The 144,179-nt window shown below is 38.8% G+C and overlaps 5 protein-coding genes, 1 long non-coding RNA gene and 1 pseudogene across 8 annotated transcripts; 2 read left to right on the top strand and 5 right to left on the bottom strand.

Moving 5' to 3' along the window:
- Positions 1 to 16,686: 16,686 nt before the first annotated feature.
- Positions 16,687 to 17,302, bottom strand: LOC133525848 (uncharacterized; annotated as a pseudogene).
- A 49,238-nt stretch (positions 17,303 to 66,540) lies between these two features.
- On the bottom strand, positions 66,541 to 68,065 carry LOC133525579 (uncharacterized). Its single transcript, XR_009800591.1, has 2 exons — positions 67,498 to 68,065; positions 66,541 to 66,798 (listed from the first exon to the last, which is right to left on the bottom strand). It is a non-coding gene; the product is annotated as an uncharacterized LOC133525579 (long non-coding RNA).
- Positions 68,066 to 79,598: 11,533 nt separating this feature from the next.
- Positions 79,599 to 81,069, top strand: LOC133525517 (large ribosomal subunit protein uL14m). Its single transcript, XM_061861782.1, has 2 exons — positions 79,599 to 79,860; positions 80,740 to 81,069. The coding sequence occupies exons 1-2, from the start codon at positions 79,677 to 79,679 to the stop codon at positions 81,006 to 81,008; spliced, it is 453 nt and encodes a 150-aa protein (XP_061717766.1). The 5' UTR covers positions 79,599 to 79,676; the 3' UTR covers positions 81,009 to 81,069.
- A 633-nt stretch (positions 81,070 to 81,702) lies between these two features.
- On the bottom strand, positions 81,703 to 98,036 carry LOC133525648 (calcineurin subunit B type 2). 2 transcript variants are annotated; one of them, XM_061861975.1, is made up of 6 exons: positions 97,599 to 98,036; positions 97,263 to 97,302; positions 96,966 to 97,001; positions 94,079 to 94,242; positions 91,031 to 91,165; positions 81,703 to 88,168 (listed from the first exon to the last, which is right to left on the bottom strand). In XM_061861975.1, the coding sequence occupies exons 1-6, from the start codon at positions 97,599 to 97,601 to the stop codon at positions 87,998 to 88,000; spliced, it is 549 nt and encodes a 182-aa protein (XP_061717959.1). In that variant the 5' UTR covers positions 97,602 to 98,036; the 3' UTR covers positions 81,703 to 87,997. The 2 variants fall into 2 exon arrangements, with proteins under 2 accessions (XP_061717959.1, XP_061717960.1); XM_061861976.1 differs by lacking the exon at positions 96,966 to 97,001 and having other exon boundaries at positions 97,599 to 97,863.
- A 109-nt stretch (positions 98,037 to 98,145) lies between these two features.
- LOC133525644 (elongation factor 1-gamma) lies at positions 98,146 to 111,615 on the top strand. Its single transcript, XM_061861970.1, has 9 exons — positions 98,146 to 98,254; positions 98,371 to 98,520; positions 98,614 to 98,680; positions 99,891 to 100,174; positions 101,383 to 101,553; positions 105,171 to 105,316; positions 109,446 to 109,615; positions 110,499 to 110,710; positions 111,446 to 111,615. The coding sequence occupies exons 1-9, from the start codon at positions 98,243 to 98,245 to the stop codon at positions 111,512 to 111,514; spliced, it is 1,281 nt and encodes a 426-aa protein (XP_061717954.1). The 5' UTR covers positions 98,146 to 98,242; the 3' UTR covers positions 111,515 to 111,615.
- A 7,787-nt stretch (positions 111,616 to 119,402) lies between these two features.
- On the bottom strand, positions 119,403 to 125,817 carry LOC133525641 (serine/arginine repetitive matrix protein 2). Of its 2 annotated transcripts, none has more exons than XM_061861965.1 (5): positions 124,984 to 125,817; positions 122,080 to 124,756; positions 121,615 to 121,852; positions 120,818 to 120,914; positions 119,403 to 120,320 (listed from the first exon to the last, which is right to left on the bottom strand). In XM_061861965.1, exons 1-5 carry the CDS (start codon positions 125,086 to 125,088, stop codon positions 120,285 to 120,287), a joined length of 3,153 nt encoding a protein of 1,050 aa, XP_061717949.1. In that variant the 5' UTR covers positions 125,089 to 125,817; the 3' UTR covers positions 119,403 to 120,284. The 2 variants fall into 2 exon arrangements, with proteins under 2 accessions (XP_061717949.1, XP_061717950.1); XM_061861966.1 differs by having other exon boundaries at positions 124,996 to 125,817.
- A 1,880-nt stretch (positions 125,818 to 127,697) lies between these two features.
- Positions 127,698 to 143,769, bottom strand: LOC133525625 (protein stoned-B-like). Its single transcript, XM_061861942.1, has 15 exons — positions 143,185 to 143,769; positions 140,237 to 142,513; positions 138,564 to 140,155; positions 137,379 to 137,547; positions 136,810 to 136,955; positions 136,292 to 136,460; positions 135,904 to 136,119; positions 135,192 to 135,336; positions 134,469 to 134,703; positions 133,656 to 133,824; positions 133,099 to 133,213; positions 132,581 to 132,744; positions 132,031 to 132,185; positions 131,167 to 131,377; positions 127,698 to 130,935 (listed from the first exon to the last, which is right to left on the bottom strand). Exons 2-15 carry the CDS (start codon positions 142,480 to 142,482, stop codon positions 130,800 to 130,802), a joined length of 5,868 nt encoding a protein of 1,955 aa, XP_061717926.1. The 5' UTR covers positions 142,483 to 142,513; positions 143,185 to 143,769; the 3' UTR covers positions 127,698 to 130,799.
- Between the last annotated feature and the right edge of the window lie 410 nt (positions 143,770 to 144,179).

The following is a 144,179-nucleotide window of genomic DNA, read 5'->3' as shown; positions in this document are numbered from 1 at the left end:
GGTGTGGTGAAAAAATATTTTATTAGCATCAGATTCGCAAAGTTATCGTTGATCCTTGGAAAAATTGCATGATCTTGTGAGAACGTAAATCACTTTTTCCAAAATCATCAATTGTATTTGCCTAAGTACCTAATTCAAATCTGTAATTAGACTTCTGTCACGGGAATGCGAACTTTCGTGGTATTTTTTTTTTGAAGAAAAGACTGCATATATTCATTGCGTTTTCATGACACAAATATTTACACGAAAATGATTCAGTGCAAGCGCTCTAATAATATGCAAAAACTGAGTGCGTCTAGCTTGCGCTAATTTATTTGCAGTATGATATTTGTAACAACCCTCCAGCGATTTTCCCTTGTGACAACCCTGTCATTGTATCCCCGAATTAGTTTTTACACAGTAACGAGCGAGTCAATCGCGGGTCGCGGGGCGCGCCGGGTAGCGGGAGGATCAACTTATAACGAGTTTGGACAAGTTGCTAATGAGTGGGACGCGACAGCGCCTCTCGCTTTCACACGACATAGGTAAAAAATGCAGTTAATTGTTTTTGAAGTGAAACTTCTTATGCGACTTACAACAAGGTTGCGTTAAACGTTTAACGCTTTAATCGGTAACATAAAGTAACAGTCTTTATTTATTCATAAAGTAAAATTTGGCAGATGATAAATTACAGTGCGTACAAATTAAATTATATACAAATTAAACTATAAAACTTAAAACCTAAATCTAAAAATAAATAATACTGAACTTAAAATAAAATACTAAAAAATGTCAATGTTAATGTTAATGTCAATGTCAATGTCAATGTCAATGTCAATGTCAATGTCAATGTCAATGTCAATGTCAATGTTAATGTTATTTGAAGTGAAGTTTCACTTCTTCCGCGCGGAGGGACTCCACGTACAATTTTTTTTAACTGTCACCATCTCCCATGTAAGTACTTACATACGCAACATCTGAGGAGCCACTTATGCGTTGCCGACGAACCCTGAATTGAATATCCGCTTCTTGAAGAACCCCATGTCGTAGCGAAAAGGAAATACCGCAGCAGGGCCTATTTCATATTATGCACGTTCTAGGAAAAAACCTTGCGAGATGCCCGCTAATTCTTGGTATGCCATGTGAGGCGGTGAGGTGATAAAAGCGAGACGATGGCACCAATTCAAAATTTCTTCCTTTCTAAGACCTTTCTTCATTATACAAGCTCAATGAAAGGGTCATATATTCTTAAGGCCTATGGACACCGGGTACGTGTGCGTAAACGTGCCCGTGCACGTTGTAATAAACAGATCCTTTAGTAACTATAAGATACGGCACACCGAACGCACACATACATGTCTATGAACACGCAAATGGTGTGCTCTGGCCTTTACACATTCTGTGAAAAAAAAAAACCGGCCAAGTGCGGGTCGGACTCGCGCACCGAGGGTTTCCTGCGAGGGTAACCTGTAGGTATATATTATTATATGATGTAACTAAAAAAATTCTGTTTTCGCAATTTTTCCTTTATCTGTGGCTATAAGACGTTGCTTCGTACCAAATTTCAAGATTCTGAGTTCACGGGAAGTACCCTAACAGCCTAGGTTTTGATTCCCTTGCGAGTGTCGAAAATTTGTGGAAATTTGCGGCATAAACGGCTGTATCTTTTGATTGCGTTGGCTTAGAAGTTTGATTTTTTTTCACAGCTCCAAGGAACAGTAGACCTGAGTCTTCTTCTTCCTCGCGTTGTCCCGGTATTTTGCCACCGCTCATGGGAGCCTGGGGTCTGCTTGGGAATTAATCCCAAGATTTGGCGTAGGCACTAGTAAAGAGGGTAAACTAATAGGCCTTGTTGGGACGGTAGACCTGAGTATTTGATATAAATTCCAGCTTGATACTTCCACGCGTTCTTGAGAAAAGGGGTCTTGACAGACAGACATACGGACGGACGGACAACAAAGTGATCATATAAGGGTTCCGTTTTTTCCTTTCGAGGTGTGGAACCTTAAAAATGGAAAATATAGCTTTTTCTTTAGGATATATATATCGTAGACGCAGTATACTGCGGGTTATAGTTATGTTGTGTCGCAGTAAATTGCGTTAGTCGGCGACACCGACGGGCAACACACTTATCGGAGTGTTAGATTGCCCGTCAACATGCGTTTGACTTAGACCTAATAAACTGCGTGTTATATATGTGTCGTGTCGCCGTAAGTTCCGTCAGTCGGCGACACCGACGGATAACACAATTAACGGATGGTGTTAGATTGCCCATTAACAAGGGTTTGTCGTAGATCGCGATACTGTGTGCTACAGTTGTGTCGTGCCGCCGTAAGTTGAGACACTCGGCGACACCGACGGGCAACACACTGGTGCATATTTGGTTTGAAAATAATACTCTCTATACTACTATACTCTATACTACTCTCTATTAGTAAGGACTCCCGATCTACTATTAAGAATAAACACTAATGTTACTATAATTGTTTATTCAGAAATAAGTAGGTACCGATAAGGTGCATTCACACCGCGGTTAGGGTAAGCTGGTCTAGGAGTACGCACTTAAAGTTCGAATTTTTTACAAAAATGAGCTTTGCTTTTATTCCGTGTATAATGTAACATAAACAGTAGCAGTAAGATAATTGTCTAAAAATTATTATAATCACTTATCAAAAATGGGAATGCGTACTCTTACAAGCCGTATTGGATAAGAGTACCTACTCGTTAATGCCGTTAAGAGGACGCGGGTCCGGCAATACATTGTTTTACTTGCATATATCACAAATTAATTTTCTTTGGCTGTCATAAATTTCAATATGTCCTTTTAAGAGGAACTTTGGAGACTATTTTTTGTACTTTCTTTGGCACTTTATTTGAGGTAAAAGCCTCCTCGAGAGCATGCTTGTATAGAGATCTACTCAAAATATCTGACTTTGCCCTCTTGCGCGAAGCCCATCAAAATAAATTCAGCACGTGGTAGAGGAGCAACATCTCCATGTGGTACAAAAAGTGATTCAACGATTTGAATTTGGAGAAAGGCGCTGTACGCGCTCTATCCGTCAACACCAGCAACTGACTAGATGGTAAGCGTAAGGTAACGTAAAAAAAGATATGACCGTTTATTCCCCAATAAAAACGTATATTTCAAAAAAATTATAGAGTAGTTCTACTTCCCATTGACCTAGAACCATGAAATTTCGCAAGTATTATCGTCTTACACAACAAGTAGGTACAGTGTAAAATGGAAAACTATAAATTTGTAAAAACTAAGATTAAATTGGTACGGAGCCCACGGTGGGCGAGTCCGACTCGCACTTGGGTCGGTTTTTTAATACTATGAGTACCTATTAGTTACTATAAAAGCCGGAAGACTATCTTCACATCAACGACAACAGACAACAGGTCACTTTGCACTGATGTTTCCAAATATGGAGACCCGGCTCTATGGCTCATGGGTCATGGGCAAACTCCCTTATTAATGTTACTTTTAAAATAAGGGTTAGCAAAATCATATATTTTTTATCAAATTTCTATAAATAAAAGTAGCTACTGTATGTAATTGCATGATTTCTATAGTAATTTAAATTGTATTTTTTTTCCTATTTAATGCATGTTAATTATAAGATGTAATGTTTTGAAAAGATGTGTCCCGCCGAGTTTCTTGCCGGTACTTATTGAGATACCCTCCTCATTCATATCATAATACATACAGTACTATGATATGAATACTGTGAAATTAGTTTTTGTTAAAAATAAATTTAAAAGACTAGTGGAATTAGTTAAAAAATGTATAACTTACTTTAAAATGTCTGCAACAAGTTGTTTTAATCCAACAACATGACATTATCTATGTAATATGTATGCATGGAATTGCATGGCCCTAAGTGCAATATTAAATACAGCGCAGTAAAATAGAGTCATTCCGGCGCCCTCAACACAAGATACCCGGATTTAGGAGCGCTCAAATATCCTGGAGGTAAAAGGCTAAATTATTTGTATAGGTGAGGTGAAAATTCTGTGTTTCATGCGAGAGAAATTTGATATTCCATCACGAGCCTAGAAGCTTCGCATTGCCCCAGATTCCACGGTTTGACCCTAACATGACACTTTTCATTTTCTAGGCTTCCAAAGTAAGCTCTCGAGGTAAAGAAAAACAAGTAACCATATTTAGGTAGGTAGGTTTATAAAATAACCACAAGATTGATGTAATATATTGTAAATAATTGTATATACCCGTATAACTGTATTTGCATGTACATGTACTTATCGCAAATAAAATAATCTGAATCTGAATAAATAAATAAAATAAATATTAGGAGACAACTCACACCGATCAACCTAGCCCTGAACTAAACAAAGCTTGTACTATGAGTACTAAGTGAAAATAATTATAACTGAAAGGCCGTGGGATGGACATAGGCTAATTATTTTTTGGGAAAGAACAGGGAGACAGAAAATTACCAGTGAAAATGACCAGTTCCCAAGCAAGGTGTAGCCGCGTACATAACTAAGTATAGTTCATTTTTTTGCATTAGGAAGAAGGTTAGCGATTTTGACGTGTATTTTTATTATAAAACACGTTTGATCATATGAAAATCATTTACTATAGTTTACATTATTTTACTTTCATAAGCTAGTTACTGATTCAAAACAACAATTTTGAATAAAAAGACGATTGTTTCCCTTTTTTAACGATAAAAAAACGAACTACGACGAACTATTTATAGCATAGTGCCTAAAGTATTTATTAGCCACATACAAACAGTATTATCCTTCACAATATTATCAGATAATACTTAACTACCAAGCTGGTGAAGAAAATAATTACATGAAGGGTGGAGGTGGCGAGGGCTAGGAATTCATTTGCGGCTCTCGGGACGCAATCTCATTTGTAGCGGCTGTTTGAAAAACCAGTAATTGTGCCTTAGCTACGCAGTTGGCGTATAGTTCGTGTAGGTATATAACTGGAAACAAACAATCATGGGTATATAAAGCTGGTTAAGGATGATTCACGCCTCACGCTAGACCGGGCAGAGGCCGAGCCGGAGCGTCCGATATCAAATATCAAACATTTATTCAGCAAATAGGCCACAGGGGCACTTTTATATGTCCATTTTTACAGAAAATAAAAATTACTAAATACAATTACAAATATGGAATCGATGGAATAATATATACTTTTCCAGACAACCCAAAATCACAAAGGAGCTGGGATAATATTAACTGTGATTTAACTTACAATACTCTTCTAAACAACTGTACAGGTCCAGATCACGCGAGACTTTTGGCGGTCGGAGCCCGGGAAGCCGGCTACTGGCTACATGCCCATCCTTCACCTAATACTGGTACTTTCTTGGATCCGACCTCCCTAAGACTGGCGACTGGTTTGCGACTCGGGGTTGCGGCATGTACGCCACATATATGCTCTTGTGGCACGGACGTGGACCGACTGGCACACCATGGATTATCTTGTCATATAAGTGCAGGTCGTTTTTCAAGACATGCGTCGTTTTTTTTTTAAATAGTCTATTTTGTGTCCCACTGCTGGGCAAAGGCCTCCCTTTTTTCCGCCACTCATCACGGTATGAAGTATGTTCCCGCCAGTCTCTGCAAAAAGCGTCGAGGTCATCCCGCCATCTCTTTTTTGGTCTGCCTCTTTTTATTAATTTATCTATTACTTATTAATTGTATAGTCATGTACATACATTATTAAGGTGTTGCAATACAATTCAGTAAGTCAGTCCATGACGCCCTGTGAGGACATACAACAACAATATACTAATACCTTGCAATTCTAAGCTAATCATTTGCATGTCACTTAAATTCCAAATATTATCAATATCAATATCAATTCTTTATTTCGAGATAACAGTGATCCCATTTTTTGTTAGTATTAGATAAGATAAGACTTAAAAACTAATGTTAATACGTAAAAGTTATATTAGACTTAATTAATTTAATAAGACTTATCATTATGGGACAACAAAAGTGATCAGCAATCATCTTCAGAATGCTGTTTGTGCTATCCCTGGTTCTACATACATGTATTATATACATACATACATACATGTATTATGTATTGTATGTATTTGTAGCACCGCTTTTGTAATTGTAGCACCGCTCACAATATCTCTGCTTAGCCTTAAGGTTGACTGGTGGAGAATGCCTCGTGGCATTAAGCCCGCCTTTTGTACTGTAAGTTTTTTTCTTTTGTGCAATAAAGATTAAATAAATAAATATATAGATTGTCATTGTGACAAGGTACGAAATGGTGCTGAAATTAAATTCTATGACTGTATATTGTATATACGTGGGACTCGAACCCACATCTTTGGATCGGTCTAAACCCACGTTGTTAGACTTGTTATTCACACCTTGGCCAGAGTTGATCATCGTTGATTTTTTTCATTATGATTGACATCTGCATATATCATTTATAAATTGTAGTGTGGTACCAATGAGTTTTTCGGAACTTATGTACGAAATATCATTTGATATTTACCAATCGCTTTTCGGTGAAGGAAAACATCGTGAGGAAACCGGACTAATCCCAACAAGGCCTAGTTTATCCTCTGGGTTGGAAGGTCTGATGGCAGTCGCTTTCGTAAAAACTAGTGGCTACGCCAAATCTTGGGATTAGTTGTCAAGCGGACCCCAGGCTCCCATGAGCCGTGGCAAAATGCCGGGAGAACGCGAGGAAGAAGAAGAAATTGTAGTGTGGTATATTTCATAAAAAAAGGAAAAATATTAACATCTTTGACTGTACTCCACTGAGGTAGTTAAATTGTATTGATGCACATTTGTGCCCGCTAATACCTACGTTACGTTTATGCGAGGCTAGAGATGGGTAATGAGTAAATACTCACGAGTAAATACTGAGTATTTACTCAATTTACCCAAATAGGGTATAAACTATTTAGAGTGCTGCAAGGGGCATATCAATTTGAAATATAGGTGTATTTTGTAAGCCGCTACTGGATTAAGTAGTCAAAATTGTAAGATTTTTTTTAAGGGGGGCACTACAGACATGTAACTAATTGTCACAAAAAAAAATCAAAAACCACCATCGTATTACACATCATTAAATGGGTTTTCAAAAATAACTTTAATGTTTCTAAAAACTTTTTTGGATAAATTTAATACTTTTGTAAAAAAACCCGTTTCTAAAGGCCGAAATAATGTTAATCCCTCTTCAACTTTCAGACCAAAGTTCAAAAAATTATGAAAAAATATCGGGACATTAGCCGTATAATATTTAGAGTACTAAAAAAAAATACTTGAACATGATCGGTTGAGCCATTTGTAAGTTTTCTTTTTAAAAAAACCTTAATAAAATGCTCGTAAGTGCAACGTAAACACGCACTTTTGCGCAACATGCAGTTATCTAGAACATCTATAGAACTTAAGTCACATATTTTTAAAGTAAATACCGTCTTGTTAAAAACAAAATTGTTAACTACGCATCACAAATTGCCTCTCATTGATGATTACTCTTTTGTTTCAAAATATAAGCGTCCTATATGCTTTTTATTATGTAAATATTGTTAATATGCGTTAACACTCTTCAATTAAAAACTATTTAGTTCTTAAATCTCACTTTTAAAATATTTTATTAGCAATCGTTTTTACTCACCTAAATGAGTAAATACGAGTGTTTATCTGGTGCTTTGAGTAAATAAATACTCAGTATTTACTCACCCCTATGCGAGACTAATGCACTAGTAGAGTTGTCTCCATTCTGTTGTGGCAACTTTCTCGCTCGAGAATATTTCCCATAGTAAACGGAGAACTTTCTCGAGAATGGCACAACTATATGCACTAGTGATTAGATTCACGTTGAATTGCATCCGTATTAGATCGTATAAATCAGAATACAGAGCCTGTAAGATAATAGTAGGAATTATAAAGCACAGCAGCACTTAGTTTCTAACACCCCTCTCAAGCACACACTTTTATGAAAAATTAAAAGGTACCTGTCATACACGGAAGGATCCTTAGTTAAATGCCCACTCCAGAGGAACGAGTGACGCCGCGGGCAAAAAGATACCCTTTTTAGAGTCCCTGGTACAAACACTCAGCCTGTCAACACCCTTTCCAAACCCCTTATTATCGACCTTATCAACTTGTAATAAGAGCTAGCTTGCCGCTGCTGACGGTACAAGATGGCCGCGTATTTACCCGTCCCCTCTATGTAAACATCCATAAAAAAGCGCTTTACTATTTGCATTCATATCTAAAGAAAACATACATGCTAAATATTGCGAATGTAATTCCAACAAAACACCTAACAACTTAAACCCCACCCTGTTTCTATCTCAATACGATTCAAATTTGAAGTTCGTTGTTACCTGTTTCGAATGCACATTGTGTTTGAATGCGTGTGTTGCGTCCCACTTATACCCTGGTGCAGCGATATGCTATCTCGCTCTAGCAGTGAGTAAAAGGTGGTGTGATTGAGACGTAACTGCCAACTGCCACTGGTCCCATTATACACCTCGAGAATAGTAAACACGCGTAGGGATGTCCGCAGTCGATGTTTCGCGATAATCCTATTCATGTTATGAATGTAAAAATTCGCATGTTTGAATTTGAATGTTGGGATTGGTGTGTTGCCTACAATGCCTACTCGATCTCTTTGATTTTCAATATGCATTTTTCTATGAAACCCTCGTATGTGTTTTCAATATTCTTCCAAATTAAATACTTTAGGTACTAGTAATATCTAAGCATCATATTTGAATCCATAACATACTTAGGACCTATTCATATCCGGAAAACTCTGGAATGTGTATTAAACGAATTGTATTGAATGATGGGCTACATTTACATACTTACAGTATAATAAGGAAATAATTATTAGTGTTATGTAATGACGTAGTAGGTACTAATTTACCTCACAAAAATTACAAATGTTCAACAAATATGTTAAGGTTTATAGTTCTAGCACTTTGACTAAAATAACTAAAGACGGATATGAATTCTGGAGTGACAAAGCATGACGATGACGGATGGAATTATGGAATGACAAAATATGAAGCATAGTCGCAATTATATTATCTCTATTTGTTTATCAACATGCTAAAATTAAACCCCATCACCAAGCTGATAAAATTGCCACACCACCATAATGGAGAATCCAAAAAGAAACAAATAAGAAGAAAAGTTTTAGTCGAATTGGATAAATAATATATAGGCGTCAAAACATAATATTAGAGCTACATCACGGAAAAAAACTATTTGCAAACAACTGATATCTACTACGACCTACATAAAGCTAGTATTTTAATGATAGATTTCTTCCAGTAACTATTAGTTCGCCAAGGATTAAAAATTTTGAACAATAACAGCGTGCACTTAGATACTCCAAGAAGCATCGCAAAAACTCGATATCGATACTTAACACGTCTCTAGCTCTCGCCGCTCACCCATCCGTAACTAATAGTTGGAGAGTCCCCGCACCGCGGCGACCAATCGCGCCAGTCCGCGCGCCACCTCGACCAATCACAGCTCAGCTTTCCAGAAAAGAATCTCAAAAATTATGCCAGCGACTTTCCAGCCCTGGGCTCTAGGTCGCGGTTTCCACGCAAACTTTTTCATGCATCCAATTGCACATAATACCAACCTTATTGTAACAGTCTTGCGTCGAAGTGTGTGTATTTTTAATGTGGTTTTATGTAACACGTAGGGTGATTGTAATTGCTTTTGCAAATGGCGTCGTAGGGCTGGTTAATCAAATATCAAAATGGATCGAAGTTGAGTTCGCGGGGGATTAGGATTATTATATCAAAAGATTAGTTGCAGAAATAAAGGAATACAAGTTATAATTTCATCTTCTGGGTAATTTTGAGGCGCAGATCAACTCAATTAGGATATTGGACATCGAACATATCACCGATATAAGTTCACCCGTAATAATTTAGTATGAATCAGCGACCGAGTACCTATTTTAGTTGCGTTTGCGGTCTATACTCGTGTAAATTAATATAGAAACAATTAATTTGTAAGTAGGTATCAAAGGCTCTTTCATAAGTCAATACAAAATTTACAGTGACATAAAAAATTCAAAGCAAGACAGCCAATACCTGGGTAAATATTACATTATAATAATCTTAAAATAAATGATTAATACAATATTACAAAGATGTAACACATTAAAAACGCATACATAATATCTGTTTTAAGGATAACATAAAATATGATACCTACTAAGTCTGATAACGTATTTCCGTCACTAGAAAAAATCGGCAAATTTAATAAATGTAGGCGCGACGGGTAATCATCGCATAGAAAATTTGAGTTTCGCGCCTTTTTCTACTGAAAAAGTTGTGTCACCGGCTATATCTGAATACTGCTAGTAGCGTAGCATACGAGTATTACAAGTAAACTTGCACATATGTTGTGAGAGTAATTTCACGTCCTTCGTAGAGGCTTCATACTCGTAATGGAGTCTGTGCTATTCATCAAAATCATCAACAACAACTTCTTCTTTAGATACATACATACATATAATAACGCCTATTTCCCGGAGGGGTAGGCAGAGACCACGGATTTCCACTTGCTACGACCCTGACATACCTCTTTCGCTTCCTTCACTTTCATAACATACCTCATACACGCTCGTCGGTTTAGGGTGCTCTTAATCTGGCCTTTCTTCAGGATTTCCCCAATTTGATCAGAGAAACTTACTTCTCCTCTTCATATCCTTTCTTTAGATAAATATAAAAATTCCGTGAAAAACAACTGAAACCTTGTATTAGGCACAATGTTTAGCCGTATAATTTACATGGCTGTAAATCTAGATGATGATTATCAGACCCGCCTGACTGTCTGTCCTTGCAAAAATCTGCGTCGTCAGCCTCTCTATTATGTCAACAGTAATCCTAGTGAATGAATCGACACGTCAGTGAACAATGGCCCGAGTGGTCAGCTGCAGGTGTCCATCGTAAGGAGATTAGGAATTCCGCAAGTCATTGCAACTTGCATTGGCGGTTACCATTTAATTTTTATTGATCTATTGTTAATTGACAATGATCGAATAGTCAAATAATATTTATAAAAAAATATTAGAGATATTAAACATATTGAAAAGAAGTAAGATGCATAAACACTAGTTAGTACAAAATAAATTAGTCTCAAGTTTAGTTCCTAAGAAAACTTAAAACAGCCAGCCCCTGCCTGTATATATAGTTACAGTCAAAAGATTTAATTAGTGACCCATTTTGTACCTTAAAGTATATAGTATGGAAGGTAGAGGCAAGGAACAGAATCTCCATATACCAAAAAGTGTCCGACAAAAAACCATAAATAGGTGGCGCTACAATACCTAGAATACTTGAGAAAAAAATCAAATCATAGACAGCACACTTCACTCCGTCAATAACGCCTAGGTTCTTAGCTACTCTAGCGCTGCTCTGGAGAGATTTGGAACTATTATTTATAGCTGACAGCTGGACACTTTTGCAACAGTTCTGCCTAAGGAGATTCTGTTCCTTGCCTCTACCTTCCATAGTATATAGGCAGAGACTTGTTATGTCACTGGTACACATGAAAGTCACTAGAGACCTTCAAACTATTGTCACTGTGACAAGGTACGAAATGGGTCACAAATTAAATCTTTTGACTGTACATGCTAATGAGATTTTATTAAAATTAATAACACTTAAAGGTAAATAGGTTCTTGCTTCTCAATGCCCTTGTAAATTTTATTGAATAAAGCAAACTAAAACCAAGCATTAACTTTTTTTCCAAAACGCTACACACTAAAGATTTAAAAATGTTGGTCTTATTTTAGTTACCTATTAAAGTTCTAGAAAACGTTAATTCCCTGAATTTGCTGTTATATAAACAGCAGCAATGTTACATAAGTATGTATTTATTTATTTACAATAACAATATACGTAATGGATATATACAGAGGATTACTATCTATAACTAGGTTAAACCCAAAATAGACCCTTGAGGCATTGTACCAAGGATGCTGGGGGCATTCCCTCGTTGTATCGCAATACGGATACGTTGTGCGAGGAAGCCGCCAGCTCTTTGGTCAATTTGTTCTTTATTTTTGTAACTTGTTAAAGGTATATTAAAGTCATGGCATATAAAAGCTTTGACGGTAATAAATTGAAGCACATTGCAGAAACAAAATGTACCTATAAGGCGAGGTAGTCAACACTATAAAATGTCGCATCGCTCCTTGCCGACCCATCCCTTTGACAGCAGCTCCACAATTCGTTATTATTGTTTGTGCAGGATTATTGATGTTATTTGAGAGCCTTGTTGTCACGAATCACAATAAATGTATTTTTTGCTGTTCTCAATACAAAACGTAATCCAATCTGAAGCTACGCTCAAAGGCCGTAGCATCATTGATGAAGGTTTACAGAACTACGATTAAGACGAAGTGTGCCTCAACTGTCGTTCTGTTAAATATTCATGGTCACGTCTTTTACTGAGTTTCTTTCCGGTCCTATAGTGGGATACCCTCCTACAATTTAGGAGGGATTTAAATCTTCTCGGGCAGAGGTGTAGGGTTAGAGCTGGCGTAGCTCTGACGTTCATAAGCGCATTGTAATATAATATGCTTACTTGAAAAATAAACTATATTTATCTTTAGTCACCATCACCATAACTAGCCTTGTGCTGGCCTAGCGGAATTTAACACAAAGATTTTCAATGTTTTTTTTTCGCCCTTGTATAAAGGTTTCCTCATGATGTTTTCCTTCACCGAGGAGTCAATGTAATAAGCCTGATATAGAAATATATGATCATTGTCAAGAGGGCGCTGTTATTATCATGTAAAGGGTGTCAGTTTAGTTTCGTATGAAAAATTTAGTTCCGCAATATGGCGCGTGATCATATATTAGGTCAGACTTTACCAAGATATTTCGTAGACAATTTATAAAAACTGTTTGGTATGAACGGGTTTTAATCTCGGTCTCTAATATAGTAGCCAAATTTTAGCAGACAAGTATATTTAAAGGTACATCTACTCGTATACGTGCAAATCCCGTCCTGTCAATACATCCATTCACTCATGCAACCCATTCATAGCACCCGTGAATTTACCTGTACCGATCAACTCTTTGTTTCACCAATTTCCTTCAACTATTATCCCATCAAAAGACTTCCGAACGAAAACAAACAACTTATTACCGGATCTTTTCGATTTGTTTTGATCGACAAATCGAAGACGCCATTCGATACTTCCTGCGTATTGATTGAACACGGCTATTGATTGCGTTGCGTTAGCGCAGGCAGATCGGGATCTCGGACAAACCAGTATAAGACGATCTCAATATTCATAGTCCTATACTACTCGTATATATGTTACTCATCACAATATACATGAAATATATTAAACTAGATGCAGCAATGCTCTTACTTTGCTTGTCAATGTTATAGGTGTTAGGTGCACCAGACATTGCTCAGTTATTCTCCCGTCCTTATATGCACTCTGTCCAATATTTTTTGACACACGGTCCGATTCGAAGAAAAATTGAGACACGTTTAAGATCTTGAAAAGATCGATATCTAAACGACATGTCAAAATTGACGTTTATTTCGATTCCGCTGTGATCCCAATAAGATCTATCTACGATATTTCTAACGACGACTTTGGTTGCCCGAGTTGAGCTGCTTCTATCAATTATACTACATACAAACGATATCTAAATGAGAACTTATCTAAACCAGAACTAATCATTATCGTATCTCATTGTTCGAATCGAGCCGACAATATGAATAAAATGGTAACATAGAGCCATAATTCTGTCCATATTTAAAAGTCTTCAAAAAGCAGTTATCATTATAAACTTGTTCTCGTGACAGTCAATGAAATGATCTGTGGAAATTTCTACTTGCCTACGGTTGGTATGTTCGGCGAGCGATAGGAATGTCATCTTGGTGACGTATCAAATGTTTGTTGGACAATGACGTCAACCCATTATTCAAGTGTTCATTCATAACAATCAATCAATGAAAGACTGAACAATTTACTCGTCAATACTTTTTCAGACTTTAGTTTGCAATTGCTTGTTTTATTAGTTATGAGCGATTTTTTTTAAAGATGTTTATAAATATTTATAACAAAACACCATTCACAAGGAATTTTGTAAAAAAGCGATGTCATTTGCGATCGATTCTGCGGTGTATTTTGATAAAATGACGTGAAAGAAATATATACGAGTATCACTTTTAACTAAATTTTCTAACAAACTTACACGCAGAAGTTGCATTGTTAAATTATAGAGTAGGTACTTAACGACCCAATTCGAACTTTAAAATACGTCAAATATTAGGTCTGGGTACGATATGGATCCGATATGTCAGTGTCAAAAGTGACATTTTGTCAGACAAAAATTTACGATGTGGAGCTTAATAAATGTATGTAAAATCATGTAATGTTGCGCTCTACGGCCCGATTAGAACTTTAAGATACGTCTAAATTTTCCGAAAGAAAGAAAGATACGTAATGGTTTGGATATGTCAATATCAAAAGTGACGTTTTTGTTTAAAGAAACGTCACTTTCGACACTGGCATATCTAATCCATATCGTATCTGTGGAAGGTGGAGGTAAGGAATGGAATCTCCATATACCTACCAAAAAGTGTCATCAAAAAACCCTTAAATAGGTGGCGCTACAATACCTATAGAACACTTGAAAAAAAATCAACCCATAGACAGCCCACTTCACTCCGTCAATAACGCTTAGGTTCTTAGCTACTCTAGCGCTACTCTGGAGAGATTTTGAACTATTATTTATAGCTGACAACTGGACACTTTTGCATGAGTTCTGCCTATGGAGATTGCATTCCTTACCTCTACCTTCCATAATCGCATCTTTAGCAAATGTATGACGTATCTCAAAGTTCTAAACCGGGCCGCTAGTCAGTACCATCGTAGACGTACGAGTATGCACCTGCCCGCCCTAAGACAAAGGCGACACGTAGAACCACAACGGCCGGTGGCTACGACGCGTAGCCAGCGCTACGGTCGTAGCTCCGTAGTTAAATTTACTAAAACAATAACATTTAATGTTGCACTAATTTAGTGGTTAAAATATGTATGACCTAATTAGTATGACCTACATGCATGAGCCATTTGATTCTAGGTATTTATTTTATTAACATTTCTAATAATATACAACGACTCGCCCATTTTTATTTTGTTTGTAGTTTATTTTTGGCAGAATTTAAAAAAAATTGGTGGATATACAGTTCCATTAATTTTACTGTATCCGCTTTTTTTAAAAAAAAGCTTGAAGACCTGATTCTCACAAATCCTAGTGTTTTTGGGTTCTTTCTACTAGAATCATTAGTATATTCAATCCCGATGCTAAAATGTTCCAAAAATTTGTATGGATATTGTAGTTTTCACTACGTCACGCACATACACGTGAAATTGTTTTTACACTAAAACGTGACGTAATGGATTAGACATTTTGATACATAATTTTTAATGGTAGGATGGAGAATTATTTCGATTCTAAGTAGAATTGTAAGAATAATGTTTACTTTAGACTATTTATTTTAGAAAACGCCCATATTTATTATACAAAAACGTATGATATTTTTGTAACTCAAAATTTTTATTCCGAATTGGGATTTCGTATTTATTCCGTCTAGAATGAGTAGCTAACTTAACATTTTTAATCAAAATCTGACGAAAGAATTATTCAGCTACAAAATAAATATCAGCTACACAAAGTCTAGTAACTCAGCATTCTCTCGTGTAATTTTTAATTGCAATAAGCATTAGTTACACACTACAAACTACAAAATTCTAAATAGTAGCACCGCACTATCGCCTGTACCATTATATTTGCAGCAGTACTTACTTCAATATAGCGATAAGTAACAATAGCATTTATTAATTATTTTACATAATAACCAATTCACCATTATAATTTTCACCCCTGCAGGTACCTTTATTCCTAATCACATTCATAATCTACCCCTCCCCCAGGCAACCCCCTGTGTAATAAAAAGGCTTCGCTTATTATGTAGATGAACGATAATGCCCCAACGAATGTTTATTTGTATATTCCTCCCTCTCAACCACAAATAGAGAGTTACAAACATCTGCTCTATCAAACAACGCGATTTAAACTTTAGGTTTACGTATTAAGGTCGCTTTTCGTTTGTGTTCTGGCCAAGATAACATCGATCAGATTGGCGCAGTGTCAAGCAATTATCGAATTTCACAACAAAAACTATTATTCGATCGTTAGTTTGACACGTTGACGACGCCTGTATTTTTTGTTTGTGTCAAACAATAGCGAATGTTGCTTAATTTTGTATTATTCAATTTGTTTTGGTGAGAATTGTTTACCTTTTAAGTACACATACAATTTTTAGGCACAACTAACAACTACTAATCGAGATGTAAGTCGTAATAATAAACATCGTAATAATTTCAATGAAAACTACTGAACGGATTTTTATGCGGTTTTCACCTATGAATAGAGTGATTCTTGAGGAAGGTTAAGGCGTATAATTTGTTACGATTTTGTGTAAATCTTCATCTCCGTGACGTGAAGCTGCTAGACATGTCTTCCGAGGACAGGCCTTGTACACGAGGCCCTTTATCTTCACCGGTATCCTGGGGTCGCAGAGGACACCGGTTACTTTTCGCCATTTTGCCCAAACAGCACTTATTCGGGCTTGGACGTCGATTTCATCACATTCGTGCAGCACTGTCCCGTGTATTTATTTATTTTCACGACAAATTCGTGTCTTCGCAACATTTAGTTTCAGACCGCCGTTCTCTAGCGCACCCTTCTACTGGTTAACTTTATGCTCCAGTTTCTGTTTGTCCTCATCTGTCAGCGCAATGTTATCAGCGTAAATCATAAGCCACGGAGATGGTTCGTGGAGTTTCACCGAAACAACGTCTAGCACTACACTGAACAGAAGAGGACTCAGGGCTGAGCCTTGGTGAACGCCAACTGTGATCGAGAATGGGTGAGTATCGCCAACGGCGGTACTTACTATGGATTCCGAGCTGTGTAACATGTCTCTGATAGTGTCAATTTAAGTTGGCACTTCTTCTCCTTCAAAGCCCACCAGATTAACTGGTGCGGTACGCAGTCGAAAGCCTTCTGCAGATCTAGAAAAGCCATATGCAGGGGCTTTTTCTTTTCTCTGTACGCGTCGACTAGCATTCTTAGGGCAAAGATGGGATCTATAGTGCCACAGCCAGGACGAAACCACAAAATAAAAAATAAACAGAAGGTCCGTTCTCGCCGTTCTTGAAAATACATACCTAAACTTGCCCGACTCACTAGGGTTACTTCTGTATTAATTTCGAATTTTAAAAAGGAGTAGGTAACATAAGTTTACGGGCATACATAAATCGATTCGTTTATACATACATCTTATCATGTTTGCATTCCTTAGAATCTGCATTTTGACGTCCATGACGGTACGTACGTAGCGGCGAGGACGTCAAGTGAGCAACGCGCGCACAGCCCGACTAAGCTCTGCCCGAGAGTGCCCGAGAACGCCTGTAAATGTAACGTCTGTGTGCGGCGAAAATGGCACTTTGTACTGAGCGAACTCTGCTCCGGCGCGTGCCGCCGATATAAAAATATATTATTTTGTGACGAAACCCATACTGCCATTTCGAGATCTTGCATTTTTTGCCTGCATTTTGTGCCGGAGCCTAAAGTCATAAACACGTTATAATGGTAATTTTGGTGTGTTGTAATTTATGATAAGCTTGATAAGCTGTAAGTCTGAGTAATATTGTAAGCGGGTCAAAAACTAAAGGTCCATGCATGGTTAGTGAACATTAAAATCAAATAGTTTTGATTATTCCAATTAAAAATATTGAATTGAATTGAGTATGAGTTAAGGTTATGCGTCTTTCCTGTAGAATTTGTAGCCTAATTTTCTTTATTCTTTAAGTTATGTTAATACATTCAAATTCTCTTGTATGATGAAAAACTTAGAAAATTGTAATATTCAGAGAAAAAACGTCGGTTTTCCCCAACGTTTCTGACCCAAGCCTATGCGCTAAAAATAATGTTTGCATAACAGTAAGAAAATTTATTGTTACTACGAGTACTTACACAAAAATTGGGCGTTGCGAACTAATACGGTGAACAGGTCGGTTTGTAAGAACAAAATCGGTTGGAGGATACCTACCTATTGCTCAAAATTAATTTCTTTATACACACGATCAATTATTTTTTGAATTACTTAATGAGTTCGGCTAATAATTTTTGATAAAAAAAAATTGTCTTTCTTTTTTACCAACAGACACAAGCTTTTGCCAAAAATACCTACAGAATATATGTGACGTAAAATTAACCCACAAACCCCTTTTATGTATAATAACAAGAGTGAAACCAAAGCACGTCTGTCATTCTGTCTGAATACATTTAGTGAAAACTGTCAACTTGACTAAAGAAACCCTTGCCTACTGTCATGACCCATCACAGCTTTACATACACTACGACACACCAAAAGTGCCATTATAACGTGGTTATGACTTCATTGTTTTCTTTGTCAACACAAATATCAACCCTATTTTGAACGTCATAAGGTTGCTTTAGTATCTAATGTACAAGTTGGGCGCAAATCATGCATGTCATTTACTCAATAGTTTCATGAAATTCAAACTCTTTGTCGTGAGATGCGGGTGTAACTAAGCTCAAGCAAAATTGCACCGTACGTTACTAGTAACAAAGTAAATTATCATGATGTAGATGTGAAAATATTTATATTATTTCAAATTGTAAAGGTACTGAATATTTCCGAATTATACGTGACTAATTGAAATGCATACAAATCGTTGAATGGGTAATTTTAGTAGGCATGTCATGTATGCTGCCAGTGTCGTGTATTGTCGTGTGAAGTGTGATGGTATAGATAAAGTACCATATGTCAACATGGTTAGGACTTTAGGTATGATATTTTGTTGAAGTAGATAAATTCACAGCTTTCGTGATGTTTTTCTCATTTATATATATACGGTCAAAGGAAGTTTTTACATAGAATTATCTTCCAGACAATCTACGTTTTACTTACAAGCAATCTAATTCGGACGTCAACAGTTCTCAATAAGTACGTGCGACAGTATAAAATCTTATAAATAAGACATCTCGAGTGAACTGTCACAATTGATGAAACCCGAGTGTAAACAACAATAACTGTATAAAGGCTATTGAAGACTTTTAAAAGCAGTATCCTGGCTACATTCCTTCGCATAGACCAGTCGAAACCCGACAACCAGATTATTTATGACCTCGATCTCTACAACAACAGTGTGTCATCACAGAGCGCTTTACTGGTTTTCAGTGTTTCTTGACCCTCGGCAAGCAGTTGTTATAACCCAGCCCGTGTCCAAGATGACGTTGACGCGCTCCGCCTCCTGTCGGACCGACCATTGTTGTCATCTAATAGTTCTATCCTACAGCTGAATTCGGCTGTTTTGATATGTCGTCTACTCGAGTATTTGTGTTGATAAGATCGGTACAATGCTTTAAATCCTATTATAGTTTGAGCGGGCGTGAAATGGTCGAAACATCACCGGTGATAATGAGATTATAGTTTCTATAATAGGATAATATTGTCAAAGGAAGAAAGGTCCTTTAAGCAACTGTGTTACGCACCGTGAGAAATTATCTGGAATCAGAAACGGGGGCAAATCGACATAAAGGCGGACACTTTAAATAAAGGTTAGTAACACTAAAAATTTAGTCTAATTGCTTTAGTTTCTGCATAATATAAGTATGTATATTTATATGTATGTGTGGTAATGTTATTATATTATATTTGGTTGTTGTTGTTAAAGTAGCACCGACCACAATCTATCTGCTTTGCCTAAAGGTTGACTGGTATCTCTACCATGCCTCATGGCATTAAGTTCGACTTTTGTACTAGGTATAAGGTTTTCTTTTCTGCAATAAAGGTTAAATAAATAAATAAATATACAACTAAGCAATAGAGTTAAAATACATGAACAACTATATAGATTGAAGATATTACTTATTTTTCCTCCGAATGATATTCATTCTATTTTACTGAGATTTTTGAAGGAACTGTACCGCTTTTAAAGTGTATATTTCCAAATTTATATTATTTACTTCTAATAATACTCAGCTTCCGGTAAAAATATTAACTGTAATGTCCTCTGAGCAGCCGAGAGCAAATTACTCCACATTCCCAGACTTAAACGAAAAAAACTAAGGAGCCGCCTTCTCAGTGCACAATAAAATCTGTAACCGAAAGTGAATTTCATCGTTATTCGATTTGCGCGACGATTTGCGACGCCCGGAGAGCGCCGATGGTGCCGAGAAGTACCGAGAAGTACCGAGAAGTGGCGAGAAGAGCGCTCGAGCCCTCTCTGCGTAACCGGGCACACTCTTCCAGACACTGTTCGGAATTTTCTGGATCCTTTTTAGCGAGCGCCATCGATTAGATCGGTGAAGACGTGTTCCTTAGCTACGGGAGATGTGTCCTATTTACCTTATATCTTTATATCTGCAACAGTGCTGGCATCGAATGTGTTATTAAAATAACTACACACGTTAAGTTTATCTGATCAGGTTTTTAGCTATTAAATTTTATACCGAAGTGCTGTTTTGAGGAGTAAATAAGTAAACACATATTTACTCCTCAAAATAGCAAATAAACTTATTTATTGACGCCTCAAAATAGCAATTAGAAGCATATTTCTAGCATATTTATAGTATATTTCTAGCATATTTGTTAAAATAAATTGAATTTTTTAAACCCATTTTAAGCTTGCTCGGTTTGAAATGGCGTAGGTACCTGTGCAAATAGTATACAGTAAGAAGTGTTTAAGGTTCCTGTGAGGTTGAACTGTCGTTTCAGGGTTGAAATGCTTAATTGCACACTTGTGGTCTAAAGCGTAACGGGTGGCTGATTCAAACATTATAATCTTGTTACGAAACGGTTATGGATATAATCTGTCAGCTGTCAACAACAGAAACATTTATGGGTGAAAAATTGTCACTGTTGACTGAGGAAAGATCATATCTATCCATAACCCCTTTCTTTCGTAAAATTCCTTGAAACTACTCCTTAAATTCCAGACTTAGGTAATTTGCATAATGTTTTTTAGACAAAATGAAAATATACCTACTAGATAAAAAAAGTATTTAGTTGGTATATACTTTTTTATCTAGTAGGTATATTTTCATTTTTATAAATAAATGTTTTTATAGGCCTTAGAGCTTTATTTTGAAATTTTTCTTTTAAAAGCTAGAATATATTTTCCATCGCTACATACCTTCTACCTTTGGAGTCGTGTAGAATTAAGTATGAGAGCCGTAAGGTTGACTCCAAATATTTTATACTTGAAACTGACTTAAATATTTTGAGAGTAAAATTTTCAGATTCAACGCTATACAATATACCATATACGCATATACGAAGAATGGTAGGTATTCTTATCAAGAACAAATACGGATATGATGGTCATTCTTGTCTACGTGACAGCGTGATATAACGGTGACCGTCACTTTCTATCCCATGGTGTTAAAAAGTGATGGTTATTTTATCACGTGGATCAAACCATCCATAATACGCCTGCTGGTGCGTTTGAGTCGCAAAAGTCTATACATTTTTAACTATAGGTATTGAAGCACCAATTCATAATTTGCAATTGTAGATATAGGCATGATTCAGCTCAAGCTCAAGTTAATCTTGGAAATGGATCCACAAAACCGCCGCGCAGCCAGTTTCCTGATTGGAAGAGATCGTATTTAGCAGCAACCCCTCCATTTGATGTCATTACTTGAACGCCGTAGGTACTTTGCTTTGATCTCCCACAATTGAGTGTATTACATCGTGTTTAGGTCGGGAATAGAACCCATGTTCTATTTTCTCGTTTGATGTTCAATTACTTTATCTTGTATATATGTAATTCGTTTTCTCGATGCCACGCGTGTGCTATTTCACAATTACTTAAGAGGGAAGAATAGCTTTGCGATCCTAGCGAAATAACGGTACTTTTTCTACGAAATTCCATTTCGGGAGAAAACGTTTTCTCTTTGATTTAAATTTCGATCGCTTTAATATAATATATTCTAAGTTTTATATATACGTTTCGCTTTAAAAAAGAATGTATTGCAAGTTTTGAGAAAAAAACGGGAAACCTCTAAACCTAGTTTTTCATTGTGTAAAAATCATGAAGAATGGAAAATATTTAGAAGTAGAAAAACGTTTTCTATTTTGTACGGTATGACATAACAATTTGTATCATCAAAATCAGCTAACTTTGTGTGGAAGTTTGGAGGAAAGTCATGATGATTCACGGCATATTAATACAGTCATAGATACTTTTTATCGGTAAGTGTTTAACCGAACAGCTAAGTAACCGAATTCGGATAGATTTCGGTCACACGAACCTGCTGCCAAAAAACCGCTCCCATAGAATCGAAACTGCACTCTGATTTTAAAACGACATGCTTAAATTAAAGAAATAAATATATTATTAAATCAATATGTACTTACTGTGGGCATTAGTCAATGTGTGTAAGAATGTCCTGTATTTATTTTAAAATAAGAGCATAAACTCGATTGTATGGAGGTGGCTAAGTTCGTGTGAATCTTAACGAAATAGAGCTAAGTCTTATGTATGTTGTTGATTATTTATTTATTTCAAACTATATTGCACATCAAAAAAGGTAAAGGTACGTTATTGTATTACATACTTACCTAGCAAAATGTGATGCTTATTCTAATTGTAATAGTAGGTTATGAATTTAATTTGGATTTGTTATGAATATGATCTGTTAGTGTAAAAGTAAAATTTTATTACAACAGGATCAAATTCATAACTTGTTTTGCAATCAGAATAAGATATTATTAACTGTCACAAACGGGATTAATGGCGTATTAAGTTTTAAATCTACCTCCGACGTTTCGAGGACGGCGGTGTCCCGTTTGTGTTAGTTAAAATCGTGAAAGTTTAAATCAGTGAATCAGAATAAGAGTCTGAAAATGTAGAAAGGGGTACCTAAATGAAACGGATGATCACACAGAAAGGTAAAAAGGTATGGATAAAAGAATTTTTAATTTTAAAGTACTGACAGTTTCATGTACTAGATACTCGTACATACAAATCCTTCAACTGTGGTTGTCAACTTTATGTGACTTCTTGTAGTTGCATTTTACCTACAACATTTTCATCTTATTAAAATTGTAATAAATTAATTCCACACACCTCTTTGCAACCCACTGTGTAGGTATATAAGTAAATATGTAATGTAATAAAAGTATACGACATCTGTACATTGGATTTACTCACAATCATAGCACTATTTGATTATCAGAAATCGTTCAGAGTCAACCAGTCAGAATCGTCGGGTAATTTCCTGCAAATTGCCCTCCAAATTGCATCATGGGTCTTGCGAGTCAGCCAACTAGAAATAATTTCCTCCCCGACCCGAATTGATCGTGAATTTAGGGAATTTTTGACTCCGTGCATGAGCGACAGCGGACCGGTGTAAATATGTACAACACCATTCCGCCAAGTCCGCCATTTTTACTTTTTTGTATTGTGAAATAAAGGTTAAATAAATAAATAACACCTTTGTTTTATTCCATTAACACAAAGTGTCAATAGATGTTACAATGCAAAAAATTGCTTGACATAACAAAATTCGCTTTGAATAAAACATTTTCTGGTAGAAACCTTCTTGGTCAAAGACAGTATGTACCTAAATTATAAAATCGAATGAATGCTTTATAACCTTATCTTTGTTCCAGCATATTGTGATACTTAAGTGGGGAAGACAACTTGTTTCCACATCTTTTATTTTTGGGTTCCTAGATAAGCTACAAAATACTACGTATCATGATTTCTGTCGGATGGGATCATACTTTGGAAATTTGTCAGGGCTCAAAGGCGCTTTATATTAAACTTTCAGTCGAATAAAATATAATATTTATCAATAAAAATAGAATTACCTACTTACTATAGCAACCAACAATATCTCTCCGCCGTTTTCTAACGCTTGACCCCCAAACTCACACGCGTGAAAAAACCTACATCCCATCTACGAAAAGTGCGTGCCTGCAGCCCTCAGAGGGCGGGTCTTCCCCGATTGATTAGCGAGCGATGGCGGTGATTGCGAATTTATGACATTTCCATTTTATTCCATTTACATTTGGAGACAAGCCCGCGGCCGCGGCGTGGCGAGCGTGGAATCTGAAATTATTTTATTGATCACTTAATATGTTATCTTTTAGCAGTCATGATTCTATGGACCAACTACACTCGAAAAACCATCAATAGCCTAAGAGTCCAGTACAATAACGCCTTCAGGATGCTGTTGGGGCTGCCTCGCTGGTGCAATGCGTCACGCATGTTTCTAGAGACCAACACGGATGGCTTTACAACAATACTGCGGAAACGTGTTGCCTCCCTGATGCGCAGAGTACGAGAGAGTACTAACAGCCTCCTGAGTGCTGTTTTTGAAAAATATGATTGCCTTGTTAGGAGGCTTTGGAATTATGTCCATACAAGCGACAGACCTCTTATTTTTAATAATAAATAATATGATTGACTGGAATTTAATGTAATTTACTTGTTATTATTTATTTATTTTATGTTTTGGTTATTATTTATTATTTGAATATATCTGTAGCATGTAGGCACTAACTCCTAGATTTAAGTACTTACTTGTAATACTAACAATTTTATGGACCCAGTGTCTGAAATGAATACATTGAATTGAATTGAATAACCCTTCGATTGGCAAAACAACTGAATTGCCGTTTTGGTAGCTTTGGGTTATTTTACTTTGCGATGTCTACAGGAAAGACGCGAACGAGTTTAGCATACAATAAATTGCGTATGACCCAAAATAAAAACTGCAAACTAAAGCTCGTCCATATTCAGATAGACTAACAGTCGCTTCTTTGATATTTTCCATCGTCGTTATAATTTCAATTTAACGATTACCAATACGAGAACTTTCAACCTCAAGTAGTTTGTATCAATCATTGCCAGACCTGAAATAGACTCCACCGGTGGGTAAGGGGGGTGAAGTGGGGTTGTGGGGGGAGCACTCAGCTGATGGACGAGCCACAATGGTGTCCGCGACAGTACACTTACACGTCCGGCCACGGAACTGTGTACAACTGTACAGCAGGTATATTTATTTTATTACTAAAACAGTTGTAAGGTCAATAAGGTTAAGTGCAGCATACGGGTAAGTGTGGCTGGCCGTCACATTGGCCCTGTTTACACATTGATTAATGTTTACTGCGAGTTCATACATTTGCTAGTAAACGCAAGTAGAAAATGTATGAACTCGCACTTAACACTAGTCAATGTGTACAAATAAGGCCCTATACGCAAGTAGTAAATAGCAAAAGTATGAACTCGCTATAAACAATAATTAATGTGTAAACAGGCCCCAATGGGAAGCCTAACTATACTTGCCCCTATGCCACACTTATCTGCATTGACCTTATGTATCGTTTACGAAATTAAATATTTAATTCCGCGGCAAAATATTCCAATAAAATATTTAACAGTATTACACTTCCACTTATTTAGGAAAATTAAATTATGTACTTATATTTGACCGCTACGATTGTAGTATACGTATTCTGTAGTTTAGTAGATTAGTAAGTTGAGTCTTTTTACTTCGGAATACTTTTATTTAATATCTCTCATCTCTTAACATGAAAAAAAAGAGGGCAAGAAAAGAAAATTTACCTACTTCATGTCTCAAAGACAAATTAGTCAGAATAGTCAAGTTAAAACTACAGCAAACATCAAGGAAAATTAAAAAAAAACCTAAAAATGTTGAAAAAAAGAAACCAGTAGGTTTAGTCCAAATCACCACCTAAAATGCACCATACCACCATATGCACCATCACCATCTGATGTGATTTTAATGTATGTACCTACTCACCTGAGTACAGTCAAAAAAATTAATTTCCGTCACAGTGACAAAACACGCAATTGTACTAAAATTATGACTCTTCTTCTTCTTCCTCGCGTTGTCCCGGCATTTTGCCACGGCTCATGGGAGCCTGGGGTCCGTTTGACAACTAATCCCAAGATTTGGCGTAGGCACTAGTTTTTACGAAAGCGACTGCCATCTGACCTCCCAACCCAGAGGGTAATCTAGGCCTTGTTGGGATTAGTCCGGTTTCCTCACGATGTTTTTCCTTCACCGAAAAGTGACTGGTAAATATCAAATGCTATTTCGTACATAACTTCCGAAGACTCATTGGTACGAGCCGGGTTTTTCTCTTACCGCTAGGCCACCAGCGCTAAAATTATGACTACGGTCACATAAGGAAATTAACTATAGATACACAATCGATATGAACGAGACAAAATGTGCTTACGAGTAAATATTACAACAACATTGACATGTCTTCACCAAACAAATGTCCCAGCGCGTAGAATATGATTTCCCGGATATTGACAAAGCAGCATTGTGATTGAAGTGGTTCGCTCGTCCTCCATTTCCATATTATTTTGTTTCTGGATTCATTTTTCCTCATTTCGCGGTAACGAAGGCCGGATCAAAGGCTGCCTTTGAAATTGGAACTCATTAGGGAGCTATGTGCCAGTACATAGCGCCTTTATTTGGAGTCCTTATTTAAAATGAAAATTGCAGAGGCGGCTTTGGTGGCTTACATAGCATAATGAGACCGGGAATTGAGAAATGGTGGCGTCGCTATGTATTTGCGTAGTGTATAGATATTTATCTAGGTACCTACAAATAACGTGCTGTACTTACAGCAATTTTAAAGATTATGTTGGAAGATTATGTTGGTAGATTATGTTGGAAGATATATTTCAGATAGCTTTTCTATATGAGTGCGTTGATGTCTTTTCTCATATTGTATGTATTTTACCATAGTTACTTACGAAATTGTTTTTACATAATTTTTATTAACTGCACTTTATTATTTTCATGAACTTTTAATTTGTTTATTGATTTGATCATATGTACACGGTGCCCGTGAGGAAACGATTTTAACAGTATATTCCGGATAAAAGAAAGATTTTAACAGTATATTTTGGATCGTATTTAGAGACGAAAATGTCATATAAACTTTTTTGAATTCGCCTTGTTTCAGTGTTAATAATACCAATAAAAATAAAACATTTTTTTTTAATTTGTCTCAGTGTATAACGCCTTTTTGTTGCGATGTCGCCACTATACGACCTATCCTAGACGTCCTCATTGATAGATATCAAAGTGACAAGGAACACTTTAAATAGACTAGTTGTTATAAAAATAATCGGACAGACAGACGGACATGACGAATCTATAAGGGTTCCGTTTTTTGCCATTTGGCTAAAAATGTACCAATTCATATTAATCCATAAAATTTCCAAAAACGTATATTTATTATGTAATGAACATACAACAAGTAAAAAAACAAATCAAAAAAGCTACAGTTCTTTTTGGTAAATATGCTTATTTTTCTGTTAGCTAGGGCTTGATGTATTATTATTTATTTATTTTTTTGTATTTTTTTTTATTTTTAATAAAGAAAAATTTCTACATCAAGTTTTGCTTATATGCAAGCAAAAAATGAAATTAAATGCTATAGTGCCAAAACTAACGAATAAAATTTGCACAAGGTTTGTATGGAAAATGCCTTGGCCTACCCTGCGCCTTAAGAGGATAGGCCACGCCCGCTTCTCCATACAAACGAATACCTCATTTTCCTCCTGCTGGTTGAATGATGGTTTATTACATCTCGATTTAGATATTTTTAGTACGCCAAACTTAGTGAAAGGAAGCGTTATTTGCTATAGATTCCGGTTCACATTATCACAGGAAGTGAACGTTGATATATTCCGCTGAGTGTGAAATGTTATAACAAGTTATCAGCGCCGGTCGTGTACAGTCTGCAACAATTAATACAGAATTTCGAGATTAGAAGTTCGATATTAGTATAAAGCGCCAATTTTGAATGCGAATGGGTCATAAATTTGGAGGAAAAACGATTTCTGTTGAGGTATGAAGGTAGTATCTGGGGGCCAGTCAATATGCCAATTGTTTGCGCCGTAGCAAACGAAACGCTAATATATATCTCTGTCGCACTAAGAAGGAAGTGATTGAGAGATAAATATTATGGGACAATCTTACAGAAATTGACCTAGCCCTGCAGCACACACAACAAGGCTTGTGTGTTATTGGGCACTAAACGCAGATTTATAATATATGTATATATAGGCCGTTAAATCTGTACAAACTAGTGGTGGTCGTTGATTCAACGAACTAGTTGATAAAACATTCTTCGTTCGTCAACGAACGAAACGTTTTGTGTAACAGACTCAACTAGTTGACGACTTTAACGTACAAACGTAATCGGAATGGAACGCTAAGCTAATGGCATGGCAGTATAGTTGAGATCAACATTCCTTTCATTCATTGATTCAAATCAACCCGATTCCTTTGACGACAGTGCGAGCGAGAAGCAACGACGCAAACAGCAAGGGCTCGAAAACGAGATGGAATTAGTCGACGTTGATTGAAAGATACTTTCGTTGATCGACAATTCAACTGACTAGATTCCGTCGGCGCGAATGCCTTTTTCTCTTCAGTTAAAGCAAAAACCTAGTTGACGAAATCAACTAGTTTTTCAACTAGTTGACGAAATCAACTAGTTTTTCAACTAGTTGACATTTTCTAAGATAACGTTTCGTTTCGTTAAAGCGAAAACCGTCAACGACCCACTACTAGTACAAACTGTAATCTGACAATACATAGGTCACTAGATAAGTTTTGCAATAGACAAATATGAAACAAAGAGGTGGCCTATCACATATACTTTTTAAGCCTATATTTCCAGACAGTGATTGGCCAGAAAACATTTGATTTTTTTTTTTCATTTACTTATTAAAAAAAGATTTAAACTTTGAAAACGGCGTGGGCTAAGGATGATTTACGAATATTTTATACATTTTAATTTCATACTAAGTTTAGATTTTTTTGTAAGTAAATTTAAAAAGAAAGTAAATGTTTTCTGGTCAATCATTGTCTATGGAAATATAGTTTTAAAAAGTACATGTGATAGGCCACCTCTATGTTTCATATTTGTCTATTGCAAAACTTATCAAGTGACCTACGTAATAAGCTAATTGTGGAACACCCATGATAAGAATACAAAAATGAACAGACTGCTTATATCGTTATTTTTTTTGTCATTGTCATAATCTGGCCGATTATGACAAAAACATAAAATAAAGATCATTAATAAAATAAAGGTATTCCAAACTTCAAAAAACTTCAAACTTCAAAAATAATTTATTCAAGTAGGCTTAATAATAAGCACTTTTGACAAGTCATACAAATATAAGTACAATTATAATCATTAATTAAACAAAAAATAATAATAATAAATAAAAAACAATGAAATTGGTAACAATTAACAATAATGTAAAAGACAATGTCAAACACAACAATAGGAATAAGAATAACAGCAGAAATTATACAATAATATTAATATTACGAGTGCATATGTCAACTCAGTCCCAGGCATTTTTGTCGCTAATATAATCCTTGGTATTATAATAAGCTTTACAAATTAATCTACTCCTAATATGTTTCTTGAATCTATTCAGTGGAAGTTCAATTACGCTACTTGGCAGTTTATTGTAGAACCGTACACAGTTGCCCTTAAAAGAGTTTTTGATCTTTTGCAGCCGTGTGGTTGGCACTGCAAGTTTGTCCTTGTTTCTGGTATTGATGTTATGTATGTCACAATTTCTTTTGAACTTTTCTCTATATTTATGGACATATACAATATTATCATAAATGTATTGGGAGTATACAGTCAATATATTAATCTCCTTGAACTTATTTCTAAGCGAATCTCTAGCACTCATTTTATATATTGAACGTATGGCGCGCTTTTGCAGTACAAAAATGGCGTTTACATCAGCAGCACTACCCCAAAGCAAGATACCGTATGACATGATGCTATGAAAGTAGGCAAAGTATACCAATCTAGCTGTCTTTTCATCTGATAAGTGACGTATTTTACATACCGAAAACGCCGCAGAACTGAGCTTGTTTGCGAGAATATTTATGTGGGAACCCCATTGCAGCTTGGCATCCAATGTTAAACCTAGGAATACTGTGCTGATAGTTGGTTCTAGTTCCTCATCTTTGATGGTGACCGTCGTTTGTGTAGTTTTGACATTGGTAGTTACGAACCTTATATATTTAGTTTTCTTCCCATTCAACATTAGGTTATTGACGTTGAACCATTGCACTACATTTGATATAGCACTGTTTACATAAACGTCGGCATCTTCGTGTCGTTTGACCTTAAAGATGAGAGAGGTATCGTCAGCAAACAGCACTATATCATGGTGGTCCTTCACTAAATACGGTAAATCATTCATATAAATGAGAAACAGGAAGGGCCCTAATATGGAGCCCTGGGGTACGCCCATCGAAACCAGTGACCCAGGAGATCGTTCTCCATTCACGTCCACTCTTTGGATTCTCCCATCCAAATAAGATTCCAACAAATTCAGCGCTCTTCCTCTAACTCCATAGAAATAAAGTTTCTTAAGGAGTGTTTCGTGACTAACGCAGTCGAACGCCTTAGATAAGTCACAAAAAATGCCAATGGCATCATGTGACTCCTCCCAGGCGCCGAAAATATTTTTAACTAATTCTATTCCAGCGTCAATGGTCGATCGACCCCGAGTAAACCCAAATTGCTTATTGTGCATCAAATTGTTGTTATTGAAATGACTTAGTAATTGTGACAGTATTAATTTCTCAAAAATTTTGCTAAGTGTAGGCAAAACTGAAATGGGCCTGTAGTTAGTGGGATCGGTGGCAATACCCGTCTTAAATATAGGAGTAACCAAGCCAAACGTAATAGAAACGTGTAATTAAAAAGCTTTTAGATCGCTTTAAACCTAAGTAAATGAAATGCGTCGTATATCTTGTATTACGTTACGTCTGAAAAATAATAGCAGACGACTGTACTTATGCAGAACTGCGCTGATTTCCTTGGGGACCGCGCGGAAAAATACATTTCCCATTCGACTCGGCAAATACTTGGAAACTTGCAACTTATGAATGTAACAACTTGAGTCCATTTCGTATTCAAATTCGAGTTTAAAAACTGAATAATGTAATGCTCAGGGTGTGGGACGTTAGGGCAAATTCAGGTATTCGAGAGACTTTTCTTTAAGGAATAAATGTTTTTTTTTTTGGATTGTCGATATTCTATAAGAAAAATCAAGTCGATTTTCTACGAAGACAATTAAACATTACCAGATTATTGCCAGATAGAATATAATAGAATAGAATAAAATTATTTTATTCGTAAACACAAACAAGACAAATTACATAATAAGTATAACAAAAACATAGAGAGTATAAAGTGCCACAAATTGGCCTCATCTCATCATGGATGTATCTCAAATAGTTGACCTAAAATTACGAAAAAACATGTAAATGTCGTTCAGTACGTTCTATATAAAAATAACTACTTATTTATTTATAAATACCTAGACAAACCTAGAAAAGTAAAAAATTACCATGTTATTCAAAAGTTTTTATTTTATTTTATTAAAAAACTGATCGGCGATTGGCTCTAGTTATTACATGTAAGTAGGTAAGGTCAATATGGGTAAGTATGGCGGTGGGATAAGTGTGCCTTCACATTGTGTCCTGTTTACACATTTATAATAGTTTATTGCAAGTTCACATTGGCTACTTGTGTTAAGTGGCAAAAAATATATGAGCTCGCAACAAAACCAGCTACACCTACGTACCTATGTCCCATATACTTACCCCACTTATCCATATTGACGTCACACAGAAGAAACAAACATAAACTTACGCTTTATTTCATTTATGTATTCATAAACTATTACATAGCACCTCCTATTTACCCCGCACAAAAACAGTAGGCATCAATTAAAATAATTGCTAGCAGGAATGAGATCTCTCGGCGTCAACGGAATCATTTATTCAAAACTACTCCATTTCGAAATGAAAACCATTAGTAAAGGGCTGGTTTCCTAGCTCGGAGCTACAGGTTGAAATGCCTACGTTTACAGGGACGAGGCGATAGCGATACGAATGTAATATCGTATTAGAAAATAAAAACCATCAGCAAAGGGCTCATTTCCTGGCTTGGAGCTACATGTTGGAATAATGCCTATGTTTACAGGGACGAGGCTATAATGATACGAATGTAGTTGACATACATAACTAATCTATGGAAACTATTAGCGAAGGGCTGGTTTCCTAGGTTGGAATGCCTACGTTTACTGACGAGCCGATATGTCGATAATGACACCGTACGATTGGTGATACAAGGTAAACGATAATTTTAATGCATCTAAGCACTTAATTCTCACCTAGAATGAAGAATCTGCTGTTGACAAATTTATTGCCCATTGTGAAAGGATCCTGTGCAAGTTATTATTTATTTTCAGTTACTTTCCCCCATATGAAAAACTTGTAAATAGTAAAAAATCTGTATTAACCCTAAACATAACTGACGTCTTTTTATATAATAAGAATAAAGCAACAGTTTTTATCGAGTAATTATTTATGCGTTTAAAACCGCAATAAATTTATTTTCGTCACTGAACCAACAAAAAGTTTTGCAGTATGTATATCAATGATTTTTTTCTAGTAATTTACAATGTTTAATAATTATAAGCTGGTTTACAAATATTAAAAGAAACTATTAAATAAGAGCATCCTAAGGGTAGATTTCAGGAGTGTAGGCGGAGCGATGACGGCGCTCGAGATCATTACCGGGCGTCGTTACCGCCTGAGACAAAGCGTTATGTACGCGGCCATTTTGAGAAACCCCACATCGGGAGCCACGAGGGAAAATTAACATTAATAATGGGTCCGAGATATGTAGATATTGCGAGCCTCTTATGGAGAAATGCGACCTGTTTAGGAAAGCATTTGGCTTTTACTAGTGGGTTGTTGGATCATATCGACAAGTTTCTTGGGAAAGTGGCACTTCATTAACACTCAAGGAGAGGAACAGCCTTCTAGTCATAGAGCGTAAAGTGTTAAGAAAGTTTCTGGGACCCGCCAAAGGGACGATGCCAGTTGGAGGATCCGAAAGAATGCTAAAATAGAAAAACTGATTGCCGACCCGAATATATTAGGTGAGACCAAAGCACATCGTCTCTGCTGGCTTGGCCACCTCGAAAGGATAGGTGAAGATCGAGCAGTCAAAAGAGCATATTTGGGTCGACCAACTGGACACCGCGGCGCATCGTGAAGAGTAGGGAGTGAAGGCAGATTTTCGTGAGCTAGGCGTCAGTGAAAGCTGGCGTAAATTCGCTCAAAATGGCGAACTGTTGTGTTGGAGGCCAAGACTCATTTTGGGTCATTGTACCAGCCAAGTAAGTATAAGAAAACATATGGATATACTCACGTCCAAGCTGAAACAAAGACGGAGCGGAGGATAAGTTAATATTCATGAGCAAGTATTTCATACTACCTATCAACAGAAGCACCCTAAGTGTACTTGCTTCCTTTATTTTTTTACACGAGAACTAAGTAAACTACAATTTACATATCACTTCAAAATCACTCAATAAATCGTGAAATACAATTGCTTTTAGTAATAAAAAATTATCGGTTGATTTTTACAGACACTTTACTTACACACACAACTACCTTATTTCTTACTATAATATGAGGGTTTCAGATTAACCTACTATCCTTTCATAACTAAATAGTTTCTAATTATTTATTACTTTAAAACATGCATAAATGTTTAACGAAATTGTATGGTCACTCCTGTTCTAAGATCATGAAAATCCCGCCCCGTTTCGGCTGTACGGGTGGTTCGTTAGTAAATGCGTCCTGTAATGAGCGTTTTTCGCAAGTGCTGTACATAAAATGCATAAAGATGGCCGCGGGCGGAGACGTGTGTCAATTATGTGAAAATAGTTTTTGTTCTTGCGAGAATGAAAACATTTAGTTGGAGAAGTATGTGCATCTGAATTGTTGAGGATGCATTTTGTTTTTAGTACTTTGTTTTGTTTTATTTTCTTTTTTATTAAGAACTTGAATAGGAGATTCTTTTTAATACAGTACCTAATTTTATATTGTGATGCATTTAGGCCAGGCAATGAATGCTCAAAAAAATTTATACAGGGAAATCCTAGGAACACAATTTTTGACTTCATAACTTTGTTTGGACTATAGTACGTTCGCGTTAAGACTGCAGTAAAATCATTCTTGTCCGCCGGCTGAACCACACTCATGACTAATCAAATCGTTCCTAATTAAAAATTCAAGTTCACAGTGACCAGTTGCAGGCATACTTTCTAATTTGGAACGATCTGATTGGGTACGAGCATCGCTAGGCCGGCGGACAATACTGATTTTACTGCATTCTTAACGCGAACGAACTATAGTTGAGGTGAACATATCAAAAGTCCCCGGCCGTATCTTTTGAGCCGAAGGAAGAGAGGGGTTTGAAAGTACCATTTTTCGATTTAAAAAATATGGAGGAAAATATGTACTCCATATTTATGTACGTGAAGAGATAAACACAAATCAACCGGCTGGTCATATCAAGGCACTTACTATCACTAGCTGAATCAAGACATATCTTGCTGCCGATCGAATTTAATTTAATTTAAACCTATAGTTTGTGTACGTATTTTATAAATTCCCATCGAGAATAACTTTTATATGATTTTCCCCACACTTCTCAGTGAAGATACCTTCCTCCACTTATATATAACTAGTATGATACACCAAAGATGTTGTCAACGTTGTCCTTCGAAATTGTGAAAAACAACCCCGTTGACATATCTGTGAAGTTAATTGGCATATCAAAATCTAGAAGATCACGTTTTTATTGGAGTTCTATCAGCATGCACCATAGTTTTAGAGTTCCTGATACATTTTAGCAATAGTTCTGGCGTTTTTATCGTAAAAACCAAATACTATGGGATTTTACAAAATGATACGCTAACTTCACACACTAACACTAACATATCATTTTGCTATAAATGGGATTTAAAAAATCCTAGCCATGACACATGGTCAATAAGAATTGCCGACACAAAAAATGCATCTCTGACACAGTTAACTACAATTTTTATCTATTATTTAATTCTTATTATATGCTAATTTCACACGTGCTATGCTAATGTCATTAAACAACGCATAGACATATATTTGGTTCCAAACTAAAGCTCTTGCTCTATTGTTTATAGAACTACGGAGTTTTCTGTTCTAAATTGAGCGACGAAGCCACAAAAAACGTAACTTTCATAAACTGCAAAGCAGCCGGCATGATCGTAGAGTGAATTCGCTCAAAGAGTTCTTTCTCCATGTCTGAGAAGTAAAGTAGTGAGCACAGCAATCATCTCCCTCCCCCCCCCCCTCCTTTTTCCCCTACAGTGATCATACGAGGACTTAATGCTTCATCTTAATTACTCTCAGCCACCGCCCGTTCATTATTTTTCACGCCCGTGCTTTTTATTCCACATTATCCATAATTATGTGTGCAATCTCAACAGAGCCTACACATTTATTATACATTCAATTCTTCTGAGTTATAGTTAGACGTTTTATGTATACAAGGTGGCCAAAAAATATGTGCATTCCCATTGCGAGGGAGGTTTTGGGCTTATACTGAGCAACTCTTACTATGGGACCAACCCCGAAATCGCGAAAAAAATCTCTTGGCTGTTTCGTACATTTAAGCTGGTCCATTTTCTATGGGAGGGAAAATTTTTATACTTTTTTTTTTTTAATGTAATAGGCTGCAAACGAGCAGACGAGCCGCCTGATGGGAAGCAGTCATCGCCGCCCATGGACATAAGCAACATCGGAGGAGCCACTTATGCGTTGCCAACCTTTGAGAACCCTAAAAACCTGCTTCTTGAAGAACCCCATGTCATAGCGCAAGGGAAACACCTCAGAAGGTAGCTCATTCCACAACTTGCACGTTCTGGGAAAAAACGAGCGAGATGCCCGCTTGTTCTTGGTTTGCCACGTGTCGAGAAAGTGAGGATGAACTTTGTTTCTTTGGCGGGAGGTGCGGTGATAAAAACGTGACGGTGGCACCAATTCAAAAAGTTCTTCAGAACATTCCCCATTGTACAGACGGTAGAACAGGCATAGAGAGCCAACGTCTCTCCGAAGACTGAGAGGTTCCAAACCGACTGTGAGATCGGGGTCACCAACAATACGTATTTATATATGTATTACTTCAATTTATAGATACTATCGACAAGTACCCTCAACACGAGCCTTGTTGAGCTTACTGGCCTAGGTTGATGTATGTATGTAAAATTGTCCTATAAAATTTATTTGTAGGTAATTTTTTTATTATTTTATACTGTCAAATACTCAGTACCGACCGACCAAGATGTTTTTTGGAACTACCTATGCTATAAATGAAGAATATAATGAAAGTGATGACCATCATGTAAACAAATTTCTATGCAGGGGGGTCTGTTATCTCCAATTACTGGCCACCTCATACTAAAATGGCTAAAATAAGAATTCTATTTATTTATTTACACAATTAAGGTAAACTAAATAACTATCGCTCTGATGATTAACTTAGATTGTGTGATTCGCTTTTAGTATAAGAACAGAATCCCTTTTAGTATAAGGTGGCCAGTAATTGGAGGGTGGCCAGTAATAGACGGTTTACCCTACAACAATATACATAGGTAATAGATATCAGACATGACTTTAAATCCCGAATAAACATTCTATACAAGTCCATTAGAGAACGCTAGACGATTGAGCCATTACTTCTAAGACTGGGGCGTGATCAAGCCATAACTTAATGTAATTTTATTGTACCTTTATGTAGTTGGAACTTTGTTGCACAATTTAACAATCCTATAATAGTAGATTGGAGCCACGTCACGAGGTTTTTAATTTACAAATTGCTAACGTTTTGGCTTAGTTATTCTTCTGAAGTGCGTACGCCAAAATAGATAACGTTGTCAGTAGGTACCTAAGTAATGAGAATAACTCCAACAATATTAGATAGGATGATTTGGTTTACGGAACCATAGCGAGAATTAAAAAGACAAAAAAAATTAACACAGATTTTTAAAGACACAAACAGACAGACAGAATACTCGCCGGCCTATGATTGTCGAACTGTTGTATGACATTCTGGCCATCCCTTTCTAACACGTATTTAAATGAACTTTTGCACTTAAACGTCACGTGACTATTTCCATAATGTAGTTTTTTGTCAACGATAGAACGTTTCTATATTGATTTTTACCTTGGCTAGGCCCCTAGGACAGTATTACTTGCGATATCCCCCATGCCATTATAACTAGTTTTGGGCGTCTCGAATATGTGGAACAATTGAAACAGATGACTCCCGGCCGTTAATACAATTACTAGCCACTGCTCGAAATGAATTCACATAATTGAAACTTAGTGTCTTTTGTTTATCGTAAACCTTGCTAAGTGCTGGTATAGATGCATTGAGTAGTGTATGTGTTACCGTAAAAACCTATTATTAGTGAAAACGCGTTTTAATAACTATATTACTAGTTTTCTTTAAGGCCTCGGTGAAAACAAGTTTTAACTGAATTTTTTATGTCAAAACTAGTTTTCGCTAAGTACCTTGGTGAAAACTAGTTTTGACTAATTGTTTCAAACTTTTTTGAGTGAAAACTAGTTTTGACTAAACTATACACGGTGGCCAAAAAATATGTGCATACCCGTTACCAGGGAGGTGTTGGGCTTATACTGAGCAACTTTTACTATGGGACCAACCCCGAAATCACGAAAAAAAATCTAGCTGTTTCATACATTTTAACTGGTCCATTTTTTATGGGAGGGTAATTTTTTTTTTTTGCGATTTCGGGGTTGGTCCCATAGTAAAAGTGGCTCAGTATAATCCCAAAACCTCCATGTGGCAACGGGAATGCACATATTTTTTGGCCACCTTGTATAGTTTAGTCAAAACTAGTTTTCACTCAAAAAAGTTTGAAACAATTAGTCAAAACTAGGTACTTAGCGAAAACTAGTTTTGACATAAAAATCTCTAATAACAAAAACAAAAGCCTTTTTTCCTAGAGGTATACTAACATCGTAAAATACGTAAAGTTTGACTTGAGTCCCCAGCAAGCTCAGCCGAATTTCACATTCCCATAGTATCGTTCTCATTTTAAAACTACGGCTTGGATTGTACTTAAACTTTGTACATAAAATGACATGAGGTATATCTAGGACCTACCTAGCTCCAGCTTTATACCTTATACTTAAACCTTATCCTATTGTAAGTACAAAGTTTCAGAGCAATCTAGCTAGTCGTTTTAAAATGAGAGCGTAACTACGTTTGTATGGAGATCCGAGCTTTCTGGGAACCCTTAAAACGGGTTTTTACTAAGTACTTCTATTATTTCACGTATATCTAACGTTCATACGGTCAACAAAGACCGATGAACGTTACGATTAGGTAACATACAATACAAGTTTAACCGATAAGTCAGTGTAGCCGCCGTGCAAGTCAGGATCTCGACGACTCAAATAAAACTTCGATTGATAATAAAGTGAAGTATAATCTTCCAAAAGGTACTGGTTTAGGGTTCTTGCCAAAACGGTTCAATATAGAAAAGTGGCTGTTGATAGTATGGAGGATGATGAAAGAGTGATTTGCAATATTTGATCAGTTCAAAAGGTGGTTTTAATTTAGGTGCCTTTATTTGGCCGCGATACAAAATATGTGGAGCGCTCCTATTGGTGCTTTTAAAAAGCCTCCGAATACTAGCCGAGCCCGACGGCTGCGTTTAGCCACTGTATTGATTTTTATACAATAATAAGTTGCATTCGCAACAGTCAGTTAAGGTGTTGCTCTCAGTAGAAAATGATTTCACTGAAAACCATCTCTGCGATTTTTTTTATTATTATAGTTATAATTTAACCAACAGGCGTATTTTTTTTTATTTATTTATTTAAACTTTATTGCACAATACATGAAGAGTACAAATGGCGGACTTAATGCCAGAAGGCATTCTCTACCAGTCAACCATGAGCCAAACCGAAAGATCATAATTGGTGCAGGGTCAGAATACAGAGTAAAATGACAAAAAAAATATCACAATATTACCTATATAAAATTATACGTACATAAATAATATGATACATAAATATAAATACATACATATATAAATATATACCCATTGTGAAACATCATGAGGACGACCTTTGTATTCTGATTTTAATAACAGGTTATAAATTAGATATGGATTAGTTTTGGATCGAATCTGTCAGTGTTAAAAGTGACATTTCTTCGACCAAAACCGTCTTTCTTAAGCATATATCTCAAATTGTAGCTCGTCGGGCGTAGCACCTTAGACCGCGCGTAGGCGTTTTCGTAGCAAACCAAGCTTCGAGTACCTAAAATAAATTAATATTCAGCAGATATTTTATACGACCGCATAATAGTTTGGGCTGTCTTTCATACTTTCATACGACTTTTATTTTTCCATATAAAATAATTCAGCAAGCAATGTATCACTACTTTGTTTTAAATCAAACGTCGATTTAATAAAGCGACGTCACAACTGTCACAGGTGACCATGATGTACGAAATACATTACCGCTAAAATAGTTCAAAAATTTAATTTGCTCTGAGTGTTGAGAGTAAATTAAAAACTCTTTTAGAATCGTTGTATAGCATTAAAACCTACGACCAGTTTAAATTTGCGGTATCAAAATAGTTATTTACGGTACAAGTGCAAAAATAGGAAATTCGCACGTTTATCGTACAACTTTTACAATACTCATTGGGTGCTCATTCCCGCACGCGTGCGGGAAAGTAGCACCATATCGTCAGGTGACAAGCAAAACTCATTAATTACGACCGCAAGTTCATAGCCATAATGAACCATATTATTACTAAAATAAGGTTGATTTTTGTTTAATATTTTTTTAGTAATTAATGAGTTTTGGTCGTCACCTGACGATATGTACTGTAAATAAAGTAATGTAAAAGGTAATATATGCCTTTTCAAAGTGTCCACTCAGTATATCATTTATAATAATTATAAATGATATACCCAATAAACGCCAACCATTTGTGCGTATCTCTGTATGTCTTAATAGAAGTATCTATACATTTACGTATATTCAAGTGAACGCACTTTCCGCATGATTTTTTGTTGATCATCCCGCGCCAACGCAGCCGAACGGAATCCTGAATAATGCATTTTTCTGCCCCCACACCTACACACGCCTCACGAATATAAAACAGCTGCCACGAGCCCTTCCTTCGAACGCTTACTACAACTGTGCAATATTTAGCTTTTGTGTAAGTATATATATAAATATAAATATTCAGTTATGGAAATGCAAAATATATTTAGCTGTCAAAAGAGACCTTTAGCTGTCTAAAGGAACTTCGATATTTTTAGGTATTTTTGTAATACTAACACTTGTTATAACTGTAATTGACTATCTTATGTAAATCAAATTGTGACTTTTAATATATGTAGGTAATAATATTATAAAGAAATGAGTAGGCATGAGTACTAATAACACTTGTAAGAACTCATACTCATTTATATTATTAAGTACCTGGGCGACCGAGCTTTGCTCGGTTATAACTATTTATTGTAATATGGTGATGTATAGGTGATAATCTTAACTGCATTTTTTTTACTAAATTAAACTTGTCTAAAACAATAAAAATTAAAAAAATTATATATAAACTTGAACATATAAATAAAGATTATTATTATTATTATTATGTCTTTCCATATCTCGGGACCATGGGGTCCCGGACCTTTGGGAGGCATGCGTGGGGCCGAAGCCAACAGCGCAGAGGCCCTTTTAGACAAATTTGATGTTATGTAATACACCAACTAGAACCCATTCACGGGCACAAATAGATGCCCGTAAATCGGTCCCAGCTGGTGTAGGGGCTATTGTAAATAAAGTGGAGAAGAGGGCCGGTTATGGTGTTGAACTTTGGCTGGTCAAAAGATTGGGCTATTGTAAAGAGATCCGGACACCTGCCATAACAATGCTTAAACACGTTATCGAGGCAGGCGGTGACTTGCCGCTGACTAGATGGGCCCCTGAAACTGCCGTCGTTAAGACGACCAGGAGCAACACCGGTGTGAGCGGCTCAGGGGTGTGGAGAGGTGTGCGCCGCTTTCTACCCAGTGGCTGATAACAGCCACTGTGCCAACTCGCGTCTTATGCATCTTTCACTTCCACCCCCGGAGCATATAGCTCTAACGATTCCTCTCTGGACGGCCAATGAAGGCAAGCCAGAGCTGAGAGTCCTGCGGGTCCCCTTGGGGTCCACTCCGACCGACGAAGACACGGAGACCCTGACCGACTCTCGGGAACACTCGGGTCCGTGGGGTCGTTACTCCCCAACAGCTCGCCACAAGCTGCCCTGCGGGCTTATTATTATTATTATTATAAAAAATAAAAAACAAAACTTAGTCACCGGGCGAGTTTCGAACCCGTAACACTCGTTTAGCAGTCCGCGTCTTAACCCGCTGGACCAGACGGACAGTGGCCGGCAAAACGAAATTAGCGACCATATTCTGCGTCGAAAGAAAAACGCATGAAAACTCGAAAACACGCGTTTTCCCAAACATAAGACTAATCTAGACCAATTGTATACCCCCAAAAACCCCCATATACCAAATTTCAGCGAAATCGTTAGAGCCGTTTCCGAGATCACAGAAATATATATACATATATATATACAAGAATTGCTCGTTTAAAGGTATAAGATAAATGAGTATGAGTAATACACACACTAACACTTGTAGATACGACTATATATTTACACTTATTCGTTAAGAGTCAAGAGGAGGCACAAAGCTGTAGTTTTTATTTTAAAGTTTAGTTCAAGGACAAATTTCATGAAAAACAATCACACGGAAACTAGACTAAATATAAAAAATTCAGAACCTTAAAAGGCAAAGTCGGCCGGCTCGATAGAAAAATATCACGGAAAAACCTGTCTCATTTTTTTTCAGATGTACCTATACCGTTACCCTGCATATTTGCATTTGTAGTATAGTTTTAGTATAAGGGTCAAAATTAAATAAAATAAAATAAATAAATATTATAGGACAGTATTACACAAATTAACTAAGTCCCACAGTAAGCTCAATAAGGCTTGTGTTGAGGGTACTTAGACAACGATATATATAATATATAAATATTGATAAATACTTAAATACATAGAAAACACCCATGACTCAGGAACAAATATCCATGCTCATCACACGAATAAATGACCTTACCAGGATGTGAACCCGGGACCATCGGCTTCATAGGCACGGTCACTACCCACTAGGCCAGACCGGGCGTCAAAAAATTATTTTCATTGTCTTGTTTTTGACCACTCTGTCACGCTTGTATTGGTGGTTTCTATCAAATATGCATATGCGTATTGCATGTCTTTACTCTTAGCTATAAATTATATTTTACTCTAGAAAAATTAAAAACTAAAAATATCCCCAAATAATGTGACAGAGTGTAGCTCCGTCACATTTTTTGGGTACAAAAAACAGGACAAAGAAAAGAATTTTGACCCATAAAATAAATAGTGATATAGATAAGGGATCTGGCAAGCACAATGCTGAACATTAGGCTACAATGAATTAAATATAAATATTTTCTAATATGTCCAACCTAATGGCCGAATACGGTTAGCTACTGCTGCCGGAAATAATCCCCGTAATGTGTTCTATTCATAGTAAATTGTTGCAATGCCCGCGCCTAATAGTTTAAGTGGTGCTCAGGGCGCCTTCAGTCAGGTTGTAACTTCGTCACTAGAAGTATACCCGATACAACTCTAGGAAAAAGATTTGAAATAGACACCGAAATGTTTAGCACCATTTTCTGTTAGCTGCAAATGTTAAATGCTACTACGGTTTCTAAATTAAAATATTTTTTATTATTATTCAGAGCCCACTGTGTCCCACGGCTGGGCAAGGAGGCCTTTGCCGCTCTTTTTTTTCACTCGTCTCTATTTAATGATACCTATATCTGGCCAGCCTCTCAAAAAGGAGTCCAAATTATCCCGCCATGGCCGACGAAGTCTACCGGCTCCTCGGTGAGACTTGTAGGGCTCCCACTCGCTGGTTACCTTGCCCCACAAGTCATCCGGCATTCGGCAGACATGACCAGTCCAGTCCCATCAACTTAACCGCTTTACAAGCTACATCTGTTTGAGTCTTAGCGCAGCGATTCGATCGCTTTTACACCATGTTTCGGATTCGATCGCTTTTACACCATGTTCCGGATTCGATCGTTTTTACACCATGTTTCGGATTCGATCGTTTTTACACCATGTTTCGGATTCGATCGTTTTTACACCATGTTCCGGATTCGATCGTTTTTACACCATGTTTCGGATTCGATCGTTTTTACACCATGTTCCGGATTCGATCGTTTTTACACCATGTTTCGGATTCGATCGTTTTTACACCATGTTCCGGATTCGATCGTTTTTACACCATGTTTCGGATTCGATCGTTTTTACACCATGTTCCGGATTCGATCGTTTTTACACCATGTTTCGGATTCGATCGTTTTTACACCATGTTCCGGATTCGATCGCTTTTACACCATGTTCCGAATTCGATCGTTTTTACACCATGTTCCGGATTCGATCGTTTTTACACCATGTTCCGGATTCGATCGTTTTTACACCATGTTCCGGATTCGATCGCTTTTACACCATGTTCCGGATTCGATCGTTTTTACACCATGTTCCGAATTCGATCGTTTTTACACCATGTTCCGGATTCGATCGTTTTTACACCATGTTCCGGATTCGATCGTTTTTACACCATGTTCCGGATTCGATCGTTTTTACACCATGTTCCGGATTCGATCGTTTTTACACCATGTTCCGGATGAGATTCCAGGTGAGATAGCTTAAAATAATACATAACATAAGGACAGCCTCGGGATGGTCTCAAAATTCACACACTCATATTTTTTTTACATTTAAAAATTACTAAGTTGAACAGAAAACATGAAACCACTTGACAATATTACAGTACTTAGCTTACCTTAAATTATTTGTTCTCTCTAATAAATAAGACTTTATACCAGGGGTCTCCAATTAGTTTCTTTAGGGTTCCGGTTTTAAAAATAAAATGACCATCGCGGTCCGTTTCTGCTTGAGTGTATTAAACAAGCAAATATAACGTACATCACAAAATAGGTCGGCGATCCGGATCCGGACCGAGGTCCGTCATTCATTAATCTTTTAAAATTAATCAAATACATACATGAATTGACATAAATTTCGGGACAAGTCCTAAATTATATTAGTAACAAGGTACTTAAAGCTAGTGTGTTTTAACATAGATAATGATCATATAAGAGAAAATACCTTTTACACTCTTTAATAATTTCACACATTTTCCAGAAGAGCCAACCCTAACGCAACAGTTAATAAGATCGGAAGCAATTTTCACCATTCTGACAGCCCTATGTCACCCTGCGGAGAATTCCGAGCTTTTTACGCCTTAAGGTACCGTATGTTCAGGGAGAGCGGTTTTTGAAAAATCCTACCACTTTTTGATACTCGTATCACAATACGGCTGCCAAAAATTTAATCAGAAATCTTGAGGATTTTCTCCAGCGACTTCATCGATTTGAATCCTGATTAAGACTTGCGCTTGATAGAAAAAAATCACGATCATAGGTCTAAAACGAACTCTAAAAAAATGTAACAATTTATGCACAAAAGCTAAAAATATGAATATTACTTCAAATAATTCGCAATTTTATTTTACAGGGAATTCGTCGATTACTTAATTAAAATTCAAAAATATGATATCTGCGGTTCCGAGCACGCACATCCATCTCGCTCATCTTACGCTCAGTAAGAGTGAGAGAAGAGCACGTACGAACTTACAGGGCCTTATTCTCCAAAGACAACAAGGCCGAGTTTCGCTCAGCAGGAATTTGGGGATATTGTAAGAATACAGTTTACGAGATTACTGCTATCAGGGGAGAGCGGGGACGATTCATCTAATAATTATATTGACGCTAAACGCGTGACTTTCCCGCGCTGAGGAGGATGGGGAAAACGTGTTTTGTTATATTGTTTAGAAATTGGTAATTAATCATATTATATTGAAAATAACACGGCAAGTATCACTTATATCATATTCTCAAAGGTTTTAGAGGTAACTCTTGTTTACATAGTACTTGAACTCGCTAAGCTATTTTTTTATTCACCATTTAAATCCTTAAAAATCAATAATCTAACGGCGCTCAAATGGCCCCACCAGCTGTCAAACTTTGCATACAAACTAATTGAAAAAAAACTATGCCTAAGATTACGATCACAGATGGTTTGGTAACGGCCCTAGTCATATTTTATTTGAATAGTATAACGGAGTGTTTTTCAGTAAATATTTACTTATTTAGACAATATTTACCAACCTAAACTCCCACTCAACATAAGCACTACATACAACCATCAATCATAACTTATGTGCTAAAACCTCCATTGCCATTAAGACAAACGTGTCCTCCTCCCATTCCCTCCAATCTAATCTCCACTCTACATCCCATACACAAGGTCGCATTCAGCTTGCCATTGGGAAGAAGTGTCAGCAAAACCGGTGAGGAGTAAATAGCGCGCTCGACCCGCCCCGCCATTATAGCGAGTACCGACAGCAGCCGCGATCATCGCTTTACGCTCGAGTGTCAAAAGGAAGGGTTATTCTCGGTAGTTACCTAGTCATTCACAGATACTACATGCGGCTGTAGTACGGTCGCATTTTTATTGCCTGTCACGTTCTAACAAGTACGTAAGTACGAAAGTGACAGGCATAGTGACAAGCGATAAAAATGCAACCATTCTGCCACCGCTGCATATTTAATTCAACTGTATAATAATTAATGAGTATCATTGGGAAATATACGTAAATATATAATATGAAGCAATTATTTGTAAAATAATAGAAGCCACGTGTGCCAATAGGATATCCAAGAGATATAAATTGAAAAAATTCAAAACATTTCAAGCAAGATTGTTTAAATGAAACTATAGAATGTGTGGTATATGTATGAGACATCAATGTAGTATACGAGTACATTCGTCAAACCCCCTTCCAAGAAACCAACATAAAACTTAAAAAGACTCGGTGCAACACTCATTATGCGAGTTTACATGAACGCTGCAAAGGTAGTGCCTACGCCAAAAACACTTATCTTAAACGGGGTAAGGTGCATAACAGTACATTCTCGCGTTCGTACTCGTGAGCCAGGTACATATATAGACCGCTTTATGTACTAGTACACTATGCGACGTTTTCAGCACATAATTACATAAGCACAGCTCAGAATAATGCGTTGAGTATGAATCCACCCACACCTTGTGTGTGCGTTAGGGGACGGCTGGGTGTTAAAGTTTGGTAATATGATTTATTCGTACATAGATCTTTGTTTTTTTTTCATAACACAGGCATACACATAAAGTTTTGGTAAATGAATGAATGCTCTTCATTCATTTACCTATTTAAAAGACATACAGTCAGCATCAAAAGTAATGGATCAGACTACGCGTTCAAAGTATTTTATTCTCTTAAAAAAGATAAGTTCCTGTATGTTGATATATTAGACTGTGACAAATACTTTCAAATTTAACAGATATATATAAATTTCAAAATATTGTCTCGATCGAAAAAACATGACTTACCTAATTACAATAACAATATGCATAATGGATATATACAGTGGTATTACTATAACCAGCTTAAACCTGAAATAGGCCCTTGAGACATTGTACCAAGGATGCTAGCGGCATTGTCTCGTTGTATCGCAGTGCTGATACGTTATGCGAGGGAGTCGCCAGCTCTTCGGTCACCAATTTGAAAATTAAATCCAGGGTGGCAGATCAGATATCTGAATACTTACATTTGAAGCCTTTTTTCTCTCGCCACTATGACTTAACTAAATTTAGGCCTTAACCTAAAATTGGTTATTAATAAGAGTAAGGTCCAAAAAGAAAAACGTAATAAATACTATGTATATAGGTTTGTACAATTCACACAAAGGCATTATACAAATTGAATATGTACTTACAGGAAAAAGTGATAAAAATACTGTCCAATATTATTTATATACGCGCATTTGTGATTTTTGTGATTGATATATAATATGATTTCACTTGTAATTGTTACCGTACGGTACCTAAAAAAATTTTTATACTTATAATATCATGTCAAAATATTTCAGAAAGTGAGGTTATCGATACAAATATTTATTTTAACTAGCTTTAAAACGCAACGGGTTAACAAAATTATTCAATTGAATAATAATTACTTATTTGAGAAGCAATAAATAAATTTTGACTTAGTAAATAATGAGTTTGAAAACCATACCTTATATTAGCTACTTATCTACTTTCAAATATAGACTGACAATAAACACTTTCACTAAGGGCCTGTTTCACAATGTCCCAGTAAAGTCCTGAATAAGCTACTTGCCACTTGTCTGACGAATAACATCATCGTTGGCGTTTCACAATCTTCAAATAAGCTTAACTGGTAGATAAAGTGGTAAGTTTAGCAGGAATTCGTTAATTAGCTATCCAATACTTTACTTGGATATTGTGAAACAGGCCCTAAGTATTTCATTCCATTCAATTCAATTCAATCATTTATTTCAGGCATAATAAGACTATAATATTTCATTTGTTAGTAATACAATAAAATTAATCTTAATATGCTAATATTAGTAACAGAAAGATTCAAATTAAAAAAAAAAATTTTTTTACAAGAGGAGCTTCGCTTAAGTCGGAAGTGGACGACCGCGCGAAACCGTCTTTTCATACAAACGTAGTCCCCATTTTCCTTTCTGGATATTAACATAATTAAAAACATATTGTATATCGACCACAGCTATGCCCCTTCGTTAGACTTTTTTTCGATTTTTTAGGGTACCTCGAAAGTAAAAAACGGAACCCTTATAGGAGTTATCTCTCTCTCTCTCTCTATCACTCTTCCATATTAGTGCGACAGAGACAGTTGCGTTTCGTTCGCTAGCGGGCGTATACGATTGGCACGGCCCGGATCGTACCCATAACTTACTCGGAACTTATGTCTGAAATATCATTAGATCATTCGCTTTTCGATGAATAGCCTGATAAAACCGGATCAACTCGAAGAAGGCCTAGTTTCCTCTTTCGCTTGGAAAGTGAAATGAAGCGGCAGTCGGGATCTTAATGTACCTGCACCAATTCATCTGCTTAGGTTGAAACGGACCTAGTTAGAAGTTTTTTTTGCAGTCACTTCTGGATCAGATTAGTTCCAGGAGGCTTTTTCTAATGATTTAACAAATCTTTATTTACAAAATAGATATATACAGAGGTATTACTATTAGCTTTAAGGCCCTTCAGGTATTGTATCAAAGATGCTGTCAGCATTTCCTCGTTGTATCGCAATGCTCATACATTGTGCGAGGAAGCCGCCTTTTTCTAAGTGTATAAACAGGTTGTGAATTGGATCTGGATTTGTTATGTATACGATCTGTAAGTGTCAAAAGTACCATTTCTGGTTAAAGAAGCCAATCAAACAACCAGAAATCTCACTTTTGGCAACATCATAGTCGTATCCATAACAGATCCAGATCTAATTCATAAACTGTTATTACAATCTTAATAAGTTTGGCGTCTTCGAGTAATAGGCCATGCTCAGCAGTGAGCGATAAAAGGCTGATATTGATTATTATTTTTACTGATTATTGCTATATGTAGAAAAATGTGGGATTCCCGTACAAATTAGTTATTAACAGCTTGTGTCCATATATTTAAGAGGAAAGAGGACGGCCGCTTCTCTATAGAAATAGTTATTTGTTTTACAAGGGGGCAAAGTTGTTGTTTAACCGTTCGTGCTAATATTAATACCCGAGCAAGCGAAAGAGTGGAACCTTGAGCGTTGCGAGGGTTTCAAGGCACGAGGGTTAAACAAACTTTGCCTCCGAGTGAAACACAAAATTTTTCACCACACCAACGCGAGGAAAATACTAACTATGAAATACCAAAAAAAAATCAAACCAAATCAAATCCAAATGAACTTAATTAAAAATGTATCATCCAAAATCATCATTTAAAAGTCAATTCTACCAGCTAACATGAGGAAACGACTCAAAATTTGCATCTGATTACTTTGCCCCCATTTTGCCCCACATGTGGATAAAATGCAACTTTCTCATTAGTTTTTGAACAATCAAGAGGGCCTTTACCAGTTCGTGTGGTGAAAATACTTTTATATCATTTGATGTATACCTATTAACCATAGCTATGCCCCTACGTTTGACTTTTTTTGATTTATTGTAAAAACTAGGAGCAAAAAACAGATTTCATACAAAAAATTTTAATGCTCCTAACTCTTATAATAATTAAAATTAACAAAAAAAAAATCAAACGTAGGGGCATAACTGTAGTTCATATACAACAAATTGTGTCCAAATATTTTCAAAAATGTTAATATCCAGGGAGGAAAATGAGGACTAACTAAATTGGGTACTGGTGGTTCGAAACGTTGGATCACTTATCTAAAAAGAATTAAACTGCCAAAAAACACTGCTCAATTTATCCTATCTTATACCTTTAAACGAGCAATTCTTGTATATATATATATTTCTGTGATCTCGGAAACGGCTCTAACGATTTCGCTGAAATTTGGTATATGGGGGTTTTTGAGGGTATACAATCTATCTAGATTAGTCTTATGTTTGGGAAAACGCGTGTTTTCGAGATTTCATGCGTTTTTAATATCAGAACTTAGATAGTACCGCCAATACCAATCTTAGCAGAGACTACAACCAGCAGCAAAAGTTGCAACTTTAATGTTACAGATGATATTAATAATTCGAGCCAGTAGGTCATTTTGTACACCTCTCCTGCTTAGCTACTTCTACAGTAGACTGTTCCCACATACCTACAAATCATCTTCTTCGCGTTATCCCGCCTTTTTGCCACGGGTCATGAGAGCCTAGGGTCCGCTTGGCAACAAATCCCTAGAAAGTAACACTAGTTTTTACGAAAGCGACTGCCATCTGACCTTCCAACCCAGAGGGTAAACTAGGCCTTATTGGGATTAGTCCGGTTTCCTCACGATGTTTCTCTTCACGGAAAAGCAACTGGTAAATATGAAATGATATTTCGTACATAAGTTCCGAAAGACTCCCGCGACCTCCGGATTGCAAGTCGCACGCTCTTACCGCTAGACCACCAGCACTTCCCACAATCCCATACAAATACAGTAGCAATTTCAACTCTTAGTAAAAATAGGAATAAATTACTTTTATTGGGATTCAGAAACCTATATACCTAAAGGTATACTATCCAGTGAGCCAAAGCTTACAAAATATTCAAATTATTTGAGCGATCGTTAGTAATTTTACCTGTTTTATATATGTTTTATTCGTAAAAGTTACGGCTTACTAAAATCATAACGAAAAAAAAAGTTTGGCCTAGTGGGTAGTGACCCTGCCTACGAAGCCGATGGTTCCGGGGTCAAATCCTGGTAAGGGCATTTGTTCGTGTGATGAGCATGGATATTTGTTCCTGAGTCGTGGGTGTTTTCTGTGTATTTAAGTATTTATAAATATTTATATATTATATATATCGTTGTCTGGGTACCCTCAACACAAGCCTTATAGAGCTTACTGTGGGACTTAGTCAATTTGTGTAATAATGTCCTATAATATTTATTTTATTTATTTATTTATTTATAATAGTTATATACGGTACATATGGTGCTACTTTACCGCACTAGTGCGATAATTAGCACTTTACGTAGGTAGCTATGTCGAAAATTTAAAGGACCATATTATGTACTGTAAAACGTTGTACAGTCAGCATCAAAAGTAGCGGATCAAATAACGTTTCATAAGTGTCTACCATTCTGTAACAGCTTAAGAAAAAGTGGTGGCTTTAATATATAACAACAAAGACTGTAAAAGATATACTTTTGAGCGCGAATTTTAACAATTTATCTATATTTGGAAAAGTTATCCGGAATATCAGATACTTTTGGCGCGTTGTTTCATCCGCTACTTTTGATGCTGACTGTACTTGTACGATACATGAGCGATAAGTAATTCGCAACTCGTGTCGATTTAAAACACTCCCGTTGGTCTTGTTCTGATTTATCGCCACTCGTTACGAATTTCCCATTTTTCGCACTTGTATCGTAATGTGCTATTACAGACGCTGTAATTATAAGTACAAACAGGAGCACTTAGTGCAGTCTGATAAAAGCTGTGATGGCAGGTCTGAGATAATTTTATATCATTTACTACTCTCTCCCACAGACTGAGTAATGAGAGATAAATTATCGAACTGGCCAGGGTGCGTAGACAAGATGTCAATCATTAACGCTGCGTAGCGAACGTAACGCAAATGCACTGTCGCACTAATATGGAAGAATGTTAGAATCAGACCAACATAAGTTGGGAGCAATTTTGATAGCCCAACCTGTGCAAGTGTTAAGTAAACGTCATCATTTCATAGATGTTTGACCTTTAAAATAACACTTTCACTGTCTGGGCTGTCAGAATTATACTATATTCAAACTTCACTTTAGATAAAACAGTTTGAAGTGGTCTCTAGACGATTAAGCACGTTTTTCAAGTAGATTTACGTTATTTACCCACTTTATCGAGGAACCTGCTTGATATACAATTATAAACAATCGCTCAAATGATTTTTGTTCTGTAAGATGACGATCGACTGCCCCGAAACCGCCTTTTCCATACAAACGTAGTCCCAATTTTCCTCTCCGGATATTAACATTATTGAAAATATTTTGATACAATTTGATTTATATATTATCAACCATATCTATGCCCGCTCGTTTGATTTTCTAAATTCTAAATTATTATAAGAGTTAGGAGCTTTTATAAAGTATGTGTTTTTCTGTTCTCTTATAATAATTAAAACATCGAAAAAAACATACAGGCGGGCATTGCTGTGTTTAAATTACATCAAAGTGTGTGTTATCCATAATGTCAATATTCAGGGAGGAAAATAAGGACTACGTTTGTATGGAGAAGTGATCGTCCCCTTTCCTCTTAAGAGGGAAGTCTACCACGGGATCCACCATACAAAAAGAGAAAACGTTTTTCCACTTCTATATTTTCCTTTCTCCATGATTTTTAGTATATTATTGACACAATGAAAAACTAGGTCTATAGGTTTTCCTTTTTTTTTCAAAATTTGCAAAACAAAACATTTTTTTTTCAAATAAGCGAAACCTTTAAACCTAAAATATATTATGTATGTATGTATATGTATATACTTTATTCTACATATAAATAAAAACACGAAAAACACAGTTACAGAGTAAATTAAATACAACAAAGGTGAACTTATCCCTGTATGGGATCTCTTCCAGTTAACCTTTGAGGAAATGAGTAAAACAGAAGTAACGGTGAATGAATGACAAACACAAACAAAAGTGTACAATCACTGAAATTAATGAAATGCACGTTTTGAATACACATTGATACAAATATACATAGATAGAAAAATAACCATAAAATAATGCATACATATATATATAACATAAATAAAAATAAATAAATATTCAATATTATTTTATATTTTATTTATAGTGCTGTACCGTAGACATTTAGCTCCAGCGATATGCTTTGGTTAAGAAGGGTAGGTAGCACTACACTATGTAATATTGCAGCTCGAGATCGATATTTACTTATTGACCTTCCTACAATTGAAATATACGAGTTGAAATACCATAGACTAGATAATATTTAACAACTTGCTTGACTGGCCAACACTACATGAGGTGTTGAATTTAGTTACTGCAGATGGTATATTAGGTAATATTATCTGGAAAACAAAATTTACCAAAAACTGTTTCAATTAATCCGATAAAAGCGAAGCGGAAGCGAAGCGATCGACATCAAAATCAAAGTGATTTGTTAAGATTTAGTTAGTAAAAACCGTTTTCTCCCGAAATGGAATTTCATAGATAAATTACCGTTATTTCGCTAGATTCAAAAAGCTAGTCTTCCCTCTTAAGCCTGGCAAATTGAGAGGTTGGTTCAATAAAAAGTCCATCAGCCTTAACGCCTTCAGTCACGTAATCGTAAGCGATCGTGATAGGGAGCGTGCATGAACTGTAGGAGGCAGCACACGAGCCGTCAGATTTTTGGCGCGAGGCGTAAATGTGATGTTTTTTGTTCCGATGTAGCCCACAAGATGGCAGAACCTACTATGCACAAGAAAACACGTGACGTGTACATGTGGATGTTTATGGTTCCGATTCAGGCCACAAGATGGCAGACCCTCCAACGCGCACGGTCCCTATTGTCAATCTTACGTAGTTGACATGCGCACTTAATCGCATGGGGATCCCATGAAAGCATAATCTTGAATTCCGTATAAAATTTAGTCGAAGAGCATATGTACGGTCGAGGAACTTGATTCTCTAGCAGTTTACGGTTCACATTACATTGGACAGCTCTTAGCATGTACAACTAAATTTACTTGAACCACAAATTGCTAAAGAATCAATTTCTTTGTACTGTACTGACTGTTACTAGGTTCTGACAATGAGTTACTGAATAAATACTTGAAGTTTATTGTTCCATCATTCCGTGAGAGAAGCAAGAATTTAAAGCTGCCACCGAATATGGCACTGATGTACCGTAGACATTTAGCTCCTGCGATATATCGCGAAAAAGTTTATACTTCCACTTATACACACACACATACACATATCTACATATGTACACTTTGCCAAAAAACATGAAGAGGAATAGCAAAAAACCTTGCGAATTCATGTTCATTACCCCGCTATTATTCTGAAACAAGAGTTCGGGATGGAAAATGATAAAAAAAAAAAAAACAAAACATACATATACATGCTGTAAGTAGTAGCTCTTTTGGTCTCAGACAATACAGCCACCTGTACTAAAATAACGGTGTCGACATAGTGACTTTTAAACTATTTTTTTATAAAGTTTTGGCACTTTAAAGTAGATCTATAACCGCGTTTATTTTAACTCTCTACACGATACTTATTTTTGATTCGTATATTTGATCAGATCGAGTAAAACCTTGCCTTTAAGTAACAATTTACAAGAAAAAAGTACCTAGACTATAAAAATATTTTCTTGTTAACTTAATAAACGTAATTACGAGACAGTATAAATTAACATGAATTATCAGAAATTAACATAATGGAAAAGATTAGGTACTATCGCTACACAAATGCTAATGAAGTAATAAAAGCCTTTTTGAGCTTCGGTGGGACTTTATTCTATAATATTTGTTATTATTTATTATAAAAACAATCAACTAGCAAGTAAAAAAAGCCCGGTAAAAATTCATGAGACTAAACCCCACTCAAGTGAATAATAAATGCAAGGCGTATATTTATTTATTTAATTTCTACTGTTATAATCTGTATTGTATTTGCTGAATAAATGTGTTGAACCCTAAAAAAAATGCAAGGCTCTGTATATTTAATGCACACTACAATATTATAATCCAGAGAGCCTGCTATGCCGAACCAGGGAGGCACCTCCCCAACCATATCCATCCCTTTTCTTCTCGTTTTCATTCAGTTAATGGCATCCCAGTCGGACGCTCGCAAAAGAAATCATTTACACTAAGAAAGGTGTAGTATATCATTAACTTAAATAATTATGTAGGAGTCGTTCCAGCGAGTTGCGGTCGCGGCGCGTTTGCGTTCACCACGAATATTCTACAGTCGAGAGATATATCGGAGCGGCCGATGTTCTCAATAATATCTGATCACGCACTCTAGCGTCTTGAGAATAGAGGCGTGTTTAAATATCTGCGAGTACCTGGGCTGCTCTGATATAACTGAAAGCGGCTGTACAAGGCAACGTAACGTTAACATTCACGTTAACGAACCGAGGGGGGATAGTTTCGTGATTACAGTTCGGCATAATGGAGTGGTGGGGGTTTTAATCATTGGGGAAATGTCGCGGTTGGAGTTTTTCCGTCAAAGCTAAATATATGCGGTGATAATTGCGCAAAGGTCTAGCACACTCCACTAGGTACCATTAATTCTGACGATTACTCCCTTTGAATAGTTTCGGTTGAATTTGTTTTGGAAAACGTTTTGTGAGCTTTAATTTGGTAACCGTGGACGCCTGCGGCCTGCGCCCTCGATGTCAAGTTATATACGGCTTATATGCCAAAGGTGCGAGGAATGTATGCGATTATACCTACGCATATTCAAGTAGTAGGAATAACTGGAATCAGAGTTCACTGAAACTTACACAACATTATTCTATCTTTTAAAAATATTCCTAATTTTTTTTGCAATCAATTGGGTGCTTCTGCTCTTCCTTGCGCACGCTTGCCTCTTATGGGTAATATTAAATCATTAATTATGTCGCCTGCGGTATTTCCGGACCGATACGACCTTCAAACCTTCAAGAAAAGAGCGTACTCCCATCTTAGAGGCCGGCAACGCACTTACAACTCCTCTGGTCTAGGGCTAGTCTCATCCAGAAGTGTCCCGCGATTTTTCGAATGTCGTCCACCCAACGAGCCAACGGACGCCAGGCGCTTCTTTCGTCCCAAAGCGGCCACCAATCATACAATAAACGTTAAATTTGGACTTATTTTATATTTTAGTATAGAGTAAGGTTTATATAAGACTTAATTTTTTTTTATGGTAGAGGAGGCAAACGAGCAGACGGATCACCTGATGGTAAGCGATTACCGCCGCCCATGGCCACCTGCAAGCCCTTAGGTTTCTTATTGGCTGAAAAATGTTAGCATTAAACACTTTACAAGTTTACTTTACAAAAATGTGAATCAATCTTTAAGACGAAAGTTGACCACCGCTACAAAACCGCCTCTCCATACAAACGTAGTCCCCATTTTCCTCTCTGTACATGTATTTTATTATATACTACGTCGGTGGCAAACAAGCATACGGCCCGCCTGATGGTAAGCAGTCTCCGTAGCCTATGTACGCCTACAAATCCAGAGGAGTTACATGCGCGTTGCCGACCCTAATACTCCGCACCATCGTGCAACGTTACGGCAACCTTACCAGCAGGAACACAACACTATGAGTAGGGTCTAGTGTTATTTGGCTGCGGTTTTCTGTAAGGTGGAGGTACTTCCCCAGTTCGGCTCTGCTCTAGATCTGGAATGACGTCTACTGTGCTGTGCCCTACCAAACAAATCGAGATGACATTAACAGTGCCCATACCTCACTTTTGGACGTAGTTTAAGGACATACCCGGGTGTATTAACATTATTGAAATTATTTTGACACAATTTAATTATATCAACCACAGCTATGCCCCGTTTAGTTATTATAACTGTTAGGATAATTTAAAAATGGGTATGGAATTAGTTTTTCGCTCCTCACTCTTATAATAATAATAAAAAAACGAAAAAATCACCAAACGAAGGGGCATAGATATGGTTAATATATCTACTTGCATAAAAATAATTTCTATAATGTTCAGGGAGGAAAATGAGGACTTCGTTTGTATAGAGAAGCGGTCGTCCTCTTTCTCTTAAGTACTAGGTAGGCATAGTCAGCTGCAGAGATAGTTGACCCCCCAGGAAACAAATTTCTATGCAGGAGGGTCAGTTATCTCTGCCGCTGACTGCATCCTTTCTTAATCTTTTCACACTTGACTGGCTCAGTGACCCAAACAGGATCTTGGCCTCTGACACAAGAGAGCGCCACTCTGCCCTATCCTGCGCCACTTCACGCCAGTTGGGTATTCCGAGGGCGAACAGGTCTTTTAGGACTTTGTCACTGCAGCGGTATCTGGGACGCCCAGACAGACGTTTTCCACCCGGGTGCCCCACATACGCTCTTCTCACGGCACGATGCTCTCCCATCCTCTCTAGGTGGCCGAGCCAGCGGAGTCGTGTGGCTTTGATCTCGCCAATTATATTGGGCATCGCAACCAGCTCCTCTAGCACCCTATTCTTCCTACGCCTCCAAGTTCCATCTTCATCTCTGAATCTTTTAATTTAGCGAAAACGTCACGGTCATAATGCCTGAAAGACTTATCATATACAGTTCGTTGTTCAACGCTACGGTTAACTACGGCGTTACTTGAAAAGATGTGGATGAAATGATACCTAATACGAAATCGTCCGTGGACTTAAAATCGGAATCTCAAAAATATTTTTATTTTATTTATTTATTTATTATTCATTAAATATGTACCTACAGCAAAGTTTTCACTATATCTAATTATACATTTTAATTGAAACCAGCGTTTAAAGACATAGTCTGCAATAACAGCCCAAAAAGACCGGGACCTGTGCTAGGGCTAGTTACAATATATGTGACCCAAGTTTTGAGAGCGATCGGATTTTGGATAATTAATTTTCCTATACCTAATATAAAAATTACTCAGTCAATATCAGTTACAGTTGTATATAAAAGGGATAAAATTTTATATTATCCTTTTTCAAGTCTTTTTTTTGTCTTTTTAATAAAGGTTTTTATACGATTATACACCGTGGGCCAATTAAACCCGACAGATTTCAAAGGTGTATTCTTGACCGCATTTAGAGACTAAAATGTCATAGAATGTTTTCTGAAATCGGTCTTGTTTTAGAGATAATGACAATTTCTGTGAAAATTTGTTTCTTTTATCACTTAGTCAAAAACGCCTTTTTAGCTGTGACGCTGCCACTATGTGACTTGGTTTAGACATACCTACTGACAGATATTAAAGCTTTAAAGTAAACTCGCAATTTTCGTCTGTAAATAAAATAAAAAACTTTACTTATTCGTTGTAATGTTTTTTTTTCACCAAGGTGTATAAATAACGTGTCGTGTGCAGAAAACGCAAAAGGATTTTTTTTTTCGGCAAAAAAAATTTTTTTTTGGCGAATTGGGCCAAAACTCATATAACATTTTTTGCTCCTTATAACCTCAGGAATGCGTGGTTAAAATCTGTCGGGTTTAATTGGCCCACGGTGTATAAGTGCATATATAAAAACGCTTCTAATAATTTAGTAAGTTTTTACTTATGAAAAAAAAATATGTAAATAATCGTATATAAGTTATAATTCTTACACATTTACCTCGACTTATTTTTCTAAAGTATTTTTCAATAAAAAAAAACGTCAAGATAGCTTATCGTCTTTCTAATGCTAAAATACGAATTATAGGGCCATGCAAATGCATATTACAGAACTAAAATACCATTGATAAATCAAATCATCGCGATATATATATTCCTACTGGCAAAATACAAAAATTTAAGCTGCTTTAATGTTACGTTGAGCACTTACTCAAAATATTAAGTAGTAAAATCTTCTATAAGTTTGTCACATCGAGTTAAATTAATTAACTTGAATATTATTCCATAAAATACCATATTGTGGATTGTTTACATTTTTATAAATACCTAAAGAAATACACGTTTTTCTTGTTTGTTGTTGAATTTTTGATTATTAAGTGCAATTTATGGTACCATTTGTTTGATTATTGATCTCACCTACGACTCCTATGCGTCTGATTTATAAATAAAGCATAAAAATAAGAATAACATGGTGTTTTTTGAAACTTTCAAAATTTCTCGAGATACTTGAGAAACTCGAGAAATACTGACCGAGAATTCCCATGCCTTGAGAAATAAAAAAAGTCGAGAAATTAGAATCCCTAGGCAAGGGAGATTGAGGGGAAGGAGGGGGAGTATAAAACAAAAGTGATTTCTTTATCATTTATACTCTGGCATAGCGACCTTGTCAGTAGAAAAAGACGGCAAATTAAAAAAATGTAGGCGCGAAGAGTTAACTTCCCATAGAAAATGTGATGTTCGCTCCTTTTCTACTGACAAATTAGTTTGTTTCAGTATATAAGTATGATAAATACCAATCTTTGAAAAACAAAATGTATCATTCAATAACAAGTACATATTTCATTTCATTCATTTCATTTATTCACCATAAAGTAATATGTGCATTACATGGTATGTCGTTACAAGCAATCAAATAATTAATATAATTCCAATACACTATAATACATTAAAAAATAGTTGTTTTATATCAAAAGTCCCCGGCCGTAACCCTTAAGCCGGGGGAGAGGGGAATTCAAGGTCCCATTTTTGGCTTCTTCACTTATATCTTGGAAACTTTGCGTCTTAGCTACATGACTACTTACACAAAACGGAATCTAATTAAATTTGCTGCAAGTTTAATTTAGTCAAGTTTTTGGACATATAATAGCTTTCGGGATATCCTCTCTTGAAAGTTTATTTGGGTCTCTCAATTTTATCTTGATAACTACATCAGTGAAGCTACTAGGCCATGTTTGGTATCGTTTTCGTATAGCAGCTTAACTAATGTAGATATGAAGATAAAATTGAGAGCCCTAAAAAACTTACAAGAGCGGATATCTCAAAAACTATAAAAGATATCGAAAAACTTGACTGAATGAAACTTGTAATAAATTTAATCAACTTTCATTTTGTATAAGTGGCCATGTCGCTAAGATGCATATTTTCTGAGATATAAGTGAAAAACCGATAAGGAACTAAATCAAATTAAAAGAATTTCGAATGCTGTTCCACCGTGATACAGTTTGATACTAGATACGGGGAACAGAAGACGCTTACTACTGCTATGCTATGAAGTATAAACAAATTAAAATAATGTATACCTTTTCTTGTATATAGACCTAAAATTAGTGTTATCTAAGTGTAAGCAGTTGTTACATTTATGGTACTAAATAAATATGTTAGTGTGTCACGGAAGTTTTATAAGTAGAATTTTTAATGATTTGTTAAATTATAAGTAAGTAAACACTTTATTGTACGAGAAAAATAAATATTACATCAGATGGAAAATAATTGGGTAGTACAAAGGCGAACTTATCCCTAAGAGGGATCTCTTCCAGTTAACCCATACCTAAAAGAGTAATTAAAAACTATATCTAAAGTAATTGTATATTATTACATACCATAAACTATATATAAATAAAAATCTTTATACATAACCTATATGAATAAATATAAATATATATTATGACCGCACACATCTTCCTACCTGTCAGTAGGTGCTTCATCTGAGAGCCATAGTTTTTTTAGTTTATATTTTAGTGATGTCACTGATTGACACTGTCTCAAAGGAGGTGGTAGCGCGTTCCAAAGCTTAACAGAATTTACGGTGAATGATTTGTGATATGATCGGTGTTTATGAATTATTTTCCGAAACGTATAGTTTCCTAGCCGCTAATTTTCTTTTCGCATCTTTGCCTGAACGCGATTATTATACCCACTGTTTTCCTCCACAGCGCTCCCATAGAAAATACTAAACGGACGCGGAGCGGGAGTCACGTGTTTAAGTTTATGTCTCGCCAATTTTCATTAATTATTTAGCTTTTATAGTAATAAAGTATTATTTTAGATGTCTTGTGGAAAAGTATTGTATACAATAGTGATATAACCAAGCTTTTCAATTTCGTATTACTTAGGCAACTCAGCAAGCTTCGTTGCCTAAACACGGTACTCGACTGAAAAACTCTCTATTATATTACGATTGCATAAAATACTATTATTGATTTTTGATAAGGTCCTACTACTAATGGAAACTTCCTTACAAGTACGCATCGAATAAGATATTGTGATGCATTTCGTCACTAAACGCAACCTACTTAATATATGAACAAGAAATGTTTACTAAACACTGTTTAGTGTTTACTTAGTATATACTCTGTTTTTTTTTTTTATATTAGAATTTTTCTAACTTCAAAAGTAGTGGTAGGTAATAATTTAACTTTTCATCTCTCATGCTACGAAACTGGGTCATTGTTGTTCTATGAAATGTACATTTTACACTCAGAGTACGATTTTTTCTTTAATTTTGTTTTAAATGGATTTCCTGGACAATTTCCGTTCTGATATATCTCCCCATTACATAAATAACGATACTTTTACCTAATTTGTTAATTGAAAGTACCATTAAAGAAATACAGGATGGTCCAGAAATTGAACAGGGAAAAAACGTTTATTTGTAATAAAAGTACCTAGACAAATAGGGGTTTTATTTTTCAAAAAATAGTAATCTAAAATGTTACCATTTTATTCCTATCTTGGAACCCTAAACTGGAAATTTTTAGTACAGTCTGAAAAACATGATGGATAATTTCTTACATTTCCCCGTATTTTTCTTTTTTCAAATTCCTCCATGGAGCTTAGAGGGCTAACAAAAAAAATTATTGGAGATAAGTCGGGGTCGTGAGGTGGCCAGTTACGATTACCCCTTTTGGAAATAAGATTTCAGGCGAAGATTTCAGTAGAGTGTTTAACTCGGGTGAAAGCCATTATTTTAGTCTCGGACTATTAGCGCTCTCACTCCCTTGGTTAACAATCTACTATTTTGCAATCCTTGGTTAACAATCTACTATTTTGCAATCCTGTACCTACGTGACAATTCTGGAAATGTGGTGCAAATTCGGGTCTAACACATTTCTCATGGAATGACATGGATACTGTATAGGAGTAGGTACATATAGCAAATATACACGATGAAATTTAATCGGTGATCACGAACCAATTTTTCTAATTCAGTCATCGATGGCAATTACGCCGATCACTATTAAGAGGTGACTGACCATGCAAAAAGAAAAAACGTTTTTTCACTTGTGTAGTGCACCAATTTGTCAAGAGATGGCGCCACCTCCGAGATAGAACGCGCTAACGATGTGTCGACGTAGAAACATGACCTCCGAGATGCAAATTACCGATCGATGTCAAAAGCTAGGAGCGGATTAGTGCTTGGTTGGCTGCATTCAAGCTATTGAACACCTTCCAACATTAATCTTGCGAACCTATTTCAGATAGCAGCAACGGTGTCTCGGTCGAAACGCCTGCTGTCGTCACGATAGTATCGTCAGTCTTAAGTCCATTCAGTTATATTAGTAGTTCTTGTTATTAAACCGACTCAGATATTTACGTTGTTTTCGTCTGCGGAGCGTAACCCTCACTACTAGGGTTGCCACCCGTACTTTTATAAAAAGTATTGTACTCTATTTTAGCTTTGTGTACTTTATATTTTACGAAGCACTAAAAGTACGCCAAAATACTTTATTTACGACCTTTATTCATTAATTATATTTTTTTAAGCGAAACATGCAAATTTTGGATATTTCATATCTATATTCACCAGGAAAATACATTTGACAATGTTCCTGAACGCAACCTTAAGAAACAATGCTTCCATTAAGCTTATCAGAAATGAACTACTAGTTTATTTAAATTTGTGCATGCCATGCTTACAAGCTATAAACATATTTCAAGCTGATAAGAAACTGTTAGCCAGTGCGAAATCAAACAAAAAATATGTATTTAAAAAAATACAATAAAATACTTTATTTTTATGCCGTGTACTTTTTATTTTTGTACCGTCAGACGAGAAATACTTTATTTGGGGCGCAAAAAGGTGGCAACCCTACTCACTACACTTGTAAATATTTTCTAATCTCCATGATTTTTTAGTATGTTGTTGACACAATAAAAAACTAGGTTTATAGGTTTTCCTTTTTTTTTTTCAAAATTTACAAATCAAAAAAAAATATTTTTTCCAAAAAAGCGAAACCTATAAACCTAGAATGTTGACGAGATTTAGTAAGTGGAACCCGTTTTCTCCCAAAATGGAATTTCATAGAATAATTACCCTTAATTCGTTAAATTCAAAAAGCTATCAACTATTGGATCAACCCCGAAAACCTGAAAATAAATTACTATCTCATAGACAATATCAACATCAGACCAGCCAAAATGTATGAAACAGCCATTTTCTTTTTGCGATGTCGGGGTTGGTTCCATAGTTAAATATGATCGCCATCGATCGGTTAAATTTCATGGTGTATAGGTAGTTGTATAGTTATATAATTCTAGCTTATACACACGGTATCCCTACTAAATACTATAATTTAAAAAATGCGAAAGTAGCTTTTATCTATCTGTCTGTCTGTTACATTTTCACGCTTAAACCTCTGAAACGTTTTTGATGAAGTCTAGTATGGAGATAATTTGAGGCCTGTGGAAGAAGATAAAATAGTTTTCATCAATCATCATCCATCATGCTGAACATGCTGAGATGAGGCCATTTCGTGGCACTTTATACTTTCCTTTTTTTTGTTATATTATGTAATATAATGTGTCTTGTTTGTGTTTACGAATATAAATTATTCTATTCTATTCTATCATCCCACGCAGACGAAGATGCGGGCAGAAACTAGTTTATTAATATAGTAATAAATATTTGGACAATATGGCCGGCAGGGCGATTCACACTTACAAATTGATCCCATTTTGACATCAATCGCCGGTGCATGTCGGTCCTACTTGTATATTACTCAAATCAATCAAACATTTATTCAGCAAATAGGCCACATGGGCACTTTTACAAGTGAAATCTTTACAATCAATTAAAATGATAAAATACAATTACAGATTTATTAGAGATGTATACAGTCTCTAAATGTCGAATTACACAAAACAACTGCAATTGGAGCATGCTTTGATTAATACTTAACATCCCAACAACAAATCGATGGTAGATTTTTCGGACACAGATTGACAGTTACCTATTTCTCTCACTGCGCGATCTGTCCTGAACTCCTATTTTATGGGCCATTATTAGCTAAGTTAGAATTTACTTTTCTGACAAGAATTCAACCTGCATAAAAACTTCCTTTATCCAAGATTAATAACCTAACTTAATCCTCCAAAATCTAGTCGCAAAAGTAAAGTAACACTTTATTTATCCGCACGAAATTCTCCCGTGAAATTAAATGACATCCTTTCTCTATTTATAAGGCCGCATGCAGCGCTGCACCGCCTTAAATGGACTTCATTAGGCACAAAAAACGTCTCGGCCTCCCCTCCCCCTGACCTCACCCCCGCCGGGGCCCGCTCGCGAATTATGCAATTTCATTTGAATTTGCGGGTGCAAAAGTGCGAGGGGACCTAATGGGAGATCCGCGAGGGTGTTTCCCGAGTGAGACGCCGACCGGTAGAGTTTAGATTTAAAGATTGAACAGATTTAAAAATTAAATAAATAGATTGAAAGCTTTGTTATAACTACAATTACCTACAAAAACGACATTGACTACCACGATCACGGAATACACAAGTACAAAATACACCGATACAAATGCGAAAAACAGGAAATTCGCAACGGCGATAAATTAAAACACGACTGAAGGGAGTGTTTTAAATCGACACGAGTTGCGAATTACCTATTCGCACATGTATCGTGCAACATTTTACAGTGAACAGAGGCCCTTTAAAATTTCGACATAGATACGTAATGTCTGATTATCGCACTAGAGCGGTAAAGTAGCAATATATGTACTGTCAAAACTCTAATGATGCACTTACAGTATTGATTTATTATTAAGTAATTCCTAGCTCAAAATAATACTTGTTCCTCATACAAATGATTAACTCCTTTTTAACCCCCTTAGGGGTTGAATTTTTCAAAATCGCTTCCTTCTTCTTCCTCGCGTTGTCCCTGCGTTTTGCCAAGGCTTATGGGAGCCTGGGGTCCGCTTGGTAACTAATCCCAAGAAATGGCGTAGGCACTAGTTTTTACGAAAGCGATATTTTGTGCATCTGTTATAAGCGAAAATAATCGACCTAGGAGCTAAGTTCCAGTGCAAAGACGGAATTATTAGAAAATCAAGCAAAGTATTTTATAGCTAGTTTATAGGTACCTAACTTAGGTAGGTAAAACTTAGGTATTCGCCCCGCCTTATAATTTCGCCCGTATCTACTTGCCTGGCTTACTACTCTCAGTACCCGCATCTTCGCACCTAAGTACTCACAGCCCTCACAGGTAACATTAACACTTATACTGCGAACAGGTTCTACTTTTTAGATTCACTTCATAACACTATTGTCAAAAATTTCGTTGACAGACGGGTGAACTACTTGAAAGCACAGTGGGAAGTACAGAAAGCCAAGATCGTTACGAATAAGGGCATATGTCATCAGGGCCAAAATTCAACGGTGTATAGTGCTTTTAATGGTACAATGCAAGTAATTATGACCGATTATGAACTCTATTTCTTAAAGAGTTTACAGTTTCGTAGAACAGAAGGTCAAGGTGCAACTCGCGGGCTCGACGCGGACGGGTGCGGAGGGCGGCGTCACCTATTAAGGCGGCTCACACGCCGCGACAACCACACGCTTTTTTCACCTCCCCCCACCCGCTCGCGCACGCTAAATTGCACCTTGCGGGCTCCCCGCAAGGCCCACAACTGCGGTGAGCCGCTGATTAAATTATTTCCCCATTATTTGATTCGCCACCTTTCCAAAATGGCGGCAGAACGCGGACTAATTGATGACCACCCTTGAGACACCACGCCTGCTAATTAATGAATCCATTTCGTGATTGAAACGCATCGCCTTTACACTACACTGACTTTACGGGGTCGAATTTTTATCATTCTTTTTTTTTATCATTTCTGAAACATGTAGGATTAATTAATTATAAATATAATAATATAAAAAAAAAACTCAGAATCGCAATCCATATGGATCCTAATTGGAGAAAAAAAGTATCCCAATTATTTTCCATTCTGTTACCATTTTTCATTAACGGTAACAAAAAATATAATTATTAAAACTTTTGGAGACACATTAATAAGAGTCTGCCAATTCCATTTCCAAATTATTTATTTGTTAAACATAGGTATGTACAACAGTAGGTCTTAAATGTATAATAAAGTATCACTATGCTTATTTTCAATTCTTATCGGATATTTTTAGTAACGTGTGGATTAGTCCCGATTCGATGCAGTGCGTTTGCCGTCGGCAAATGTTTAGTTTATTTATTTCATAATGATACATTGCAGTATAAATTTTTCTTTAGTTAATCTACCTATATTAATTTATATTATGATCGTCAATAATTTGGCATGCAAACATATAATTATAAAATTTTAACATAACCAATTTTAAAACAATACAAATTATGAAAACTAACAATTGTTAAGTAAAAAAGGTATTACAAAATTGCTGTCAAATTAAAAACTAAGAAACAAATTAAGAACAGAAAACGAAATAAATAATGGAACAATGGTTATGCAGATGACTTCAGATATTATTTAAATAGGTTAGTAGATTTGGATCCTCCTACGTCCCTCCTCACTTAAATAGTCAATATCTATCTGTTAGGAAATATTTGAATAGTACCTAAACATAATATTTAGGTAAACTAAAAATACATGTATTAAAAAAAAAATTGTTTATTTCGGACCATAATCAGGCGCGGATACAAGGGGGGGGCCATAGGGGCAATGGCCCCCCCCTAAAACCCTGGCTCTCACATTACTAAATTGAGTAAATTTTATTTTTTACCAAAAATATATGATTTTCTCAAAATGGCCCCCCCCCTAAGCCAAATCTTGTATCCGCGCCTGACCATAATCCATAGAAATTGGTTAGTAGCTTCTTAAAAATCTATGTTAGTCTTATGAATAAATATATATCTACAGGAAACTTAACCTAGTAGGTATTGGGTCTTACCATATTTGTCCCTCCCAATAATCACATTAACCCAGTATTTTGTGAGCGGGCAGTCGAGGCGATCGGCCAACGTCCTTAGCATGCTGTTGCTGCTTCCGCGCACTCTCCCAAGCAGTGAGGCAATTCTTTTTCGCCTTATGGCAAAGAAGTCGTCGGTTCTAGCCTCGGCGAACATGCCCGATGCGCTGCAGTGTTTAGGTCGCCTCAACAGCATTCTAAGGACGTTGTTGTATTGCACACGCAGTGTATTATAGGCCTTCTGTGTGAAACTTACCCACAGGCCGCACGTGTAAAACGTCTGGCAATAAGCCTTAATAAAACCGGCCAAGAGCATGTCGGGCCACGCTCAGTGTAGGGTTCCGTAGTTACTCTTCCGTCACAATAAGCTAAACTGGAGCTTAAAGTATAGTAAATTGTTAACCAAGGGATGAAACGGTACCTTTCACCAGAGTTAAACAAATAGGCAAATTTGCATAATCAGTACCTAATTAAAGTAAGTCTTTTTACTATGAAGGGAAACCTTTTTGCGATAACTCAAAAACAGCTAAACTGATCATGTCCGCTATAGTTTTCATTTAATTTCTTTCTTAAGCTCTACTTCCACGATTTTTTTCATATTTTTTGGACTTATGGTTCAAAAGTTAGAGGGGGGGGGACACATTATTTTTTTCTTTCGGAGCGATTATCTCCGAATATAATAACTTTATCAAAAAATGTTTCTTGAAAACGCCTATTAGTTTTTAAAGACCTTTCCAACGATACCCTACACTCTAGGGTTGAAGCGAAAAAAAAATTTCACCCCCACTTTACGTGTAGGGGAGGTACCCTAAAAAAAATTAAATTTTTAGATTTGATTGTACGACTTTGTCGGCTTTATTGATTTATATATCCATGCCAAATTTCAGCTTTCTAGCATTAACGACCACGGAGCAAAGCCTCGGACAGACAGACAGACAGACAGACAGACGGACATGGCGAAACTATAAGGGTTCCTAGTTGACTACGGAACCCTAAAAAGTGTCAGTTTTACTTTTTCAGTATTAACAGCATATTTTACACAAACCGAAACAGAAACTTAATAAGCTACTCTAGGGCACATTTTTATTTTGTTGTCGTTTTGTCGTCAAGTTCCCAATTTGGGCAAGAAAAATTGTTTCGTGATGGGTAAAGACATGTATATAATAATTAATTATTAATCATGATTATAGTGACGGGAAATCTCGTTTCTTTTTTATGAGTTGAGCGTGAAGAACGGGATATTATAATTTAAGAATGTTCTACCTTAGAGATGGCTAGGGGGCGCCTAAGCCTTCAGTAAGAGATGCATATACTTGGAAAAATTCGACCAATGCTGCCGTGACCCCGGTGGCCGAGTGGCTCAGGCACCTGCCGCGATAGCAGAGGACGCTGGTTCGATTCCAGCCTGGGGCACTGGAGGCCTTGGTCACTTTTTCTTAGTATATGACATTTATTTTAGTTTATAATTTATATAGTAGTGTTTCTACTTGAAATAAAAACAAATTAAAATATTTTCTAAAAATAATTTAATTTGTTCTAATACTTCTAATAGTATTACATATGTTGCAGTCAAAAGTGTGAACTGGTCAAAAGAACTTTTAACCGACAAAAACAGGCAAAACTACTTTTGACTGAGCATGTTGGTCAAAAGTAGTTTTACCTGAAAATCATTGGTTAATAGTAATTGTGACTGTTACTATTAGTCAAAAGTACTTTTGACCGCAGGCACTCAACAAAAGCACTTTTGACTAAAAATAACAGCCAAAAATAGTTTTTCCCAATGAGGTTGGTTAAAAGTACCTTTGACTGTCAGATTCCGTCATAAGTAGTTTTGACTGGTTGTCAGTCAAAACCCTTAAAAAGTTAGTCCTTAATATGTAGCACCCCTCTACCATTAAAAATTTAAAAAAAACCCCACAATTAGAAACAAGTTTATTATTAAATAATTAATAGGTACTCGTATAAAAAATGTAATACAGGGCAAGTGGTGTACCTGTAAACGATTGTGACAATAATAATCGTAAGTTTACTTAACATAAAACAATTTTCAAAGTCTCCAAGTGTCCAGAGGTAAGCAAAACATTAATCATAAAATATGTACAACTCGAGTTCTAACAATATTAAACAACACGAAATAATAATCACAAAATAATCATCAGAGGTAAGCAAGACAATAATCATAAAATAAGTACAACGCAAGTTATAACAATATTAAACAACACAAAATAATAATCGTAATATTAGGTTTACTTAATATAAAACAATTTTCAAAATCTCCAAGTGTCCAGAGGTAAGCAAAACATTAATCATAAAATAAGTACAACTAAAGTTCTAACAATATTAAACAACAAAAAATAATAATCGTAATATTAAGTTTACTTAACATAAAACAATTTTCAAAATCTCCAAGTGTCCAGAGGTAAGCAAAACATTAATCATAAAATAAGTACAACTAAAGTTCTAACAATATTAAACAACACGAAATAATAATCACAAAATAATCAGCAGAGGTAAGCAAAACATTAATCATAAAATAAGTACAACTCGAGTTATAACAATATTAAACAACACGAAATAATAATCACAAAATAATCATCAGAGGTAAGCAAAACATTAATCATAAAATAAGAACAACGCAAGTTATAACAATATTAAACAACACAAAATAATAATCGTAATATTAAGTTTACTTAACATAAAACAATTTTCAATATCTCCAAGTGTCCAGAGGTAAGGAAAACAATATAACCAACCAGGCCTCGGAGTTTCTCTTGTAGTGTACGAGTAAGACGAAGGATTAAACACGTTTTTGGGAGAAATAAAATTAGCAAGAATTGGATTTAAATTAAGTGTTAATATCGACTCCTAGTTTGCCTTCGTGTTACCGGTTAGAAAATCTCCGAGGCCGGAACATAACAGAATACAGTGAAACAAGCAAATTCGTAATTATTTTTCTAGAGCGAATCCCATTAGCTTTGTATCTCACAAACAATGCTCATTATCTGCATTGTTACCTGTGGCCAGAACTGCCACTTCAAAATGAAACGCATAGTAATAAGTGCAAACAACTTTTTACTTAAGTTGTCTTTTGGTCAAAGGAGATAAGATTTAAGCTTGATTCACGCTGATTCCGAACCGACACCGTACCGCGGCGTTTGTCAGCTGTTTTGTATGGAGAAGATCACGTGACCTTCTACGTTGCTGCCGGTGCTGGACATACAAAACAGCTGACAAACGCCGCGGTACGGTGTCGGTACGGAATCAGCGTGATCAAGCTTTACTCTTAAACAAAGAGAACACAGACGTTAGTCATCCCACGATGCGTACTTCACTGCTCTTTCACATACGCAGTGACCAATATCTGTGTTATCTTTGTTTAAGAGTAAACCTTATCTCTTTTAGCTTAAATACTACTCTAGTAATAAGTTGTTTGCACTTAGTATGTCTTTAATTTTGAAGTTGCACCTTTGGCCACAAGTAACAATACAGATAATGGGTATTGTTTGTCGGGCAAAAAGTTCAGTAGATTCGCTCTAGAAAAAAAAATTACGACTATATAATGAGAACCTCGTAAATATGAAATGATTTTTTCTTACTTACTTATTAATTATAACTTAATAATGTTAAAGGCATGATATTACGAGGCTGTCATGACGTTACAATGACGAATTATTTATTCGTACAATTCAAACTATTATGGCACTTTGAATTACACAGCAACCCCTTTTTCTTGCAGAAACATCTGTTGTTTTTGCAGCCTGAAGAACATACACATCGTGCATAACCTTGTCCTGTTCCAGTAGCGACGTTCTTTGCAGCAGTTCGTAATGCAATTGTCACGTTCGGCACCTCATGTTGTCGGAGAAACTTTTCTTCACACCCGTCGAATTCTGACCTAAAAAAAATGCACACACACATATACACATATGTTATTAATTACTTACATGCACACACACACACACACACACAAACACTCTCTCTCTCTCTCTCACACACACACTCACTCACTCACACACTCACTCACACACATACATACACACAAAGAGAGAGAGAGAGATTATTACAAAGACATCAAAAATACGTACCTACAGTATAATTTGTTCAAAATTCCACTCTTAGTCCCAATTTTGTATAACTGTTCTGAAGTTACTTCCAGTACAACTCCAATTACATTACGAAGGTCTGCCTTTCCTTTGTCTACGTCTGGAATCGGTATGATCAAATTGTCTCCGACTTTCAACGGTGGATGAGATTCATCACTTGCTGTTTTCATTCTTTTTGCTAAATTGCAATGTGCTTTTTCTCTTGCTTCCAATATCATTGTTTCCTTACTGTTATGATTAATAGTTTCTTGTTCTACATTTTCTCCATCGTCATCGTCATCTTCATCTTCACCAACTTCTTCAGTGTCATTATTTTCCTGTTCATCTTGATTTCCTGCATTATCATTATCACTGAAGTTTCGATTTAACTCTGTGATTGCAAGTTGCAATTCTTCTTCATTGTTCAATCCATTTATAATCTCTAAAGGAAACTTTGATGTTGTTAGTCCCACTTTAGGTTCAGTTCCAAACATTGCTTGGTACGGAGACTGCTTTATCCCTGAATGAAATGCTCTATTTTTCATGAATTGAACAAATTTGAGACCGTTAGACCAGTTAGTACTTTTATTGTCGTGCATCCAAGATGCTAGCATCTTCTCAACATCTTGGTTAGCCCTTTCCACGGATCCTTGGCTTTGACTATGACGTGGTTTTCCAGTAACAAGTTTCAACTCCGGCCAATATGATGCTAATTCTTTGATAACTGAATTCACAAATTCTCTTCCATTGTCAGAATGCAAAATGCATGGCGCTCCAAAGGTCAAAAAAATATCCATCAATTGATATGCAACTTCTGTAGCTCGTTTTGATGTCAGTGGTCGCAGAATTACAAATTTGGTCAAATGATCCTGATATACCATAATGAACTTATGCCCGCGATCTTCTTGCGACTGCATATCAATAAGATCTACTTGGCAGCGGCTGTTCATTTCAGTGTGCAGAATGGGTTTCGATACTAAACCCCTCTTTTTCTTACTCTTCTTCCTTTGACATACCTCACACATAGATAAATATATGGTAATCATCTCTTTTGTAATATTAGCGTATTTTTTTGCCGTTTCATTTTTAAGTCTATCGCGACCACCGTGTCCAATAGAAATATGTGCTGCATCAATTATATCGTAGATTTCTTCAGCCGGTAAAAAATATTTGAAAGGCTCTGTATTTGTGACTAACTTTTTTATACCACAGACTTCAATGACATTAAAGCGTTTAAGCCTACTATATTGTGTCGGCGATTTCTTTTCTTCGAATTTTGCGTCCTCCACATCCATTGTGAATTTTTCAAAGTCTCGTTTTGGCATAACATTAAAATGTGTATCTTTCATGTCTTCAAGTGTTAAAATTCGCTGTAGAAATCTTTCTTTTCTCTCGTGTTCACTCATTTTTAATATTAAACACTTACAAGTCCTTTAACAGTATTTAATTTAATTTGTTTTATATGCGTTTCATAGAAATGTTTATCGACTAGCTTAACTTTTTAAGGATTTTGACTGACAACCAGTCAAAACTACTTATGACGGAATCTGACAGTCAAAAGTACTTTTAACCAACCTCCTTGGGAAAAACTATTTTTGTCTGTTATTTTTAGTCAAAAGTGCTTTTGTCGAGTGCCTGCGGTCAAAAGTACTTTTGACTGATAGTAACAGTCACAATTACTATTAACCAATGATTTTCAGGTAAAACTACTTTTGACCAACATGCTCAGTCAAAAGTAGTTTTGCCTGTTTTTGTCGGTTAAAAGTTCTTTTGACCAGTTCACACTTTTGACTGCAACATATATATTATGTCAGTAACATTGTAAATCTTTATTCAAGAAAGCCATACGATATAATAATAATAATGTAGAACCAAGCTTCTAACTCTTCTCTCTTCAACGCCAAATTCTAGTTTCCCACTGGTTTGAAAGGCTGGCAGTCTTAAAAACTAGTCTAGTTCACGCGCTCTAGAGATATCTCGAGGGTGCAAAACTGGTTGCAATTACAGTACAAGTGTAGTAAGATCATGTGATCAGTTAAAGCTAGACTTCCGAGCAAAGCGGCTCTGTCGCAACGGCCGCAGCGTCAGAGCCGCTGCGTCATTCAGGCTGCGGGAACTGACCAGGCGCGGATACAAGATTTGGCTTAGGGGGGGGCCATTTTGAGAAAATCATATATTTTTGCACAGAAAATAAAATTTACTCAATTTAGTAATGTGAGAGCCAGGGTTTTAGGGGGGGGCCATTGCCCCTATGGCCCCCCCCTTGTATCCGCGCCTGGTCAACTGACGCACATTCGCTTCCGAGTGGCGTGACTCCTGCGACAGTGGCAGTTCTAATTCCATACGGTGCATTTGTTTTGGTGTACACGGTGTAACACGAGGAACCCGAAAGAGTTTAACAACGCACTTCTGAGGCCAAAAAAGTAAATTTAAATTTCGCCAAAAATTTTTTTTGTTTTTTTTAATACACAAAAAGTTAATATTGTGGTAAAACTGGCACTGCACATGTTTTTTTTTTGTAAAACCTAGTTTTTGCAAAGGTTACTTGTCACTTTTTACACTTCTAACAATAAGGATATTTAGACTACCCGCCATAATGGCATCATATCGCCATCAAAAAGGCAATTTGCATTAAGTTACAATAAGATTTTTCTTAATTGTTATTAACTCTGAAACTAGGCGATATCCAGAAAAGTTTATTTTAGTCTAAATATGATCAGGAATACATTGTTAAAATCTTTTGGTTTCCTCACGTTACACCGTGTATAAAGATGAACCGATCTGTTATAAAAATATTATAAAAGAAGATGACGATGATGATCTTTTATAGTACTATTATATTATGGGGTTAACGAGATCAACATCAGGTTTCGCTGTTTTAAGTGTATTTTTTATCTTTATTTATGTTAAATCTCCGAATGTTGTTTAATATAATTATGTATAACATATTTATAAATGTGACATCCTTAGGTTAGTTAGGATATTTATCAGTCTGTTGTCAAATGTTATTTTAAATTTCATTTTGAATGTTACGCATGATTTAGGCTACGTTTATTTTATTGTATAAAATTTTGCATGATACTTGTACTTGTATCTTATAATAGCAAATAAAGAAACAAACACGAAGTCGCGGCCCGAAGCTAGTAATATATATCAGTTGAATGGCAACAAAACCAAAAAAAGCATCTAATACGCTAAAATCCCATAGACTCCTATATCTATAGACATTTATAGGCACGCCTAACCCGCATTAGGAAATAAGGTTTCAACAATTATCACCACACAATGGCAAACAGAATAGACATGTCAATTCTGCTTAGACAGCTGTCACTACAAACAACCAGGGCGAAACAGACCGACATCCGAGCTGCGTCGATATTGCTTTAAAAGCCTTCATTTTGACACGAATGTCAGTACAATCGCACACGCACAATACACAAAATAAAAACCAAAACGTATTAAGTCTCTTCAGACGATGTGTACGTTAATGGCATTATTTTACTGAAGCTCCAAATAATTGACAATACGATAACAGGAACCGCAAACGCCTTTATAGCCTTCAGAATGCTAACAGATCACATCGCACACAATGCTCTTTACTTAAGTTCAAAACGCTGTAAGCGCCTAAGGACAGAGCACACTTACGCCATTTTGTCAACCTGTATGTAATTGACAATGCGAATACAGGAGCGGAAAAAACGCTCTTATAGCATTCGGAATAAGAGTCACAAAGCATTGGTGTTTTAAAACGCTTTAACCGCCTAAACACTGCGAATACACTTATGCCGTTTTGTCTAGCTGCAAGTAATTGTTAATGCGAAGACAGAGAGCCTACCGCAAACACCGAAGTTCACGAATTGATGGTATCTTTCTCTGTCACTCTAATTACGCCTTAATTAGAGTAAAAGAGAAAGAAGCCCTCAATTTCTTCAACTACGGTCTTCGCGGTAGGCCCTCAGGAATCGAAAATACGACAGCTCTAATGGCCTTCGAAATAAGGGTGACAAAGCACAGGTGTTGTAATGGATCTGTTTGGACACCAACACAATGGCCCGGACGCGATGTCTTGGGGTCCAGGAGCGAAGGTTTTAAGGTTAAAAGTTCTGGTTTTTAATGAGAATTACTACCGTCTGCGCGACGTTAAGTACTTATTTGGGCAGGATGATGTATTGAGACGACGAGTAGAGTGCATTGCTATGACTGTTTATTCATAATTTCACCAACCCACATACCATACATAAGTCTACCCACAGAATCGACTATTAAACGATGATTTTGAATGATACATCTTTTATTACGTCATTTGGTTTGGTTTGATTTTTTGGTATTGCATAGTTAGTAGGTATGGTGAAAGTGAAAGTTGGTGTGGTGAAAATTTTTGAGTTTTACAAAGTTGTTTAAGGGGGTCCCTAACGCCAATGATCTTCGATCTGAATCCCTTAGTTTTCTAATATTTTTGTAGCTTATCATATTTACAAAAACGGCTGTAAGCAATATAGTATACCATATTTACTTCAAAGTTCACTGTCTTCGAGATATTTGGCATCAAAGTTAAACAATTTTAGGCCAAAAAACTGGTTTACTGGCCATAACTTTTGTGTTAATTAGTTATACCCCAATATAGAACCCAATTGTGTAGTTTTCGTAAATATAAAATCATTCACAGCAATCTAGTAACGAAAAAAGTGTTTTTTAGATGTTGTTGTTTAAAAAAATATATAAAAATAAGTGTTAATTTCTTTCTAAATCCAGCAGACCAGAATGGAGATAAAAGATTGAAGAACGGATAGCCGTTTGTCTTATAATTCTATCTATAGTGCAAATGTAGGAGTAACGACTCACAACTAGTCAAAAATCGATGAAAAGCGCGGGGAGCCCCTTAACCGCTCGTGCTAATATTGATACCCGAGCAAGCGAAAGATTCCAAAATTGAACAACCAGCGTAGCCAGCGGTTCAAGAAGTGGTATCTTGAGTATTGCGAGGTGAGGGTTTCAAGGCACGAGGGTTAAACAAACTTTGCCTCCGAGTGAAACACAAAAAAAATCAAATAGTAACTATTTCACTTTTATGATGTAGATTACTTAATGCTGAAACTTTAAGTTATCCTACTGTCTCACAGGCGGCCGCGAAGTGGGAACACCTCTAATGACGTAAGACGAGACGTATCCCTCTTCCGCTTAGTTCTTATGGTTACCGTCATTACTAAGACAGGGTCAAGAGACAAACGATCAATACCACCAGTGTAATTATGACCACGAAAACTTTCACATTATAGAGTAAATAAGTACCTAGGCTAGTCTATCAACTTGACCTCTCAGTTGCGCTAGGGTTTCTAAATTGAAATTCGTTTACAATCCTTCCCGTGCACCATTACCTACCTAATACACAATTAATAAATAATATAAAGGTTTTTTTTGTAAAATTTTATTTAAACCGTCCTAGACCAGATTTAGATTACGGTTACGGTTTTGATACGACGTTAACGATCGTTTTCGTGATTGGCGCGCATCTCACGCACGACTTTGGGCTTGTGCACAAACACGAGAGGTTTTTTCAGCTACTTTTTGACTCCCCCCTCCCCCTTGGTGATATTTGATGAGATTTTTGGCTACCCCGTCCCCCCCGGCCCCCACATAACCTCGTGTATTTAAAAAAAAATTGACCTAATTTTGAAATAAACTGTATTGTGTATAGTAAATCTTATGTATTTTTCTTATTGCGTTATGAACGTGATATATATTTATTATAAGCGCTCCAAAATTTCGTAACATAGACTTATGTTTAACGAAACCTGAAAAAGTATCTACTCATGTAGTAGTGATTTTTTCTTAGTTTCGTTCACTGTAGAAAAATACACGTGAGGTCTCCTTATTTTTATTTCACGGAATATCAGCACATCGTTAACAATATTTGAAACATAAACAATACTTTGTCTCTTAATTATCAAAAACGTTCAATGTATGATATTTTCGCATATAAATAAATGTTATAGGACATTATTACACAAATTGACTAAGTCCCACGGTAAGCTCAATCAGGCTTGTGTTGGGGGTACTTAAACTACGATATATATATATACTTAAATACATAGAAAACACCCATGACTCAGGAACAAATATCCGTGCTCATCACACGAATAAATGCCCTTACCAAGGTTTGAACCCGGGACCATCGGCTTCATAGGCAGGGGGAGCATATGAACCATTTTTTACATTTAAAATATTGTTAACGAAGTGCTTATATTTGATGAAACGGATAAATACTCTTGCTCGGGCCCGACATCGGGCCTGATATCAGTCCTGCTAAAATGTGGATGTAATTGGCACATATCAGTTGGTAACACATATACTTAAAAAATGATAATATTTCATTTTATCCATTTTGAAGTCGGTTTACTTTTTTTTGTAAAAAGTTTTTATTTTTCCATTTTTAGTTATAAGGCATTGTTAAGAGCTTACGAGTAACGCGTGACGCATAAATGAAAAACACAATCATGTTTTACACTAAATTCGTTAACTTTAATAAATAGTCAGGATTTTCCTCGAGCGCGTCTGGGAAATCATTCCTGCCACTACTCTAAATCTATCCTCCGCCCCGCCACTGGCCCAATTCCTCAACCTCACAGCACATCAACTCCTGATCACTGAAACCCTTAATTGACCCTGATCCACCAACACCAAACCTTCAACCGCTATTCCCCGACCCCTCAACCCCAGACCCTTTAACTCCTAATCCTAAACCCCAATTCCTCAACTGCCAAGCCCTTAGTCTCCGACTAATCAATTCACCACCCCCTCGACCCCTTAACATCTCAAAGCCTGACTCGTCAAGCCCAAACCCCTCAAACCTCAACCTCAGGCCCCCGTCTACCTTCACCACCACCGTCTACCTCATATACCTCTCACACAGTAAGAGGTGAGGGGTAGCCCTCATACATCTCGCTCGCACTAGGATGCCAGTACGACCGAGATGCAAAGAAAAGAAGTTACGAACACGTCAGTTAATATGAAGAGTCAAACTCGTGGTAAGGCTACAGTTGCACTACATCAAATTGGTAGTTTACGAGAGGAAATGCTTGAGTTGCTTAAGAATACAGTCAAATCACCACACATGTACCTTTAAAAATTGAGGAGTTCCCTCAATTCCTCGTGGATTCCATCATCAGATCAGAACCAAAAATATTATGGGACGACCTTGGAGGTAACTCCTTTAAAAAAAAAAGAATTACTCAAATCGGAGCACGGGTGTCGGAGTAATCGGTGAACATATTACATATTTAAAAAAATCATCATCATCAGATCCATTTCATTAAGTTGATGGTTTTTGAGAGAAAATGCTCGGTTTGCTTAAGAAAACACTCAAATCACCCTACACGTGCCTTTAAAAAATGAGGAGTTCCCTCAATTCCTCATGGATCCCATCATCAGATCAGAACCCAATTAAAATGGGACTAACTTGGAGGTAACTCCTTTCAAACAAAAAAATAATCACCCAAATCGGACCACAGGTGTCGGAGTAATCGGTGTACATACATAAAAAAAATAGTCACAACCTAATACAGAACCTCCTCCTTCTATGAAATTGAAGTCGGTTAAAAAGTGCCCGGCGACCGCGTAGACGTAATAGGCGCAGTAGACTGGTTCGCCTCAGCGTTGGACTCCCCTACGCTCCGTCAGCAGTTCGAATTACACTTCCTCTCGCTCTAATCACCACCACCTAATGACCCCGTCGCGTAATCAATACCCTTTCAATCGCCAAATAAAAAATAAGTAATTGAATCCCGATTCACTTTGTGGAAGTTTAAGATTGACGCCTTATAGACGCTTGATCGCTAATGGTACGCCGATACCGTTGACGCCGTAATGACACTGAATTGTTTGATGAAAGCCTTTTGAACGTTTAACTTTTAAAAGGCTCCCCTTTCTTTCAATTGTGATTATTAATACCTTTAATAGCACGGTTTTTATGCCTTTGTAAAATTATGGATCGCTTCTGGATATCAAGTATCAAATGACAACCAACAATCAAAGACTGCGCCTAGGTGCCTATTCCAAGTACCTGCTAGGTCAGCTCAGCTTAACCAAAATACTTCCGTATCACCGGATGTTCTCCTCTAGATGCGACCTAGAACTATAGCTCAACCAATTATCGTGTGAGAAGGTTAGATAACTATATAGTTTTTTGTGTCGATTCATTTGTTTTATGAAATTCTTCATGGAATTATGAAATTTCGAAATTACGGATCCATGGTTGGAGTTTAATCACTGGAAACACTTAGATGGACGCCATATTTATCGCTCCCAGCACCTCTTTAATTGATGCGAGGCGCTGACATATCGGACGTGCATGATTTTTTTTTTGGTCGAGTGTGTTTTTCTGCCAAAAAATTATACAAAATAACCCCAACACCGTTATATCGAAAACCTGGTAAGATACACCATTTAGCTACTAATATTATGACAAATCATCGTTTTTTGCGAATGACTGTGTCAGTCTGAAAGCCCCAGCTTTACTTTAAAATTTATTCCAGAATTACCCCTTTACTTAATTGTCTGAGGTTTTCAAGACCTTTGAGACTTGATTTTTTTATTTTTTTTTGTTTTGACATACGTTTATATACTTCACTAGGTATTATTGTGTAATACACTACGTCTACTAAACTACGAAAGAAACATCCAGAAAATCTAGGTTTTCAGTTTAATAATAAAAACGTTTATTCACTGACCATACTATATTTTTAAAATTTATTCTGCAATTAATTGACATAAACCTCCCCCAGTTTCTTCTACTTATCTCTGTCATTTTTCTGTTACAGACAATGAATTATTCATAATATGAAAGTGACATGGTATTTGTTTAGACCGGCCGAAGTATAGATTTGAATCCAAGTCTGCATTGGTCCTTACCTTACTCTATTGATGATAAATACTTTTTTAGAACCTTACGCTGAACGCAACTCTTTATATTCCATATGCAACTAAACGCAACTCAGCCTAAACGTCAATTAAATGTCAAAAGTTTATAACCTCACTTTTGCCGTTTATTTACATCGTATAGGGACAATTATTTACATTAAAACATTTAATAATGTTTAAAACCCTGATTAATAAGATAATGCCGGTCGGGCAGGCCTGTGGGTTCCACACGACAGCTAGCCTGAGCGAGGTGCGGTTGCTAACCCGACTGCGAGTCGTCGACAACTCCGAAATCGGCAAGCGAGCCATGGCAGAAGGCAAACCGCCCAAGATCATCTGCGTTTACAACAAGAGACGTAAGCCCTTGGTTTTTTTCCATATTACTTACAAAGAAAATGTTATACTCACCTGTAATAGCCCGTAACGTCAAGTATGGAGTCACAAATAACGCTTACAATCAGACCACCACTCACTGAACTTTATATACAACACAACATAGTATTTAAAGTATCACACCAAATTCATAGAAAAACATTTTAAAGCGCAATGGCATGACATGACAGCGAACAGAGTAGTTTTTAGTTGCTAGGTTTTTTTTTTAATGGTATCACTTCACTGTTAACCTAGGTTACTCTTCGTCATCTTAACATTTTCCTAGGACTCTAGTCTTTTGGGAAAGGCACTAGCTTTTTTATGGAAGCGACTGTCATCCATCAATTTTTCCCAGAGATAGACTAAATAATAGAGATTTTTCCATATAGGGTAATTGATCAGTAAGAGTTTTTTTTTTACTTTATCATTGCTACTTACCACCCCCAATCTCCACTTTATCACTGCTTTACCTGGCTACCAACTTGTATTCAGTGATAATTTCATTTGTTTTTGGCTACAGACTAATATTCAATTATCTGGTCAAACACAACTATATATTTGACAGTAAGGTCTACTTAACTTTTTGAATGCCAAGAACACCTAAAGTCATTGTTACTAGTCGTGCCCACAGTGCCAAGGACAACTATAAGTATTATGATGGATGCTGTCAAACTAACCTTCAAACTTTCAAGTAAGGTTTACATTAGCTCCCTTGCACCTGGGACCTTGGTGTTTGTGATATTTGTGTTTATGACACAAAGCATTCAATAGGTTAAGTGATAACAGCAGTTTACAAGTAGGATCCTGAGGAATTAGTGGAAATGTGAATGCAAATATACATTCAACATTGCTATTTTTTGCAGGAGTGGGCTTCATTGGAGACAGAGTGATGGTGGCAATCAAAGGACAGAAGAAAAAGGGCATCCTCGTGGGTTTGAAGCAGACACAAAAGGTGAAGGTACCAAAGTTTGACAGCAACAATGTGGTGCTCATAGATGACAATGGCACACCGCTAGGAACCCGTATTCATGTGCCCATCCCAACCATTCTGCGCACCATCCTAAAGGAGAGAACACACTCGAAGGGAGCAGATTACACCAAGCTCCTTGGAATAGCCACTAGGTTTGTTTAAGCTGTAGTTTTAGTTTGTAAATAGGTAGTGATATTGAATAAATTTATTTGTTACTTTAAAATGTTTTGATTCAATATTTTTTAGCATAAGTATCAGTCACTAAATTTTAAAGTTTTGAAGTAAGGTGTATTGGGGTGACTTCGAAGACGTGATAATTTAGTAAATAACAACTATCTACTAAACTAGAAGCATGTTCTGCTATAGCAATAGTAAGCAAGATGCCTTCGTAAGTGTTGCAGTACCGTATGTGTAGTAAATATTAGTGATTTTCAAAATTACTTAAGTTACCTCAAAGCACCTTATTAGAATGTCGAAAGGTAGGTTTAAAATTTAATAATTACCTATTATAGATAGTTTTACTACCTGGCTTGCATGCTTGCTTGCATGTCATTTTCAGATTGTTTAAGCAATTATATCCTCTCATGTCAAATGACTTCCGTATCCTTCCTTGAAGTGTCTTTTGGTTGGGATTGATTTAAAAAATAATCGATAATATCTGTTTTTAGTGATATTTTTAATGTTGTTATTGCTTAAATCTTACATATCTAAGTGAATTTGCTAAACTTCCAAATTTTTTTTACAATTTTTTTATGTGATAGCTAAGTACTCCATATATTTAAAAATCATTCGACGCGTGAGGTAGTTGGTTAACACAAATTAATTCTAGTCGTAGGGTAAAAATAAAACAAAGATAGAAATTTGAAAATTTAATAAAAACTAAATTCAGTTCCACTCGAAAGTAGAGTAAGGACACGACATGGTACCGACTGACGACACGGCGCGGTAAGTACAGAACACGTCCCGGCGGCGGCCGCCCCACTCCAGCGAGTTGATCGTGGCGGTAGACGGTAGAAAGCAAGTTAGTCAGGAGAACCTACCGCGAACACCGATCAGGCATATTGAGGGCATCTTTCTCTTTTACTCCATCTAAGGCGAAATTTGCGTGAGAAAGAAATATGCCCGCAATTTGCAAACATCAGTGTTCGCGGTAGGCCCTATGACTTAGATAACTGCATGGCATTTGCAATGACCAAGTGTGGGAATGTCAAATTTCTATGAAAATATGACGCTTATAATGAGTAATGACACTCCCCACTTTTTTCTATTCAGGTTGGTGTAGTTAGCTTAGGCGGACTCTACACACTCCTAAATTTATAGGCGCGTCCACACAGAGCTAGCTGCCTCGCAAGGAAATTGCCGCGCGAAGCAGCTCAATCGGTGAAAACGCGCCTCGTTCGAAGCAATGCGGCCGGGGCACGTCTACACAGACCGAGCTGCTTCGCGCGGCAATTTCCTCGCGAGGCGGCTAGTTCTCCGTGGACTCACCTATTGACCATTTGTAGACCTCATCGCGTTGCAATAAAGTTTACTGATGTTCAGCCAACTGTAGACATTGGAATAGACATCATTGCGAGCCAGCGCTAAGCTTATGCATGGGTGTAATACCTTCAGCTACTTTCTACTACCACGATCAGCTGGCCTGACACTCGCAAGTCCTCTGGCGAGCCACCGCCGTCTTAATAAGGCTTTAAAATCGTATATTGCTACATTTCATTTGTTTAAAACTGTGAACGATACTTATATGATAAGAAATTTATTTAGATTAATGCTATTGACGCGCCGAAGACGCTACTTACGATGGATAACATGATTTTATATATTTAGTATAGTATATGCACAACAGCTGTGACTAGAGATGAAGATTCGCGGTGCGTCCGAGCGCCCGCCGTATGACACAAAGCTTAAAGATAATTCCATGCTATGTTAAAAACCTGGACCTCCCATATTACCACCAACGTAGTACTTTGTACCTATAGCAAAATCAGAATACGAATAAAAAAAAAAAAATTGAGAGGGAAGATTAGCTTTCCAATCCCCAACCCAACGTACGTACATTTTTGATGAAATTTCCATTTCAGGAGAAAACGGTTTCAACTAACTAAATCATAACAAATCACTTTAATTTTGATGTCAGTGGTCAGATGGTCAATGTTGGCGAATTAGCCCCTTAGGGATTAAACCTGGAGTTTACTTGGTTACCAGAACAAGTTGACACTGGGTTAATGGTATAACCGGTCAACCCCGGGTTAGTGGGATGGTGCAAGTGGCGCTTAGGATATATGCTCTACAATCGTTCACCATTTCTTATTATCATGTTACGCATACAGTGGGCTTTCTGAGTACCCGTTAAGTTCGTCTACAAGGGATTATTATACGTACTGTTACACCGAACGCGTCGAGAACAAATACAGGACAGTACATCTAAATGGAAAGCAGATGAAGGGATGATCAAATTCTACCTTTCGTTTCATTAGTAGGTACATGTATCCGTACAGTAAAGCCGGCTACTCACACACATGCCGCAGGGGCAATATTGGAATTGGACCTTTAATTGCTTCCTTAATTGTGATGTCTAAAGGCAAGCAAGACCTTCGCTCGCTAGGTTGTATGTAGGTTTGTGTAGAGAACAGCCGAAATTGCTCAGACGTGCAAGCGGTATTGCCCCTGCAGCAGACGTGCAAGTAGCCGGCTTTAAGTACACATATCGTTTTCCATTCGTTCTGGTACTTGACCTATAATAAACCGCTATAGTCTCTGAAAATGTAAGCGGTAGAACGATTGACGTGTCATACAGCGGACGCCCAACGCGTTGATGACGCCATGTGAATGGCACTCATTTGTACACTTGGTAAAAATCACTCGAGCCGCTCGCACGTCTAAGCCTCAAGTCTATGGTTGATCTACGTTACTTGAAACGTCACGTCCTTAGAAATACTGTTATATAACGTGACGCTGCACGTCAGCCGTAGACCTAAGGCATAAACCCTGTTTTTATATCATAGTAATTAAAATAACAGTTCAATTGGCCGATTTACTAGACTCGGACCACGCTAAGTTTACATTGACTGGCACCCTAATAACTCTAATAAGGTTCACCGTACAAAAACCGCCAGTGCAATTTGAAATCAACAGTGAATCGGAAGAAACAAAAGAAATGCAAATCTATTCTAACTGAAAAGTGTTTAAACAACATTGAAGTAATTAGTACTATTAATGGGGTTTATGAGGTTATAAAGAAGCGCCATACTTGACATATTTCTTGGAATGAAAACTTAGCGTTGTACGAGCCTACCCCATCCTGATTTTGTACTTTACCGCCGTACTAAGTAAATGACAAATTGGAGCAATCGTCCTGTAATTTTAGTGTTTAGGATATAAAAGCAAGGCTAACAAATACAATAAACCCTCACCGATAAATGGAGCTCGTCGACGATGTCGGAAACGGTCGGAAAATATCTTAACTGGACGAAATACAGTGATAGTGTGACGTCATTACACGCCGGGGCGCCTCAGAGAGGTCAGGACCTGCGGAAGAGGAGAGGGTGAGGACGGACGGGGAGGGGATAGAGGATTATTGAGATGGTTTCTGTGTGAATAATAGGGAATAGGACTGTTTTCGGAATGAATTATACATTAACCCTTAAAAACACGATAAAACATACAGTATAAACCAGTGTTGGCCGAACGTTAATTAGGATTGACCATTAACCGTAAATGGTAACGGACGGTTACAGTGTACGGTTCAATTTGTAATGGTTAATGCTCAATTCTAATTAACGTTTTACCAACACTGGTATAAACCAAAGTTATTTATAACTGCAAATTCTAACATTTTGTCGTTCTAAAATGAAATAAATGAAGCATTTTGATTGACGACCAACATGACGCCATTTATAGTTCAATCACATTGACCCGTCCGATCCTCTATTATTTTCCCGGATTAACTGAGGCCAACTTGGAAGATTTAACAGCTGGAGTCGCCTTTAAGAGCTTACCCCTCAAATCTCGGCCAATGGTCATATGTATTGTATGGACTGATCACTGACCGTTTGTACGCCTCTCCCCCGAAAAAATCGGCAGACTGTTTTGTCCAGAAAATTACAGACAAGGCGTCTCCATTTGTTAAATCCTCCAAGGACCCCAATGGCAAATCGCTATCACCCATTTTATTTTATTTTTTATATATTTTATGTGTTCTCCCCGACTTGGCCAATCCACCAATAGAGAAAGTAAAAAACGTTGTCCATCGCCGGACCGCTTGCCAGCGAGACCTGTGCTTAGAGCCAAACCCGAATGAACACTGTTATTACAAGAGAATATAATTCAACTAGAAAATAATTTAAACTGTGATATTACAGGAGGGCATTGTTGGCCCAACGTTAATTGCAATTGACCGAACCAATACATATTGAACCGTAAACCGTAATGGACGGTTACAGTTTACGGTTCAATTTGTAATGGTTATTGGTTAATTGCATTAACGTTTCGGCCAACTCTGCAGGACGGTACAATTTAAGTAGTAAAAGCAAGAAACTTGAATAGATATAAAGAAAAATTAAAGGGAAAATTATTGTTCCCTTTTCTTCGATTCACCAAAAATATTGAAAAGCAAACGAGTGACTTCGTAGTACCGATAAGAAGCAAGCTAAGTTGGGGTGAATTTATTTTATTGATATTCGGCGATTTTAGTAAAATACCTTATAGGTTAAAAATTACCCTATTTTGGGAATACTAGCAATACACTTGCATTTATCGATAGATTACTTATTCCTTTTTAAGTCGGATGGGACCATATCGATGAATGTTAGTGTGGTAGTGAGAGGGAAGAGGGAAGGATGGGTGAGAGGCGTACACACAAACATACAAACGACCGCATCCTTATATTACAGTAGTAAAGGACACTAGAACAAGCTAACATTAAAAAGTTATAGTTAATTGTATAAAATTCGGATAAGGCGATAAGATCAGTATAGTAGAAGTAAATACTGAGCGGACGGCCGCGATACGGGTGGACATTTTAGGAAAAAAGTGTACTATTTACTTTTTTAACTTTATACTTTTGGGCTATTTCTATTCAGAATCACAAAGGGAATCGACTTAAAAATGAAAAAAATTGAGTCTTGTGACGCATTTTAACATACTTTTTTTATGGACCGTCCCAAAACTGACACCTACATTTTGTATGAAACACTTGTCACTTTTTTTTTACTCAATAGTCCTCGTCATTCTGAATCGAAATAACCCAAAAGTTAGTAATTCGAAAAAAGTTAATGGTGCATATTTTTCTAAAAACCCCCGGTACCCACCCGGCGGGTACACGGGTACACCTACTACTCTATAACAAATATCGTGTCGAGAAGATTATATGCTGTTATCGTGCAGCTAACTGTCTTATTAAACCGTCTACCCGTGTACACAGATTAATTCCCATTCAATATTACAAGGCGTTTATATAATATAATTATATAAAGGCTACAAGACAACACCGAAACTCTGAAAATACAAGGTTTTTATAAGGCGTATTTGTGACTATTTCAAGGAAAAGATAATATTGTCGGGTATCAATATGGGTTAATAGTATGTTCATTATGCCTGTAAGGGATACTATTGACGACCGACAATTTATAGCCGGAGTTACATAATAATTGATTTTAGAAAGTTATGTATTGATTATATACATGAAACTAACACCTACCGTTTAACTGATAGCTTCGTTTACCTATACATAAGAAAGATATAACTATCGAAAATCAAGACTTACGTTACTCTATGACTATAGGACTTTTTACTTGAAAACGACACATTATATCACCCGTTGTTTATATTAAGCGTATATATCGTCAGGTAATATTGTATGGGCTACCATCGCGGCCGCCCCGCTCGCTACGCTAACACCTGACTATAGTTTGTAACGAGCCGCCCTATTGGCGGCCCGCGCGACTCGACCGACACCTACTGCAGAAATAAAATACTAAATAACAATACCGACTAAAATATACCGCAACAAAATTATAAAATAAAAATCTACTCACGTTTCGACTATGATAAAAGTTCTAATGACGTCGTATAACTATTAAAATGTATGTTTTACTTAAGCTAGGAAGAGTTACGATAATGATTTAATGATAGGAGCGTCGGTTGCGGGCTGAAGGCAGTTCCCGACATATGTGTCGTATCTAATCCATATTACAACTGGACTACGGGTACACGGGTCAACCTTAAGGTTTCCCGTGTAACCCTAACGTTTCGTATACCCAACGTTTAAATTATTTACTCAAACCCTTAACTTTGAACAGTAATATATTACTACTTGAGTATGAGTTTTAACTTTGAACAGTAACATATTACTACAAGTTTATGTTTAGTTTATGTTTTACGTATATCGGCAAAGTGCTTCATGCTTCTGTTGACCGCAAAGCCTTAACGTCTAAAACTGAATGTACACATCCAACAATTTTATTAAATTAGTGTGCTTTTTGACTGCCATACTTAATTTTGTTCAAAAAGCGTAGCCGAGAACTGCATATACCGGCAATTTGATATCTCGATATAGATTTGATCGTACGCCAAAGCCCGGACCGACGCAATTGAATAGTGTTCTAGCTACGACGGGACGCTGCGACCCACCACACTGGATTTTGAGAGTTCTACTAGACAGTATTGTAGATTCTATAGTACAAAGCACAGAGATAAATTTAAACGTTACGATAAGTAAAGATTTTGAATTTATATTTGCGCTTTTTGTTCTTTGAATATCGCAAGTTCCGACCAAATTGACGAGTACGCCACTAGCATCATTCGCGTAATGCTTGCACACTATATGCACGCCGTTCCATCAACAACACAAACTAAGCATTAGTGGCCCTTATCTCGTTGCAAAAAGGGTTACTAACAATCAATCAACTGTGTCGACGATTATACATCGTACTAAGTAATGCACACGAGCAGTCGGGTCTTTCACAGACGAAAAATCGCTGCACGTTCGCCAGATCTGGACGCAACTTAAGCCTTGATTTTTGTATTGGAAAACCGTTCTTTAAGATATATTATTTAAGATAGAACTCTCAAATCCAATGTGGCTAGCGACCAAGAGGCCCCGTGTCAAACTCAAAGAAGACGCGAAGCAACACGGAGCCGGCCGCAGCGCCTTACACGTCGACGACCATCTTTTTGTGAATGTCAGTGTTGCCAACCACGGAGCAGAACTCGTCGAACGATATCTTGCCATCCTCGTCGCGGTCTGCGAAGAGGATCGTCTTGTCGACGATCTGTTGCAGCTGCGTGTCTTTCAAGTTGTTGCCCACCATCATCTTGAGGACCTGCGGAGGTTGTGGTCGCTAGTTAAGATTTCATTTCGTTTTGGGGTCCTAGTCCTAACTTAAAATATGGTCATGCTTGCAACGTATGTGGCTTTTATAGATAAATACAAAAAACTGAACAATTGTTAATAGGTAAGTATAGCACATCACGTCCATAAAAAAAAGAGAAAATGTTTTTCCACTTCTAAATATTTTCCATTCTCCATGATTTTTTAGTATGTTATTTAAACAATGATTTAGGGACGGCAACGCGCATGTAACTCCTCTGGAGTTGCAGGCGTACATAGGCTACGGAGACTGCTTACCATCAGGCGGACCGTATGCTTGTTTGCCACCGATGTAGTATATCCTCCTAAGGCCCAGCCATAGAAATGAAAAATCCTAAATTTGCCACTAGAATTTGAACCTATAGTGCAGGGAATACAGTTGATTTTATTTTGTTTGAAAATTGAATGAAACAAAGCCAATGCAACTCTGTTCCAATTGAATATGATTTAAATTTCATCGAACTGAATAAGTCCTATTGGTAGGACCTTGGGCCTTACGAGGATATATATAAAAAAATAAAAAAAAAACAATGAGAAACTAGGTTTATAGGTTTTCCTTTTTTTCAACAAAGCTAAACCTAATAAATCTAGAATATACTATGGTATGGTGAAGCGATCGACATCAAAGTGACTTGTTAAGATTTAGTCAGTGGAAATCGTTTTCTCCCGAAATGGAATTTCATAGAAAAAGTACCGTTATTTCGTTAGGATCGCAAAGCTATTCTTCTCTCTTAATTGAATTGAATTGAAATATTTATTTCGAACTTGACGTCCATAGGGTTAGGTAACAATGACTTATGTATCTAGAGTTAGTATTACAGTTAATTAGACAAAACAAACAATTGGACAAAACAAACAAAACAAAACATTACATAATATTTATAAGTTTCGCGGCAGCACAGCAACAGGTGAGTGTAGCTGCACGTACCGCTTGACTAGGGGCGAGTCCCAACGCTGCGCCAGCGTCCTGTCTTAATGGTTAAATGGTCAATGCTTTGTTTGGGGTTGATGTGTAAGATTGACTCCTCATATTTATTAATTTAGCTACAATACCTATTCCTTGGTAAATCCTGTATCTATTATTTTTGAATGAAGACGCTAGTTTTTATAATATACGTCGCGCAAATTTTTGGCAACCGATTGCTGTTATTTTGCCTTTGACTTCTGTTTTATTTCTGTACTGCACCTAAACACGCATGCTTCATTCATTCTTCCTGCCCGTTGGGGATAGGGACAATATTTTCAAAAAATATTAACGTAATTTAACATATGTCACTGTAGTAAGTTTTCTTATTACATGTATGCTATCCTAAAAGAGCCATGCCAGAGGAAGCAGATGTACAGTCGAGTTCATAAATATGTATACATTTCTTTACCTTAATCCATTGCAATACGGTGAAAAAAATGTATACATATTTATGAACTCCACGGTATATAGAATTATGGATGCCTCACATGACTTACAAATACTTGCCGTGAAGTAAAGACAGCATCTTTGCATAATTGTCGACGCATTGTCCGCAAGTATCGTTATCTCGCGCAAGGCCGAGTACCTACACGAGTCGCTATTGTTTTAGCGCATCTTACCTTACTGTAGTAGCTAGCAGTGTTGGCCGAAAGTTAATTAGAAATAAAAATATTGTAAATTAACCATTAAAATTTGTAATTGTATAATTTAATAATTTGTAACCTGAAAACACGCCACGACTTTTCGAAAACTCGCTCTGAACCTACTGCACCATAATACGAGAATCGCAAAATCTGACCGTTGGATTTATCCGAGCTGAAGTTAAGCGAAAGCGAAAAACATCTTAAGAGGATAATAGCTTTGCGATCCTAGCGAAATAACGGTACTTTTTCTATGAAATTCCATTTCCGGAGAAAACGTTTTTCATTAATTTAATCTTAACAAATCTCTTTGATTTTAATGTCGATCGCTTCAGCATAATATATATTTATAGGCATAAGGTTTCGATTCAAAAAAATTTTTTTTATTTTTATTTGTAAGTTTGAAAAAAAGGAAACCTATAACCTATAAACCGGAAACCCATGGAGAATGGAAAATATTTAGAAGTAGAAAGACGTTTTCTCTTTTCGTATGGACGGATAGGATCTCCGTTGGAGATGAACCCGTCATTGTCCATGTCATAGATGCAGAATTCAAAGCGCAGCCCTGACAAGTCAACCTTTAACTACAGTATGATCATGAACTTTTAAAGATAACTAGGAATTACCTGGAAGAACTCTGCATTGAAGATGAACCAGTTATGTTTCAGTTGCCATGTTAAAAGTGAAGCGCAGCTGTGACACGTTTTTCTACAACTGCGAAAAGCTCTCCATTGGAGATGAACCCTTCATTGCCCATGTCGTAGCGGAACGCGAAACGCAGTTTAGACAGCTCGTCCCTCTTCACACTGAACTGCGACACACCCTGGATGGCCATTAAATACCAAAGATAGGAAGGAATTACCTGAAACAGCTCTCCGTTGGAGATGAACCCGTCATTGTCCATGTCGTAACGGAAAGCGAAGCGTATCTTAGACAGCTTGTCGCCCTTCAAGGTGAATTGCGATACACGGATCCTGATTTATGTACCAACAGCGAAAACGATAACGACACCCTTTAAGTACCAAGGATCGGAAGGCGTTACCTGGAAGAGCTCCGCGTTAGACATGAACCCGTTATTTTTAATTTTCCATGACAAACGCAAAGCGCAGCTCCGAAAAGTTTTCTTGAACTGTGACACGCCCTAGATGACCTTGAAGAAGAAGATGACTAAGAAAAGGAAGGTAGAACTAAATATAGAAAGAGTTACCTGGAAGAGCTCTCCGTTGGAGATGAACCCGTCATTGTCCATGTCGTAGATGCGGAAAGCGAAGCGCAGCTTAGACAGCTTGTCGCCCTTCACGCTGAACTGCGACACGCCTTGGATGAACTCCTTGAAGTCCACCTGACAACACAAACGATTTCCTTACTACAGAAAAAGCAGGCAAAAGATAACTGAGAAATCGTCATTTGTTTCGGGTTCAAATTATTGTTCTAAAAGTGTATGTTAGTCAGTTCAGTTGCTTTGACTTACTAATCAAACCAGTTCCTTTTTTCGAACAGAACAAGTGACCACGCTGTCAAGTTACTTACTCTCTACAGTTCTATTCGTTTTATTAAATAGACATTATGTCATAAATAACTACTGTCTATTACGTTTACTAATAATTTGTAACCATATTCATCACCTAATTACCAGTGTATGTTAGGTCCTGCTCGTTTTAAAAATGTATGAAGACTTCATCATGCATCAAGTAGCCACGAAGTTATGGTTTCTGGAGATTTCATATTGATAACATATCATTATTTAAAATTTACTACCCAATCTACTAGACGTGTGAAGGCCAAGACAATCAACTGGTATTTCCGGTTTGAAAACCTATTTCGGGTCCAATACTCGTAACCTTCGTATCTTACTCGAGGTCCAGCACCACTAAATCAAAGGTATAGACCTCAACAGTTTTAAAGTTCAGCTTTTATTGACGACTTATCAGTTACAGTTAACCAGTCAACTAAAATAATTATCGCGTGACAGAGCCGCGCAAAACATATTTACCAATTTAAAAACTCATTCAATTACATACCTTAATGGTCACACAACAACAAGATACTACGCACATGATATGTCGAGCGAGTTTCCAAAAGCCGTTACGGCGGATTATCGCGTGACACAGAGCGATAAGGTGCGCGAGCGCCGCCGGTGACGTCACGTTTGTTTATCAACAAACAGCGCGAGGCCGCAACTTGAACTACCTGACTTTAATGTTTTTAAAGTTGTTATGTTCGGGTTTAATATGATATACATACGGACATGATGTTTACGTAAAAATGCTTTAGAAAATTTATAAGTAACGACACTACACACTACACGATCTTACTTCGAAATAGGAGGGGGTGGCCCTGCTATTTAAACGTAAATCTTAAACAGTTATATTGGAATAGTAAAGCTAATAAAAGGGACTTTCTTTGAAACTGAGTTGATTTTTTCATCTTGCAGATGAAATGCCTTTTCTTTTTTAAATATGAGGTCCGTTCGTACTCAATACAACATGAGGCCCTACCGCGAAAAACGAAATCCGAACTTTCTTGCTTTTATTTGTATGTCCGTGAGCCTGTTTGTCTGCGGATATGACCCGTAATCAAGACATCGGTAAATTCAGTTAGACAGTTGTAGTCACTAAGAACATACATCCTAATATTAGTGTTATTAGTCATTTATATAGTATATAGTAGTAATACAATAATTTGTTATATTTATAAAGTTTATCTGTTTCGTATAGTGTTGTCTTGTTAAACTAAGTTCAATGTAGGTATAGTAACTTACATGCTTGGTATATCTGTTAGTGTAAGTTAGTTAATAAATAAACAATAAACATTTTCACCACACCAGCTGGTGAAGGTCTCTTGATTGTTCAAAATCAAAAACTGGTGAGGAAGTTGCATTTTATCCACATGGCAAAGTAAATTATGTTGGCTGGTAGGATTGACTTTTAAATAATGATTTTGAATGATAAATATGTAATAACGTTCATTTGGATTTGATTTGGTTTGGTTTGATTTTGTTTGATATATCACAGTTAGTATTTTCTATTATATTATAGTTGGTTAAAAAAGAATGTATTACTCGACCAAATTAAGAAGGCTCCGTTTCCATGCATATTATTAGCAATCAGTTACCTTCTTAACTCAGTCCGATATGAAAAAGCACGAGTGTTATAATATACTGAAAAATCACCCGTGTTTTGAGCCAAAACTCGGTGGAATAAAAACGTCGTCTTGAGCAAGTGTGTTGAAAAATATATATAAACGCATTATTATTAAAAAATCTGTATTATCAATGGTAAAACCTAATTCTTCGTAAAGCACGAATACCGTAATCATAACACGACTAACCGCAACGAATCGCGTGTTGTCTGGACGTTTTCCTGTTGAATGTGCCAACCCCAATGCTCGATAACAATGTAGCTCTAACAACAACCAAGGCCCTTTGTCATTATTCCCCACGCTACAATGAATCTGTTTAAAATTGTTTTAATGCTAAGGAAAATTTATGCAGACAAAATAAATTTTGTACCCATAGATTTTTTGTAACCTGGTCTATATATCTAGTTTTGTAAGTCCTAGTTGCTTAGCGTAGACTTAGACACCCGAAATTTTATGCGTGTAAGTCCTAGAGTTGCTTAGCGTAGAATTTTCTTATGGCGCCCGAAATTCTATGCGTAGTGTAAGTTCAAAACAACTGTGTAATTATCGTTATTGTCGCCTTCCGTCCAGTAAATCAATGTATCTTATCGCACAGTTAATCGCATTGAAAGACAATAGAGGTCATTACGTGAGAACGCCTTATAAATGTAAGGTAACTGTAGTTTACTTAAATATCGCTTGTCACCCGCTTCAACTGTCGATGTAGATATTAGGATCAAGTTGACTAATCCAAAATAGTTTTAACCGATATAAAAAAAAAAAAGATATTGAGCAGTTTGGTCTGTTCTTTTGAGATGAGTTGATACTAACGAAGAGTTGCAATAGATAACCTAGCTGCAAATATGACAAATAGACCATAAGACACAGACTCCCGACCCACGATAGTGATGTCAAGCTATGTCCCTTGATTTCGTATTACGTCGCTGTCGACACGAGGCCTAGAGATATATTACTCCTTAAGCTTCCATACGGTTACCAACAAAGCTTTCAGCAAAGGTGACCTTGCTGAAGTTCAACTATTGCACACCAATGTCATGGTGATCATGGAATGTGGGAAGCTTGATTGATCACCGTGTAGCGGGCTTTAGATGCAAGGTTTGCTTGGGTGACATACCTCTCCATTGCCGTCAGCGTCGAAGATGTCAATAACGCGCTGCACCAGCGGGTTCTGCTGCAGCTCCGGCAGCGACATGAACTCGTCGATAGACAAGGCGCCCGAGTTGTCCAAGTCCAGCTTGCGGAAACGCTTGCCCAGCCGCCGGATCTCATCGGCGTCGACTAAAACATGAACACTTGCAACACGTATCCGGACTGGGACACACACCAAAGCGCCTTGGACAAACCAGTAGCTCCCATCACGAATAGATGTTAAGGTTTTTGAGGCAAGCTACTGGTTTACCTCAGCATTCGACTTGCCTAAGCTCGCGGGGCCTGAGACTGAGGCCTGAGTTGAATGAAGCCCCAAACTAATTTAAGTGTGGACTCTTAATAGTCACACGGCCACACATTTATATGTGCGTTTGTACTTCTAGTCTCGGCCAAGTGCTGTAACTATATGGCTGCCTTTACATTGAGGCGGAGATGACCGAAGAGGCGACGTGCGGAAATCAACATCTCTTCTCCGCTCCGCTCATCTTCGCCTCAGTGGAAAAAGAACCTCTAGTCGAAACAGTAAACTGACCATTCGTGCACCTTATACCGTATTACTTACAACGACGTAGGTCTACCAATGGTCAATTCATTTTAATAGATATGTAACTGCCGTGACTAGTTCTTGTTTCAGTGGCGCAGCGTCCCTGTTCCACAATGTTAGCACCTAAGCCATAGTTCCATCCAACAGTGGCATCCGATTGATAACGCCAGCTCAAAACATTCCCTGGTCCCTTGTCTTGGCTTCTTTTCACACTTGGCGTTTTCGTAAAAATCTGAAGTAGACGATCCCGAACCTGAGGTCCTTAGCAAAAGAGCATTGAATATCCTGAGCTGAATTCCTATTCTATGCCATTGTTGGACGAACGGCGTGATGCCGAGAAAATCTGATCAGTCGACGTCACGCCACTGAACCTGACAAGAAATTCGTAATTCCCATCTATATCGCTCTTGCAACGATCGAGCAATAGAGTTAGGGGAGGACGAACTTTGATGAAGTCATTCGTAGTATCCTGCCCCTGTTTTGAAAATTTATGTTTAACCCTGGTGTGTCATGCGGCTAAAGGCGTTTGGCGCGGGGACGACAGCCGACTGGACCATTATAGCTCGTCGCTCCTCCATCTCTATCCTACGAGCTTAGAGCCTATACGCCCGACAGAGATAGGGGTGCGAAAATCCGTGCGGTTTATATTAGCTTTCTTGGTCAGCCTTGTTTGGAAGCAGGTATATTCCGTGTTCATGGACTTTAGACTTAACTGTAAACTAAGCTTAAAGCGCAGGGTTGTGTGCGTCACGTGGAAAGACAGTTCAGTTATGTCTTATTAAAATACACTAGTGTACATACACATTCGTAAGTGAACATAGGTAACCCTTTGACCGTCAAACACTAATGATAATGCACAACTGAAGTTGCCATTAACAATAACACGTGATAGGTAAATTTTACAAGAAACTGGTTTATAATAAAAGCTTGAAGGTAGGCGAGTCAGTAAAACTAAAGAATACACTTGTGGACTGGTACTCTGCTTTTTGTCAATGTGGTTTGAAAATTATGGCGCTCAAAGGGTTTATTAATGAAACTCAGTCAAGGTGAAGCAGGTCTGTCGAACTCTTTGTATTAAATGTTTCGACCCATTCTACGTGTCTAAGTCCATGAACAGAATTATAATTTAATATTTATATTGGCTAGTTGCTCCAAAACCATAAGCCTGACCTGGTCTGGCCTGCAGCCGCCCCAGCAGCCTATTGCCTACTCCTGGCGCTAGAACTGAGTCTATTCTAACAGAACACTCGCGTGCTTGCTCTTTCTTTGCATGCTTTCTCTTTCGCTACACCAACTATGAAGAAAAACATGAAGATCAATTATGTAAAGTGAGTACAACAAACAGCGATTCAAAACGTTAATCTATTCATGCAAAACGAAAGAGAAAGGAGCATCTTCTGAGCGTATGCTGAACGCGATATGTACACCGTATATACACATATCGTACAAAATGTTCACGGTCTATTCTATAAACATAAAAAGCCATCTAGAACGATACATTACGTCCGAGTGCAGAAAGCGGCACGTTACTAACGCGGGGTCGCGGCGGCGGCAGTACACTCGAAAATAGAACCCTGGGGCTCCACAGAACTATGACACTTTGACGAACATATAGATATTTCCTGTGACATAGTTACATGGTGACCTTGCCAAGGTCCTTAACTGCATAATGCGAAGTCCCGCGCCGCCGCGCCCGCTCTCGCATACATTCCTCGCCCCTGAGTGGCAGTAACGTCTCTAACAGATCGCAACAAACATTCAGAATGTAAACTACACACGCCGGACTATCGCGGGTTGCACTACCCAACAACTAGTTCATGTATGTTCATCCAGAACAATTTTTGTGTAACGCGTTCAACATCAGGATGGAGGAATTATGCACGGAAATTTTCCTAGAGTTGTTCTAGAATAGAGTAGAAACATGTATGCGGTCCGAAGGTGAGGCACGGACTGACGGCACAGAAGACGCGCAGGTGTAAGTGGCCAGTGTGGAAAGAGTTTGGAGGTAGCAGTCAATGGAGAATACTCTCCTGTCTAACTTCTGTATGTTAACTGCAAGTTCTTTATTAAGAGAACTTGATTTTTAGGGTCAAAAATCCCATTGATTAAATTTTACTGATGAAAACTATAGCTGTTAGCAGTGCTTGGCTACTTTAGCACATAGCACAGATACAGCTTATTGTGCATGTATTTCTAGAACATAATGTGGCATTAGATGTTTGTTTAGTTTGAAAAATTGTTCTGGACGCGAGTGACGTGACGTGCGAGATGCAACATGAGGGACACCTCCGTGTCACTACACACTCACAGTTCTCCACCTTAAAATCAATGCAGTTAACACGCGCTGAAAACAAACCTCCGGTTAAGCTCAGAACCTACATGAGACCATCTGTAACACTCTCAATAAGTTTAGTCAGAAAGGCGGGTCAGTAGGGAAGCAAACAGAACAAGTTAAGAGACACAGAAAGCAACTCATGGGAATCAACTTCAATTTCATTATTAGTTTTATTTGATCTTATTAAATTTTTATACCAACAGTAAAAAGGTACATAGAGAATGAGACAGACTGGAAGAGTATAGATTAGTAAGACAAATAATTACTTACAGTTGGAACAGAGCTCCATGGGAATTGAGTTTTCATTGCCCTGAAAATTAAATTTCAACTTGTCACTTTACTACAATAGGCCCTGATTAGGTTCTAAAAAACCAGCACGTATGTAGTGAGAATGACTACACAAATCAGTAGGTACCTACATTGGATTCAAAATAATTATGTACAATATTATTGTAATTAGCTCTCAGTGAGGGTGGATAGCAGTTTGAGCGCCGCGGGCCGCGAGCAGCGCCGGTCCGCCGTTCGCTCCACAGCGAGACAACACCTTGGCCAAAACAGCACCAGCGTAGTTAAATTTAGCCCGCCCGCAATATAATACACACTTACCATTTTGAGTTTTTAGTAAATCACTCGTAAGCAAAGAAGAATAACTGCGTTGCAGTCGGACACTGTGCTTTTATCACGAATTATGTTAAATCGCAAAAACCCTCGCTACACCATCGATCTAAACTTTCTTTTAGAAATTGCGAAATTATGTTGCCAAACTTAAAAATGAAAACGTCAAATATTAAGATGCGTTCCAATAATATACTTCAGAAATTTGAATATTTCACGTTTTCTGTAGTGCTTACCACGTGTTTACCAAAGAGTAAAGCAAGTATATAAGGAAGTGTTTACAAAGATGAAGGAATTAGAAAATCTGAGGGCATATTAACGAAACTACCAAATGGAAGTATATCAAATAAACAACGGCACAGCTATATCGACGTCTTTTCGAAAACATTCAGGACAAATTTTGAACTCATGATATTGCAAAGACACTCTTACAATGTTCTGTTTGAAATATTTCTACTTATCGATTGAAAAGATTTACAAATCTTACAAGTTATGCTTTTTTTCGCTTCTTATGATCCGCTTTAAGAATCTAAATTTCTGAAACTCGAATGCGTTTGCGTGAATGAAAAGATGCTTCAGAATTTGACGTTGACATCTGATCAGTACTGTCAAAAGTCTCTTCGAAAAAATCCACCATGGCGGCCGGGGTAGGTTTAAGTTTTATTGAGAATTATCGTGTGAATCAGATTATATTCCTGCTCGTAATGAATAAAATGAGTGCCATTGAAATATCCGCTGACTTTGTGTGTGCTTATTTCCGTAGGTACTCTATACTTATCCGGAAAACTTCCGCGCTTACAAGGCATTGATCGCCGCACAGTACTCCGGGGCCGATGTGAAAGTGACCCCGAACTTCGTGTTTGGTGAGACCAACAAGTCAGATGAGTTCCTCAAGAAGTTCCCGGCGGGCAAAGTGAGTGCAGTGCTAAGTTGTATTTGTTGATTGGGGTTATGCCTTCGCGTGAACGGCTGGTGCGATGACGTGTACGTTTGTGGTTTATTTTAGGTGCCTGCCTTCGAGAGCGCCGACGGCAAGGTGTTGCTGACCGAAAGCAACGCTATCGCATATTATGGTGAGTCCAACATCATTATACTCACGACCTAGTTCGCCGATAACCTCTAAACGAAGTGAGGAAAGTTGTCGGTCAAGTTTAGTAGCAGTTGAATGACCTAACCTTTTTTTTTTGCGAAGGACAGAATGCATCCTGCAATATTCTATTCACTACTAATTTGTCGTCAAATTCTTCTTGTATAAAATGTAACTTGTCCATAACTTCGTCAACATAACATTGATCATAGTTTATTTTTGTTGAAAGATCCTGTCTTACTCTTTGTCATCAAATCTTGTAGTCTTCGCGTATAATTTTGCTGAGTACCTATAATAATATAATTGTGTTTACTTCTTTTGTATACAACATATGGCATTGTTTCCTCAACCTTGACTTAATTCTTTTCTAAACAAATTGTATGATTATTTAATAATGTTACTAACTTTAACTAATTAGATCTGAAGAAAAACCGGATAGTGAAATGTTGGTGAAACTTGACTTTTCATTTAAACATATGGGTACCTTGAAGATAAAATCTAAGACTACTAGAGCTGACGGGATCTGAAAGTTATATTCAGCTAAATAAACTGAAGTCGAAGTCCTTTAGCATCTTGTTAGTGTATTTAAATTATTTTTGACATTTTTAACTCTTCAATTCAAGTATATTTCAATCTAAAGAAACTACCATTGACTTCGTAATGTAGGTACTTCTTCTATCTTTACTAAGTAGTCAAGATAGAAGAAGTAAATATGAAGTGTTACCGCACAGTATGTATATATTCACATTACATACAATCATGCAGTGCTTGTGAGTGGAGGAGAGAGAGCGGAAGACAATCTTAGGATACAGCCAGGATTAAGATGAGAGAGAGAGAGATGAATGTTGTTATGGGCTTCACACTCCACTGGGCTGGGCTGGGGGTAGTTTATGAAGCAACAGGGTTAACCCTTTTACCACCAAAGTCGCCGTATGACATGCGACTACAATCCAATATCAACCTTCATGCATTCCATCAAGGTTCAGGATAACTCACCTCACCATTCTAAGGGTTAAACACTAATGGCGTTATTCATAAATGTTTGTTAAACATAAAAAACCTGCAGATAATTGTTTGTCCCTTTCATCATACTGATATTTCTTTTTGTTAGACAGAGCAGATGTCTGGAAAGGGTGTTAAGTTTTATTAATAAGGAGGTAAGATGAGAGAGGGTATTGACTTTTGTAAATTCACAGTGTCGAATGCGGCACTCCGCGGTGGCGACGCTGCGACCCAAGCACGCGTTCTTCAGTGGGCGTGCTGGGCCGACTCCGAGCTCCTCCCCGCCGCGGCCGCCTGGGTGTTCCCCTACCTCGGCATCATGCAGTTCAACAAACAGAATGTGGAGCGCGCGAAGACGGATCTGCTTGCTGCCCTGGCGGTGTTGGACAAGCACCTGCTGACGCGCACCTTCCTGGTGGGCGAGCGCGTGTCGCTGGCCGACATTGTTGTGTTCACCACGCTCATCCACGCTTTCCAGGTACTACAGAATACTAATTTTCTTAAGATTTGATGTTTAAGTTCAGGGTATTATTATTTACGGAAACAGGACAATTGTGTATAATTTTTTAACTTACCTCAGACATTTTGAGGATGGCATTGACCCCATGGTCTTTCCATGAGAGTTAATTTATAATTCTAAAAATGTGAAAGTATAATCAGTCTTAAGTTCATAATATTCTTAACTTTTTGGCAATAGGGCTAAAGCCATGCCAGCACTAGTCTCTGCTTCCTTTCTGCAAGCAATAAGTTTGCACGTTAAATCCGGCTTAGTTATTACATTATGGCAAGTGGATAAATGTTTTTTTATTGCATTTTGCATAATATAATATCGGTATCATTATTTACTGATTTCTTATCTATTTAAGGATCAATGTCAAGTCAGTGTTATCATTATCTTATCACACATGTTTCTAACTCAAGCTAAAAAATTGCTATGTGGTTTGTGGACATTTTGTTTACCTAGAAAGGAAATAAAATTTGCATCATGAATGTAAGGAACACGCAATAAAATTGTACAATGTTGCGAGCCGGATAATGCGGAGAGTGGCCCATGACAGACTACGTGAAAAGGGCTAGAGGAGCCTTTGCCAAGCTACACAATGAAAATGAAAAAGAATAACTTAAGAGAAGTTAAGAGATATAATATATGTACTCTAACTTGGAATAAAAGGGGTTATAGATTTAATCTTTTATTTGTAGCTATTATCAGTAGAGATGCAACGAATTTTCGTCCACTATTCGGTATTCGGCCACAATTTCACTATTTGGCCGTATACCGAATACTGGCATAGTATTCTGCTGGATACCGAATAGTATGTTAACACGTAGATAACGGTAAACGAGGGGTAAAAAAGTAACAAACTGCAAAGTAAAACTGTAATGTAAGAATACCTTTGTATTCATAGATAGTACAAAAACATGAGAAAAATTATACAAAATAAAAACATTTTACACACACAATGAAAACTAACGCACCGCAATGTCCGCAATTCAATACGCACTGCGTGCAGAATAAGCGCAATATCTATCAGAATGCCTACAGCGAGAAACAAGCTGCAACTTGCACAGCGTACCCACGCGTTTCGAATTTACTTAATTTTAGGTAAAGCTTCTAGCCGAATATTCGGTATTCGGCCAAGCCACTATTCGTTGCATCTCTATTAATCAGTACCATTCTGATTCTAGCACGTCCTAGACCCGGCCACGCGCGCATCCTTGGTGAACGTGCAGCGCTGGTTCCAGACCGTCGCGCACCAGCCGCAGGTGTCCGCCGTGGTGGGCGCCATCGCGCTGTGCGCCGCTCCCCCTGTGTACGACGCCAAGAAGTACCAGGAGCTTTCCCAGCAGAACAAGAAGGTAAGTCACATCGGGCTTAGCCTCCTGGGTCCCAAAGGCTTTATTCCAAAACGTAATTTTTTTGTGTGCCTACATTTGAGTGTACGTTGCAGCAATGTGGCGTTCGAGTGACGTGATATACAAAAGCGTATATCAGGCCACTCAAACGCCACGTCACTGAGCTATCAAAACTGAAATTAAACTTTATGCATATGCACATCAAAGAGCATATAATTACTACGTTTTAAGAGACGGGACTCCCATTCTAGCGAGTGGAATGAGTTTGTATCGTAAATCATTACCAATATCTACGACAAAGAACTGGCAAAGAACCATAGTACCAACATAAGCGATTTAAATAGTGTAGTACGCTACACGCTTGCGTTTCTTATCGATATCAATAAAATGGGGAGGGTTGAAACATAAGACTCCTGTCTACAGACTTTGTACTCGAAATCAGGTCAGTATCGAGTTCACATTTAAGTTGTATGTTATATAGTGGATAATTCTTTGAGTGGACTAATACGTGGTCGGGCTTAATGTGGACCCGAATTATTTTTATACAGTTTTTAAGTCGAGGTTTTTTTTTAATTAAAAGCTCTATTTTCAAAATGATCTGCACATACATGTTTCAATAAATGTAACTTTTCTATGGGAAGATGTATCAGGTCTACGTTTCCAACAAATTTGAACCACTGCCTGCATCTGAAAACATACAGCCATGGATAAACATGACTTTATCTACAGTTTATATTCCAAGTGTTTGTGAATGACCAATGAGATGATCAACTGATTATTTAGCGCTAATATGCATCTAAAAATCATGTTTTTTAGCATCCAGTTATCAACAACTCTTTATCAATGCTCTAACTTTTTATGTATTTATATGTATGTTAATCATGAGAACCGGTCATGGCCTAGTTGACAGTGACCCCGCCTATGAATCCGATGGTCCCAGGTTCAAATCCTGGTATGGGCATTTATTTGTGTGATGAGCATGAATCTTTGTTCCTGAGTCATGGGTGTTTTCTATATATTTATAAATATTTATATATTAGGTATATAAGTACCCATAACACATGCCATGCATACTTTAGGACTAAGTCAATTTGTGTAATAATCATAAAAACAGATTTTATTCTTACATTTTAGGTTAATATATTAAATAATTACTAGATAAAAAAAATATGTTAACTAATGACCATTATGCATGAATGATAGATAATTTTCCACTGAAAATCTTCGACGAATTAATTATGGTCATATTGCATGCAAGTTCTCAGGAAATTTCACATATTTAATTTAATTATTTACACTGATATATAAATAAACCTACAGTTATCGATAGTTATAGTACATCCCTAGTTCACAACGAATAAGAATATAAAATATCTAATTTTCGATCCGTGTTCTCGGTGGCATTGTAACAAACTCGCTCTTTACTCTGATCACGGTTCACTATTTTCGATATTTTCACTAAATAAAAAAGAAATTGCACGAAATACCGAACAAAACATTGAAGCCTTCATAACAAACAAAACAATTAGGTTTGACAGTTGACCTGATGTAAACTTGACAGAATAAATAACACTGACGTTTTCTTTCATTTCCTTGGCAATGATTTGCGAAACAAACTCCATACAAAACTTTTTTGTTCCTAGTCGCGTTAGCCTGATGCACATAGGCTTTTCCGTTTCCGGTGTGCCGCAACTTAACACGCACTGTGTAGTGCTCCGCGAAATAAATTCGATTCCCGAGAAATAGCGAACATTACAAAAAGATTTTGCACAAACCAATAACCAATCTAGTTATAGCATCAAGTGGAATAGTGATTGCAGGAGAAAATTTGTCGTGATAAACTTAAAAGCAAATAGTGCGGGATCAGTTTGGAGGTTATGTGATCGACAGTTAACGAACAACCATATACAAAACTAAAGCCACAAAATAAAGGATTAAAGGCCTCCACCTCGCAAAAAACGTTTACGAGTTGACACTACTATACAATTATGTTACCAGTGACAAAAAGCTTATTATCACTAGAGTGTTATCGAAATCCAACTGTCAGATCTCTGACATCAACTCAACTTTAAGCTAACATAACAATTAACATTTTTAAAACCGAAAATAAAATTAAAACAATGATGGAAGAACAATTTGAACGTTTATTTGATAAAGTTAAAATCGAAATGCAAAAACAAACGGACACGATCACGGAACGAATGGATAAAAAGTTACAGCCTATCATAGAGGAAAATAAACAACTTAAACTCAAGATAGAAAACCTAGAAAAGAAGTTGGATTTATTAGAAAGGGACAAAAGAAGCAACAAAATTACAATTGTACGGATGGATATTAAATTTTTAAATAAATAATATAGAATATAGATTATAAAAAAAAAATCTTTATTGCAACTTTGAGTTATTAAACATTGGTACCTGGCTCTCAATGTAGGTTTCCCTGTGTCTCAAGAGCCAGTTCCTTCCCGACTTCAAGCGAAATGTTACAATGTTAGACATTTTATTATAAATTATAATACAATTTCAGCAATATTTAAATTTAATTAGAGAAAGATACACACATGTGAAACTATGATGTGTATGTACCTACGCGCTTTTGTGTGTGTCTGATTTTTGGGATGTGTGTGTGTGTGTTTCTGCTTGTTTACGCGCGTGTGTGTTTAGTTATTTTAGATTGTACTAGAACACGCTTCGTAATAGCTCTTCTGCTTCAGTATAGTGTAATGATTTTAACGAAATCTTAATTTCGTTTTTTAATTGAATTATTAATGTTGTTTATATTAAGTATTTTATTTGCTTTATTAAATATTAGTTTTCGGATTCTACACAACAACTTGGTAATAATTGATATATAGCTTATATTATAAGTGCATACATAACTGTACACATATACCTAGGGTTGCCATACGTCCCGTATACGGGACTGTCACCGTATTTAAACCCCCCTCCTAACTATAAATATCAGCTCCGAACAAATATGGCAACCTTACATATTGCCACATATTGGTATATACCACACACCCAAAGCAAAATACCAGTAGTAGCTTAAGAAAATTTACATGAATATAGGCAGTCAGGGAAATAATTCGTGTAGATAAATTGGTATAATTATACCTTGTGGTGTCCGGATGAACATACTAATAGTCCTTGAGGGTGAAGGGGGGTACAGTCTATACTTTAAGAGCTATAGGGTGTTTCAGCTAACAAAGAGATAAAATATAGACGATTTAAGATAAGGTTTTTTCGTAATTGTTTATCATAACTCAAATTTTTTGTTTTGAATAAGTAAGATTAGTTACTTACTGAACAAACATAAAAAACTAGCCAAGAACATGTTGGGCCATACTCAGTGTAGGGTTCTGTAGTCACCCGTCCGTCAAAATAGATGTTATGCATAAACCCAAAGACAGCTAGACCTATTAGGTTCACTATAATTTTCTTTACTTTCACGATTTTTTGCATATTTTTTGGACCCATGGTTCAAAAGTTAGGAGAAGTAGAAGGGGGAAATACAATTTTTTTCATTCAGAGCGTTAATTTCCTAAAATATTACAATTATCGGATAATGGTTTTTGAATATAGAAAGGTTAAAAAATAAAATATCAAATTCGTTTATTTCAGGACTCTGGCAAGAAGGACAAGAAGGCAGAAAAGAAGGAACAGCCCAAGAAGGAAAAGAAGGAGAAAGAGCCCGCGCCGGCTGACGATGGAGACTTCGAGGAGAAACCCAAGGAGTCCAAGGACCCCTTCGACTCCATGCCCAAAGGGTAGGCATCCCACTCGGATGAAGCTTATAAGACCAGGATTGGCATTCAAACTTACTATTTGATATCTATTGCAGCATGTCTCGCTCACACTCGTGCGCAGTTATTATCCAGAGATCGGACTGATTAGCGTCATTGCTCGCAATAATGTGGACATGACTCCAAAATTGAATAATGAATAGTGCGTGCTCATGTCGGGCTCGGCACGCTTGTGTCACCTGAGTCAATTTGCTCGGAATGATGGCGTCACTGCCTGGCGTAAAGGCCTCGCCCGTATAGTCTCTCTGTGTGGACCCGCCTAATCGTTTAATTATTTTAATTAATTTATTTCCTGAGATTCAATTTTAATTCCTTGTCAATAAATAACACAAAGATTTCTTATAATGTAGATTTAAACAAAAAAGTAATAATCATATTATTTAAAATTTTCTGAACTTTACTCAACTCCAAAATTTACTCAACTGATGTTAATGGAGCAAACTTAAGTAGCTTGATAGAAATATTGTTATGCCAGTAGAATTCAGAGTTTATTTTCTGTTCCAAGTATTGGGTGACAGTCTCAAAACATGGATTTATTTCAAGGTCGGATTTCATTTTTGTGTTGAGAATGGTTTACTAGTTCTTTTTGTACACTGTCCAGATTATTTTATCCATTAACATCAGTGGATTGCGAGCGGAATTTTTCACCACATTAATTTTTATTTTATAAATCTATGTTATAAGATTTTTTTGTATTATTATTTATATAACAGGAATCAAAATTAAATCTCAGGTAAGAAATTAATAAAAAATAATAATCTTTTTTCGAGTCATGTACACATTTTTCGGAGCAATGACGCTAATTTGTCCGAACTCTGGTTATTACACTGTTGCGAATGCGCGCGTCGCTCCAGCGCGTGACAGCGCTATGTGCGTATATAGTGCTGTCCCGCACGCACACTGGCGTGAGAATCCCCATCAGTTTTGAAGACCGCCGTATGCAGGCTGATTTGGTTATGTTTAGCAGTACTCTGAAGAGTGATTAATGATTATATAGTTCATACTAAACAACATTTATTACTCGGAATAAAATGTACTGTTACATAAAACATATATAAGATTCGCCGGACTGTATGAAGCAGCTGATTTTTCAAAATGGCAAGATGAACTAATATCATTGAACTTAAATATTACTACGTATGGAGCCGGCACAGGGCACCAGTATTTTGCGCCATGAGTTGTTGTATCATAGACGCAGATCGTGAATCTCGCGACCTAAATGCGTAAGCGCCATGAATTTTTTTAGGCGCTTAAGACGTTTTGGTCGCGTGATACAGGTTGCGATTTCCACAATTTCATTGTTTGGTATGGCTTCTCCATAGTAATAATAACTCGATGACTAAATTTGATGTTAAAATGTGATATATCAAACAGGAAGTATGAATGCCAGTCTAGATCGGTATAAAACAATGTGCATGTGCCATAATTGGGAAAAAGGTACCTAGTTTTTTTTTTACGTTATATATCAAGTAGTTTAGAGGACTGATATTTAGGGTATGTCTCTCACTTGTCACTGTTATTGATCTCTAATGTTTGTGGAATTATCATATTTAATTTTAAACTCATTTTGGTTATGGGATCATTTGTTTTTTTGTACTTTTTTCACTCATTATTTTGTTTTCATCATATGTATTATGTTTATGTATATTATGTTGCTAAATAAATATGGTGAATGGTTGCGTTTTTATCTACTCCATGCTTATCATTTGGAATCCCTGTTAGTCAATCAAAATTAGAATAATTTTTAAGAAAAAAAACCGACTTTGTAAGAAGACCGGTGAAACAAGATTAGTTTTGATTTTAGATTTCATACAATGAAATTAAAAAAATTGTTTTGAAAATCTAATTTGCCTATCAAACATAACGAGGACGACATATCGCCAAGCGGGAACTATGCGTCGTTGAAGAGTTCCATTCTGATCAGCATCAGCAGTTCCACTTCATCAAATGTCACTTTTTTTTTAAATGTTGCATTTGCTTTGTTGATGAAAATACAAAAATAACTATATGTATGCCTTTCACATTTGAAGAGTTCCCTCGATTCCTCATGGATCCCATCATCAGAATTGAGTTTTGACCAAAACGGGACCAATTTGTATATTTTATCATTTTTTTTATTATTTATGAATGCACAGGCAGCTTATGGCTGATACGTGCACATCAATGTCCTGCACTTGTGTTTTGTCCATTTATAAAATGTTTGTCGAGTCTATTTTTAAAAGAATTCATTGAGGGTGCACTGATTACGGATTCGGGCAAACTGTTCCACACTTTCACTACGCGGTTAGTCAGGAAGTGTCGTCTTGGGTTGCTGCTACTCTGCGTCCGTGTCAGCTTCAGAGAATGTCCTCTCAGTCTGTCACACTTATTCCGAGTGTAAATATCACTCAATGCGGGTACGTTGTAGTGTCCTGTAAATAGTAATCAGTTCAAAAATGACGGAGTTATGATGTAACAAACATTTAAAAAAACGGAACAGAATTGAGAACTTCCTCCTTTTGAAATCTAGAAGTTGGTTAAAAAAATATCAGAATATGTATGCAATGCAAAAAGCAGCAGACACCCAGACACTTTATCGAAGAACATAATGAGTTGTGAAAATTATTTGAATGTTTCATATACCTGCTGTAAAGTTTAGCTTAAAGATGCATTTTTTGCCCAATTTTTTTCATTGATACTCAAGAAAGTAATTGGATCAGAAAATAAAAATTCCTCATTTAAAACACTTACGGCCACTTGCACCACCCGGGGTTAACCGGTTAAACCTGGAATTACCATGGTTGTTGTTGTCCTAAAGCACCCCAGAGGGTGCAAAGGGCCTTCACCAGCTCGCGCCGCGCCTTCCTATCTTCAGCTCGCCTTCTGGCCTCGCCCCAGCCCAGCTCTACCCCACCGCTCGTAGCTCTCTCAGGACGGACCGTTGCCAAGAGTGTACAGGACGCCCGGAGCCACGGCTTCCGTCCGGCGGTATCCAATCCATAGCGATGGTAGCGTTATTAGTTTCCCATCTTCGAATAGTATGTCCTATTCATTTTCGTGTCGCAATTTCGTCGTCAATGGGTGTTTGCCGGCATATACTCCATAGGTCTTCATTTCGAATGGTGTTTAGCCAAAAAACGCGAAGGATCGACCTGAGGGACTTGTTGACGAAGACCTGAAGTTTATTAGTTAGGCCTTTAGTCACTCCCCACGTTTCACAGCCAAAAAACAACACAGATTTCACCATGGATTCGAAGAGGGAAAGTTTAATTCGTCGCGTGAGCACTTTCGACTCCCAAACAGCCTTTAACTGAGCGAACGCAGCCTTCGCCTTCTTTATCCTGTTGTCGATGTCTTCATCCGCTCCACCTTTGCAGTATAGTAGGCTCCCCAGGTACACAAATTTTGACACTCGAGTCTAGGTTCTTAGGAGTTACCATGGTAACCAGTGCTATTTGACAATAGGTTAGCGGTTTAACCCTTTACCAGGCTAAGGGAGATATATTTCCCACATATGGCACTTCAAACTTGTGTTCTATTTTCGATGAGTAAGACTGATATTGGATTTTCATTTTTGAACTGTCAGCCTGATAAAGGGTTAACCGGTAAACCCCAGGTTAGTGGCGCTTCGAATATTGAAGCATATCAAATTTGCTCAAGTCCACACACGGGTTTTGCCCTTAGATTAAGGTAGTGTGTACATATTTTTGGCACTTTGTCTGTCTCGATATTTATTACCTTGACTGCCAGAATTTTATTTATAAAATAATAACGGAGTAAATGTCAAAATTTAGATAATATCTGTATCTCGCTTATTCGTTTTTCGGGAACCGTAGACGTATGTCTCAGCGTTAGTTAGACATTTTACGCCATAAACGGCATAAATCATATTAACCTTTTCCTAATTACGATCACGCAATCATCTGTAAATAAGTAAAATAACTCTTATCAAAGTTGAATAAATTTTATGAATTCTTGTTAAAATTTTCATGGGTAATGCAATATTTTATCACAGACTTCATTTCATTTATCTGTTTCGACAATTAGAAATGAAATAACTTAAATAACAGCTCGTAAAATGGACTTGTATAAAGTATGATGGTACTTATTCCAGCACATTCAACATGGACGACTTCAAGCGCTGCTACTCCAATGAGGATGAGGCGGTGTCCATCCCGTACTTCTGGCAGAAGTTCGACCCCGAGCACTACTCCATCTGGTACGCGGAGTACAAGTATCCTGAGGAGCTCGCCAAGGTCTTCATGAGCTGCAACCTTATCACTGGTCAGTACTGTTTTTCTGCAGGGATTGCATTTTCTTTATATTCTGTGTACCGACTCGTTAGTGGCCTTCATATAGGAGGCGTTTTAAGAACCCAGGGGCCCTTTTCTCGAACGGTATTAGACTCGAGGAATGGGCCCCTGGTTTTAAACTGTCATGTATGTTTTCCCAGTGTTCTATCAGAGTTTTTAAAGCATGAAGAAAATATTGAGAACATCTAAATAATTTGACAACTTTTTTGGCTTCAGTTACAGTTGTAGCTTGGCCCAAAGTGTTTATTAGGGAATAGCTGCTCTATCTGTATATATATCTGTGAACACGTGCTGAGGCAAATGCACGGTCACAAAACCTCCGGCGAAACTAGTCTGCACAAACCGAACTCCTTTACTTCAACTTCAACATTATTCAGCAAATATGCCACAAGGGCACTTTTATATGTCAACATGGAATTTGCATACAAGTAAAAAAAAAAACATCAAAAATACAAAATACAATTAACTGAAAATAAGAATTAAAACAAAAGTATTATTATTACTTAGAGATGGTTTTTAATATAAAATTATTTATTATCCAAGATAATATAGTTTATCAAATTTACCTTAGCGATGTATAGGGTCTCCAAGAGTCAAAATCCTGTATAATTAAAACATTCATTAAAATAATAGAAACATACGAGAACTGGATGAGATGATGTCTGTACTCAAAAATAAAATGAAGGCTTCGCCACACAGGCGCGTTTTGCGGGCGGGGCGTGAGCGTGGCGCGACCAGAGTACGGCGCGCTCAGCGCCCCGCTCTCAAAACGCGCCTGTTTACGCGGCACATTTCTTGCCATGCGGCTGGTTCTATATAGGCCCGCCTATTGATATATGTACTGTATATTCCAGGCATGTACCAGAGATTGGACAAGATGCGCAAGCAAGCCTTCGCGTCCGTGTGCCTGTTCGGCGAGGACAACAACTCCAGCATCTCCGGCGTGTGGGTGTGGCGCGGGCAGCAGCTCGCCTTCCCGCTGTCGCCCGACTGGCAGATCGACTACGAGTCCTACGACTGGAAGAAGCTGGACCCCGCCGACCCGGAGACTAAAAAACTTGTCCAGGTAACCAAAATACATTCTTTAACTCAAACAAAAATCTCGCTGTTATATAACGTTTTTTGACAGCGAATATATAATAAAATTATGGAGTGTGGAATTAAGAGGAGTGGCATCTCTTATGGTGCATGAACTGTTGCAAAAGTGTCCAGCTGTCAGCTATAAATAGTTCCAAATCTCTCCAGAGTCGCGCTAAAGTAACTAAGAACCTAGGCGTTATTGACGGAGTGAATTGCGCTGTCTATGATTTGATTTTTTTGTTCAAGTACTCTAGGTATTGTAGCGCCACCTATTTAAAGTTTTTTGATGACACTTTTTGGTACATGGAGATTTCGTTCCTTATCTCCACCTTCCGTAAATAAAACGCTATCAATACTGTCATGTTGTTACTGTCACATGATGTTATAAAGTTGACGTTTGTCATTTCCGTTACCGCGAACACTGCTCACCGTATAGCGCCATCTACAGCACTGTTAAAGTAGGAGATACAATTTTTTCATCTCTTTTACAATAAATAACTGCTCCCAGGATGGCTCTCAACGCTTAGAGCCACCCCACACTAGGTCTTGAGCATCAGCGTCTAGTCAGCGCTATGGAAAATGTCTGCTGCTCGACGCAACGTTGGCGCAACTGCACAGCGACGCCATTTACCGTAGCGCTGAAACGTCAACGCTCGAAACACTAGTGTGGGGTGGCCTCGAAACCAAAATATAGATTAAAATTAATTATTTTTTATTTCAGGATTACTTCTCATGGAGCGGCACCGACAAGCAAGGCCGCAAGTTCAACCAGGGCAAGATCTTCAAGTAAACTTCCTTTTGTACGTTATTGTAAAAACTTGCATTTATTTAAGCAGTGCGGGAGCTATCTCATGATAAGGAGTCTGTAATAAAAGAATCGTTTATTTACTACTTTGAAGTTTTTATACGAATTTCCCGTGAGAGTCAGAATGGCGGGTGTACCTAAATAAAATTAAATGAAAACCATACCATATTTTTGTACCTAATTTGTACTATTTAGTACCTCCTTTAAAAAAAATTGTACCTCACGGTACTTAAAGTTATCACCAAAAAACAGGTCACCCGCCATCCTGACAGTCAGAATGGCGGGTGTACTTTATTACGCTATGTTCCCGTGGTTATTGATAAATTCTATAAAAGCCAAATTTTTGTACCTTTTTTGTACCTTCATATTCAATTATAATACGAGTCATTTTATTTTTGGTTTCCAAGTATTACTCATTTTATATTTTGCTTGCTATTACAATTTTGCAGGCGTTATAATTTTTCAAATTATCGATTTCATTTTTAAGAAAAAACGCTAAGGTACAATTATTTTTATTACGCCAGGATTTAGTACCTTTAATGTTTAATCTGTTAAGTTCAAATAACTCAGTAAATCATGTCTTAAAAAAGGCTAGGCGCCAATTCAAAGAAATCTTCCTAAGAAAAATCATTTTTAAGACATGATTTTCTGAGCTATTAGAACTTAACAGATTAAACATTAAAGGTACTAAATCCTGGCGTAATAAAAATAATTGTACCTTAGCGTTAAAAAAGGCTAGGCGCTAATTCAAGAAATCTTCCTAAGAAAAATCATTTTTAAGACATGATTATCTGAGTTATTTGAACTTAACAGATTAAACATTAAAGGTACTAAATCCTGGCGTAATAAAAATAATTGTACCTTAGCGTTTTTTCTTAAAAATTAAATCGATAACTTGAAAAATTATAACGCCTGCAAAATTGTAATAGCAAGCAAAATATAAAATGAGTAAAACTAGGAAAGCACAAATAAAATGACTCATAATTGAATATGAAGGTACAAAAAAGGTACAAAAATTTGGCTTTTATAGAATTTATCAATAACCACGGGAACATAGCGTAATAAAGTACACCCGCCATTCTGACTGTCAGGATGGCGGGTGACCTGTTTTTTGATCATAACTTTACGTACCGTGAGGTACAATTTTTTTTAAACGAGGTACTAAATAGTACAAATTAGGTACAAAAATATGGTATGCTTTTCATTTGATTTTATTTAGGTACACCCGCGATTCTGACTCTCACAATTTCCCTATGTCTAACGGTGGCAGCATGGTTACATTTTTACCTGTCACTATGCCCGTCACTTGCATACCTGTTAGAACGTGACAGGTATGGTGACAAATGATAAAGAGCCGACCATCTTAGCCCTACTGGTCTCGACTCTGTAGATGCTACAGACTCCTATAAGATATGTGCAAAAATCGTGTAGGGAGAACTAAAAGTGATGAACACGCTCGGAGTAGCAAGTGTATTTTCGAATATGATAATGGGGTTGGCCGGAAGAAGTATTTTTTTATAGATAGAGCTAGCATAAATTTTACCTGTTAGTCATACCAATAGTGTCATATTATGGTCTAGATCAGGGGTCTCCAAACCCCGGCCCGAGAGGCGTTCCAATCCGGCCCGCGGACACCCAACGCGATAGCCCACGGTTCGGCCCGTGGGAGGTTACCAAACCGATCCCAGGTTTCAGGGGTTCAGCATTCATTGAGAGTGGGACTGTTCCTAACAGCAACAACTAGACCCCCTGGCGCAAAAACCGATGGTGGTCCGCGTGAATTTTTCTGAGGTGCAATATGGCCCTCAGGTAAAATAGTTTGGAGACCCCTGGTCTAGATGCTAGCCCTTTAAGCCAAATCTCAGAACAAAACTAGAGACCGGTAAAATATATACTGGCGCCATCTATACCGGATTAACCGGAACTCTTATTTTCTACTTCTGCTTTTTAATATTAGTTGTAAATTGTTAAGCAATACGCTTTCCGTTAATCGCGACACTCGTGACAGCTAGTTTCAAGTAGCGGTACTGATAAATCTGCTACTTGACGCTATTAGATGTCGACTACGAATATAAGCGTTTTGGTAAGAAAACTGTTGTATGAAGTAAGCACTCTATGCTTAATTATTTATCTATGTTATAGTGAAAGGATTAACCCCGCCTATTCATAAAACTTTACGGGCCTGATTTAGTTAAATTATGTTTTATCCATTTTTTACAAATACATCAGTCAAAATGACAGATTTCGAATGAGATTCATAGGTAATTCAGGGCAGTAACGCGTTTATGAATACCGCCATATGCCTTTATAAGGCAGAGGGAATATATTTCCCACCTGATATTTAACTTTATCTCGAAGTGATAGGGCTCAATTTTGCGTATTTCCTGACACCCTTAAAGCTTATAAAGGGTTAAAAGCGTTCCTGCGACAAACAATTTTATAACGTACTTTACAATTTCCTGCCAAACAATTACCTTTTGATCGCTGTAGATCGCAGCTTATCACACATATTCAATTCTGTCACGCACACGCTAACTTGAAACTTACTTGATATTATTAAAAACTTTTGGTCCGTAGAGTTGTGCCGTTTTCGAGAACGTTCTCTAAACGTAAACTATGGGAAATATTCTTGAGCGATAAAGTTTCCCATACAAAATGGAGAACGTTCTCGAGAACGGCACACCTCTATTGGTACGCCATAACTCTTATAGGCATTATTGGAAAATATGTGGGATAAAAATACAAACAAATATTGGAAAGCAAAAATTTATATTTTTTACATTTCAGACTTTTGCCTAACTGATAGAATCTCTTTAACATTAGTACATAGGTACATTATTACATATTATTGCATGAATAAAACCAACTAACTGCGAGTCGCTAAAGTAAAGCTCGCCGTGCGAGCGAGAACACATGCACCCGTCTCCTTCGTTCGTGAGCATCGTTGGTGTGCGACGTTTCGTAAATTAGACATAAATAGTTGTACTTAGAAATTTTAATGGCAAAAATGGTGATTAATTAAATTATTATTTATTTTTGCTTATTTTGTTTACAATTAAGTTTGCTCAAAAATGGACGGCAAAGTTGCCGATAAAAAAAAAAGTTTCGAAATGTGTAATAGTTTATGGTCGGTCAAAAATTAAAAAGTAAAAAACATTGCAGTCTCGATTTCGCAACTGCAATGTTGCATAGAAATTCCATTATTTATCGAGTTCTAAACGTTAAAAAAAGTTGTAATGGCCATATCAAATGAAGGCATAGGTCCATTAAACAGCCAAACATGATCAGTACTTATTATTAATATAATGTTGGTACCGTGACTATTTAGCTAACTCAAATAGGCGTATTTTCGGCAGAAAAATACACTTCTATTTTTTAATTAAAAAAAGGCGGCAAAACATCTTTTCGATTGTTTTTACTTTTTTCTGTGAAAAATATATATAGGTACGTAAGAACGTTGCTTGTCCCAAGGTCGTCTGCTTAAAACAAATCCTCAGCTAGCAAGTAGCTACTTCCGAGCCTTGACAATAATGTACTATTTTTCTGTCTAAAATTTCGTGTTTTAGACATAGACATAGATTTTTTTATTTAACACCACATTGAAAAATGTTTACAGGCAATGCTACAAAACATTACAAGCCTTAAAATGAAACTTAATTAGGCACAAATTTATGTTTACATGTAGATATAAAAAACTTTTAAAATTATGATGCTAAAAAGGAGCGAACCTCAGCATGTGTTGCAGCAGGCTTACCTACTACAACGCTGGTTTTCAGGCCGACCTTTCGTACAATACGAATTTGCTTGCTGCTTGTCGGAAACTGTACTGCATGGGTTTTACAACTGTTATGTACAAGCTTTTATCGCCGAGTTTACTCTGTTTTTCATCGAGGTAATTTTGAGAGAGTCCAATCTCAACCTTGTTTTGTCACGAGTTCCAATGGCTATTTGTCAGACATCATAAGGTTGGCTCGAAGTCGTGATAATTTTCCATGGTGACTAGTCTTACATAACTATGCCAAATTTCATCTCACTCGGATACCAGCAATTGATCGAAAAATGGTTTTCAAAATTTGAAAGACACCTTACAAATTTTGTTTGTAGTAGGTACTTAACACATTGTTGACATTAGGGGGTATTACTGCAATCTTCGGCCGCCAGAGTGTAGCACTAGCACATATTATAAACCACATGAGTAACTTATACATACTTTGTCTTAAACAGGTTTTTGAGAAGTTTTCATTGAGACATTTGATTTGATGCATCAAGGCGGTTTGTTTACAGAGAGCCTATCGAGAAATTTATATTTTTGTGTTTCGCAGTAGGCCCTCAGTATGCGCTGCTAAAAGCTACGTCGCTCAGGGGGCTACTGGACACGTTAGACGTTAGAGTAACATTTGTGACGCACCTACTGTATTGCTACTTAAGTGTTTTATGAGAAATATTGACGTATCACGTTCATTTTGCCGACTTGCCGAGCACTCATTTTTGCCATGATTATTTCTAGGTCCAAAAAATACTCTTACAGGGAACAGACAGTACAAGATCAGACGTGATATCTTTACAAATAAGCTATGAGCTAAAGGGTGTTTCACTTGATATAACAACAAATGGTTAATCAACTAAGTCTAGGGCTCCTCCGACGATATTTTTTTTACCACAAAATCTAGAATATTGTGACTTTCAATTATGCCTTTATATGCATTTATATAAAGATTCAATAAAAAAAAAATTAGAGTAAAATTTTAAATACACGAGCAAAGTAGGGGTGTTAAATAGGTAGAGTAGAACACATTGAATATTGTCAGGGGCGTAGCTACCGCCGTATCTGCCGTATCAATTATACGGGGCCCTCGGGCGACGGGGGCCCCCAACGTGCGTTTTTGTGAGAAATCTTTACCCTTCCTAAGGGCCCCCAAACGAATTTTTATACGGGGCCCCGCCAAGGCACGCTACGCCACTGAATATTGTCATTATATTTGTAAAGTATTTATCAAGGCGTATTATTGAATCGATCGAGCCATTAGTTATGCTAATTAATTAATTAATTAGTTAGTAAATCCTGAAGGTAAAATTTGAAATATGACAGCTGATAGTAGATGGCGCTGTGTAGCCCCGTACATTTGTTAAATGTTAGTTCTTTACTCTCAGAGGGACAGGGCTATAACCACGAAAATCGTAGTTCGACAATTGCGGGCATGTTTCTCTGTCACTCTAATTACGTCTTAGTGAGAGTAAAAGAGAAGGATCACCGCAATTTGCGAATTTCGGTTTTCGCGGTAGGCCTCCAGAGCTAGGTTAATGCTATTTACCTGTCTCTCCCAGCACAAAATATGGCGGAGTGTCCGACGAAAATGTAGATGTAGGTAGCCAGGTAGGTAATAAGCCCACACGGTGGCCAAAATATTTTGTACTACTTCGTCTATGATCATAGAGAGGTTTTGTTGTTATATCCGTGATCACACCCAAAAACGACGCAGGAGCGCCGGCGGCGCTACTTCCGCACCCTCGAAGACACTTTTATGGATATGAGAACCTTAATCCAGCGAGATAAGGTCTACCTTTAATGAAATGTCCTTGTACTCATGCAATGTTTATACACTATACATAAAGAGAAAATACAATTCGCGCGCCGGCGTCCGTGCCGCTGTAGTTCAAATAGTGTCCTTGACCGAATTTAATCAAACCCCTTCTATCTAATCTAATCAAGTACCTATTTTTCAAATAGTATTGAAAGCTTCATAAGCAACGTATGTAGATGTGCAAATATGAGTCTTTTCTGTTGGGCGCAAAAGACCTCAAATCACGATGACGGAAAGTTCCAGACGGCAAGTCGCGCCGTTTAGATAATTATTGAGCTAATTATCATACGACCAATAATAAGCTACGGTGCAATAGTTTGGTGGCCACGCACCAAACTATCCACAGTTGAAGCAAAACTACAACGACTCCAGAGGTTGGCCTGTTTGGCGACTACGGGCTGCATGAGGACAACACCAACCGCGGCCCTGGAAGCTTTACTGGGCCTGCCGCCGCTGCACCTCTTTATACAACAGGAAGCGCTAGCTTCGGCGGTACGTCTCAAAAAATCGAATCTCTGGAGACCACCTAGGGTACCACACACCGAGATCCTCTACGAGGCGATAGGTAAGGAACCGCTAATAGAAGCGGTGACTGACAGGATACCCAGGCAATACATCTTCGACAAGAAATACAAGATACAGTTACACGAAGAACCTCGTGAAGGACTTAACCCGAGAGAGCTGAGAATCTTCACGGATGGATCAAAGACAAGGTCAGGCACTGGCGCGGGAGTATTCTCAGAGGACCTAAACATACATATCTCAACACCACTAGGCGCCCACAACACAGTCTTCCAGGCAGAATGTATGGGCATCATAATGGCAGCACACGCAATCGTCTCAAGGAAAGTAGAGGACTACCCCATCCGCATACTCTCTGACAGTCGGTCAGTACTGCAAGCTCTGCAAGGTTATACTTTGACCTCAGGGCTAGTCTACGAATGCCACAAGGCTCTATCAGAGGTAAGCACCACCACCAGCGTAACTCTGCAGTGGATTAAGGGACACAGCAACTCGCGAGGGAACGATGCAGCCGACATATTGGCGAGAGGTGGCTCGGAACTGAGGGTGGCAGGACCGGAGCCAATCATACCTCTGCCTTATGCCTGGCTCCGGAACATGCTGAGATGCAACACCAAGGTAAAACACCAACAGTACTGGTCTAACCTAGGCACGTGCAGGCAGGCGAAGGAGGCCCTCCCGACAATCGACCCCGGTTTGTCGAGGAGGCTGAGACAGCTGAAGAGGCCACAGCTCCGGCTTTTGACTGGGGCCATAACCGGCCACGCCCCACTAAACAAACACCTACTAACCCTACGTGTTACAGATAGCCCCCTCTGCAGAGCGTGCATGGAGGAGGAGGAAACAGCCGCCCACGTCATTCTTGAATGCCCAGGGGTGGCAGAATACCGGGCACAATACCTCGGTTCTCCGGGGTCTCTCCCAGAAGTCGTCGGCAACATCAAGGGTCTGCTAGGCTTCCTGGTAGAGCTGGGTTGGCAGGAGTAGTGCCGTCAACCCACCATCACGCAAAATAGGCGCGAATTGCGACGTCGAGTTGCGGAAACCCAGCCCGCGAATACGAATAACGAATAACGAATCATACTCGAAACTTTGATATTAATCCTACTACGAGCCTATATTAGCAGTTTATTGCACGATAGAACAGAGAAGATTCCAAGAGAAATTATTAAACAGTTAACATGTTATGAAAGTTTGTTAAGTTTTAACAAGGAAAGTTTATGTAGTTACCTAGATACAATTATGTCGCATAGAGCGCTGATATCACTCACTACACATACTCATACATACTTACCCCTTGTCTTGGACATCAGTGGCGTTGTTTGTGGTCGAAACTGCACTCGCGATGTAAGATGAGATTCAGTCAAGGACTCTAGATGTAACTATACGCACCTTAGCGGCAGGTACATAGGTGACGTGCAAACAAACATTCACGCGCCGAGCCACGTCACTATACACGTACTATAACAACCGCAATATACATCCGAACAAGTCAATAAACATCAAAAAATGCAAGGTCAACGGTGGCTAATAGGAGAGATTATAAACGACGCTATAAATATATATAGAACGGGGTAAATTTACATCTCAAAAATGATAACAACTCGCTTCGAGTCAATAGTGAATATGATTTATAAAACCTTACAACAATAAAGGCTTGAAGCTTAGGGAACTCCATTCAGCTGTTCAAAATTTGAAGCCATGACAAGTATCCTCATCTTTCATACAAGAGAACCATCATAATCGACACAATCTGAAATTCAGAGCCGGACTGTCTACAGGTATTACTGCAATGTTTTGCCGCCAGAGTGCAGCACTAGTAACTATCGTAAACCATAGAGTAACTTATACATACACATACATGTGCCTTAAACTGTTTTTTTTACAAGTTTTCACATAATAAAATATGACGTTGATGCATCAAGGCGGTTTGTTTACAATGGGCCTACCGGGCAAAGAATATAATACTCACCTACCGGGAAACGCGAAACTCGAAATATAGTTTTTTGCCTCTTTATCGCTCGAATATACAAGAGTGATAGAGAGGTAAGAATCTAACGTTAGTTATTTAACGAAATTTCGATTTTCTTGTTTCGCGGTAGACCCTCAGATTGTGATGGATTGTGGTAGTGGCGCCCCCTACGCAGAGTTAACGTAATATTCTCCTATTGGCTCTGATTATTATCTATGGCCACGAAAATCCGCCAGACAGATTAGGGGGGCTACCGCAAAAATCGTCTATTGCGCTGGAATACTCGTATGAGAGATCGATAAAGGGGCAAATAGTCGTTCAAACGAATGGAGTGGTTATTCGCGGTTATAACCCTGGTAGATTTTTTTAGTTCCGAACTATTAGTCTTACCTGGTAGATTTTCTTGACCTGTAAACATTGGTGTTTGCATTTGTTTAACATGAACGCAGCGCCGCACGCCTTGCACGAGCATCCACTTGCTTTATGTTATGAACGAACCGGCTCTGAATTTAAGATGTTTGATGATTAAGTTCTGAGACTATTCAATCACAAGGCAAGGTTAAACTGGCTTCACCGCAATTCTTCTAGGCTTTATTATTATAAGTATAAAACTCTTTAAGGGCTAGAAGGAAGCCCACTAGCGGGCGATGAGCAACGGGCCGCGAGTGCGGGCCGCGCGTCAGTGGCGCCGCGAGGTGGGCCGCGCTGGTGCGTCCTGGAATTAATAATCGAGAGTCGGAAGAAGATCCATTATATAAAATCTAAATATCTATCAAAAACAGATCATTGTCTTCGTACATTAGCTACAGCATATATTAGCCGCGCAGTCTCCATAAGCGATTTTTTTTTCATTACTTACATCAGAAAAAGAACTACTAATTTAAGGCAATGCAAAGTTGCCTATTACTAGGCATAGAGTCGGTATGTTTTAAGAGTTTGTGTAAGTTGTAGTTACGTGCGTTTCTGACATGGAGCTCCATCAGTAATAGCTGGTGGACCTCTCCGTTGCTGCGTTGCAATTGTGTATTATCAGCAGCACTTCGAGTACCACATAGTGGCCCTAGATGGCCGGACGATTAACTTCATAAAGGACCCTGAGAGCTGGTTCTACGAGTCTGAACCTGACCGCACTTTGTCATTGATGAAGGAATCTTGTGTTCGTTTTACTCTTGTAGCAGATAGATCGACTAGGAGGTAGGTTTAGGTACTCACTATGGGCGGCGGATCGACGTCGGGCGCGCGCAGGTCGAAATCTGCCACAAACGGCCGCGCTGCTACTCGCAGCTCTACTGAGCAGCCCTCAGGTGAGCTGAAACGACCACCAAATTGATCAGTCATACTTATCAATTCATTATCATCTAATATACTCGTCCATTGATTAGTTTCATAACGAGCGTCACTGTTTATTTAGTCAGCTCTACTTAAATAACTGCTGCTTGGCGCCAAGTCCGATGTTCGGAAGTGTGGGCATCTCTTAGATTTATAAGTAATAACCATCTTGAATTTCCCCAATCACCCGCAGACTACAACTGTTCTATATAAGACCATCAGACAAGTAAGACACTGAAAATATATCTGCCGGCAGCGTCACAAAAACGGGTAACCTGTGGAGAAGTATGAACTAAATTTACCTAACATTGAGCTCCTGCGAGCCGGAGGGCCCTGTAGCTCGTCAACCTGGCGCGCGTTGGCGTGATACTCGCAGCAACATTCCTCAGTCTCCATGGATACCTAAGAAACACTACGTCTAGCACATTTGCGGCCGCTGATAACGTCATAAAAACGAGTAACCTATGGACAAGTATTGAGCTAAGTTCACCCAACGTAAGTTTCTATGTGTGGGACCCTGTCGCATCTGAAAATCGGCCACAGAAATGTATCAACGCGCCGCTCTGGGTCTTCGAAGTCATTCTATTCTGGCTTTGTGCGCAACTCTGGCGCACTTAAAACTCACTCATACAAATATGTAACCTAAGATATAGGTGTGAAAATGAAATGATAATGTTTACCTAAGGTCGAGCTCCTGCGAGTCAGAGGGCCCCGTGAGCAACGGCAGCTCGTCATCCTGGCGCGCGTTGGCGTGGCACTCGCAGCGGCACTCCTCGGGCTCGACGTAGCTGAACACCACGTCGCGCGCCTCCGATGCGGCCGCAGCTGGTAGTGTTTGGATCCGCTTCGGCTGTTTGCGCCGCTCTGGGACTTCTTCGAAGTCGATCCATTCCGACTTCGCGCGGGACTCTGGTGGACCTAACATACGGTTTGCGTTTTAGTAAGACAGATGATTTTTGGATATAAATATATGTAGATAGATAGCTGCTTCTGGATAGGAATAGGATTCAAAAACTAAGTTGAGTTAATTTAGTACATTATGCCCTTGGTCAAATAAGTGGTGGTGGTCCGTGTGGGGTGGTGGAGTTCGTTTATTTTACAACTGCAACTAAGATGTGTTATCAATATGTCGGGATAATATTTACCGCCTCCACCGCTCCTTGTCCTCGGCCGCTCCGGGCGCGGCGGACCGCTTGCAGAAGCAGTGCGCGGGCGGCGAGGCAGCTTGATGCGTAGCTTCTCGCCCGTCGGCGCTGCGGGCGTCGGTGGCGGCGGAGGAGGCGCCGGCGTGCGGGGCGCGGACGGCGCACGCGGCCGCCGCGTGCCCGCCGTCGCCACTCGTGCTCCTCGCTCGCGGACTGGGACCATTGGCAGTGCCAGCGAACGCTCCAGTGGCAACGTGGTCGGCACATACGGCAGCTCATCTTCAAAAGACTCCTGGACGACCAGACCACGCTGCTCCACGTCGCTACCGCCGCGCGCCGGTGTCGCTTCCGAACTGCCCTCCGAGTCGGAAGAACCGCGCGTAGGCGAGCGCGTCTCAGCGAGCGACCGCCGCGAGCCGACCGATGCGCGCTCCGCGTCGCTCCCGGGCGGGGACTTCATGACGGGCGCCGGAGGTGCGGGGCAAGGCGTCGGCTCGGCGCATGTAATATGCGTGTCGCGTAACAGCGACGGACGGTCATCAGGTAGGCTCGGCTCGAAGCTGGGCAGTGATTCGGATATCTCACTAGTGACGCTCGGCGTCTTGGTGATGCTGAATTGTGTGCTGAACACCTGCTCGCGGCTGCCAACGTGCGTGGTGAACACGAGCCTTTGTTTACGACGTTCAGCCGTCGGCGCCGTCTCAGGGGCTACCTCCACTCGTCCCTCGTCCGAACTTGATGTCCGCATATCACCATTTCTGCTATCGTCTATATGTTTTGACTCTGAAGTGGTGCCGACTCGTGAGTCGGGCGTTACTACGCTGCGCCGTGACTCAGAAGAGGTGACACTGTGGCGCGAATCTGGGGTCACCGTATCGGAGTCCGGCGCGGGTGCAGGCGCGGGTACGGTCACGGGTGGCTCCGGGTTGCTCGAAGCTGTCCGTTCGGTGGGTGAGTGCAGCGGGATGATTATACTGCCGTCGGGCAGGACCGTGCGGTGAACAGGTTTCTGGGCGTTAACGGAGGATACGGAGGGGAGTGGTTCGGGACGCTCACGTGGGTGTGGAGCCGAGGCAGGCCGCGCCGGCTCCGGTAGAATCTCCACGCGTGCATCCGGCTCCGAGCCTGGTCGGCGAGCGCACGAACTTGGCCGTTCGTCTGGCGGCGTTCGCAGCGGGATGTGAATAACGCCGCCATCTTCATAGTACTTTAGTTTCTCGGAGCTGCGGCGCGAACGATCAGGTGGCGGCACGCACGGCGGCCCGGGTGAGGAGGCACGCGAACCAGTGCGAGAACTCGGCGATAGCGACGCGCCACTGCGGCGTGGTGTTTTAAACAACGACAACACGGAGCCCCGTAACTTGCCGGCGGAGGAAGGAGTCGTTGAACGATCTCGGTCTCGGTCTCGGCTCTTACTGCGAGAGCGGCCCTCCGTTAGACTTTTCTTACGACGCAGCCCCGATGGCGAATCCGGTGAGGCGATTGTCTCACGCGACTTGAATAATGAGCAGAAGGAGGATTTTCGCGATGTCGGGCCGCCGGCGGGCGAGGGAGACCGCCGCTGTGGCAAAGGGCTCGCGCAGCCCGTGGCTAGTTCTAATGTAGCCGGTTTCCGTGTCTCGGCCGCCACTAACGTGTGCTCGCTCTCATCGTCATCATCCTCATATTCAGAATCGGGTTTGAGTTTTATTCTGATAATGTCCTTGGAGCGATTTCTATTCTTGTACACTTCGGGTTCGGACGAGCGTTCTTTCGATCGCACGGCTCGAGCTTGATTTCTGGTTTCCTTTTGCCGCTTTTCTTCGGCGGGGGTAACTGCAACGACTACCGCAGGTTCTGTAGCCGTAGGCTTCGTGGGAACGGGCGTGGGTGCGGGTGCGCGCGGAGCAGCGGGCCTGGTGCTCGTGCTCTCGACGGTGACCTCAGTGCGCACCTCGCGCCGGTCGCGCGTGTTGGCGGGCACAGGCGCAGGGTCCGTCGCACGTACTAACTCTAGAAGCCGCTCTTCAACAGCGGCAGCACAAATTTCAGGATCGGTCTCTATCGGCTTTGGCCCGCAGAAGGACGTCTCGAGGAGCATTTTGTGTGGTGAAGGGGACCGTGACGTGCCCGAGACGACAGAGAGACGGGACACGCGCGACGCGTGGCTGAAGCCAGAAAGAGCCGAGTGGGCCGAGCACTGTGAGCCCACGCTCGACAGGCGGCTCGTTCGGCCGGACACCGCGAGGAGGGCGGCCTCCGAACCTTGACTGTCCTTACGCGAGTGGCGACGCGATACGGACGTGTTAGGTGGTGGCAGCGGTGGTGGTTGCGGTTGTTGTGGGCGATTGGGCTCTCCGGGGGCGCCTTCTAAAAATGCAAGCTCCTCAGTAGACGAACGCAGTTCGGCCGCACCATCCTCGCGAAAGCCGATATCGAGACGACCGCGCGTATCGGCATCTTCTGCAGTGCCCGCAAACAGTGCCATCTCGGGCGAGGAATCTCGCGAGTCGTGGTGGCTGGAACTGGAGGCGCGGGAGATGTCGATGCGCGGCGCGGCACCCAGTGCTCCTGCCACGGCCGGCGATGAGTGCGAACGCGCGCGCTGTTCCGGAGGTGCGAGTGACCCGCCGGGAGAAGCGGCTGTGTCCTCAACGATTTCCGGCAACTGGAATGTCTGCTTCGATTCAGGGCTTGACTGTGGAAGAAACCAAGTAGATCGATCATTATTTGTTCATAGGATTGCTCAATAACACAGAGGCGGAAAGCTACACGAACAAATGGACAAAATTTAGTTGCCATTGGGATCGGTTAACGTTCACTCCCAGAGAGCAGCTAGGTGAGTGATCGTTCTCCGACCGAATGCAGCCGCATGCAGATGATGGAGTGGCAGAGCAAAGCGAAGGGAGAAAGAGAGATACATACTGCCTGTCTCACCTCGTCAGAGACGTCGTGGTCGAAGGAGGCAAATGGCGCGGGCCCGCGACGAGACTGGCGCGGGCCCGGCGCCGGCGCCGGCGCGCCTTCCATGCGCTACACCATATCCGTCACACTGGGAACACTAACTGTCACCTGTCAATATCACCTGCACACAGCGAACAATTGAGACTTAACAATCACTTCACGTTTCAAGACACAACTTCCGAACACTGCATTCCTGATTTAGTCTTCACTCAATAAAAATCTGACGCCGATTAGAAGACGTTTTCAACCAACTTAACATACCAGCTCGAGCGCTTCGCCAAGCTTATGTAAATCCGCTTATGTAAAGCGAACATCTGTCGACGAAATCCAATGGACGCACGTAATCTGAACACTGGTACACTGTACCTTGCGATGCCGATGGTCGAACGGAAACGTGCAACACGTCAATGTGTGTAAAGTGTGTGATCGAGAAGGCGAGTGAGTGCTGCTGATCGCGGGTGCCTCAGGCGGCGGCGGCGCCGTGGTCGCAGGCAGGGCTGGTGGTGGCGGGCTCGTGGCGGCGCCGCCAGCCGCGTGATGTCACGATGGCCCCGCCCGCGCGCCTGCGCGCTGCCCGCGCACGCGCCCCGCCTGTCCCGCGCCCGCTACACCCGCCACGCTTACGCGACTTAGCGCCCTCCACTAAAATATGGATTTTTAGTTTAGTCGTCGAGTCGCCTGGCCGTGCGTTGAACGTTCATTATTTAGTTTGCGATGCATTCGATGACACCCGATCGATACCCATGCTTACTATTATTACACATACCTACATTGGAATCCGTGTCGAGTCGAAGGACATGGTAACGCGAACCCCGATGTTATCAATGACCACGGAATTGGCGTACCGGTTACCACTCACTAGGTCAAATATGCATCAAGCAATTAAGTAGTTTAACCTATCTAACATTTAAAGTTGTAAATTACCAACAAGTCAATTTGCATTCTAAAAGCGCTTGAGATTTACAATCAGGTGCAACGAAAACGAGTCTTTTTACAAACTTTCTCTCTTGACAAAGTACCTATATTGTAAGAGTTCATCCGTCTAATGATGCACCTAATTTACCACTCTTGAATAATGACACAGCTATTTCGCTTACACATTCCAAAAAGCGCTGTGTCATGATTGCAATCAAAACTTAGTTCATCAAAATCAGGGGTCATTTGCGGTCAACAGACCGGCTAATTAAGTATAAAGGGGTCCACTAATTACCAGTTCACTGGACGATATCGGCCTGTCAGTTATTCACGAATGTCAGCTTTTGCGAATAACTGACAGGCCGATATCGCCCGCCGAACTGGTAATCAGTGGGCCCCTTTAGTTAGACTTCTAGCATCATGAACCAACTTTGAGTCAAGTAGGTAGATAGGTACCTCAGTTAGAGTTGTACATTGGAGATCTACAGGTGACCCTTTTGAAGCATTCGTAACTAGCTTTAATTCGTGTCATCGCCTGGTTGACCTAGAAACCTAGAAACGGGTAATCACCCATTTTACATGCTTTTATTTTTAACTTTTGTAGAGTAGCCAATGGATGTTCTTGTTATATCCACGCACTTCGCAGCGGTTTTAGCGACACTTTTCTTTGCGATTTATATAAGTAGGCACAGTCAGCATCAAATAGATAGTGACGTGACAGCCAAAGTGGACAAATATATCGGTAAGTACACATCCTTCTTTCTACAGTAACAAAAGGCGTGTATGCGATATATTTCACCACTTTGACCATTTACGTACCTACTTATATTGATGAACACGACACGCATATTTCGGCAGGCAGACAGCCGGCCTAAACAAGGTGACAATCGCAATCGCTGCAAAAACGAAACGCTTTGTGTCTCTCTACCACTCTTCCATATAAGTGCGACAGTGACAGTTGTTTTTCGATCGCTACACGGCCGAGCCATTACAATAATTGTCAACAGGTCAGGCTAGCAGCTGAATGGTTACTAATATAAATGTAACCTTGAAATTCTAGGATACGAATGATTATTTTTATTTATTTATGAAGTAGTTAGCTCTGCAGTTATTACTGCGCCTGAACTTGACACAAATGATGTGCCATGTGTCTACGACCTGTTTTCGATACGTAGCGGAAAACTATATAGGAACAACGTACTTACTACACTACAACGTAGCAGTCGTAGCACAGCGTCGGTTTTTTCAGTCTGAGTACTCTGAGTAGAATCGGAGGGCTATTTGTTTGCTATCATTATATTCATTATAATTCACTCGTGTATGTCGCTCGTACTTTTTCGTACATAAAATATAATGGCGCAAACGAGATGCACTCGCAAACAAAATGACATCATTTTGACAAATGTAAGTTTGAATTAGGTTCTTGGACGATTCGCAAGCATGCATCGGTGAGATGGAACATTGAGATTTTTAATGACGGGTCGTTGTTGCCGGTGGCGCCCCTGTCGAGGATCCTCGTGACGAATTAAAGGATTTCGAGCGAAGATCGTTCTATGACTGTGACTCGATAAAATACATATTTTAATACGCTATTGGTATCATATTAAATATAAATACAACTTCTCGTACGTTAACGCCTCGATTAGGTATAAGATGTTAGAATTAAGATTCAACTTTTTTACGTTTTAAATTACTGCAGGTTTGGGCCTCGACACTATATATCTAAAGTGTTTCAGTTAGGATGCAAAAAATAGCAAAAATCACAGTCATATTTTTTATTGACAACAGAACATAGGATCCATCTGCGTGGTTACAAGGTACATGCGAACATCTCACTGTGGGGCCCCACCGCGAGCGGCGGGGCATACAACATAGGTTCTTTTCTTAGTACTAGTCTTATGCATATATAGGTACCGTTAACTTGTAATCGCCATGAACACCGCTATAATATAGATATACTTTCCCATAGCATACAGATATAGTAGAAATTCGAACAATTTAGGATGCTACTTATTGGAAATTGTACTAGGTTTGTTGAGTTTATACAATACGTACAGGGTAGTGCTTCGAGCGAAGCTCGGTTCACAGGAAGCACGCAGCAGACAGACACACAGACAGACGCTATAGGTCAAGGGTTATTTATAGTAGTTACTCTGACAACATATGAGCGCGTTTACACTTTAATGAATGCTGACGTGGAACTTAGTGTAAACGTTCCCAAGTCTCATTAGACTGAGTATGGTAACAACTTAAAATAACCTCAAATTAGCATATACGGGTAATTTATAGCTATAAGTGTAGTAACATACATTAATATAATGATCAACAACTATGGAGATGATATTATTATCACAATCGTAGGTGCCGGGCCGTCGCCGCGTCTAGCCTACCTTACACTACTTGGGCCGATTTTATTTTGTTGTCGTTTATTTCGTTAGATTTCGATAAAATTTGGTGATAGAGTTCCCTATTCTATACAATATAAGCAATTCCACCACATGTCATATAAAATATTCCTCTGAGTTACCTACGAAAACTATAGAATTTTCGTACCTACGGAAAATTACATACATTTTGTCCCAATTGGGATTTCGTGTATATTCCACCTAGAATGAGGAGCTCTTCAAACTTACCAAATTTTACCGAAATGTGTCTAAAAAAATTACTTACAACAAAATAAAACTCGGCCCACTTATCGTTATGATAATGGAGCATCTCTAGACACTTGATGTTTTTTCTTACAATATTTAAACACTGCTACGACTATTGTCACCCATTACATACATTAGATAAGCAATTATATTTAGTCAATTATGCTTTGGTATAGTAATATACTTGCCTGCCTCGCGATTCGCTGTCACTTCGAGCTTTTCAAGCTTACACTTACTCGATATACGCGGGAGACATAATATTCATAATTTTATTTAGTTTATAATCTCAAAAATGTTGATATATTTTAGTACGTATTTTATGAAAATATAGAGTACATTTTTATAGTAACAGTAGCAAACAATTGGACTCGTGTCGGCGGGCTTCCGTCCGAAGCTCATTATTATCACTACTATGTACAGGAGACCTCCCACTAGAACCTCGTTACGGCGCAACGAAGCAGCATTTTTCACACGGAGCCCGAAAGCCAAGTGAAATGAAAACGATCCGAGCGAATACGCTTGCCGCTGACAATGGAGCGTCAACCGCCCCACGCGATGGGCAAAAGGTATGGCGGTTGATGCTGCTAGCGTCTGCGTCTAGCGGATTCGCTCCGACCGTTTTTTTCATGTACGTAGATATTTTGCGTAATAGAACATTGCGTTTTTGCTGCCAGTTGGCCTCGCTGAGTACCCATATAATAGCTTAATGACGCAATAAAACGCATTGGCTCTACAAACAGCAGCACTGATTGACAATGACAATATTTACACCTATACATCATTGTTCTCCGACGTCGGTTGTTCTGAAGAGACTAACTTGCATCGGACATCATTTAGCTGGTTTGATTGATGACACCTTAAGTATTTTAAAATAATTATCACTTCAAGTGCGTCACTGTTGGTTGGTAAATGCGAGGCGTTTGCATAATGGGTCGCAGCGCCGATTACAAAACTTTGTTTCAACATTTTTATTTTACTCACTCCTCCATAGCTCTCCACGCACAAACAAACAATCGAAGCATAACAACATCATAACAAATTTCCTATAAATAGTACAACTTCAATAAATCACTAACTGATTTTAAATTAAATGGACCATTATTGAAATTTAACTCTGCCTTACGAACTGACTTTATCTACTTAATACTTTAAATTCTTCTATACTCATACAAAATTACGCTACTAGCATCCTGTGTCAAAAATTAATGAAAAAGTAAGAGTAAGTACCTAATTTTTTATAAATTATCACTACCTAAACTAAATGAATAGAAATACAACCTAGATAATATGTACAATAATAATACTATACAAAATAAAAATAACATCACCTGGGAGATCGGTATACCTACTTGTTCAAAATCCTACTTTCAGGGTCCACAATGTTCAAATGTGTACAAAATATATAATGCAAAAAATATCTGACGTAATGTCCTTCCTGTATTTATTCATTATGAGATTATATTCGTTAATTTGCCGGTTTAATAATGACAGAACACACAATGTCAGGGTTCGCGATTTTACGCAGTTTTGTAGCATTTCAAACCCTCTGTGCGACGATGTAGGAAAATGTTACGACATTTTCTCGTCTCCGCATCGGAGCAGAATTACAACTTACAACTTCACAAATTTCAACTATATGTTGATTTAAAATTACTCGCAGTGCCTGATGTTAATACATTTTTACACAAATACTTATTGGTACACTCGAGATATACTACGAATGTCAACTGAAGCTGAGATTTTAAAGTTCGAATGTCGATCTGATGCATAGACCCGGCCATGTTTTGGTCTAAAACCGAATATGAATAATACTACTTTTGCATGACAGCCATTTCACACTAACATGAACGTTTTCGAAGAAGCTTAGTAGATCTCGCGCAATTTCAGTTCTAAATGCCACAGTGGCGAGCATTTGGCGGCGCGTTCAGCGGGGCGTGCAGCGTAGCGTCGAGCTCTCAAGGAATTTGAGGCGCGGCAGCTCGCATACGTTCTTGCATTTGTTAAATATGGTCACACACCCCGCTGGTCGCCCCGCTCGAGCGTCCGCTCAGTTTGCACACTCTACACGGCTGGCAACCACGCTTCCAACGGTTCAAGGTCCCGACCACAATACAATTTGGTTGCGAACCTACTACACCACCGGAAACTACCAAGATCGAAGTGGTCGGAAGCCTTGCCAACCTTGTAGGATTAGCAGTGGCTCTCTATCGTTCAGTCGGAGTCTGAGTCGGAGGAGGGCGGCTGCGGGGCGGCGGCGGGCGCGGGGTCGGGCGCGCGCGGCACGGCGGCCGCGGCCGCGTACGCCGACGGCGCGTTCGCGGTGCCCGTTGTACGCTCGATGCCCACGCTGCAAAAAGATAAATCGTCAGAAACCCGCCATTTTTGCTAGGTATATTATTATAAATCGTACTCAAGACAAGTCTGACCAATTGTGATAAATAATTATTGTTGCCCCCTTTGACACGTACGATTTTCTTGGAAAAACCTACTACAAACCTATGCAAGTTTTAAGGCATGAAGTCAGCAATAATGATTTAATAATGTTGCAGGTTATTTGCATATTCGTATATACACTTACACATATTCGTGCCTCGCTAGATACCGCACGTATTTCTCCGGCGGGTCGTCGCGGTCGTGGTTCTGCAGCGACACAGAGCGCACGGTCACGTGCGACACTTGGGTCGCCGGCATCGTGAACGACACGTGCGCGGCGCGCGCCAGCTCTGCGGGGACCTGGTCGTACGAGGTCAGCGCCATGCGGCAGACGAGGTTGTGCGTTGTATATGCGCCTGAAAAGAAATATTATAAGGTGAGCGTCATACGAGAGTCGGATCATGTTAACTCTTCATACAATTTACAATGAAAAAGTCAAATTTCTATTAAAATATGACATTTATTGTGGCATTTCCAAACTGTCTTGTCAAAATTAATGCAGAATTGACTTCGAAGAAATTAACACTGATTTTCGTTTAATGGAATTTACCAGAATTTGTACTAAAAAATTAGCCAGATATATCTAATACAATTGATAGTGTAGATCATAATATTTTAATTTTGTAATTAAAATACGATGGAATCAAATGTGGTAAATGTAACAATATTTTAATATTTTCCCTTTTTTATATAAATTTCTGTGGTTTGATTATCAATCGGAATTAGTTAGATGCATTTTCTTCGGAGTGTACCTCAAGGCTCAATATTAGGATCTCTTTTTTTGAAGTGAGTCTATAAAATCTTGCAATATTTCATTCTGTAAATCAGCATAGTATTATATAGTACGCTTTAATAACCTACTAAGTTAAGAACCTACATTTATCCCTCTTCTTCTATTGCAAACTCCAATTTTCACAATCTGTCTTTAAAGAATGATGAGTGTCAGGACTGTCAGGTGAAGTTGCAAACATGGCTTAAGTACAACAATGTACATGGAGGCAGTATCTACCTTGCCCTTCCTTAGGCAGTCGTGGCATTCGCCAGACCAGCGCGCGGTGCTGATGTTCGTACTTGGCCTGCCCCGACGTCACTTCAATAAGAGACTCGCTCAGCGTATCCACGGCGCCGAGGAACCGCTCGATACCCTTGATTTTGCCCGTACGTCTGCGGAAAGAATTGGTTATGTCACTAGAATCAGCAAGAAAAGATTGGTAAATCTTGGCTGATGAGAAAAGACGCCAATATCGTAAAAAAAAAAACATAAATACATGTGTTGAAAAAAGTTAACAGCGCCAGTTCAGGCACGGCACACCCTTTGACCAAAGTTGCATGGGGTTGGGGCGACCTAACTACAAAATGCCTTTGAGGCCTCTTTCCCTTCCCAACCAGAATTTGCCAGAATCTATGATTGTATTGAACGCTAAGAAGGTTTTACTCGCTATTTTTTTGTGTCGAATTAAGGTTTAATTATACAGTGGAGGCAGTTATTTTTACTGGGATTATAATATACTATAGTACTAAATACCTACATTATTCACCAAAGTCATATAGGACTGTACCTGTGCGCAGATTTGACAGAGCCGTAACGGTGATGCTTCTCCACTCTGAACAGATAGATCCAGCACTCAGGGATGGGGAAGCGTATAGCGACGTCCTCGCACGGCACCTGCCCTAACTTGCGAGACGCGAAGCCTGGCACCAATACATCTGCTCGAAGCTCCACCTGTAGGTAGATATAGTTTCATTACGTTCACTGCGGGACATAAAGTACCAAAAATTTATAGGAAAATCAGTTCCTTGCCACCCTTATCTTATACCCTCCCTTGGAATGAAAATACTAATATTCATAGATAAAATGAAATCTTGCTTTATTTCATGTGATTTGCCAATACCTACTTTCCGAGAGCTTTTCAAACTTTGGAAACTTTCTGCGACTTGCATAGTAAGTAGGTCTAATTGCGTTGTGATGTGGATTCTATATAGATTCTATACCAAATTACGCCAAGAGCCGAATGAAATTCTCTAACGCTTGAATTCTGATTTAGAAGAAATAAACGCTGATACAAATATTGATTACCTTGTTCCCAGTGACGCACCAAACAGCCTTGAGTTGCAGCGGCAGCTCGCGGTTCTTGGGCGGACGCACGCGGAAGCGGAGAAGCTCAATGTAGCACGCATCTGGTGGCTTGAACCTGCACAATTCACGACACGTCATATGACTCCACGAGCTTTGTTTTGCCTTAGGGTTTGCTAGCACTTTTTGTCATGGCATATGATTCGCAATAAAGTTTTATATTGGTCTATCTAAAATAGCATTTTCGCCAAGGATGTGGAACACTTAAGATATTCAATAGTCCATTGGATCATCTGTGTTGGCAGCTTCCTCGTCCAGTGAATAGAATGTAGGAATGCCGCCGGCAACGTTGAGATTAGATTATGCAATGCAGCAGAAGAGCAGAGTCGCCTATAGCTTAGCAATGACGTAGTCAAGTTTATCGTGAGTTTATCCTACCTATGTAGTCTAGTCACTGTTTCTTCACTAGTTGTCTTATATCACCTCCTTACATGGCGACCGCGAACTTGACCATTAACACGCATTTGACTACGACATTACTTACTACCGAAAATACTCACTTAATAATCTGCGTGTTATAGAACTCCTCCGGCTGCACGCAAGCGTGGAACTCGGCGTCTTCGACGCGGATCCACTCCTCCGTGACCACAGGGATGATGTCGTGCCGCCCGACCACTTCCTTGCCTTGTCGGCGGAGGTCGTTCACACCGAGCTCGATGTCCGGCATGCCTGTGCAAAATTAATTACATCCAGATTTAATGATGTCGTAATGAAATTTGGTCTTTTTAATATAATTATTGTTCCCACTGCTTGAAGTTTCAACACGATATGAAATTGTTTAACAGCAGAACCTATCACATTTGATTGTTATACTCATGAAACCCCGAGCACATCTTATTTCATGATTTTCAATATCCAACCTTTTAATTGACGATTATCGCTAAGGAATCCAAGAAAGAGCAGCTTAACATTAATACTCGCAATCTGCTTTTGCACAAAACCATCGGCTAATCTGTAACCTACTCATCATACATGCCGGATACAGCTGTCACCCGGACTTTCTCCATCTTGCATACATTTACACTTTCTCCATCATGAAAACTCCAGCATGTCTTCGTCTATGACAGCGAAAGATATTCCTCGATAGGCAACCTTTGTCTCTCCAATCTTTTTCATTCTCATTAGGTACTGCTATGGAACACACGCTATCTGTTTCTGGACAGAATACATCTCTTGCTCAAAATACAACTCATCAAAAGCAGTCACTTGGATTTCATCCATCTTGTATTTATTCATCCATACTCCAATAAAAATTGAAGCATATTGATAACGATGAATGACCCATGAATATGCAACATTTAACCGTCACTTACCGCTAAGAAATGCAAGGAAGAACAGCCTGACACGCGCAATTTGCTTCTGAACAGCCCCATCCGCATCTTGTTCGACATACAATTCATCAACAGCTGTCACTTGGACTTCTTCCATCTTGTAAGCGAGCGCGCGGTCGCGATGTGCTGCGAGTCGGAACAACGCCTCTTCTATGCAGCATGAGAACTGGAGGACGTCCTCGTAGTTGAGGGAGCCTAGCTTGAATAGCTGTGACACCTGTGAGATCAAACTTGGATAAGATGTGTGGACAGTAACGTAAATTACGAGCCTGCAGACTAGAGATTTGGTAACAGTAGATTAAAAGAATAGAATAGAAGATTGATTAGAAGGGTTTTAAAGTGACTCATTGATGCACGTGGTAATATTTACGTTTATACATTATTTTAGCTGCAATTTTGATACGTAAATAAATATTTTTTCATTTTCATTAAGACTATAAGGAAGAGAGTTTGTAAGTGCCAACATAACAGGAGATGATTAATGCCGACGAAAGGAAGTTTAATTCGCACTATGAAATGAAAAAGCATTAAATTTTGTTTCTGGTCGAATTTCCAAAGGTAGAAAAACATTAGGTGTCAAAGCAAAACACAAAACTAGAGAGAAGCTGCCAGCATATTGCTGTCAGTATATTGGGTGGGTGTACCATCATTGACATATGTAAATGTAAACCTTATGATAAAGGAAACGTCCACTTTTTTATTTACCTGCGGCGCGTGCTCCACGGGTAGCCCCAGCTTTCGCAGATCGCTGCCGAACTCCTTGACGCCCTGGTAGTCACCCTGGATGGCGTATGCCGCGAACTGTGATAGCTTGTTCGTGATACGCTCCGCCTTTGTCACCTGTCCTGGCCTGCCGGATCACAACAATCGTTACTTCAGATGTAAAATTTAAAAAATATATATAATTACTAACTTTTTAACGGGGTGATCCTCTTTATTTCACGTCGGCTTTTCTGAATATTGTCTTGGTAAGAGCAAGAGCCACAGAAAAAAAAAACAAAATCCATCATAGCTAAGATCCGGCTCGAAGGACCGTAATGTGTTTAGGGGAGCATCGAATATCGCAAGGCAGGACTTGATGCAGTTTTGTAGGTGAAAGTATAGGATCATCAGCTAGCCACCATCAAATAATGTGAATATCTGGCTACATTGTTTTTATTTTAATTATGGCACAGGTATTTACATCTTTACACACTTTTTAGGTTCGACCGCACAAAGGCATGATGGGTAAGTATGAATGTAAAAAAAGAATGTGAAGAAACATTAACAGTTATATTCGGGTTGCCAACAGGTCAAAGCTGCAGAACAGTAGCTATCGTTAGCAACCGTAAATGTTTTGTATCGAAAATTGTATGCATTGTATCGGTCGATCTATTAATATTACTTTACGCTACTATTTAACTTTACAATGGTTTACCTGACACCAGGGCGCTCCTTGTAGAAAACGTACTGCAGTTTGACCGTGAAGATCTTGCCAAAGGTATCGAACTGCTGCGCGCCGACCTCCGACACCGAGTAACAGGCTTGCAGTGGTAGCTCCTGGTATGGCTCCTTGTCTTGCGCAGTCTTGAAGAGTTGGAGAACAGGTGCTTCGCCCTGTGTGGCCACGCGGACGAAGACTTTCTTCCAGAACCTGCGGAGCAACGTCACATGACATTATATCTTGTTCTGCCAACAATTGTAAGGTCAACATCAACCATTCAAGTATCAACATAATGTTATCGTCCATGACTGCTAGCTTACAATACAATTCGTAAAGCTGTAATGATATGTAGCTTTTTTCTCGTACTTTCCGTAAGACTCACCTCTGACCGGTAATCTTCTTCTTGACCGGCTGTCTTAGCTGCATCTCCCAGCCGGGCCCATCGTACTTGGTCCGAGGGAAGTCCTCGAGCGGCTGGGATACGTCGTCGTCGAACAACGGCGTCGGTGGCGTCTCGCCGCCTGAGTCACCGGAGCCGCGCCGCTGTTCCTCTGCACATAAATAAAAATAATATTAATACCTAATCTTGTGTGAAGGAAACAAGCATTTCGAATTTCAAGTTGTGTTTATAATATTGACCGTATAACCTGATGGAAAATCAAGAAAAAGTTAGAAAAAGTTTTTGATGAATTAAATAGTGAAGTACAGATTTCCAGCCGCGTAGTTGCAGTAGGAGGATTTTTAAATTAATTTAGCTAGACGACATCAGGGTAGATAATAGTGTCTAGTCTGTCCTAAGAAACCCTTATTTCATCTGAGGGTCATCTGTATGTTTGTGTGAAACCTTAGATGGGGAACTTTTTGTGCGTAACCTACAGACATTAGACAGTGACGACTTACCGTAAGCATCGGCGCGTGGGATCGGCGCCTCTGCGCTCTTGTCAAAAGGGTTCGCCCGTGGAGACTCCGGCAGGGCCTGCGGACGTGGCGGGGGCGCCAGTGCAGGCACCGCAGCGCCCGCGTCCGCGCCGGTGCTGTCCTTTGGCCTATGCAAAAATGCTTCAATGTTTCTGCGTTCTATTTCGTAGGGCTAGCGATGTTAGTTCAACACCCAAAATGCTTGAAGAACTCATCCCCTATCTACAGCACAATCGCTCTAAAGAAATGAATATTATAGGACCCAATGCCGATTTTTAAGGGCCATCAACACAGTCCAATAGTGGTCAAAGAACTCATAAATTTCGTCACAGTCCCTTAAAATAAACGCTAATAAAAGGATGCGATGGACCTTTTAGATATTTTTCTGCTTACGCGAATGGTTGACTAAATAATAGTACAGAAATGTCAGCAATATTAGTATTTTGCTAAGCTACGTAATCATTTCGTATAAAGTAGGTTACTGACTGCCGCCATTGAATATATCTACCGCTACATTTTTGGAGATTATATAAAGTGGTACGTTAAATTACCTGATGAACAGGGAGAAGGAGTCATCGGCGGAGTCCTTAGAGCCCTGTGACTGCAGGCGAGGCGTCGCGGCGGGGGCTGGGGGAGCCCCCATGCTTAAGAACGGATCAAACGCCTCCGCCTCGAAGCCTGCAGGGGTCTCCTCAGAGCCACCATCATCGCCCCATGCCCCTTGACAAATAAAACGCAGCTACTGAGTACGACTTTGTGGGGCCTTTATTCCATTGAAGACCTATCCATATATACCCCACACGTATGGGTTTGATGAAAAAAATATTTTTTTTTAAATTTTTTGACGTATTAAAAAAAAAACTACTTACTAGATCTCGTTCAAACCAATTTTCGGTGGAAGTTTGCATGGTAATATATATCATATATTTTTTTTAGTTTTTTCATTCTGTTATTTTAGAAGTTACGGGGGGGGGGGGGGACACACATTTTACCACTTTGGAAGTGTCTCTCGCGCAAACTATTCACTTTAGAAAAAAATTATATTAGAAACCTCAATATCATTTTTGAAGACCTATCCATAGATACCCCACACGTATGGGTTTGACGAAAAAAGATTTTTTGAGTTTTAGTTCTAAGTATGGGGAGCCCCCAAAATTTATTGTTTTTTTTCTATTTTTGTGTGAACATCAATTCAATTCAATTCAATTCAAATATACTTTGTTCATGTAGGCCTAGCAACAAGCACTTATGAATAGTAAGACAGTATTACATATAATTATCTTAATCTAATTATCAGAGCAATTTATTGATGTTGTAAATATTATTCCATATATAATACTAATGAATATAATTCATAGATCAAATTTAATACTAAAACTTTCACAAAATATAGTCATGCAAAAAAAAAAAAAATCTTAATGCGGTTCATAGAATACATCCACTTACTAAGTTTGAACAGTATAGCTCTTATAGTTTCGGAAAAAAGTGGCTGTGACAGAATCGGACAGACAGACGGACATGACGAATCTATAAGGGTTCCGTTTTTTGCCATTTGGCTACGGAACCCTAAAAAGCATAACACAGTCTAAGTATTTACATAGTACAATAGTTTGTTTCCAAACTAACACACTCACACTGTGGAACTCGGCCACCGGTTGACATGGTCACCTTTACTTTAGTGTATGACATCCATTTCAGTTTATAATTAGATTTCAAAAATACATAGGTATAATTACCTGAGTTTAGATGTTTGGCGGCAGTGTTGTCGAACTTGGCGGAGAAGGCATCGAAAGCGTCTTGCGAGTCAGGGAAAGCATCCTGTGCCATAGCCTCGGGCGCGGCATCCCAACTCGCCGCTGCTGGTGCCGGTGTTGCATCCCACCCCGCCGACGCCACCGTTGACGCCGATGCCGGCGCGTTGAACGCGCTGCCTTGCTCCATACCAAAGCTGTTCGCATTGTCCGCAAACGCGTCGTTTGACGCGGCGAAAATGTTAGTAGCTGAAGTTTCAAAGACTCCAGTAGAAACGGCTCCGAAACCGTTATCCACTCCGCCAAAATTATCGTTACTCTGAGCTGGAAACGCTTCCTCCTGCACGCCAAAAATGTTAGTGCCTGCACCGGTGAATGGAGTGGAGTCCGTTAACGTAGCACCAGATTCGAACGGGTTCATTTCCTCGTCACGGGGCTCCGCTGAGAAATTGTCATTCGTGACATCAGCGAGTGGCGTCGAATTCGTTGCGGGCGCGGACTCGGGTGGCTCGGAGCAGTCCATAGGTGCTGCATCCAGAACTGTTGGCGTGGGTACTACAGCGGGCGCTGGTGGTAATGGAGGTGGCTCGCGAGCTTTCGGTGGCGATGGATGGGACACTACTGCGACCTGCTCGGCGCCCAACGGTGCTGCCGGAACCGGCGCCGATGTAGCGTTCGGTACCTCGGCCGGTACGGCTGGAACATCGTCTACGATATCATCACTTAGGAAATCAATCGGTTTCTCCTCCTGCTTTGGTGCCGAATACAAACTTAAAATAGCCTCCTTGGTCGGCTTCACGGTTACGGGAACTGGAGCGTCGAAGAGATTTATATCGTCCGTGGGCGGCTGTTGTTGTACCGGCGCCTGTGGAACTGGTGGAGGCGCGGGGCGCGGGGGAGGTGGCCGCGCCGCAGGGGGCCGTGCAGGTGGCGGTCGCACCGGCTTGTTGCGATTGATGTCAAAGTCTGATTGTACGGGGGCGGCGGGGGCCGCCGCTTGCACCGGTGCGGGTTCGTCCAATGGCAACGGCTCCACCTCAGGCTCCGGCGTAGGACAGGCCGAATGTATGTCACGCACAGACACAGGGCTGGGCGTGCGTGTCGGTGGAATACGGTCGAGCAAGTGAGAACTGGTGAACTCCATCTGTCCGGTCACTGTTAGGATAAGATTCTGCGTCTCTGGAGGTAGCGGACGAGGTGGTGCCGCGTTGTTGACATCTTCCCCGAATGAAAAGTCCGCAGTCGTGGAGACAAGCTCGAGCTCGGTCGGCTTGACAGGCGGGGCGCCGAACAGATCGATGGGTGCGGCGGGCGTAGCGAAATTTTCAAAGTGAGTGGGCCCACTAGCAGGCTCGGCGGGCGCAGTAAAACCATCGAATTGGGTAGTCCCACCAGTGGGCTCGGCGCCGAAGATATCAGAAGGCACGTCGCCAGCAGGCGGGTCGTACCCGAAGTCCGAGAAGGGGTTGCTGGCGGCGAATGGGTTGTCGCCGGTGTACTCCACCGGTGGCTCGTCTGTCGTCATCATAAATGGATTGATGGCTTCCGTCGTTACCGGCGCTACCGGCTCTCCCATGCTTAAAAATGGATTAAACGCCATTTTGTTTTTTTTTTCAAAAGCCCCTTTGTCTCAATTAAGAAACTCGGATTCAAGAAATTTAAGTTCAGTTCTTCCCGGCTGAAGGTCGCCTGCAAACGAGGTGTCAAAAGGATCTAACTCTTCCTCTGGTAGTCGAGAAATATTCGAGGGCTCCGGTGTGAGCGCTTTGATTTGAAATATATCGTCCGACGGGTCCAATAAGTCCTTGGGTCCTTCCGGTTCGTTAGTTTCGTCACAAGAGAATTCTTTTGCAAGCAACTTTAACTCTGTTTTAGTTGGGGCTAGTTCACCGGCAAATGAAGTGTCGAAGGGGTCGAGTTCCTCCTCCAAGAGAGGCTGGGGCTTGGGGTTGCTCGGTGTCAGTACTTTAGTCTGGATGTCGATAGGAGCAGTTTCTAGCAGACTCGGCTTCGCCTTGCTCTGACTCGACTGAGGGAGCTCCGAATGCCGCCTCTTTGTCTGGTAAGTGAACTTGGGGGCCAAGTCCTCGTCGGAGCGGGTTCTCGTCAACGACCCGGAGACGGTATCGTTGGCTTCGCCGTCCTCCGAGTCCTCTGTGATGGAGACCTCGCGCGTGTAGTACGGCGTAACAGGCTTGACGATTTTGGGCTTGTCGGGCTGTAGCGTAGGATCGACGTCAAACACTACGCTCTTGCTGTAGGTAAGATTTTCAGGGCGACTGGCACGCCGTTCGGATAAAGATGCGGGCTCCTCGGCACGTGGGTCAAAGTCGGGGTCGCTGGGTACACGGTACACGGGCGCTGCCGGTACGGACTTAGCTCCTATCAGCTCCTGCTCCAATAATTTCAATTCGACCCTACCGGGCGCCACTATTTTATCAACGATAGTAGTATCGAAAGGATCTATTTCATCGTCATTAATGTCCACAGGATCGAGAGGCGAATCACCAAGAGCAGTTAAATCGGTGGTGCTGCCACCTAGTAAGTCGCGCGCTGGGTTCGACTCCTCCTTATCCCCGAGGTCGTCTGAAGTGATGGACTCCCGGACGCCAGACGGGTCAGTTAAATGAATGCGAACGGAAGATTTCCGTCGGTTATTTAACCTCGCTCTGTTTTCTTCGGCCCGAGGGTCAAAATCGTCGTCGTCTTCTAAAATAATAGCCTCCTTTTTAAATGGAGCTGCGCTCACGGGTACTACCGCGTCTGCAAAGCTTGTATCAAAGGGATCGTCCTGGTCGAGATAGGGATCGATAACGTCGATCTGATCCTCCGCGACACCCTCTGCGAATACTTCAGATACCTTGTCGGCTTCAAAAACTGACCACGACTCCTGGATCACAGGCGCAGCAACAATTTCCGTTTGTTCAAGTTTGGTTACTTCCGCACTAACTTCTAAGGACTCTGCCGCTAGTTGAGTGAATTCGTCGTCTTCTTCTTCTACCGGTTGAGGCTTACGAACCTCAGTCTCTAGAGGATCTTCTAGAGCTTTATTTTGTTGAATCAAAGACGTATGGAGCGAAACACTGAGGTCTATCGGTGTATTGATAGGTATGTCCGCATCGATGTCGAGAATACTCTTCTCTTCGGTTTCGCTGGGCGCGACGGGGGTTACGGGAGGAGCTGCTGAAGGGTCACTGTTGTCACCCTCTAACAATAAGTCCGCCGGAATAGCCCTCTTCTGCGACCGCTTGGTAGTGACAGTAACGTTGTCTATCCGACCTGTAAGGACAGATACAGCGATTCCAATATCTAGTCCCTTCTTCCCAGTGGAAGTTTTAGGGTCCTGCCCCTTGATAAGCGCGTCGAGGTGCGATGTATCGAAGAGATCGTCGTCCTGTGCGTCGTCCGGCGAGTCGGGGACGACTGCAAGCTTGACTTCTCCCCTTTCTACAGCCTCGACATACGAAGTATCGAAGATATCGTCCTGGTCGTCCTCGGACTCGTCGTCGGTGACGCCGATGTCACTCGCGTCGTCGTGTTCCTCAGCGGCGGCGAGCTGAGGGAAGTCGGCCGCGGTGACAGTGACCACCTGGCGAGTGGGGGGAGGTGGCGGTGGCGATGGCGGGAGCTCCTTGACGCCCGCAGGTATGCGTTGGAAGAACGAGGTGGATTTGATTCGATCAAGATCACCCTGAGTCTTCTTAAGTACACTGTCAATGCCAGTGGTCAAGTCCTTGAACTTGGACCACTCCTCATTCTCCTTGGAGGGTTCGCCGGACTCAGCCGGTTGCTGGTGCTCCGCGCGGTACTTCTCGAGCTCTTCTTCGGTAAATAACTCCTCGTCTTTGCGTTTTGACTTTTTTCCCTTTTTCTTCTTCTTAAGGCCTTTGGGTAGTTTTAGCATTATATGGGCTTATAAAGAGGTCTCTGCGTTGCTGGAACAATACAAATTTTATCGATTAAACTCCTGAATGTCTTAATACACATAGTGGAACCTCAATAAGGAAACATAATATAATTTTGTAGACTGAATTATGGGGTAAGATATCTTTGGTTACCTATACCAACTTATTAGCGGTTGCATATTTCGCGATACAGATCAATAATTCTAAAGAATACATATATTCGTCATATTAAGGTTCCACTGAAGTAGATTTTATAGAATACAGATATAGAAAGTTTAATCGATAGATGGCCGTGACGTGACGTCCCCTGGGACATCGGCGGGCGCTTATTAGCGCTAACGTTGACTCATTTACACATTAAATGTATTTTTACAATCAGTAAAGTTAGTGCCGTGAAAATGAAGTAAGAATCATGCATTACATAAAAAGCCACGGTTAATGGGAATGATGTGACAGTTGAAAAAATGGCCGAATTTTTTTTAAGATGTCGCTACGCAGCATCCCCTTCGGCCTTGGCCTTTTACCCTTCAGCTTTAAAGCTGTCAAATGACTTTGATGAGACATATTAAGCTCGTGAGAAAACCCTTGGATTAGAATTAAGACAAGGTCACTAAATACGTCAGTATAACTTTATAAACAATCGATCGAATGAAGATGGTCGCATGGCCGGTGATGGTGAGCGGCACAACAGCAACACGTACCGGCCGATCCTACCGCCGCTACCTACAGCTATCATACCGCTACCGCGCTACTACTACCTTCATCGCAACACTAGAAGATCGCCGGTTGTCGAGTCGTGCGCTCGGGGCGCGCTCTGCGTGATACTGGGCGGGCGGCCGCATCGATCCGCGCCGCGCGCAGCCCCGCCCGCCCTCGCAAAGTTCAAGAGTCACATCCTACGCTTGCAGCGTTATGTAATAGGCAGCCTCCTGCACCGATCTTCACATCTAATGACAGACAATTAAATCTTTAATAATCACAATATTATAATATCTGAAATAAGTAGATTACTTGTACTGTACCTACATATCCAAAAACGTTAATCACCCGCCAAGATAATAGGCGCGAACGAATCAATATCAACCCTTAATACTGAAAGTCGAAAGTATAGATCTATTCAATTCGATTTATAGAGCCTTTCGAGAGTAACAGCTACTCGAGAATATTTACATTATTATTTTTTGACCACTCCATAATGATAGGAGCAAGCGTGCCCAATATGCCTACTTAAAGTTACTTGAATGCATGCATTACCAGAGCGTACATACTTATGCTATCAAAACGTGAGCGTCATGATGACGTCGGAACATAGTAGCTATTTATAAAGATAATTACTCCAAATTTTAATACTTTTTTGTACTATTTGGAACCTGACATGAAACAATTTGTACCTCGCTAAAAATCGAGAAATATTGAAAATAAAGTGGTCAGCCATTCTGAATTTCTGACGTCTAGTTGTAAGCATTATATCCAACCCAACTAATCTAACTATTGGCAAAGATTTTATTTTATTTTGACTTGCCAAAAAAAATTACAGTTAGAATAAACTTTGTATGTACCGGTCTTAAATTTTGTTCAAAAGTTAATAAGTATTTTTGGCAGATACAGATATATGTTTTACAAGGTTAAAGTCGTGTTTTCATCTTCTTAATTTCCATCCTGTTACGCCCTGCTGGGAGTAGTGGTTTGACTAATA

This window comes from Cydia pomonella, chromosome 15, assembly GCF_033807575.1.
Source record: "Cydia pomonella isolate Wapato2018A chromosome 15, ilCydPomo1, whole genome shotgun sequence".
Lineage (NCBI taxonomy): Eukaryota > Metazoa > Arthropoda > Insecta > Lepidoptera > Tortricidae > Cydia > Cydia pomonella.
Note: the sequence above shows the minus strand (reverse complement) of the source record. Positions and strands in the feature narration are given on the sequence as shown.

Bases quoted from the DNA above. Each gene is read 5' to 3' on its own strand.
- LOC133525517 (XM_061861782.1), top strand. From the start codon at position 79,677: ATGTTTAAAACCCTGATTAATAAGATAATGCCGGTCGGGCAGGCCTGT. The intron at 79,861-80,739 runs GTAAGCCCTTGG...TATTTTTTGCAG, and splicing joins CTGCGTTTACAACAAGAGAC to GAGTGGGCTTCATTGGAGAC.
- LOC133525648 (XM_061861975.1), bottom strand. The intron at 94,243-96,965 runs GTGAGTGTGTAG...TTCATGTTTTAG, and splicing joins TGATTTTAAGGTGGAGAACT to TCGACGCCGATGAGATCCGG. The intron at 91,166-94,078 runs GTATGTCACCCA...TTGTGTTGTCAG, and splicing joins ACGCTGACGGCAATGGAGAG to GTGGACTTCAAGGAGTTCAT.
- LOC133525644 (XM_061861970.1), top strand. The intron at 100,175-101,382 runs GTACTACAGAAT...TTCTGATTCTAG, and splicing joins CGCTCATCCACGCTTTCCAG to CACGTCCTAGACCCGGCCAC. The intron at 110,711-111,445 runs GTAACCAAAATA...TTTTTATTTCAG, and splicing joins AGACTAAAAAACTTGTCCAG to GATTACTTCTCATGGAGCGG.
- LOC133525641 (XM_061861965.1), bottom strand. From the start codon at position 125,088: ATGGAAGGCGCGCCGGCGCCGGCGCCGGGCCCGCGCCAGTCTCGTCGC. The intron at 120,915-121,614 runs GTAAACATTATC...TGGTCGTTTCAG, and splicing joins TCGCAGGAGCTCGACCTTAG to CTCACCTGAGGGCTGCTCAG. The intron at 120,321-120,817 runs GTGAGTACCTAA...TATTAATTCCAG, and splicing joins ACGTCGATCCGCCGCCCATA to GACGCACCAGCGCGGCCCAC.
- LOC133525625 (XM_061861942.1), bottom strand. From the start codon at position 142,482: ATGCTAAAACTACCCAAAGGCCTTAAGAAGAAGAAAAAGGGAAAAAAG. The intron at 136,120-136,291 runs GTGAGTCTTACG...GTTGCTCCGCAG, and splicing joins AAGAAGATTACCGGTCAGAG to GTTCTGGAAGAAAGTCTTCG. The intron at 131,378-132,030 runs GTAGATACTGCC...ATTTCTTTTCAG, and splicing joins ACTGCCTAAGGAAGGGCAAG to GCGCATATACAACGCACAAC.